The sequence below is a fragment of the Bos taurus genome, chromosome Y (genome assembly GCF_002263795.3).
Source record: "Bos taurus isolate L1 Dominette 01449 registration number 42190680 breed Hereford chromosome Y, ARS-UCD2.0, whole genome shotgun sequence".
Taxonomy (NCBI): Eukaryota; Metazoa; Chordata; class Mammalia; order Artiodactyla; family Bovidae; genus Bos; species Bos taurus.
In genome coordinates this window covers 23,225,322-23,369,500 of record NC_082638.1, presented here as the reverse complement: position 1 = coordinate 23,369,500, position 144,179 = coordinate 23,225,322, and the positions used below count along the sequence as shown (strand labels likewise).

General features: G+C 39.8%; 1 protein-coding gene across 3 annotated transcripts; it reads left to right on the top strand.

Annotated features, from left to right (window-relative positions):
- The first annotated feature begins 37,457 nt into the window (after positions 1 to 37,457).
- LOC132344515 (gamma-taxilin-like) lies at positions 37,458 to 140,093 on the top strand. 3 transcript variants are annotated; one of them, XM_059884149.1, is made up of 10 exons: positions 37,458 to 37,624; positions 50,698 to 51,002; positions 52,416 to 52,507; positions 123,025 to 123,195; positions 128,176 to 128,370; positions 131,018 to 131,137; positions 132,669 to 132,758; positions 134,855 to 134,947; positions 136,877 to 136,972; positions 137,642 to 140,093. In XM_059884149.1, the coding sequence occupies exons 2-10, from the start codon at positions 50,714 to 50,716 to the stop codon at positions 137,777 to 137,779; spliced, it is 1,284 nt and encodes a 427-aa protein (XP_059740132.1). In that variant the 5' UTR covers positions 37,458 to 37,624; positions 50,698 to 50,713; the 3' UTR covers positions 137,780 to 140,093. The 3 variants fall into 3 exon arrangements, with proteins under 3 accessions (XP_059740132.1, XP_059740134.1, XP_059740133.1); XM_059884150.1 differs by having other exon boundaries at positions 37,460 to 37,624; positions 132,669 to 132,743; XM_059884151.1 differs by lacking the exon at positions 132,669 to 132,758.
- The last annotated feature ends 4,086 nt before the right edge of the window (positions 140,094 to 144,179 follow it).

Genomic DNA, 144,179 nt, shown 5'->3' with positions numbered 1-144,179 from the left:
TGGGAGATGGTGAGGGACAGAGAAGCCTGCCATGCTGCAGTCCATTGTGTCAGAAAGAGTTGGACATGACTTGGTGACTGAACAATGACAAATAACTACTCAAATGATAACTGAACCAGTAATCAAAAATCACTTAACAGAGGTAAACTCTGGTCCTGATGGCTCCATTTGGTGAATTTCATAAACACTTTTAAAGGGACTAATACCAATCCTCTCAAATTTTTCCAACTGAAGGGGGTGGGGGAACATTTCCTAATTGATTCAATGAGACCTGATACCAAAGCCAGATGAAGACACTACCACAGATGGAAACAAAGATCAAGACATTTATAAATCTTGATGCAAATGTCTTCAACAAATTCTAGAAACCCAAATTCAGCAGTATATGAAAAAGGCTTATACAGCCTGATCAAAAACGTTTATTCTTGGATTGCAGGAATTGTTCTGCGTAAGGGAACCAATCAATGTAATACACCACATTATCAGAATGAGGAGACAAACACACACACTCAACTGATGCAGATAAGCATTTCACAAGATTAAATTCTGTTTAGTATAAGAAAAAAATCAAGAAACTAGGAATAAAAGAAAACTACAGCATACAATGGCACCCCACTCCAGTACTCTTGCCTGGAAAATCCCATGGATGGAGGAACCTGGTAGGCTGCAGTCCATGAGGTCGCAAAGAGTCAGACAAGACTGAACGACTTCCCTTTCACTTTTCACTTTCATGCATTGGAGAAGGAAATGGCAACCTACTCCAGTGTTCTTGCATGGAGAATCCCAGGGACAGGGGAGCCTGGTGGGTTGCCGTCTATGGGGTCGCACAGAGTCGGACACAACTGAAATGACTTAGTAATAGTAGTAGTAGTACAGCATACAATAAAAGCCATTCATAGTGAATATCATATTCATAGTGAAATACTGAAAGCTTTCCTCTATCAGGAAAAGGCAAAGATGTCTACTTGCACTAGTTCAATTCAGTATAGTATTGGAAATTATAAGCAGAACAATTAAAAACCAAAAAAGATATAAAAACACAGAGATGAAAAGGACAGAACTGCTTGGACTTCCCTGGTGGCCCAGTGATTAAGACCACTTGCTTCTACTTCAGGGCTGCAATCCCTAATCATGGAACTGAGAGTCTGCATTCTATGCAGAAAGGGGGGGGGGGGGGGGCGGTGCGGGGGGAAAGGAGAAGACAGAATTGAGACCATAGAAGTAATCCCACACATCTTTGGCCAATTAATTTATAACCAAGGAGCTAAGAATATAAATAGGGAAAATCTCTGCAATAAATGGTGTTGAGAAAATTGGAAAGGTACATGTGAAACAATGAAATAATGTGATCTTTACCATTTACAAAATCCAACTGAAAATTAATGAAAGAGCTAAAACCATATGACTCCTGAAGAAAACATAGTTGGTAGTCTATTTGACATTGGTCTAAACGATGACTTTTTTTTTAGAATTGACATCAAAAGCAAAGATAGCAAAAAGCAAAAATAAACAGTGGGACCACAAACAAAGAAATTTCTGCACAGAAAGGAAGCCATGAAGGAGATTAAAAGACAACCTATGAATTGAGAGAAAATAGTTTGAAACTATCACACTTGATAAGAAGTTAATATTAAAAATTATACATTAGGAATTTGTTCAAATCAATAGCAAAATAAGAAATATTCTGATTTAAAGTGGGCAGAGGAATCGACAGAGTAACACTGAAACATATGTATTACAAGGTGTAAAATAAAGAGCCAGTGGGGATTTGCTGTGTGATGCATGAAGTTCAACCTGGTTTTCTGTGACAACCTAGAGGGGTAGCATGTGAGGGATGAGAGAGAGGTTCAAGAGGGATGGGACATATGTATACCTGTGGCTGAACCATGTTGATGTATGACAGAAACCAGTACAATATTATAAAAGAATTATCCTCCAATTAAAAATAAAATTTTAAAATGTGTTAAACAGTTCTTAGAACTAAAAAAAAAAAAAAAAGGAAGAGAATCTGAGTACTCATTTTTCCAAAGAAGTCATACCTATGACCAAAAGACACATGTAAAAGTATTCAACATCAATGAGTATGTACATATTCAGTAGCTTCAGTCATTTCTGACTATTCGCACTCTATGTACTGTAGACCACCAGGCTCTTCTGTCCATGGAATTCTCCAGGCAAGATTAATGGAGAGGGTTGCCATGCCCTCATCCAGGGAATCAACCTGGGAATAAACCCAGGTCTCCTGCATTGGCAGGCAGTTTCTTTACTGCTGAGCCACTGAGGAAGCCCCTTCAATATCACTGATCATCAGGAAAATGCAAGTCAAAACAATAATATAATATTGCCATATACCTGTTAGACGAAAATCAAGTTTTGACAAGGATGTGGAGAAAAGGGAATACTTCACTGTTAATGAAATTGGTGCAACCACTTTGGAGAGCAGTAATGATGTCTCTCAAAACAAAACTCACAAACTTGAACAGATAGCTGCATGCCCATGCTAATTACAGTGTCATTTACAATAACCCAGTCATGAAAACAACCTGGGTGCCCACTGATGGGTGAATCAATAAAGAAAAATGTGATATTTGTGTATAAATATAGAGGAATATTTAGCCATAAAAAAGTACAACATGGATTCTGACAACATGAATGGACCTTTAGGGCATTAAGTAAAATAAATCATAGAGACAAATACTGGATGATATCTCTTAAACATGGAACCATAAAAGAAAGCAAGCAAGCACTAAACAGAAAGAAAGACAACCCCATCCAACTATATATATGAAAACAGATTGGTGGTTACCAGAGCTAGGGGTGAGGAGTGACTGAAATGGCTGAAGATGATATAAAGGTACCAAACTTTCACTGTAAAATAAATCCTGGAATGAAAAATTAGCCACTGACCATATATTTTGTTGTTTTTGTTCAGTTGTTCAGTTGCTCAGTTGTGTCCAACTCTTTGCAACCCCATGGACTGCAGCACACCAGGCTTCCCTGTCCTTCCCTATCTCCTGGAGTTTGCTCAAATTCATGTGCACTGAGTCAGTGATGTCATCCAATCATCTTGTCTTCTGTTGTCCCCTTCTCTTGCCTTCAATATTTCCTAGGATCAGGGTCTTTTCCAGTGGGTTAGTCCTTTTTATCAGGTATTCAAAGTATTGACCCTTCAGTCTCAGCATCAGTGCTTCCAGTGAATTTTTAGGATTGATTTCCTCTAGGGCTGACTGGTTTGATCTCTTTGTAGTCCAAGGGACTCTCGAGCATCTTCTCCAAAACCACAGTTTGAAAGCATCAATTCTTTGGCACTCAGCTTTCTTTATGGCCCAACCCTGACATCCATGCATGACTACTGGAAAAACCAGAGCTTTGACCATACAGATATTTGTCAGCAAAGTGATGTCTCTGCTTTTTAATAAACTGTCTAGGTTTGTCATAGTATTCCTTCCAAGGAGCTAGTGTCTTTCAATTTTATGTCTGCAGTCACCACCTACAGTGATTTTGGAGTCCAAGACAATAAAGTCTGTCAGTGTTAGTATAGTACAACTATACTGTATTGTATATTTGAAAGTTGCTGAGAGAGTAAATCTTAAAAATTCTCATCAAAAAAATTTTATAATTATATAGTAATGCTTGTTAGCTAGACTTCTTGTGATCATTCACAATACATATATGAAACTGAGGAGGTTACAGGCAAGAAGGCTGGGGATCCCCCAGCAGAGGAAACAGACTGCAAGTGTCAGGTGTTTTCTTCCCCTTCTCTATGTGAAATTAAATGGAGGTTTCTTTTAAAATTCTGTGGTATCACAACAATACCTGATTCCACCTGAACTTAACTTTTCTCAAACCTTGAGCTCACTGATCTATTTTTCTTATGGAAACATTTTTCTTAAGCTATGTTAATGAACTATGTATTTACCTTAAATTTTGTCTTTCTTCAAGTTAGTTCCACCTAAGACTCAGAACCGATAATGGCTGAAGAAACCAGTATGTTTTACTCATGGAAATTTCTTTTAAGCTATGGTAATGAAACTATATATTTGCTTGGAAACCTGCCTTTCCTCAAGATTCATGTCAATTGTTTGATGATCCAGGAAGACTCACTTGTACAAATACTATCTCAAAACGCAAGTTGCAGGTGAGGCGCCTGGTACAACTCTCTCAGTTTTGAAGCATTTCCTTTCTCTAATTTGCATCTTGCTAATAGATATATAACCTATATTATAATAGATATATAAGTTCTTGCTATTAAACTAGAAATGGGGCACTCTTTCTGTTCCCTTCTGATGTCTATGTCAAGCTTTCTCTGCCTCTTTTATACTTAAATAAAACTTTATTACACCAAAGTTCTGCATGATCAAACCCTGTCACTGGCCCCAATCTAATTCCTCTCCTTCAGAGGCCAAGAATCCTGGAGTCATTCATGGCTTAGAGCCACAACCTTTCAAAACCATTATGATGTACACCTGAAATTAATATGTTGTATGTCAATTATATCTCCATAAAAAGAAATATTGTTCATCCAAATTGGAAAGAAAGAAGTAAAGTTCTCTCTGATCATGTATCTCTGATCTTATATACAGAAAGATAACGATTCCACAATAAAACATTATTAGGACTAATAAAAGAAACTCAACAAAGTAGTAAGATACAAAATCAAAGATGTAAAAATCAATTGCATTTCTATACATGAACAATATAAAAAAAAACTTCTAAAGCATTATATTTATAGTAGTATCTTAAAAATAAAGTACCTCAGAATAAATTTAACCAAGGATGTGTAAACTTGTAGAAAGAAAAGAACAAAATATTACTAAGAGAAATTTAAGCAGAAGTTAATAAATGAAAACACACCCTGTGTTCTGAATTGTAAGATTTGATATTGTTAAAATTTTCATTTTATGTTGAAAGCCCAATGATAAAGCCCAATGAGGACTTCCCCCAATGACTAAGCACTAAAGAATCCACCTGCAATGCAGGAGATGCAGGAAATGTGAGTTTGATCCCTGGGTTGGGAAGATCCTTTGGAGGAGGGTAAAATGGCAATCTACTCCAGTATTCTTGCCTGGAGAGTCCCTTGAACAGAAGATCAACAGGATACAGCCCATGATGTCACAAAGAGTTGTACACAACTGCAGCAACTGAACACACATACCCAAAGCAATTTTTAAATTCAATTCACTCCCTTCTAAAATCCTCATGATGATTTTGCAGAAACAGGGAACTCATTTTAACATTCATATGAAATCTCTAGTGATTGCAAAGAGCCAAAACAATATTGAAAAAGAATAACAAAACCTGAAAACTTGTGCTTCCAATTTGAAACTTTCTGCAAAACCACAGTATTCGGACAGTATGTTACTGGCATAAAAACAGACATATAAACAAACAGTAAAATAAAAGTCTCAACTCTCTGCCAATAAAACAGAAAACCTAAAAGAAATGGAGAAATTCTTAGAACTACACAGTCTCACTGTAGAAGGCAATGGCACCGAACTCCAGTACTCTTGCCTGGAAAATCCCATGGACGGAGGACCCTGGTGGGCCGCAGTCCATGGGGTCGCTAAGAGTCAGACACGACTGAGCGACTTCACTTTCACTTTTCACTTTCATGCGTTGGAGAAGGAAATGGCAACCCACTCCAGTGTTCTTGCCTGGAGAATCCCAGGCACGGGGGAGCCTGGTGGGCTGCCGTCTATGGGGTCGCACAGAGTCGGACACGACTGAAGCGACTTAGCGGCAGCAGCAGCAGCATACAGTCTCACAAGACTGAACCAAGAAGAAATAGATAATATGCAGCTGCTGCTGCTGCTAAGTCACTTCAGTCGTGTCCGACTCTGTCCACCCCATAGACGGCAGCCCACCAGTCTCCTCTGTCCCTGGGATTCTCCAGGCAAGAATACTGCAGTGGGTTGCCATTTCCTTCTCCAATGCATACATGCATGCTAAGTCACTTCAGTCGTGTCTGACTCTGTGCGACCCTATGGACAGCAGCCCATCTGGCTTCTCTGTCCACAGGATTCTCCAGGCAAGAATACTGGAGTGGGTTGTCATTTCCTTGTCCAAGATAATATGACTAGGAAAGAAATTGACAATGATCTAAAACAACAACAAACAGTTACTGCAGATGGTGACTGCAGCCATGAAATTAAAGACACTTGCTCCTTGCAGGAAAAGCTATGACAAACCCAGACAGGATATTAAAAAGCTGAGGCATCACTTTGCTGACAAAGGTCCATTTAGTCAAAGCTATGGTTTTTCCAGTAGTCATGTATGATGTGAAAATTGGGCCATAAAGAAAGCTGAGTGCCAAAGAATCAATGATTTTGAACTGAGGTGTTTGAGAGGACTCTTGAGAGTCCCTTGGACTGCAAGGAGATACAACCAGTCAATCCTAAAGGAAATCAGTCCTGAATATTCACTGGAAGGACTGATGCTGAAGCTGAAGCTCCAGTACTTTGGCCACCTGATACAAAGAACTGACTCCTTATAAAAGACCCTGATTCTGGGAAAGACTGAAGGCAGGAGGAAAAGGGGATGACAGAGGATAAAATGGTTGGATGGCATCACCAACTCAAAGGACATATATCAGAAGGATCATACACCATATTCAATTGATCATAATCAGTTTATTCCATAGATGCAAGGATTCTTCAATATATGCAAATAAGTCATGATATACCATATTAACAGAAAGATAAAAACCATATGATAGTCTCAATAGATGCATAAAAAATCTTTTGACAATATTCATACCCATTTATGATAAAAACCTTTCCAGAAAATGGGCTTATAGGGAACCTACCTCAACTTAGTAAAGACCATATATGAAAAGCCCACAGCAAACATGAACATCAATGGTGAAAAATTGAAAGCATCTCCTCTAAGATATGGAACAACATAAGGATATGCCAGTCTAAGATAAGTCTCACCAGTACTATTCAACATAGTTTTAGAAAGTCTAGCCACAGCAATCAGAGTGTGGCCATCAGAGCTTTTCAAATGAAAATATCAACAGAGCTGAAAAGCTGATTTGGCCTACTTGCTAAATATATGGTAATTTAAAGCTCCTTGTCTTCACATTTCCCATCATTTCTTATTCAGAAGTTAAGTATTTAGTCTGCAAAATAAATTATCATGATTTGTGAGTCTCAGCTGGATCTAATAAGAGAGAATGCAAGTCACTGGAAAGCTTACAGAGCAGAGTTGCTAAGGGTCAGTATCCAAGCACTGAGAGCACATAATGGCACACTTAAAATGCAGTTGGAACCCACACTTTAGCTGCTCCCCCAAAAAGCACACCAGAAAGGTTAGGAGTGCAGCCCCAACCTGTGTTCTAGCCTGTCAGCTCCTCCAGAGGTTTATGCAGAGTCTGCATCATCCTGACCTAGGATTGGGCTACTCACCCAGCCCGACCGCGCAGCCCGGCCCGCGGGGCGCCGGAGGATGCGGCCGGGGGCGCGGCGGCGGCGGCGGGGCGGCGCGGGCCCGGCAAGTTTAAAAAAAAAAAAAAAATTCCAGGGAGGATCCATTGTCTAATATGGCAATGTCACATCTGTCCTACTCAGTGCTAGTCTCGCACTTGGGTTTGGCACACACTTCAAAGTTATCATTAACTGGAATTGGGAGTCCTACCCTAAATCTTCATGTGTTCTTGCAGCCTTCTCTGTTGTACCCTTTAAAAGCTACTTTCAGATTCAGCCAGGGTTTAGAAATCCCTTTCTCTTGAAAGATTAACCCGGAAATAGGGCATCAGATTCTGGATCCCCCAGGGAATTGTGTGGCATCTGTAGAGGCCTCTAGGTTTTGTCAGTACTGTTTATCAGTGCTTGTCTGCAGCAGGATCGTTCTCACCCAAACCCTGTCACCCTTCCCAGGTCCTTCGTGCCTAGCTAGTGACAGATAGTGTCATCACTGGTTGAAACTCGACAGAAGCCTTCCCAGCTTCCGCAGGCAGACACTCGCATCAATCATGTTCTCTGTCTTCGCGTGGTTTACTTTAAAGAGTTGGACCATGATTCTGTCATGAAAGCTGACTGTGCACCCAACAGGAGAGGAAAGAAAAACTGGCAGGCTGGAAAGGGTGTTTTCGCGAACCCAGCGGTCTAGCTGGTGTTTCCAGGGCTCAGACTGGCCTCTACCCAAAATTTAAGAGACTAGAGAATCTCCCCCACCCCCGAGATTTTATGTGCATGTGAGCCTAACTACATGCACCTCCACCACGCCTACCCATGTAAGTAGGTTCCACTGGGTTTCTGGTCAGTGGTGTACCAGATTCCGGAATTCTCTATAGAGAGATGCCACCATGAGCTTACCTGGCAGGAAGTCGGTGCTGAACGGAAGCCACACATGCTGTTAACAGTAAGCAAGGGTAAAATGGAAGACACAGTAGTAGAACCAAAGCACTGTAGGTCGACATCAGACTCTGGTAAAGCAGGCCAGGGCCTGACAACAGTACAACGTCGAAGGAGAGAACCAGGCCGAGTTTAAGCTAAGAGGAGGAAATGGAAAAAGCAGCAGCCCCAAAAGCTTAGATGCCTTGGCTGCAGAGACTGACTAGCTTGCTCCGTTTACTGTGCAGGAGGGTCAGGACACCAGCTCCCCATCAATCTGCTCCAGAAATGGCAGTCACTAATCTATCCAGCTGTTACTCTTTCTGGTCCCTGAGCCCAGGATAAACCATAGTGCTATTTTAGGCTTGAGCTCTTGCTAGAGTGCTTGAGTTAAGATCTCACCTCACCGCCCCACCTGCCACACCTCCCCATTAGATTTGATTTACAACTTACCTAACTCTGCGCTTCAAGGCATCTACCCTCCAATTTCTGTTTGTGGGCCCCTTGAGAGTGGAAAGAGACCTGTACTGCACTGGTCTGCTCAAGGATGAACCATACAAATAAATGGCCAAAGAATCCTCCAATCTCAAGTTGTCAACGATTTTCCCCATATGGACACAATCAGCCCCTTCTAACTGTACCTTCTCAGAGTCTGTGAAGGATGTGAAGCCTGGGATGAAACCTGAAGCTTTCCCTTTTAAGTTCCAAACACCCACAGCTAACACATACACACATTATTCTCACACACACACACACACACACACACACACACACACACAATCTCTCTTCCAAGATACTAGGAAACTACATAAGCTCTCCTAGGTTATGCTGATAGCTGAAAATAATACAAGATAAAGAAGAAACTTTGATGGTTAGGCACTCCCACCATAAGAAAATCCATGAGACAAAGCTAGTTTGCAGAGAACAGATTATAATTGCACTTGCAGATAACTACATAGAAATACAATTTACTTTCTTCCTATTAAAAACATAAAAATCCACTTTGTTTCCTCTTAAACAGAAGCAAGATTCTCATTTACTCACAAACAACAACCAGACAAGAATAAACACACGTGATACACTAATATGTTGTTGTTATTGCAGAAAACAAAGAGAAACAGAGGATTCCGGATGTTTTAAAAAAGTATTATGTGATTGATTTTATACACTCCATCCTTTTATCATAGCTTGAAAGCAGTATAGGTTGACTTGGAAATTTTGCCCCAATATAACAGACTGAAAAATCACGTCAGAAACATGTGGTAATAGTGTGAGAAATGTTAAATATTAGGTAAAAGGGAAGAAGTATTGGGAAATAACATATGACACACTTGTGACTTTTTGTCGAGTAGCTGTCAGAAAACTATCAAAGAGAAAGAACATGTTAGTTTTCTCTGAACACAAACAAGTAAAGTTAATGCTCCCAGACTGCTGCAGATACCTTTCTGACTTATTCTTACACCTAGCAGCCTGTAAGTGTTTAGGCATTTTGTCTGGGGTTTACCTACTTTTCTTTTCTGGTACCCACCATAACCTCTGAAGATAATTATATTACAGATATTGTTATATTGTGACTGTTCTTTCATTACCAGTAGCCTTGAGCCACTGCTAAGCTCTGAGACTTCCTACAGATGCTTTTCTTCTCCATATCCCATATTCACAATGAAAGCAAAGTAAGCAAAATGTCTGAAATAGTTGGCATGAGAGGCACATCTTCTATAACGTACCCAAAAATGTTGATTTGCTCCAGATAGTTTTAAACAATGAAAGAAAAATTTTGAAAGCAAATTTTATTTGAGAATCTAGGAAATGTTCAGAGATTTTATCCTAGCAAAGTTTGTAAAGTTTGATGGACTCATTTCCTTGTTTTTTGTTCAAACTCAACAATGATGGCAAGGTTATCAAGTCAGAAGGGATACACAACCAACATTGTGTTAAATTTGAATAGGGAAATGTTAATAATATTAACGGTTCAGAACTTGTATACTTTACATGAAGTTCCAAGAGATTTGTTCATGTTCTTTGCCTAATATTAGAAAAAACAGTGCAATATTAGCAATCATATTCAGTTATTTTTAGAACTCTTAGTGTTATCTTGATCACAACTCTTCTTCTTTAATTGAATACGCCATGCTTTAAGCCAGTGGTTTTCAACTGGGATGCATGTTAGATTTACCTATTGAATTTTATTTATTTACAGATGATTATGATCTTTTTCAGACTTACTGATTTTCTTAACTTGATACAGAATATCATTTTTTATATCTTAACATATGTTTGGTATATCATAATTGCAATCAACTATAAGTCAGATTGGTTCTTCCCTGGTAGCCCAGTTGGAAAAGAATCTGCCTGCAATGCAGAAGACCTGGTTAGATTCCTCGGTCAGAAAGTTTCCCTGGGGAGGATAGATTATCCACTCTAGTATTTTGGATTTCCCTGGTGGCTCAGTTGGTAAAGAATCTGCCTGCAATGTGGGGGACCTTGGTTTGATCCCCTGGAGAAGGGGGAATTACAGTCTAGAATTCTTGCCTGGAGAATCCTCCTGGACATAAGAGCCTCATGGACAGTCCATGGAGTCACAAAGTGTCAGACAAAACTGAACAACTAAGCACAGCACATCACGTAGGTCAGATTACTTAATCTTCCACAGAAAAGGATTGTCTCAGACTGCAAAACTGTTCAAACTATTGCTACTTCAAATACATTGTTGATTACAGGCTCCTGGCAATAAGTTTAGACAACATTACAGCCATATTGATGAACAGAATCAAGATTTCCAGAATTCTTCCTAGTAGAGAAACTTGTTCATAATACAATGAAACCAGGATCTGGCAGAACATGAACTAAATCCACAAGACTAAATGAACTGATATAGGGATAATGTTGATATTGTTTTGATGCTCTACTTTTGTTTATGAAAGAAGGCCTTTTCTTTCTTTCCAAGCTTTAATTCAAAGCAATTTAGTAGATTCATTCTGATTTGGTAAACTCAAGTGAAATCCTTATGAAGGATATTTTATTCTCCTTGCATAATCTTTCTGAAGGGTTAGAAATTGAAATATCTTATTGCATATTCTTATTTTCATGGCAATGTAGGTATTATGTAGGTTTGGTAAGACTCTCTCCTACCTATTAACAGGATATAATTGGAAACACTGGTTTTATTTGGTATATACTTGGTAATACATTGGTTAAATACATTTTGTTGAAGGGAGCTTCCATTAATCTGTCCTCCTTTAACCAGCAAACACATAGCTTTCTTTAAAAAAATAAAGGAATCTGAACTTAACTTTGTGCTTCCAGAACTGTTATTGTCAGAGAACCATGACAGTAGCCAGTAGTGGTGCACCCACATAAACACAAACTAAACATGCAACAGGCCTAATATTTTTGGGTAAATTTTTTAAATTTTATTTTATTTTTAAACTTTACAATATTGTATTAGTTTTGCCAAATATCTAAATGAATCCGCCACAGGTATACCTGTGTTCCCCATCCTGAACCCTCCTCCCTCCTCCCTCCCCATACCCTCCCTCTGGGTCGTCCCAGTGCACCAGCCCCAACCATCCAGTATTGTGCATCAAACCTGGACTGGCGACTCGTTTCATACATGATATTATACATGTTTCAATGCTATTCTCCCAAATCTCCCCACCCGCTCCCTCTCCCACACAGTCCGTAAGACTGATCTATACATCAGTGTCTCTTTTGCTGTCTCGTACACAGGGTAATTGTTACCATCTTTCTAAATTCCACATATATGCGTTAGTATACTGTATTGGTGTTTTTCTTTTTGGCTTACTTCACTCTGTATAATAGGTTCCAGTTTCATCCATCTCATTAGAACTGATTCAAGTGTATTCTTTTTAATGGCTGCGTAATACTCCATTGTGTATATGTACCACTGCTTTCTTATCCATTCATCTGCTGATGTACATCTAGGTTGCTTCCATGTCCTGGCTATTATAAACAGTGCTGCGATGAACATTGGGGTACGTGTCTCTTTCCCTTCTGGTTTCCTCAGTGTGTATGCCCAGCAGTGGGATTGCTGGATCATAAGGCAGTTCTATTTCCAGTTTTTTAAGGAATCTCCACACTGTTCTCCATAGTGGCTGTACTAGTTTGCATTCCCACCAACAGTGTAAGACAGTTCCCTTTTCTCCACACCCTCTCCAGCATTTATTAAATCCACACACATATGGGTAAATTTTGAGTATGCTCTTTCCATAATCTTTCCCCTTGAAAAATAAAAAGGAAGGTCATTGTTGTTGCCTTGCTGGGCCTCTGTGAGGAGCATTTCTGCATTTACATGCTGCTCATGCCACTTTAATTTAACTTTCTGGCAGCCCTGAAGGCATAGGACATTGACTACAAACCCAGGTCACTCAGTGGCTTCTTAAATAGTTAGGAAAAAAGCAAACACTGGCACTTGAGAATTCTGGGAATGACATTGAGGATACCAGGCAGATAAAGAAATACCTAGAACTGAGGTACAACAGCCATTCTGAGGATTCCTTTATTCAAACTTGGCACCACCTGTGAAAAAGAATGAGTTTTAAATTGCAGTGTGGGGTGTTAATGGGTGGAGACGGAGCTAATGTTCCCCACTTCCCTATTGAACATTCTTTTCTTTTTGTTTCTCCCAACCCTCTGCCCAAACCATCCCAGGAAAAACAAGAGAAGCATTTGGCTGTTATCCTTTGGGGAAAGTAGAAATTTTCAATGTCAGGAAAGGTGATTGACTGTAACGTAAAGGTATGGAGGAGGTCTTGTAGGAAGAAAGCTTTGAGGGAGACCCTGAGACAGACCAACAAGTTGGAGGGGAAGGTAGTAAGATTATCTGAACTGGACACCTAACTTGACAGAACATGAAGGTATCAGGTAACTTCTAAATAGGAGTGTTTCCAGTCAAGTGGAGCCTATAGCACACAATTTCTCCTGAGTATCCAGTAGTGATGGAAGTTTGCACTCCTGGAAGGAGTGATGAGGCACTGCAGAGGAAGCCAAAAGTAATCTCTGAGTACTGCTTTCTGCACAACTCTCCTCAGAGACACAGACACCTTAAGAATGGCCTAGAACCAGACTTAATGCTGAAAATTGGAGGATGGCTACATGTTTTAGTATTTCATTGTTTTCAACATACTTTACTGTTTTGGAAAAGTGTCCTTAAAGATAAAAAATGCTAAATAAATTTGATTCATCAAAGTCATGAAGGGTTATTCTGTTGAAGCATTAGAAGACAATTTATATCCTCTAATTGTGCTTCAATGTCCTCCCTGAAAATTCTTCAATTCTAGTACTTATCAATGCTATAGAATGTTCAGATATTTATTGCTTCCTAACAAAATGAACAAAGCTAGTGATAGAAGTCCAGTTGAGCGATTTCAAATCGTAAAAGATAATGCTGTGAAAGTGCTGCACTCAATATGTCAGCAAATTTGGAACACTCAGCAGTGGCCTGGAAAAACTGGAAAAGATCAGTTTTTATTCCAGTCCCAAAGGAATGAAATGCCAAAGAATGCTCAAACTACCACACAATTGCGCTTATCTCACACGCTAGTAAAGTAATGCTCAAACTTCTCCAAGCCAGCTTTCAACATTATGTGAATTTCCATATGTTCAAGCTGGTTTTAAAAAAGGCAGAGGAACCAGAGATCAAATTGCCAACATCTGTTGAATCATCAAAACAGCTAGAACGTTCCAAAAAAACATATATTTCTGCATTATTGACTATTCCAAAGCCTTTGACTGTGTGGAACACAAGAAACTGTGGAAAATTCTGAAAAAGATGGGAATACCAGACCACCTGACCTGCCTCTTGAGAAATCCTTATGCAGGACAGGAAGCAACAGTTAGAAATGGACATGGAACAACAGACTGGTTCCAAATAGAAAAAGAAGTACGTCAAGGCTGTCTATTGTCACCCTGCTTATTTAACTTCTATGCAGAGTACATCATGAGAAACGCTGGGCTGGAGGAAGCACAAGCTGGAATCAAGATTGCCGGGAGAAATATCAATAACCTTAGATATGACACCACCCTTATGGCAGAAAGTGAAGAAGAATTAAAGAGCCTCTTGATGAAAGTAAAGGAGGAGAGTGAAAAAGTTGGCTTAAAGCTCAACATTCGGAAAACTAAGATCATGGCATCTGGTCTCATCACTTCATGGCAAATAGATGGGCAAACAGTGGAAACAGTGACTGACTATTCTTTTGGGCTCGAAAATCACTGCAGATGGTGATTGCAGCCATGAAATTAAAAGACGCTTACTCCTTGGAAGAAAATTTGTGATCAACCTAGACAGCATATTAAAAAGCAGAGACATTACTTTGCCAACAAAAGTCCATCTAGTCAAGGTTATAGTTTCTCCATTAGTCATGTATGGATGTGAGAGTTGGACTATAAAGAAAGCTGAGCACCAAAGAATTTATGTTTTTGAAATGTGGTGTTGGAGAAGACTCTTGAGAGTCCCTTGGACTGTAAGGAGATCCAACCAGTCCATCCTAAAGAAGATCAGTCCTGGGTGTTCATTGGAAGGACTGATGCTGAAGCTGAAACTCAAATACTTTGGCCACCTAATGGGAAAAGCGGACTCATTTGAAAATACCCTGCTGCTGGGAAAGACTGAAGGCAGGAGGAGAAGGGGAGAATAGAGGATAAGATGGTTGGATGGTATCACCGACTGGATGGAATGATTTTGAGTAAACTCTGGGAATTGGTGATGGACAGGGAGGCCTGGAGTGCTGTGGTCCATGGGGTCACAAAGAGTCAGACAGGACTGGGCCACCGATCTGAACTGAACTGCACAATTAGATTAAACAACAAGGAACGAAGTACCCCCTACTCCCAGTTGAAAAACCATTGCTAATTTAAGGGTCAAAGCTTCAAGAATATAAAGCAATTTGTACTCTCCAAGCCCATTTACTTTCTCATGATACTTAAGGACCTGTTGAGACAGTCATCTATTCTCACACTAATGATGAAGCAAGCTTTTGTTTCTTCAAAGGGTGTTTAGACTGCATTTTCTAGGGGACAACATTTAATCATTTTGAACCTTCAGGAGCGGAGGACCGTGGAGTAAGCAAAGGTCCGAGGTGCTTACTTATGCTGCAAGGCAGGCGGGTGGTGGGGAGTGGGCGGACAGTCTAAAATTTGAGAGTTGTTTGGTCTCTTTGGGGGATTAGGAGTGAATCAAGTAAGTTCTCATGTTGGGTGGTGCTCAGCCTTTGCAAGAGAACCAGTCACCCTTACCACAGCTAGTAGGAATCAGCCAGTAGGGGTCTGGTGAAAGCAGACCTTGAGCCCTTGCTCTCCAGTTCCCTGTTGTCCACCGAAGGGCATCCCTCAGCTTCTGTAAGGAAAGGGAGAACACCCATGCTCTGTGACAGCCTGCATAAGGTGCTCCTGTCCACCTCTGAAGCTGAGAACTAGTCCGAGGTTTGCCCCTTTTCTCCTTTGTTTCCAAGTTCCTGTAAACCTCCCTCCTCCCTCTGAAAACTCCGAAGAGAAAATTCAGGGTGCTGGAGTGTTAAATGAAGGACTTCAGAAGGAGGCAGCCTGAACAGCGCCTGGTATAACGAGGCAAAAGCCCTTTACCAACTGCTGAAGACTCCAGAATCCCAAGCAAAAGGCTGCTAACACACTATGCTGGCTTGGTAAGGGCTGTAGGGAGTAATCAAGGAAGAGGAACGCATTCTCCAGGCAGGAGGTAGTAGGGGACACAGGCCTGGCTCCCTGAGCTGCAGCCACAGAAGACCCAAGAGCAGATATTACTTTCCCTGGGCTGTGTGTCTGAAAATTCAAGGTTTCCGTTATTTTTCTGAATAGCAACATGTCAACAGGCCCTGTAAAGCTGAAATGGAATAATTTACCCTTTACCAAAAGTCTTCCTTTTACTATGTCAAATCAATCCCTACTGTCACTGATTCGTTAACCCACTCTCAGGTTTTCCACCTGTCAGAGACAAAGAGCTTCACGTTTCACTGGGAAACCACTTCCAGGAACAGAAGAGGAAAATAGGCAGCAAACACAATAGTGGAAGGAAAGCAGAAATGTACTGTTGGTCCATTTCAGTTTTCTACACTGCGTACAGTTCTAAAAAGCTCACTGACAATAAAGTGCAGCATAACTCTAAAGCTTGCTACACAAGACAACATTAATTTCATATAATGTCCTCAAAAAGACTTCTAGTGGTGGACACAGCTTCTTCAAACACAAGAGGCTCAATTCCTGCCTTTGATTGTTGATTTGTGGATAGTTATCATCATCCTTTGATTTTTAGACTGTTATCATGAGAGAGTCAGTTCCTAGGCAGGTTGATAGGGAGTCTAGGGGTCCCCAAAGAGAGAGGGGTCTGGAATTCTCAAGGAGGAAGAAAGGACAAACGTTTTTTTTTCTCCACATTCCTTAGGATTATATACCAATAATGTATCCTGCCTAAGGACAGTCTTTGGATTCAACCTTCTGTTATTTTAAAATGTTAATTATGGGAGTATACCTGGTCTTTACAAGGATGTATCTTGCCTGAGGACAGTGTTATCTTAAAATGTAAATTATGGGAGTAGGTCGGAGGAGGTCTTTACAACCTCCAGACATTCTTTGGATTATATAATATCATTATTAACACTAGCAAGCGGGTACTCTTTCTGCCCCCTTCTGATGCCTATGTCAGAAGCTTTCTCTATCTCCTTTATACTTTAATAAAACTTTACTACACAAAAGCTCTGAGCGATCAAGCCTCGTCTCTGGCCCCGGATTGAATTCTTCTCCTCCGGGGGCCAAGAATCCCGGTGTATTCGCGTGATTCAACAACAACCTTTCAATCATCTACTTCCCAAACCTTTCTGAAAGTCACATTTCCACCATCCTTTAACAGTAAAGACACAGTATAGACAGTATAGACACACAAAAAAAGTTTTCAAAACTATTTTAGAGGTTTCCTGGATATTGTGCAAAGGCTTTATACTTAGAAGATAAACTCAGTTGCATCATAGATGGACATTTCAACCCCACACACATCTTTTATTAGCTTCCAGAGGTACATTTTAGACTGTAAGAAGATGTTAATTCTGTGTGCTCTCAGTTCATTTTTCCCTTTTGGATTGCATTTTATTTCATTTATAGATAATGAAAGTATTTCTCACTGGGGTAGTAAGGACTGGGAATTTAATTGTATCCTCTGATCAAAGGCTAGTCTCTGTAAAGTGCTTATCAGTTTGTGGACATTTGTTTATATGAAAGAAAATCCAGTTTGTTAATCTCTGTGTGTCTGTACTTTAGTTCAAACAACTAAGAATTTTTCACCCTCTGAACTAAGAGAACAGATCTTTGATATTTGGAATAATGAGGGTTTTGCTTATTATTGCCTATGTTTAGCTTTTTTTTTCTTTTTAACTTGGAATATTTAGTTGAAGATGCAAACTTTAGTTTTTCCAGTGCTTCTCTGTAATTCCTCAAGGTACCTCTCATTTTCTGTTTGTAATTTTGTAGAACACAAAAGAATCTGAATTAACTATTTCTAAATATCCAGAAAATAAAAACAAGTTCCTTAAGTTTTAACTGTGCATGGAACAAAACCTTATTCTTGCAGGAAATAACTCAGAAAATTTTCAAAAATCCAACTTTATGCATTTAGGTTAATTTTTTTCAAATGAGGCTAGCCATTTTGATTTAGTAAGACAATTTTATCTTCTCCGATTGTTGTTAAGTAAAAGACAAGCATATATTTTATCTTTATTCAGTTCAGTTCAATTCAGTTCAGTCACTCAGTCATGTCCTACTCTTTGAGACCCCATGAATCGCAGCATGCCAGGCCTCTCTGTCCATCACCATCTCCCGGAGTTCGCTCAAACTCGCGTGCATCTAGTCGGTGATGCCATCCAACCATCTCATCTTCTGTCATCCCCTTTTCCTCCTGCCTTCAACCCCTCCCAGCATCAGTGTCTTTTCCATGAGTCAACTCTTTGCATGAGGTGGCCTAAGTATGGGAGTTTCAGCTTTAGCATCATTCCTTCCAAAGTACACCCAGGACTGATCTCCTTTAGAATGGACTAGTTGGATCTCCTTGCAGTCCAAGTGACTCTCAAGAGTCTTCTCCAACACCACAGTTCAAAAGCATCAATTCTTTGGCACTTAGCTTTCTTTATGGCCCAACTCTCACATCCTTACATGACCACTGGAAAAACTATAGCCTTGACTAGATGGACCTTTGTCAGAAAAGTAGTGTCTCTGCTTTTCAATATGCTATCTAGGTTGGTCATAACTTTTCTTCCAAGGAGTAAGTAAAAGACAAGCCTACATTTTATCCTTCTTAGGTATGTTTTTTCCAATAAATAAATTTTAAAATTGAGTCAGCAATAAAATTACTATTTTTTATCCATAGTTTTATATCACATAAAGGAAAACATTTTTGTGTCTTCAGTAAAACTTCGGAGTGTAATGAGGTCTGGATACCACTAACAACAAAATAATAACAATAATAAAACTTTGAAAATCTGAGTTACTTTTTGTAACAATGGAACAACTGTTTTGCCTCGAAAAGCAGAAACATGTACAATTTACTTCTCTGTCACTATTGCACTGATATATATAATCCCAACCATTCATATTAATTATAACTTTTGACTAATAAGTCTTCTATTTTTCAGAGGAATGCGTGATTGTCAACTATCACATACCAAGATTTTTTCAGAGGCCATTAAAAGAGAGAAATAAGCTAATGTTATTTCCATTTAATATTTATGATTACAGAGAACATAAACCTACTTCAATTTTAACTTAATTGAAACATTTTTCTGACAAACTGATTTCAACAGTAATTATATTTTGTAATTTGTAAGTTGGATTATTACTTTCCAAGATATTTAAGTATGTTAAACTATTGAATTGATGGCAACTTGAGTAGATTAATGATTATTTCTTGAATTAATAGATTGCTGCTAAGTCACTTCAGTCGTGTCCGACTCTGTGCAACCCCATAGATGGCAGCCCACCAGGCTCCCCCATCCCTGGGATTCTCCAGGCAAGAACACTGGAGTGGGTACTTTCAAGTAAAATAGAATATGGATACACAAATTACTTAGCATGATTTTAATAGTATACACTTTCGCTTCTAATTTTTATAAATTCTATGCTACTTAGAGGTAATATATGTGATCTGTTATTGATCTTTTTCGTGGCACTTTGGGAAGCTGTAAAAGAAATGTGTATAGCTGCAGAAAACTGTGTTCTCTCTTTTAATGGCCTCTGAAAAAATCCTGGTATGTGATAGTTGACATGCATTCCTCTGAAAAATAGAAGACTTATTAGTCAAAAGTTATAATTAATATGAATGGTTGGGATTATATATTCAGAGCAATAGTGACAGAGAAGTAAATTGTACATGTTTGTGCTTTTCAAGGCAAAACAGTTGTTCCATTGTTACAAAAAGTAACTCATATTTTCAAAGGTCTATTATTGTTATTATTTTGTTGTTAGTGGTATCCAGACCTCATTACACTCCGAAGTTTTACTGAAGACACAAAAATGTTTTCCTTTATGTGATATAAAACTATGGATAAAAAATAGTAAGTTTATTGCTGACTCAATTTTAAAATTTTTATTATTTTAGCCACATCATTTTACCATTTTTTTGGCTACACTCCATGGGGCATATGAAACCTTAGTTCCCTAACCAGGGCTCCAATCCCTCTACCCCTGCCACTTCATTTTTAACTACTGGCCAGTGAGAGAAGCCCCTTCTGACTCATTTTAAAAATAAACACATTATGTGGGCTAACATATGTAATATATTATGTAAATAACATCTTGAAACAAATTATTTTGAACTCCAGTATCAATTGATAGTTCAGCACTAAAGAATCTGCCTGCTGTTGCAGGGGACACAGGCAATGTGGGTTCAATGCTTGGGTCCAGAAGATTCTTTGGAGGAGGAGTGGCAACCCACTTCAGTATTTTTGCCTGAAAAATCCCATAAGCAGAAGAGTCTGGTGGGCTACAGTCCATAGGGTCATGAAGAGTTGACACAACTGATACGACTTAGCATGCACACCTAGTGAGAGAGGAAAAAAAAAAACCCAACAACTCCATGTTCAAGAAACATTTTTGGGAAATATCCATTTTCCCAAGGATACAAAAAAAAAAAAAAAAAAAGGTATATTTCCAAACAATTTGGAAAGTGAGTTTTCCCTGCATTGGTTTTTATTACCTGAATGAGAAAAGAAGTGTTAAATTTCAGGGGCAATATTTGCTATGTCTTCATGGGGTTCCTTTTCTTGTCTTACTAATTAATGTATTTGCCTACAGCATGAAGGGATTTTCTTAACTTTCTGTGTTATTTGCCTACATTGTAAAGATTTGCAACTTACCAGAATAATTATTGTGCTTTAGGTTGATTGATTTATTTTTATTATTTAGGAAAAACAGATACAGAGAAAACATTTTCATCACTTATAAAACAGCTTGTTTTATTTACGGTGATATTACTTCTATGTTTATTTTTAAAATATTTTTTTAATACCAACTGAATTACATAGGCAAAAAGTATTTATTATCAGATATCAATAATTTTGGAAAGATTACTTCTCATATATTTTCTGACTTTTGCCTTCTAAAGATATCCTAACTATAGAAAGAAATTGAGAATATCATTTAACAGCTAAAATTCTCTTTGAGATACTGAATGTCCCTTTAAACATTATGAAGATTTGTTCTTCCATATTATAAAGAGAGGTGCTAGAAATATATGTTTATTTTATATGTTGGTATTATAGAATTGCACAGGAAAATTTTCAAGTCATATGAGACAGTTTTCACTAGCTTAAATTTATTTCTGTAAGTGCAATTAAGTTCTTTAGTTTTTGTGAAGAAAATTGTATACTTTTTTAATTTCAGAAATTGTATACTTCATCCAGTTATACAAAGAAGTTCTAGAGTTTTGTCAGTGTCCTCACTTTCTACTGGAGAAGGAAATGGCAATCCACTCCAATGCTATTGCCTGGAAAATCCCATGGACAGAGGAGCTTGGTAGGCTACAGTCCATGGGGTCGCAAAGAGTCGTACACAACTGAGAGACTTCACTTTCACTTCACTTCACTTTCTATAGCTTTACATTCAAAGAAAACCCTGGTTAAATAGACTTTGAGTTAATTTCCGTTGCATTTGTCTCTGTCCTATGGTGCTTTGCTAGATGATATTGTGTGTGTGTTCAGTTCTGTACAACTCTTTATAACCCCATAAATTGCAGTCTACCAGGCTCTTCTGTCCATGGGATTCTCCAGACAAGAATACTGAAGTAGGTTGTCATTCACTTAGTAGCAAATAGATGGGGAAAATGCGGAAATAGTATCAGATTTCATTTTCTTGGGCTCCAAAATCAAAGTGGATGGTGACTGTAGCAAATTAAGGAAATTAAAGGAAATTAAAAGACTCTTGTTCCTTGGAAGAATAGCTATGACAAACCTAGACAATGTATTAAAAAGCAGAGACATCACTTTGCTGACAAAGGTCTATATAGTCAAATTTATGGTTTTTTTCCATAGTCATGTATAGATCTGAGAGTTGAATAATAAAGAAGGCTGAACACCAAAGTATTAAGCTTTCAGACTGTGGTGTTGAAGAAGATGCTTGAGAATCCTTTCAACAGCAAGGAGCTCAAACCAGTTAGCCCTAGAGGAAATCAATGCTGAAGATTCATGGCAAGGACGGATGCTAAAGCTGAAGTCCCAATACTCTGGCCACTTGATGAGAAGAGCTGAGTCATTGGAAAAGACCATGATGCTAGGAAAACTTGAGGAGAAGAGGAGAAGGGTGAGACAGAGGATGAGATGGTTGGATGGTATCACTGACTCTATGGATGTGAGTTTTAGCAAACTCAGGGAGATAGTGAAGGACAAGGAAGTCTGTCATGCTGAATTTCACAGGGTTACAAAGAGTTTGACATGATTTAGTGACTGAACAAAAACATAATAATAATAGTAGGGAATTAAGACTCCATTTACATATCTAAGGAAACACAGGATTTTAATAACATTAAATGACATGTTAGACAAGATGGATATTTAGAGAACATTCTTTCCAAAATCAGGAAAGTACAGATTCTTAAGGATACTTAGAATATCCACCAGGATACTTGATATGTTGTCTTTAAATAAGCCCAATTTATGATGATGCAAATAAAGTTAAGCATATTTTTAAGCCATTGTGGTCTGAAACTAGAAATCAGTCATAAGAGAAAAGCAAAAATCTCAAATATGTGGCAATTAAGCAACATTGCTACTAAAGAAAAACTAGTCAAAGATGAATTCAAAAGTGAAAACAAAAAATATCATGAAGCAAGTGAAAATTAAAATGCAACATACTATAACTTAGAGATGTAGAAAAGTGACTCAAATATGGGCATTCATAATAATAAATCTCTACATGAAGAAACAAAAATTTCAAATAAACAGCCTAATTTTCACTCTAAGCACTAGAAAAATAAAAATAGAGCCCCAAATTAATAGAAGAAAAGCGATAAAAATATCTGAGCAGAAATGAGTGAAACGGAGGCTAAAAAGGGAAACTGATAATCAATAAAGTTGTGAGTTGTTTTTTTAAAGATAAAGAAAAAAGGCAAAACTTTAGTCAGATGTATCAAGAGAAAAAGAAGACTCATAAGATAAAATTATAAATGAAAGGGGAAGCATTAAAACTTACACCATAGAATACAAAAAATTCTAAGAGACGACTATGGTCAATAACACATCCAAAAAATGGACAACCTGGAATAAAAGAATAAATTTCTAGAGCCGTGCAACCTTGCAAGACTGAATCATGTGGAACTAGAAAACTGAAGGTGACTGAATCCATAATGAAAAATCTTTCAACAAACAAAAAATTCAATGCTAGATGACTTAACACATTTATATAGTTATAAACTATCACCCACAATCATGTCTGCAACATTTTCACATCCCAAACTGAAACTCTGAATACATTAAAGAATAACTTTCAATTGCATACTCCACATAGCACCAGGCTATCACTCTTTAACTTTTTGTTTTCATGAGTTTAATTATTTTAGGAACCTCATATAAGTGATATCCTATAGTATTTGTCTTTTGTGTCTGGCTTCAAGGTTTTTTGTGTCTGTTTTCAAGGTTCACCTATGTTAACAGATATATGGAACTGTTATAAGTTATTTTATGGATGACTATGCCCACATATATTGTATGACATTTTGGTTATTCATTCAACCACTGAAAAACTTTTGACTTGTTTCTACACTTTGCTAATATGAATATGCTGCTCTGAACATGTGAATGCAAATATCTGTTTGAGTCTCTACTGTCAGTTCAATCCCAGAAGTGAAATTACCGGATCATATTGTTATTGGATACATAGATACTTGAGGAAATAACTTATATTTTACTGAATGCACCATTTTTTAACTTCTATTTTTTAATTTTTTATTTATTTTATTTATTTCAATTGGAGGCTAATTACTTTACAATATTATAGTGGATTTTCTCATACATTGACATAAATCAGCCATGGGTGTACATGTGTTCCCCATCCTGAACCCCTACCCCACCTACCTCCCCATCCCATCCCTCTGGGTCATCCCAGTGCACCAGCCCTGAGCACCCTGTCTCATGCATCGAACCTGGACTGGTGATGTATTTCACATATGATAACATACATGTTTCAGTGCTATTCTGTCAAATCATCCCACCCTCACCTTCTTCCGCAGAGTCCAAAAGTCTGTTTTTTACATCTGTGTCTCTTTTGCTGAATGCACCATTTTACATTGCCACCAACAATGTAGGATTTTCTCCATATTCTTGTCAATACTTGTTATTTTTTCATTATGACTTATTTGTGTGGGGGTTGTTGATAATTATCATCAGAGTGAGTGTTTCATTGAGGTTTTGATTGTATTTTCTTAATGACTAATCAAGTGGAGCATCTTTTATATGTACATCTTTTAAAGAAAGAGTTATTCAAACACTTTGTCCATTTTCAAAGCAGATTCTTTGCTTTGTTGTGGTTGAAGTGCAGGCATTTCTTTTTTAAAGAATAATTATTCTTTTTATTTGATTGCACCAGGCCTTAGAATTGCATACAGGATCATTGATCTTCAGTATGGCATATAGGATCTTTAGTTATAGTGTCTGAGTTCTTTAATTGTGGCATGCTAACTCTTACTTGCAACATATGGGATCTAGCTCCCTGACCAGGGATTGAACATAGGCCCCCTGCATTGGGAGCATAGTCTTAGCCACTGGACCAGTGAGTAAATCCGTATAGGCATTTTCAATGTACTTTGGATATGAATCCCTTATTGAATATGATTGAATCCAGTCCCATCACTTCATGAGAAATAGATGGAGAAACAGTGGAAACAGTGTCAGACTTTATTTTTTGGCGCTCCAAAATCACTGCAGATGGTGACTGCAGCCATGAAATTAAAAGACGCTTACTCCTTGGAAGGAAAGTTATGACCAACCTAGATAGCATATTGAAAAACAGAGACATTACTTTGCCAACAAAGGTCTGTCCAGTTAAGGCTATGGTTTTTCCAGTAATCATTTATGGATGTGAGAGTTGGACTGTGAAGAAGGCTGAGCACTGAAAAATTGATGCTTTTGAACCGTGGTATTGGAGAAGACTCTTGAGAGTCCCTTGGACTGCAAGAGACCTAACCATTCCATTCTGAAAGAGATCAGTCCTGGGTGTTCTTTGGAAGGAATGATGCTAAAGCTGAAACTCCAATACTTTGGTCACCTCATGCGAAGAGTTGACTCATTGGAAAAGACTCTGATGCTGGGAGGGATTGGGGGCAGGAGGAGGGGGGACGACAGAGGATGAGATGGTTGGATGGCATCACTGACTCGATGAATTTGAGTCTGAGTGAACTCCAGGAGTTGGTGATGGAGAGGGAGGCCTGTCGTGCTGCGATTCATGGGGTCGCAAAGAGTCGGACATGACTGAGCGACTGAACTGAATATTATTTGCAAATATATTCTACTTTAGGAGTTTATTTTCACTTACTTAATAGTGTCCTTTGATGCACAGCAGTTTTTAATTTTTATGAAGTCCAATTTATTTATTTTTCCTTTTGCCACATGCTTATGTTATCAGTCATATTAGTGATATCATGGAAAGTGCAAGTGCTGTGTCCATATCCTAACCCTCAGAGAATTCCTCATCTATTACTGCCTCTCCCTACACAGATAAACATGAACCATCATTGAAGTGGCTCAGATATTATTGATTGAGAATTCCAGTTGAGTTGCTGCTGTTCATTGCATGTTTATGAGGTGTCCACTACATCCAAAGTTAACCGATGTTCTATGCCAAATACCTAGGGTCCTCCCAAGAGCCAGAGGACCCTGGCCTGTCCAAGTGAATTTTCTGTAGTTTAAGTCAGCCCTCCAATACCTGGAGTCCAAGTCCAAACTTGAATAAGAGAAAATGAAGCAAGAGGGACTGTTTGTTTTCTGGATAAAGCACCACAGATCCAAAGATGAGAGAGTGTTAGTAGGGTGGTATTTCCATTTACAGGGAAGAGAACACATACCTTACCCATAGAACAGCAACAGCTGAAGCTGATTTTGTTTTTATGGGATGAATTAGAGAGTTAACCAACAGAAAGTGTTTTTCTTTAGGCTCTTCGTTTTATTGAAGTCATGAGAAAGACAAGACAAAGAGTCTTACCCAAGACATATGATGATAATTGATCTTTATGGTTTAACAATTTTTCAGAATATAGAATGGTGAGGGATTTTTTGTAAATTATCTGTAAGTTTTGGAGGAATTCCTTTTTTATAATTAATTTATTTATTTTAATTGGAGGCTAATTAGTTTACAATATTGTAGTGGCTTTTGCCATACATCGATACAAATTAGCAATGGGTGCATATGTGTCCCCCCATCCTGAAACCCCCTACTACCTCCTCTGGGTTGTCCCAGAGCAGCAGCTTTGAGTATCCTGCCTCATGTATAGGGCTGGCAAGGGTAATCTATTTTACTTTTGGTAATATACATGTTTCAATGCTATTCTCTCACATCATCTCACTCTAACCTTCTCCCATATAATGCAAAGTCTGTTCTTTACATATGTGTCTCTTTTGCTGTCTTGCATTATAGTTTCATCATTACCATCTTTCTAAATTCCATATAAATGCATTAATAACTGTATGGGTGATTCTCTTTCTGACTTACTTCACTCTGTATAATAGACTGCAGTTTCTGCCACCTCATTAGAACTGACTCAAATTTGTTCATTTTTATAGCTGAGTAATATTATATTGTATATATGTACCACAACTTCCTTACACATTTCTCTGCCAATGGACATCTAGGTTGCTTCCATGTCCTAACTATTGTAAGCAGTGCTGCAGTGAACATTGCGGTACACATGTTTCTTTCAGTTCTGGTTTCCTCTGTGTGTATGCCCAGCAGTGGGATTGAGGGGTCATATGTTTTTTGGGAATCTCCCACTGTTCTTTAAGGAATATCCATACTGTTCTCCATAGTGGCTATACTACTTTACTTTCCCACAAAGTGTAAGAGGATTCCCTTTTCTCCACACACTCTCCAGCATTTATGTTTGTAGATTGTTTGATGGCAGCCATCCTGACTGGCGTCAGATGATACCTCATTACGGTTTTGATTTGTGTTTCTCTGATAATGAGTGATATTGAGCATCTTTTCAAGTGTTTGTTAGCCATCTTTCTATCTTCTTTGGAGAAATGCTTGTTTAATTTTCTGGCCCACTTTTTGATTGATTGTTTATTTTTCGAGTACTGAACTGCATTTACCGCTTGTACATTTTGAAGAATAATTCTTTCCATTGTTTTGTTTGTTACTGTTTTCTCCCATTCTGAAGGTTTCCTTTTAACCTTCTAGTTTTGATCCTTGTGCAAAAGCTTGGAACAGGTAAATATCAACATTGCTGCTGGATTCTCAACTGAGAATCAAAGGATATTCAGTTCAGTTAAGTTCAGTTGCTCATTCAGGTCTGACTCTTTGTGGCCTCATGGACTGCAGCACGCCAGGGCTCCCTGTCCATCACCAACTCCCAGAAATTACTCAAACTCCTGTCCAGTGAGTCTGTGATGCTATACAACCACCTCATCCTCTGTAGTCCCCTTCATCTCCTGCCCTCAATCTTTCCCAGCATCAGGGCCTTTTCAAATGAGTCTGCTCTTCCCATCAGGTGGCCAAACTATTGGAGTTTCAGCTTCAGCATCAGTCCTTCCAATGGACACTCAAGACTGATCTCCTTTAGGATGGACTGGTTGGATCTCCTTGCAGTCCAAGGGACACTCAAGAGTCTTCTCCAACATGACCGTTCAAAAGCATCAATTCTTCAGTGCTTAGCTTGGTTTATAGTCCAAATCTCACATCTATACATGACTACTGGAAAAACTGTAGCCTTTACTAGCCCATCCTTTATTGGCAAAGTAATGTCTCTGGTTTTTAATATGCTATCTAGGTCAGTCATAGCTTTTCTTCCAAGGAGCAAACATCTTTTATTTGATGGCTGCAGTCACCATCTGCAGTGATTTTGAAACCCCAAAAATAAAGTCTGCCACTGTTTCCACTGTTTGCCCATCTATTTTGCAATGAAGTGATGGAACCAGATGCCATGATCTTTGTTTTCTGAATGTTGAGCTTTAGCCCAACTTTTTCATTCTCCTCTTTCACTTTCATCAAGAGGCTCTTTAATTCTTCTTCACTTTCTGCCATAGGGCGGTGTCATCTCCATATCTAAGGTTATTGATTATTTCTCCTGGCAATCTTGATTCCAGTTTGTGCTTCATCCAGCCCAGGATTTCTCATGATGCATTATTGCATATAAGTAACCAGGGTGACAATAGACAGCTGTGATGGACTCCTTTTCCTATTTGGAATGATGTTGTTCCATGTCCAGTTCTGACATTGTTGTTCCATGTCCAGTTCTAACTGTTGCTTCCTGACCTGCATACAGATTTCTCAAGAGGCAGGTCAGGTGGTCTGGTATTCCCATCTCTTTCACAGTTTTCCACAGTTTGTTGTGATCCACACAGTCAAATGTCTTGACATAGTCAATAATGCAAAAATAGATGTTTTTCTGGAATGGTCTTGCTTTTTAAATGATTCAAAGGATGTTGGCAATTTGCTCTCTGGTTTCTCTGTCTTTTCTAAAACCAGCTTGAACATCTGAAGTTCATGGTTCATGTAATGTTGGAGCCTGGTGTGGGAAATTTGGAGCATTACTTTATTGGTGTTTGAGATGGCTGCAATTGTGTGGTAGCCTGAGCATTCCTTGGCATTTTGTTCCTTTGGGACTGGAATAAAAACTGATCATTTCCAGTCCTGTGACCACTGCTGAGTTTTCCAAACTTGCCATCATATTGAGTACAGCACTTTCACAGCATCATCTTTTAGGATTTGAAATAGCTCAGCTGGAATTCCATCACCTCCACTAGTTTTGTTTGCAGTGTTGCTTCCTAAGGCCCACTTGACTTCACATTCCAAGTTGTCTGGCTCTAGGTGAGTGATCACACCATCATCGTCATCTGGGTCGTGAAGATCTTTTTTGTATCAGATCAGATTAGATCAGATCAGTCGCTCAGTCGTGTCCAACTCTTTGTGACCCGATGAATAGCAGCACACCAGGCCTCCCTGTCCATCACCAACTCCAGGAGTTCACCCAGACTCAGGTCCACTGAGCCAGTGATGCAATCCAGCCATCTCATCCTCTGTCGTCCCCTTCTCCTCCTTCCCCCAGTCCCTCCCAGCATCAGAGTCTTTTCCAATGAGTCAACTCTTCGCATGAGGTGGCCAAAGTACTGGAGTTTCAGGTTTAGCATCATTCCTTCCGAAGAAATCCCAGGGCTGATCTCCTTCAGAATGGAATGGTTGGATCTCCTTGCAGTCCAAGGGACTCTCAAGAGTCTTCTCCAACTCCACAGTTCAAAAGATCACTTCTTTGGCACTCAGCCTTCTTCACAGTCCAACTCTCACATCCATACATGACCACAGGAAAAACCATATCCTTGACTAGATGAACCTTTGTTGGCAAAGTAATGTCTCTGCTTTTCTATATGCTATCTAGGTTGGTTGTAACTTTTCTTCCAAGGAGTAAGCATCTTTTAATTTCATGGCTGCAGTCACCATCTGTAGTGATTTTGGAGCCCAGAAAAATAAAGTCTGACACTGTTTCCACTGTTTCCCCATCTATTTCCCATGAAGTGATGGGACCAGATGCCATGATCTTCGTTTTCTGAATGTTGAGCTTTAAGCCAACTTTTTCACTCTCCACTTTCACTTTCATCAAGAGGCTTTTTAGTTTCTCTTCACTTTCTGCCATAAGGGTGGTGTCACCTGCATATCTGAGGTTATTGATATTTCTCCCGGTAATTTTGATTCCAGCTTGTGTTTCTTCCAGCCCAGCGTTCCTCATGATGTACTCTGCATATAAGTTAAATAAACAGGGTGACAATATATAGCCTTGACGAACTCCTTTTCCTATTTGGAACCAGTCTGTTGTTCCATGTCCAGTTCTAACTGTTGCTTCCTGACCTGCATACAAATTTCTCAAGAGGCAGATCAGGTGGTCTGGTATTCCCATCTCTTGAAGAATTTTCCACAGTTTATTGTGATCCACACAGTCCAAGGCTTTGGCATAGTCAATAAAGCAGAAATAGATGCTTTTCTGGAACTCTCTTGCTTTTTCCATGATCCAGCAGATGTTGGCAATTTGATCTCTGGTTCCTCTGCCTTTTCTAAAACCAGCTTGAACATCAGGAAGTTCACGGTTCACATATTGCTGAAGCCTGGCTTGGAGAATTTAGAGCATTACTTTACTAGCATGTGAGATGAGTGCAATTGTGCAGTAGTTTGAGCATTCTTTGGCACTGCCTTTCTTTGGGATTGGAATACAAACTGACCTTTTCCAATCCTGTGGCCACTGCTGAGTTTTCCAAATTTGCTGGCATATTGAGGGCAGCACTTTCACAGCATCGTCTTTCAGGATTTGGGATAGCTCAACTGGAATTCCATCACCTCCACCAGCTTTGTTCGTAGTGATGCTTTCTAAGGCCCACTTGACTTCACATTCCAGGATGTCTGGTTCTAGGTCAGTGATCACACCATCATGATTATCTGGGTCGTGCAGATCTTTTTTGTACAGTTTTTCTGTGTATTCTTGCCATCTTTTCTTAGTATCTTCTGCTTCTTTTAGGTCCATAGCATTTCTGTCCTTTATCGAGCCCATCTTTGCATGAAATGTTCCCTTGGTATATCTGATTTTCTCAAAGAGATCTGTAGTCTTTCCCATTCTTTTATTTTCTTCTAATTCTTTGCATTCATCACTGAGGAAGCCTTTCTTATTTTTCCTTGCTCTTCCTTGGAACTCTGCATTCAAATGTCTTTCCTTTTCTCCCTTATTTTCTCTTCTTTTCATAGCTATTTGTAAGTACTCCTCAGACAGCCATTTTTCTTTTTTGCATTTCTTTTTCTTGGGGATGGTCTTGATTCCTGTCACCTGCACAATGTCACGAACCTCTGTCTATATTTCATCAGGTACTCTGTCAGATCTAGTCCCTTAAATCTATTTCTTACTTTCACTGTATAATCATAAGAGATCTGACTTAGGTAATACTAAATTGTTTAGTGGTTTTCTCAATTTTCATCAATTTACATGTGAATGTGGCAATAAGGATTTCACAATGTGAGCCACAGTCAGCTCCCTGTCTTGTTTTCAGTGACTGTATAGAGCTTCTTTATGTTTGGCTGCAAAGAATATAATCAATCTGATTTCAGAGTTGGCCATCTGGTGATGTCCACGTGTACAGACTTCTGTTGTGTTATTGGAAGAAGATGTTTCTATGACCAGTGCATTTTCTTGGCAGAACTCTACTAGCCTTTGCCCTGCTTCATTCTGTACTCCAAGGCCAAATTTGCCTGTTACTCCAGGTGTTTCTTGACTTCCTACTTTTGCATTCCAGTCCCCTATAATGAAAATGACATCTCTTTTGGGTATTAGTTATAAAAGGTCTTGTACATCTTCATAGAGCCATTCAACCTCAGCTTATTCAGCATTACTGGTTGGGGCATAGACTTGGATTGCTATGATATTGAATGGTTTGCCTTTGAAATGAGCAGAGATCATTCTGTCATTTTTGAGATTGCATCCAAGTACTGCATATTGGACTCTTTTGTTGGCATATTATAAATAAGGATCTGTGAAATGATATAAACAGTATACATCAGAAGTCAAACAAGCCCCTTTTTCCTATGAACTATAGGAACATTAAAATCATGTAAATGGCTTTTCTAAGGTTTTTATAACAAGTTCTCACAAAATAAATTTTAAAACAACAGCAGATTTATTCTCCTACAACCCAGGAGGCTAGAAGTCTAAAATGAGTGGATTGATAGGAGTGGTTCATTCTTTGGGCTTCCTCTGAGGGATAACCTTTTTCATGGTTTTCTCCCAGGTTTCAGTGGTTTGCTGGTAATCATTGGCCTTTTTTGTTGTTGTTGTTTTGGCTAGTACATACACAGGAAAGTGTATGAAAATTCTACTACTTCACAGATTCATTTATCCTATGAATTAGAAGCATTTTATATCACTGTAAGACAATAAAAGAATATAATTTAATAACCCAGAAGAGTGTAATTTACACATTGCTTAGTTTTACATTGAAGACATCAGGGACTTCTTGCTTATCACCAATGCCCTTGTTACTTGAGAAACTTAATTGTCAGTAGTGTAACAGAAAGAGGCTCAAAATATTAGGTTGCTCTGTCTCTTATATTTGTACTGGATTTGAAAAGAGTTATTTATTTTTATTTTCCTTTCTTTAAATCATGAAATGACTGCTTTTTCCAGAATAATGAAGACTAAACATTGATCAGAGTGAGGTGAAGAGTTTAGGCCACATTTACAAAGTGGGTTTCACATATTCTATCTTCTTGTCATCAGTGGTACAGCCAGTATGGCAAGCAGTGTGGAGATTCCTTAAACTACTGGGGATAGAACTACCATATGACCCAGCAATCCCATTGCTGGGCATAAACCCCAAGGAAACCAGAATTGAAAGAGACTCATTAATCCATTATTCATTGCAGCACTGTTTACAATAGGTAGGACATGGAAGCAACCAAGATTTCCATCAGCAGATGAGAGGATAAGGAAGTACTTGTTCGTACATGCAATGAAATCTTCAGTTCAATTCAGTTCAGTTCAGTTGCTCAGTCGTGTTCGACTCTTTGTGACCCTATGAATTGCAGCACACCAGGCCACCCTGTCTATCACCAACTCCTGGAGTTCACTAAGACTCACATCCATCGAGTCAGTGATGCCATCCAGCTACCTCATCCCCTTCTCCTCCTGCCCCCAATCCCTCCCAGCATCAGAGTCTTTTCCAATGAGTCAACTATTCACATGAGGTGGCCAAAGTACTGGAGTTTCAGCTTTAGTATCATTCCCTCCAAAGAAATCCCAGGGCTGATCTCCTTCAGAATGGAATGGTTGGATCTCCTTGCAGTCCAAGGGACTCTCAAGAGTCTTCTCCAACACCACAGTTCAAAAGCATCAATTCTTCGGCACTCAGCCTTCTTCACAGTCAAACTCTCACATCCATACATGACCACAGGAAAAACCATAGCCTTGACTAGACGAACCTTTGTTGGCAAAGTAATGTCTCTGCTTTTCAATATGCTATCTAGGTTGGTCATAACTTTCCTTCCAAGGAGTAAGCATCTTTTAATTTCATGGCTGCAGTCACCATCTGCAGTGATTTTGGAGCCCCCCCAAAATAAAGTCTGACACTGTTTCCACTGTTTCCCAATCTATATCCCGTGAAGTGATGGGGCCAGATGCCATGATCATCGTTTTCTGAATGCTGAGTTTTAAGCCAACTTTTTCACTCTCCTCTTTCACCTTCATCAAGAGGCTTTTGAGTTCCTCCTCACTTTCTGCCATAAGGGTGGTGTCATCTGCATATCTGAGGTTATTGATATTTCTCCCGGCAATCTTGATTCCAGCTTGTGCTTCATCCAGCCCAGCATTTCTCATGATGTACTCTGCATGAAATGTTACTCAGCAATAAAAAAATACACATTTGAGTCAGTTCCAATGAGGTGGATGAAACTGAAGCCTATTATACAGAGTGAAGTGATTCAGAAATAGAAAAATAGTGTATATTAATGTATATATATTAGAAAGAATTTAGAAAAATGGTATTGACAATCTTACATATAAGGCAGCAAAGGAAATGCAAATGTAAAGAACAGACTTTTGGACTCTGTGGGAGAAGGTGAGGGTGGGATATTTTGAGAGAATAGCTTTGAAACATGTATATTACCATCTACAGATGACCAGTGCAAGTTTGATGCATGAAGCAAGGACAGTGAGGTTTTCTGTGACAACCCAGAGGGACTGGGGGTGGAAAAGGCAAGGGGAGGGGCTTGAGAATGTGTGGAAGACACGTATACTTGTGGCTCATTAATGTTGATGTACAGCAAAGCTGTCATAATATTTTAAAATATTATCCTCCGATTAAAATAAATGGATTAATTTAAAAAGTGGAAAAAAAGAGATACATATGTGAAGTCTGCAGGATGATACAACTATTCTCATGTTAAATATTACATATATAAGGAGATTTGCCAGTAGGTTTCAGGAAGCTAGTATTACTTACGGAACTTGATTGATAACCAGGTAAATTAATCTCCTCTGTGCTCACCTGCTATAAAGACCAATGTCCTCAGTTAACCCTGTGTCCTTTTCTGAGTTCTCTGTGAGACTCATAGTATACTCTGGGGCAGAACTCCCAGCAGCACACATTTTTAGGCAGTTTGTTTCACAGCTTGGAAAAGCAGGAACTGTCTCTTTCAACTGCCTTTATTCACCTAATGCAGAGAGAATAATTTTACAGCAACCCAGCAAACAGACCATCTGTCATGCTGCGAGAAGTTTATAGTCTGTAAGTCACTTAAACCCTGGACAGACAGCAGCATTTGTCATAGAGTGTGTGTATGTGAGAGTATACCTTTGATAGACAGGTACATAGGTGTCTTGTTAAAATATGTTTCCCTTTCTCAGTAACAGATTTTTCCCAGGCTGGGTGGAAACTCAATTGTGTGCTCCTAGGTGTCAGTACCAAACAGTGCAAGGAGACGGTTTTAGAATCCTGTGAGATCAGTATTCACAAGAAGAGTCCAGTTTTGCATGTCTTTGTACATGTGTTTATTCTAATTTTGTAGGATGAAGGGTCTCAGCAAGGAAGAGAGTCATAAAGAAATGTTTAATGGTGAAGACAGCAGTGCTAGAATTCCAGGCTGTGGAAACTCATGGGCTCTACATTGAGGGACCTTGAGGTTCAGAACTCTAAATGCCCAATACTGGCTAGACTTTCTCCTGTCTGGTCATAAATCCATCTTTTCTGGGTTTGGAAATCATTAGACCAGAAGACCTCAGACCTCAGACCACTAAGGTAGGCTTTGAATCTGTATAATTCCACTCAGCAGAGGATGACTAGCTCTTCACAAACTATGAATTAAACTTCAGAGATTTATGGGTGAAAAGGATGCCCTTTCACTGAATACCAAGCACCCCTAGGCTTGGTAACCTGCTTTCAGCTCAAGGTATGAATAGTAGAAAATGTCAAAGTGCTGACAAGCTGTTAGAAAGGGCAATCTCAGAAATAGGGATTTACTGTTAGAAATCCCTATCCAGGTGCAGACTGTAATACTCAGATCTTTCCTTATCCTGAGGATATGCTGGGACAGTAGCCACCCAGCACATAAATCTGAACAAACTGCCACCATCTTTTTGGATAGACTGGCCTGGTTTTGGTCTAGCTGCCAGCCCCTGGGAGACAGTGCCCACTGCACCTTGGGAGGAGGACTTTGAAGTCTTTCTTATAGGTGTTCCTGGGTGTAGCACACAGCATGCATGGGGTACATGTATAAAGGGAAGCAGTGCAAGAGTAAGCACCTCAGAACCAGCTATCCCTATCCTATACAGAGAGCTGGAGTTTTACCTCAGATTCTTGGCAAAGATGCAGTCTGACTGCCTAGGGTGGGAACGGTGGAGTCAGTGAAATGGTAGAATAAGATAAGAAAGTTTTCAGTAATCTAGCCAAAAGTGACAGCGAAAAGCTAGATAGGTGGTAGGTATGATGGTGACTTGTGGGTTCAGGGCCCTGGTGAAGGTATGGATAGGAGTTCTTTTAAAGACTTTCCTGACATCTCCTTCACCAAACAAGAGGCTCTGAAACTTACCTTTACCAAACTAAGGGCTAAATATGAATTCCTCTAGCTTATTAAATTGGCTAACTCTTTTTTCAGGGATAAATACTTTATAATGTGTTGGTTTCTGCCATCCACGAGCATGAATCAGCCATATGTCTCCTCCCTCTTGAATCTCTCTTCCATCTCCCTCTCTATCTCACCCTTATAGGTTGTCTCAAAGTTATGTCTCAGTTATTTTGATTGAAGTATCCCTTGAAACTCCTCAATAATTGAGCACCCAGCTCTGGAGAAACAGTAACCAGATGCATTCAGATTGGTAAGGGAAGAAGTAAGATTGTTTCAAGACTTACTCTTGCATATGCAAACTACTAAAAAATCAGGAAGAGACATGGCCTTATAAATGAACTCTGCAAAGTTACAGTAAAGGATGCAGCTCAGACAGATTGCAGCTCCCATTGCATATTAATTCAGAACAGATAAAGAGCAGTCAAAATTTCAGTGAATGGGCCAGATTCTAGACAAGTGTTGGGGCTAGAAAAGTGAAATTCTGAAAGATATGCACACTTATTTTTGGCAAAGTAGAAGTAGAGATTCTCATAAATCCTACTTAGTTTGTTCTGGGGCACTTTAATAAAATGAATATTGCAATAGAGCAAGTCAGACACTTATTTTTAATTTTTGATTTCCCAGTATGTATAAAATTTGTATTTCCCATTTATTGTAGTTTATTAAGTGCAATATCACTACATCTAAAAATCAATGTACAATCCTTAATTAAAAATTATTTATTGGTAAAAAATTCCAACCATCAAGTGAGCCTTCAGTAAATAGTAACTTCAAAGATCACTGGACACAGACCACCATAAGAAATGTAATCATGAACATTTTTGAAATAGTTTTGAGTATTGAGATAAAACAGACTCCCAGTTGCTTCTCCAGCACAGATAAGTTTACTCAGCATTAGCAAAGAATTGGCAATTTAGAATCTGCAGTTGTGTTTAAGCCAGATGTACAAGCAGAAGCAGGAGAAGGCAATTATGCAATGCAGAAACCAGCTGCCAGGGCGGTAGTACATAAGAGTCCCTGCAGTTTCATCCTGAGTCCTTGTTAGGAAATAAAAGGATGCTGTTCTGCCTGTTGGAGGTGTGCCATGGTCTCAGGATGTGAGGTGCCTTCTGATTGCCCAAACCTATTTAATTGAGGTTTCTGTTTAATTTTTGCACAGGAGACAAGAAGTGATGAAATGACGTTCAAAGATGTTAGTAATGAACTTGCAGAGCGGAGAACTGCCACAACCCTTCAATCTGCAAAAAAGATGCAGTAGCTGTGAAATGCAATGAACAAGGTATGCCTGTACTGACCCTTCAGTTCAGTTCAGTCGCTCAGTCGTGTCGGACGAGCTCAATCATTTCAGGATAACACCGAAGTCCCTAGCAAGTATAAGGTAACAAGAACAAAATAGGAGTTATTACTATTTTCACCTGACCATTAACTTTTTCGGAATATTTTCAAAGTTGCCAGAGTACTTTATTGTGATATTGCCCCTAGAAACCCACAATTCCAGTAAGTTGCACGCACAGCACAGTGAATACTCTTCCCTTCTTCTAGAGCTCCCAGTTCCGCCCTAAACCCAACCAGGGCGTGCAAACCTTGGCATATCAGTTTGCTAGCACCAGCAGTTCTTTCCTCAGTGTTTATCCTTTTCCAGGCAAAGTCGCTGGGGCGTTCTGTTTTCGGTTTGAGAGCTAAAGAATTTGGCTGCAAAGCAGGGTTTCAAACCCTGAAGCTGGGTTTAGCCGTTTATCCAGTAGAAGCAAACCATTCACTTGTCATGTGGAGAGCGCCGGATCAGCGATTGGCTGCTAGGGTTTGGAGCTAGTAGCTAGGTCCTGCGAGCTTCCGTCCTTTGGGTCAAAGGTGCGGGTTTAGATGGTTGCGTCATTTCTCCGCGACGTGTGTAGACTAGGCAGCGCGAGGCAGAGGCGTCGGCACCGTGGCTGAGAGGGTTGAGGCCATTTCGGACAGTTGACTGCGCAGCCAGAAGCCCGAAGCCGGTCAGTCCTGGTTGCCATCGGGTGACGGGGGTGGAGTGTCAGAGAATTTTATGTTTTGCACGTTTTCCTGTTCACTATCTTTGGTTACTTTACTTTTAGTTAACTTTTCCTTCAGAGGCTCAAGCTAGGAGGAGGATGTATGTGTGGGGGTAGTCGGGGGAAGTTCAACTGGAATAAATGGGGTAGAGGGAGCGCTGGGCCTTCCGGCGGTTTGCGCCGGTTAGAGGGGCGGTTCGGAACGGTCTTGTTTGTGGGGAAAGAGTGCGGGGCGCGGGGAAGGCAATGTCAACCCACTCCAGTACTCTTGCCTGGGAAATCTCATGGATGGAAGAGCCTGGTAGGCCACAGTCCATGAGGTCGCGAAGAGTCGGACACGACCGAGCGACTTCACTTTTTTTCACTTTCATGCACTGGAGAAGGAAATGACAACCCACTCCAGAATTCTTGCCTGGAGAATCCCAGGGACAGAGGAGCCTGGTGGGCTGTTGTCTATGGGGTCTCACAGAGTTGGACACGACTGACGCGACTTAGCAGCAGCAGCACTGCGGGCCGCGGGTTCGCCACATGTGACAGCTGCCTGCGGCGGGTGCCTCGGGGCCCTTTGAGTCCCGTGAGTCATGTCCTCTTTCCCAGCCACTAATTTCCCTGTATTCCTTTTCTTGGCCGCCAGTCTCGGTCGACTGGGAACAAGGACTGCTTCTCAGCTTTCGGCTAGTGAGTGGGTCGCTCTTCAGGTTGTGTTGCCGCAGCGTTGGCAAGGCTGTTGCGTACTTAGATAATGGCGCCGAGGTCGGGGCTGCGTTGCGTGGTGTGTGTTTTCCGGTTCTCGGTTGCTGTCTGGCGCCGATCGGATGGTAGGCATCGGTGGCGTAACTAATTATTAGAGTTGCTTGGTTTCGCAATCTGGGCAGTTGGCATCAGTAATATGGACGGCACTCGCGGCTTGGAGGGCTTCCCTCCTGGTTCAGAGCTAAAGAATTTGGCTGCAAAGCAGGAGACCCTTGGGTCTGGAAGATCTCCTGGAGGAGGAAATGGCAAATGACTCCAATAGTCTTACCTGGAGAATCTCATGGACAGAGTAGCCATAGATTGCAAAAAGTCGACACGACTGAGTGACTAAACTATGCTCAGGACTTGGTATAGAAGTGATAGTGGAGCATTACATTGTTTATCTGGTGAAAGGAAAATCTCAGTCTCTATTAGAATGGAAAAATCCTTCTGGGATGAGTTTGAGAAAGTTTTTCACAACGAATGTGCTACATACAGTTATATGGTTTTCGGAGCCCTGGAGTTGAGAATTGGAGGAAAAGAGCCTGGGATAGCGCAACACTTTTTCTGTTCATTTAAACTTCTTGAAGTGTTTTTCTCTCTTTGAACCCATAAAATAATATTTTTGTAGTATCTTTTGTGAACTTCAAAGTTTCCTGAACTTTACATTTGAACAAAGTGCGAAGAATTTATTGCACCAGGGTCTGAATTGAGATTATTTTGTCTCTATATGAAGGTGTGAATACTTCACACTTTGCTTTTTTCTCTCTCTCCTTGTATTCTGAAAAACAGAATCAGTTCTTGAAGGATTGTAAAAAAAACAAAAAACTGGATGCATAGTACTCTTAAGAATTTGAAATTTCACAGTGGGTACTTCCTCCAAAGACAAATATGATTTTTAAAAAAGGTGCAGCTCTGCAGTTTATGACATTCTAACAAAGAAGATAAATATTATTTTACATAGAAAAAGGAGAAGTTGGGGAGAATTTTTGACTGAAAGTCTTTAGGAGAAAAGTGGGAGTTCAGCATGATAATAATTTCTCACTCTCTGAGTTAGATAGTCCATTTCTTCTAGGGATTACAGAGTCTATGTTTTCCTTTTAGCATTTGTAGTTGGAAGATTTTTTTCCCCCTATTGATTGTAGTGCTGGGATCTATAATTGATAATTTTTCCCATAAGTGCAGTGGTGCTGGCTGAAAACTCTGGGCCTCTGGGCTCCATTTTGATGAGATTTCCTTTTACTAGTGTTCATAGGAATATCCATTTCTATACTTTGTCTGTTTGCGTACTTGTTATTTAAGTTGAGTCCCCTAACAGAGTAGGGATTGCGGAAGGGGAAGGGGTTATAGGGGAGGGCAAAATGGGTCAAGTTTATCAACTATATGGGAATGGATGGAAATCATATTTTGGATGGTGTAGAGTATGGGACTTGACATCTGGCTCAGTGGTAAAGAATCTACCTGCCAGTGCAGAAGACTCAGATTCAGTATCTGGATCAGTATTATCCCTGGAGAAGGGAATGGCTTGGAGAATCCCAGGGACAGAAGAGCCTGGCCAGTTACATTCCGTTCAGTTCAATTCAGTCAGTCAGTCATGTCTGACTCTTTGTGACCCCGTGGACTGCAGCACTCCAGGCCTTCCTGTCCATCACCAACTCCCGGAGTTTACACAGACTCCTATCTATTGGGTCTGTGATGCCATCCAACCGTCTCATCCTCTGTTATCCCCTTCTCCTCTCACCTTTAATCTTTCCTAGCATCAGAGTTTTTTCAAATGAGTTAGTCTTCTCATCAGGTGGCCAAAATATTGGAGCTTCAGCTTCAGCATCAGTCCTTTCATTGACTGTTCAGGACTGATTTTCTTTAGGATGGACTGGTTGGATCTCTTTGCAGTCCATGGGGATGCAAAGAGTTGGAAAGGACTGAGCACCCATACATGCTGTGGGGTATACAAACGCTGAAATACAAGATTTACAGTGAAACTCATGTAATATTTTATTGGTATTGTAATGAAAAATAGATTTCAAATTAAAAATAAAGGTTTGAGGATCATCTTCAGGAGAGCTTGTAGCTTGTAAATAATTTATGGGCATCTTGAAATAGAGTAGGCAATTTTAGGGCTTCCCTGATAGCTCAGTTGCTAAAGAATGCACCTGCAATGCAGAAACCCTGTTTTAATTCCGGGTCAGGAAGATCCTCTGCAAAGGGATAGACTACCCGTGCCAGTATTCTTGGGCTTCCCTGATGGCTCAGCTGGTAAAGAATCTGCCTGCAATGTGGGAGACCTTGGTTTGATCCCTGGGTTGGGAAAATATCCTGGAAAAGGGAAAGGCTACCCACTGCAGTATTCTGGCCTGGAGAATAGTCCATGGGGTCACCAGAAGTCTAAGGGAGGGTGTTAATACGTTTAATCATGGATGATTCTGAGAAGTCAATGATTTCTTCAACTATAGTAGATGCCTGTATACTTAAATAAATAAATTAGAAAGTTTTGAGAAAAGGAAAGTGAATCATAGATGGCATGTCCTGGGATTATAGTTTTTAAAAATTTGTCATTTTTTGCCTTTTTATTGCAGAATTTATTCTGTTTAAGGTAATTTCTGATAGGGAGGGGTTTGCTTTTGCCATTCTGTTGTTTGTTTTCTGTATTTTTTTTTTTCCTTCTTCTGTTTTACTGCTTTTTTGTTTGAATTTTTGCTAGTGTAGCATTTAAATTCTCATTTCTTTTTATGTATGCTACTTAATTTTTTACATACTGGTTCCCTGGGGATAAAAAAAATGACAACTATTTTATATTATTATCAGTGTATCTTCAGTGGTATAGTCTGTTCCTATAGTTCTGCCGTCTTCCTTATTGTCATGGATAATTAGCACATTGTGTTACTTTATTAGCTCATAACTGTTTTAAGTTTTGAATCATGTGGAGAAAAAAGGAGTTACAAGTGCAAAATGCAGTAATTATTGTTTTTTATATTTAACTGTGTAATTATGTTTACTAATCTTTTTTTTTTTGTATGGCTTGAGATGACTTGTAATGCCCTTTTATTTTTCTCAGAAGGACTTTGTGTGTTTTTTGCAGGGCAGGTCTAATAGTATTCTGTTAGCTCTTGTGTATTTGGGAATGTTTTAATGCAGTCTCTTATTTTGAAAGATAGTCTTTGTGTTTATTATACTTAAAAGCTTATTCATTATTTAACTCATGGGATGTGTAGACAAATAGTTTTCATCAAGTAAGAGTTTTCTGTTATTTCTTCGAGTGTTGTTGTCCTCTTCTTTCCTCTTCTTCCATGACTTATGTTGTATGTATGTTAGTATCATAAAAGTGTCTTAACTTCTGTTCATTTTTATTTATTCCTTTTTCTTTCTGTTTCTCAGATTATATTTTCAGTTGACCTGTCTTCTAAATTGCCAGTTTTTCTCCCTTCTGAATTCAGTTGTCATACTTTTCAATTCTGAATTTTTGGTTCATTTAGAAATATATTCTATTTGTTTATTGATGGCTATTATTTTGTTTATTCTTAATTTCTTTTATTTCTATGACTTGTTTATAGTTCTGTTTTTCTTTGCCTGACTTGTGACTTTATCATCTTCAACTGAATGTTTTGAGGTTTATAATGTAACTGTTGAATAATAAATAAATCCTGATTTAGATAACAAGAGGCCTTATTCAAAGAGACTAATAGAGAGTACAGTATGGAATGGTACATTTTGATACTGATTTCAGAAATTCAAAAATGTCTCAGAATCAGACAGTGACTTATTGAGAAAGGTAAGTAGGTTAATAGAAACTTTAGGTGAAATCAGACAAGTAAAGGAGAGTAAAAGAGAGTGAGCAGAGAGCATAATTGGCGTGGTTGATGAGAGTTGTGTCTCAGCTGATTCTTAGATTCTTTGAATGAGTTGTTAATAGACATACTTTGCATTTTTCTGTCTTAATCATGGATAAGCCAGTATCTAGAGGTGTGGGAAGAAAAAACCTTGCCCTTGGAGACAGAAGTTCCAGTTTAGACAAACCAGTGAATAAGAAATGTGCAAATGTGAACCCTATATTCTGGAAATCTTATTCTTCCTATATTCCTAGAGTTTGTTGTTGATTCTTCTGAGTTGTAAATGTTTGTTTAGTAATTTTTTTTTTTCCTGGTTCATATGGTGAGCTGTTTCATAAAGATCATATTGTTTCTCCTGTGTTGTCTTTAAAGTTTTTTGTGGTAGTTCAGAAGACAGCCAGAAATTTGAAAGAGATTTCCTCAAAAGCATGAACAACAAAAATAATGACAAGTACAGTCTGAGTTTTCGCAAATTGACTTTGTTTAGGAAACTTGTTTAACTCTTAGGCAAACTCAGCCTAAACATGTACCTCCTTGCACACAGCCAGATTAAAAAAGTATATGGTCTTCTGAAGTCTTTTCTGAATAGGTATCCTGCCCTGGACATGCATGTGGCCTTTTAGATTCTGTGGTATACCTGGGGGCAATCCAGATCCATTATTCTTCCATATTTCTTCTTTACCAGCCTCCTTTATCAGTTTGTCTGTTGCTTCCCTTGTCATTTGTTCCTTAGCCCACATAGCTGTGACTGTTTCAGCATTCAATACCAAGCGGTTACACCAATCCTGGCAATGTAAAAGCTTAATCTTGAGCTCCTCTTGGATATCTGTCATATAGCCAATTATCAGAACTCTTAAGAACAAGTTCTCTTACCCACTGTTCCTCCAGTGTTCCATACCAGATATGCTAACCATTTCCAGAGTAGGGATTAGGGAACTGTAGGCATGTAGAATAAAAAATTACAATATTCCTTAAGTAAAATACAGCACCTTCTCTCCTAGTTAAGCTTTCTTCTCGTTGTTGGTTTTGTTTTCTAGTTTCAAGACAGTTTGAACAATTTTTGCCAGTGTAATCGTTGTGTAGTGTAGAAGTGGTGGTTTGGAGGTCCTTCCCTCACCATTTTCTTAAAAAAAAAAAAAATTTTTTTTTTCTTATGGTATAATCAGTGTACAATGTAATGTAAGTTTCTGGTTATGACATATTGATTCAGAATTTTTAAAAGGTTATTCTTGTAGCTTATTTATTGTACACCTAAGTAGTTTGTACCTCTTAATCCTCCTGCTGTATCTTGCCTATTCCCTTTTTGCTCTCTCCACAGGTAACCTCTAGTTTGTTCTCTGCATCTGTGAGTCTGCTTCTTCTTTGTTTTATTCACTAGTTTTAATTCTAGATTCAGCATATAAATGACACGTTTTTCTCTGATTCATTTCACTTAGCATAAGTTCATCAGTATTGCAGACGGCAAAATTTCATTCATTTTTAGGTCTGAATATTATTTCATTCAGAGAAGGCAATGGCAACCCACTCCAGTACTCTTGCCTGGAAAATCCCATGGATGGAGGGGCCTGGTGGGCTGCAGTCCATGGGTTCGCTAGGAGTCGGACACGACTGAGCGACTTCAGTTTATTTTTTCACTTTCATGCGTTGGGGAGGGAAATGGCAACCCACCCCAGTGTTAGGAAATGGAAACCCACTCCAGTGTTCTTGCCTGGAGAATGCCAGAGATGGGGGAGCCTGGTGGGCTGCTGTCTATGGGGTCGCACAGAGTTGGACACAACTGAAGTGGCTTAGCAGCAGCAGCAGTATTTCATTGTGTATGTATGTGTCACATCTTCTTTATCCACTCATTTGTTGATGGATACTAGGGTTGCTTCAGTATCCTGGCAGCTGTCCATAATGCTATGAAGATTGAGGTGCATGTATATTTTTGAATTCATGTTTTTAGTTTTTTCGAATATATACTCAGGATTTGAATTCTTGATTTATATGAATCGTATAGTTTGTCGAGAAACATCCAAACCATTTTGTACAGTGGCTGCACCCGTTTACATGCCCACCAACAATGTAAGAGAGGTTCCTTTTCTGTACATTCATTATTTGTGAACTTTCTGATGATAGCATTCTGGCAGGTGTAATGGAATATTTCACTGTGGTTTTGATTTTCATTTCCTTTTCGGTGGTGCTGAGCATCTTTTCATGTTATCTGTTTGCCATCTTTAGGAAATTGTATATTCATGTCTTCTGGCCATCTTTTGCTGGGTTGTTTTACCACAACTAATAAGTGTGGCCAGACAGTTGAGACTGTCTGAAGCCATCCGTTGATCATTTCAGCTGATGTTGTGAAGAGATTTTCTTCTGTCTTTTATTAGTGAATGACTCCCATTGGGGTGATAACTACCTGTAGTGTAGCCATAAGCCAGGAATCAACTGCTCCTGCAGTGAGTTTCATCAGGAAACCAAAGTAACATCATTTCGGAGAGCATTTTGTATTTTTCTGATAGTCCCTTGGCTTCCTGATGAAACGGTTGATAATCTCTTATGATGTTTCCTAACGTGGAAGAGTTTTTCTATAGGAATGTAAGTTCATTACTGGCTTGCATCTGAGAATGGGCACACATGGTACCTTTGGGAACAAAGTATGGATTGTGATTGTCGAGGTTCCTAAAGTGAAACTTACATTCATGTTTTCCAGTGGGCACAGATTTAAAGTGATTTGCAGTATGGCTCCCTAGCTAACTGTTAACCCTAGGATTTGCAGGTGACTAACTGATTCACATCCTTCTTTTTTAAAGACCTACCTAAGGCCACATAGTCCAACTTATCCTGTCTATGTCTGACACCAGCTGGATGGTGTTTGTCTATCCTTGAAATGACTTAGCAGTGTCTAGAGAAGTGAGGGTCAGGGAGATATAAGGTGATGATGATAAGCATTTTGTTTAGGAAATACAGGATCTAGGATTTTCACTGCTCTTTGCATTTGAGTGATAGATTGTCATCTGAGCAATCTGGCTGGAAGGGAGAGTCAGCACTCTTAATTCCAAAATTTAGGAGAGCTACACAAAAGTACATCTTTTTTTGTGATGAAGACTTTGGGGGCAGTTTTTAAATGCATTGGATGGTTAATGTTAGATTTGTTAATAAAGTCTATATTCCCAGTAGCTATCATTTCAGTTTTTGTCCAGTTGTTTACCTACTCATGACAGTTTCTTTTCCCACAAAGGCTAGGTACTAGAGGAGGGGACTTTTGTAAACCTTGCAGAGATCCATTATGTCCTCCTCTTTGACTTGCGTAGGTCACCATAGGGAGATTCCTTAGGCAGTGTACTTGATAGTGGTCATTATCCATTTGATTCACAGGTACACAACCGTTTTAGTCTGGCAAGACAGTCTAGTAGCTGCAACCAAGTATGAATCAGTTTGGGTAGAGTATGCCACTTGAGCTCACATGATTATGCTGTTGGGAGAAAGAAAGAAGCAGCAGCCTAAAAGTAACAAAGATTCTTTGAATTTCTTTCACACTCAGTGCTGATTTTTTAAAAGCAGATTTATGTAACTTAGCACCTCTTTTGTCCCAATCAGTGGCTCAGCTTGCTTTCCACAGTGTAAGATAAATGTTAGGGAGTTAACATCAGAATTTGCATCAATTTTTGAGAAGGAAGCCTAATGCCCTGTAATTCCAGATGCCTATGGATGACAGGGAGTGTGGATGAAATGGCAGAGGTACCTTGAATATCACCCCATGTTGGTGGCTTTTGTGCTAAAATGTGTACCAGTTTTGTTGCAGGAATGGGGACTCCTTCCAGAGCCTGCAAGTGGGCTCTTGTCTAATGCTTGGAAATGAATTGTCTGAGGAGACACACATTCTGACAAAGCAAGAGATTTTACTGGGAAGGGGAGTCTGGGCAGAAAGCAGTAGGGTAAGGGAACCCAGGAGAACTGCTCTGCCACGTGGCTTGCAGTGTCTGATTTTATGGTAATGGGATTAGTTTTTGGGTTGTCTTTGGCCAGTCATTCTGACTCAGAGTCCTGGTGCTCAGCAAAAATAGATGCCAGAAACAAGGACTCTGGGAGGTGGTCAGACATGTGGGGTCTCCTTTTGACCTTTTCCCAAATTCTTCCATTGGTGGTGGCTTATAGTTGCATGTTCCTTATCAGGACCGTCTGTTGTAAAATAACTCATGCAAATGATTACTCTGGTGCCTAGCCAGAGTGGGTGGTTTCAGTTGGTGTGCTTAACAGTGTCAGACTGCAGATTATCTAAGAGTCTAACCAAGTAACTGTTCATGGGGTTGTCAGTACTTTGGCCACCTGATGCAAAAAACTGACTGATTGGAAAAGACATGATGCTGGGAAAGATAGATAGCAGGAGGAGAAGGGGACGACAGAGGATAAGATGGTTGGATGGCATCACCAACTTGATGGGCATGAGTTTGAGCAAGCTTGGGAGTTGGTGATGGACAGGGAAGCCTGGCATCGGGCAGTCCTTAGGGTCGGAGAGTTGGACATGACTGAGCGGACCACATGACAGATCATTTTAAAGGTTGTAGTGATGTAACCAAAGTCAAGTAATTGGTGTGGCACATCAATCCCATGACCCGAAAAGAACTATGGGTCACCCATGACCAATAGATCTAAGGAGCCTTAAAAGTTGGATGCATTTAAGAATTTCAGAATAAAGGGAATCAAGGCCCTGTGTGTCATGGCTTTCCCAGTCTGGAGACAAGTGGGTCAGCTTTTTGTGTGTATCACAATTCTAACAGGCAGAGGGAGCCTTTGCATTAGGAACAAATCCTTTACTTGGTGCACATAGCCACACTCAGTACAGACTACAGGCCAGCCAGCAATCATAGCCATTTGGGCAGTGCAGTCTTGATCAGTAGTTTTGTTTTAGTCAGCATAAACATCTATGTGAGTAATCCACGTGATTCTTTTAGTAGCTGTGATTTATTACTCCAGTTTGTGGTAACCAAAAATGGAGTTCTTTTATATGCCTGTTCAGGTATTCCCCAGAGAAGGCAGTGGCACCCCACTGCAGTACTTTTGCCTAGAAAAATCCCATGGACAGAGGGGCCTGGTGGGCTGCAGTCCATGGGGTCGTGAAGAGTCGGACACGACTGAGTGACTTCACTTTCACTTTTCACTTTCATGCTTTGGAGAAGGAAATGGCAACCCACTCCAGTGTTCTTGCCTGGAGAATCCCAGGGACAGGGAAGCCTGGTGGGCCGCCGTCTATGGGGTCACACAGAGTTGGACACGACTGAAGCGACTTAGCAGCAGTAGCAGCAGGTATTCCCAGTGAATTTAAGGTTCTTGGCTCATTGCAAAAAGAGTTTGGAGACAAGACATGGAGGTTAAAAAAGTAAAATGAGAATTTATTTAAGCAGAAGTATGCTCTCAGAGCACTTTCCCACTAACTCAGCAGGTAAAGAAACCACCTGGCAATGCAGGAGACTTAAGAGATTCAGGTTTGATCCCTGGGTTGGGAAGATCCCTGGAGGCAACCTACTCCAGTATTCTTGCCTAAAAAATCTCAGGGATGAAGGAGGCTGGTGGGCTATAGTCCATAGTGTTGCGAAGAGTTGAATATGACTGAAGCAGCATAGAAGGCATGCTCTTGGAGGGAGACTAGGCAGATAGGTGAGGAAGTGTTACTCTGGGTTTCTTCAGCAAGTCAGCTATGAGGAGCATACAAATGAAGGTGCAGAATATTCACAGGGGAAGGAGGAGTTTGAGGGTCTGTATTCCCTGATTTTCAACTCAGCTCCAGTTTCCTGAGGGGGAGGAGGGATTGTTGTCTGTATTTAGCTTATATCAGAAGTGTCATGGAGTTGGTGTGTGATGAGTGCTTCTTTTCTGCAAGGCTGATTTTATTGTAGTGAAAGCATTATGAGCAACATGTTACATTTGAATGCAGGAGATTCCTGCCATTTCCCAACCTTTCTTTGCTATTGGGACACTTACCATCTAAACTGTATGATTTCCTGTCAGTCTGGACATTCTTGCTTTTTTCTGACCATGGACCCCTGCTTCATTTGTAATGGATATAGGTATAGGCATTTGTACTGGTCTTAGATATATAAGCAACATCTAGTCAGCTTGAAGCTGATTGGTCGAGCTTCCTTGATGGACTGTGAACCCTGCCTCAAGCCTCTTCAGTTGAATTCAGAAACTTCTTATCCTTACAGAACTCGATGGGACAGTGAGTGATTTGAGTAGCTGTTTCCAAAGAGCCATAACATTTTGAGTTGGGTTGCTCTTTTCTCCATAGTGCCCCAGCTTACTTGGATGGGTTTCATGTAGGGGTTGGAGAGAATTTGTCCCTGACCCTAGGCACCTTTCTGTGCAAGATAGCTAAAGTCAAGAGTATTGCAGAAAGAGAGACCCGTTCTTAGGGCCTGAGGGTGGGCTCTTGTCTGATACTTAGAAATGTATTGTCTGAGGAGAAACTCTTGCTGACAAAGCAAGAGACTTTATTGGTTTGGGGCACCCAGATGGAGAGCAATGTGGTAAGGGATCCCAGGAGTACCATGTGGGTCGCAGTCTTAGGTTTTATGGTGATGGGGTTAGTTTCCAGTTTGTCTTTGGCCAGTTATTCTGACTCAGAATCCTTCCTGGTGGTGCACACATTGCTGAGCCAAAATGGCTGCCAGCAGAGAATCTGGGAGGTGGTAGGAAATGTGACATCTTTTTTTGATCTTTCTCGAACTGTTCTGGTTAGTGATGGCTTATTATTCCCTGTTTGTTACCAGAACGTCCTGTCATAAAATAACTAGTGTAAATGGTTTCTATGGTGCCTGACCAGGGTGGGTGGTATCAGTCACTGTGCTTCGTTTAAGAAAGGGACACCCAGGTACCCAGGGAGAAATCAGTGGATGTGAAGAAAGATAGTTTCACATCAGTACACAAGACATGTTTGCTCTTGTACTTTTGGGCAGCTTAGAGTACTCAGCCAGGGTCTTTATAGTTTGGCCTTAGCCTTTTCTTCTGCTTGAAGGTCAGACTGAAGGCCAAGCAGAGATAGTAAGGTAACTCTAACGTGGGACCTGTGAAATACCTATGTTCGTCTCCTTTCCCAGCTTTTCTCTGTGCAGATTTTCCTGTCTTGTTGCTTTTTCCTGGTCTTTGTCTCATTCTCAGGCTGCTGAGGTCAGTACTTGGGCCTTGCTGTCCCCCAAAGCTTCCCTAGTGTTGATATTTTAAGAAGTAGGGCCCCAAAAGTGAGCTCTTGTGTAAACACTTGGGAAAGAATTGTCTGAGGACACATGTGCTGACAAAGCAAGAGACTCCTGGAAAAGTGCACTGGGGCAGAGAACCTAGAAGAACTGTTGAGCCATTTGGCTTGTGGCTCACAGTCTTAGGTTTTATGGTGATGGGATTAGTTTCTGGGTTGTCTTTGGCCAATCATTCTGACTCAGAGTCCTTCCTGGTGGCACATGCATTGCGCAGCACACGCATCCAGCCAAGATGGATGCTAACCAGAGGGATTCTGGGAAGTGGTCGGACATGTGGTATTCTCTTTTGATCTTTTCTGGACTCTTCTGGTTGGTGGTGGCTTATTAGTTAGGTGTTCTTTGCCAGGACCTTCTGTCCTAAAATAGCTCATGCAAATGGTTACTAGGGAGACTGGCCAGGATGGGTGATTTCAGTCAGCGTGCATCTCCTAACATTGAGATTATGCTTCCAAGGGGTAAACAGAGGCAGACACCTATACAGGTTTCTTAGGGAACTGCCTGAAAGGTTGAAAGAGACCACATCCTACGAAAATAATGTCTGCATTGTTCCCACTGGCACTGGTAGCATCACTGAGAGCATGGGCTTCTGTTCTTATAGTCACTGCTGACCAGGAATATGGAGAATGGCAGAGAGAACTTTAAAATTACATGGTGATCGCCAACTTTTATGTACTAATAAGTAAGCCTTCCATTTGGGTTGTTAATTTAATTTTCTTCTGTAGGCTTGTAGGAGATTCCAGAGTTCTGCAGAAGTTGATTCTGATATATTCTGCCAGCATATTTATTACTTAGAAGGTCAGAGCTTAGGATTTTTTTCTGTTCCGCGATTACAGTAGTCCCTTCTCCCTTTTTCTCCTTTGGTTCTAACAAGCACTGTCTTTTTGTAAACCACTGTGAAAGGGGGTAAAAAACTGTTAAGATCATCTGCCAATTGATTGTACCATGTACACAAAGTAAAAACTACATTTAAACATGGGCAAAGCAGGGAATTCTCTGGTCGTCCAGTAGTTAAAATTGCACAGTTCCACTGCAGGGGGCTTTGATCCTTGATGCATTGGGAAGCTAAGATACAGCATACCACTTGGTGCAGCTGAAAAAAAAAAAAAAAACTACGTTTGAGTCCACTCTTAAGAAAATGAGCAAAGTGGGGTGGAAAACAGTGGTGTGCAGCCTTGTTTTCCTCTCTTGATTACATTTGGTTTAACTCCTTCCTCCATATTTTTTTTTTTCTGCTCTTTTCCTCTAGCTTATGGAGAATCACAATGGAAGAATCTAGAATTTGCCGAGTAGGAGTAAAACCAGATATGTTGCATCACTGTCAATCAAATGATATTCCTCAGTGTAATGACTCAAATTATGGTAGCACATCTAACAAGCATTCAGTGGAAGAGGATGAAAGCAGTAACATTACAACAAAGAGCAGGGATTTACTGAGCCCAGTGTACTGCACACAAGAGTCAAGAGAGGAACCTCCAGGGCCAGGAGCTGGAACAGATCCCTCTGGTGGTCAACAAGATTCAGAGTGCCACAGAAACAAAGAAAAAATCTTAGGTAATAATTTCTGCTCAGGAGTTGAACATTTTCACATGGTGCTTGTTAAACTTATATTTTCTGCAGCACTAGTAATGGTGGAACATGACCAGTTTTGAGATGGATGTTTAGCTAATACACTTAGTTTCTTTGGCCAGGTCAGTGTGCTTCACTCCGACAATTACATGCAGGAGGTGAAAATAGCAGAGTAGAAAGCACAGTTCTGGATGCCTTTGTTCGTTCTCTCTAAAGATTGTTTTCCCGAAAAAATATTTGTGGCCAGTTTGAAAGAAGTAGTATTTGATTTGCCTTGTTGCTTGATTATTCAAAGTAATGTAATAATTACTATGAAAGTTGTATATTGGTCAGCTTATTAGAGAATATCCACTAAAACTTGGAAATGATATGTTATTTTGCAGCTTAGAAAGTGCATTACTAGTTTTAGGGTTTGTCCTGTAACTGCTTAATTTGACAGTTAGGATTAACAATGTGATATGTTAAATTTCATGAATGAAATGTGAAGCCCTTACTTCATCTTACTGGTTGCTCCTCAATTTTTCATTCCTGTTGTACCTAATATTTACCTTTTAATGATTTGTGCGTAACATTATAATTTGAAATTCTCTTTCTTAATCCACCTTCTAATATTTTTGAAGACTTTAAAATTTATATGAATATGCAGAGTATTTATAATTCCTTGAAAACAAGACAGATATCTGCAGAATCAATGATCCTAACACTTGTGCATAAAATACAACTTCAGATAGAAATCATTTAAATAGTTTAAAATTTAAATTATTCATAAATGTGAATTATACGTTACTGTTATGTGTGCACATTGAAACAGTTCCTTTTTTTTTTTAATTTTATCTTGAACTGAAGGGAAAAAGCTTTCAGTACTAAAATCTTACCTGAATAAGATAGTCAGCTTTTTGAAGTTATCTATTCTTCTTCTCTCCTACCCCTATACTAGTCTGTAAAGTATATGAAATATCAACTTTAGATTAAATACTAAAGAATTAGATGAATGCCATTCTCTTTGAGGAAATGCTTTACATACAAGGCTGAACAGTTTAGAAAATAAAAAGTTTTCTATCCTCAGGGTAAGAAATAGAATATTATTTCTAACTTTAAAGCATCATTTGGCTCCACCTATCTTAGTCACCTGTTTCCTCTGCTAAAGTTGTTAAGGCACTTTTGAAGAATTCTCGTTTTTGCTGTTTAAGTGATTAGTATCTAAGAGGTAGCAGTGTTGGTAAGTATAGAAATGTGGATGATGGTGAGGCTAATACTTCATTTTGAAAATAGCATCTTTAGTAGGTGAATCTTTGTCTCTATTTATAGCCTTAAGTTATAAATATAAGTTTTATGTAGAATTTACAGACTGAATTAATGTCATCCTTCTGCTACCTTTTTTCTTTTATAAATCATTAGGAAAAGAAGTGTTGTTATTGATGCAAGCCTTAAACACTCTTTCAACTCCAGAGGAGAAGCTGGCAGCTCTGTGTAAGAAATATGCTGATCTTGTGAGTATTAAGGGAGTGAGGCCCATATATAGCATAGCAAAATGTATGTATTTGCTTGATAAACTTTGAAAATGTAGTTTTGATATGGTTTTATGTTTAAAACTATATTATAGAATTGAGGGGAAGAATAAAATTTCTTGGGAGTTATGCTGATTGTATTATGATATACAATTTAGAATATTATAATGCTTTTTGAGATGTATCCTGAAAGTCAGTCAGCCTTGGCATTTCCAGACTAGCTTTTTTTGTTTGTATGTGTAATGCCTCTCAGTTGAAATAGACTAGTTTTTTTTGGTTAAATTCAGGAATTCTAGACACAGAAGGAATGTTAAAGATAAAGGCTTTTGTCATTTTGATTGAATTTTTTAGTTACATGACATTACTACATTTTAAGAAATATTTACTGAGAATCTACTGTTCGCTAGGTTGTGTTCCTTTTTCTTTCTTCCAAAGAAGTTCACTCATGGGGTGTTTCTTCTAATTACGTTTTTTCAACTAGCACTCCTTTCCTAGAATTATGGAAGCACTCTCAACATGGAAGCCTTGGTAGCCTCTTAAAATTTAAGAATGAAAAAGGCCTAGAACTTTTTAAGAATAGTAGTGAGACATTTTTGAAATAGTTGGTTCTAATGTAAATGCTAAAATTATTGCATTTTTGAAGCACTTAGTGAATTATCACTGATAAACTATGCATTTTAATCTGTCATTACAACCAACTATTCAGTATCATCCTGTGTTTTGTCAGTAAGGACAGAGCTGAAACAAATCTTGTTACTGTGTATTTAAGTGGCACATCTGTATTTGATTTAGCAGCCTGACACCCTCTGATAATGTGAGAAGTGGAAATGTCCAGGAATCAAAGAATATGAAGTGCTGTCCAAACCAAAGATTCTGGCAGTCACTGTTGTTGCATTGCTGGCCTCAGAAGGAAAGTTTCCATTGGATATCAAAATCTTATGGTACAGTGAATGATAGAAGTCAAGAAAGAAATGGTAGAAGAATAAGCCAGGGACGAAGGGAAAAAAAAGAAAACAGCAGGAATAGTTTATGTTGACTTACTGATGTGAGAGCAGCAGCCAGCCATGAAAGGATTAGGGACGAAAGAGCAAATTGAGTAGCATAGTGAGCTAGGCCAGTCCTTCTTAACGTCACACACGTCACCCAGGTATCTTGTCAAATTCTCAGTGCTGAGTTAATAGATGTAAAAGACATTTTACGGTAGATTTTAAGTGGAGATGGAGAAGATCATTAAGATAGATTGCATTCTAACAGGTTCCCAGTTGGTGGTCAATCAAGTTATTTATTTATGTAGATATTTTCTGGAGGTGGAAGGATATGGCAAGTAAGAGTTACTGCATTAATTTGCAGAAGTGACACATTGGAGACTTGTCCAAGGAATATCTTCTCTATGATGTTGTTTTATACTTGTGGAGATCAGTAGTTCTTATGAATAATAAAAAGTAAATATATTTTGGGTTTAAAAATATGTTCAAAAGCTGCTTCTTAAAAAACTTATTTTCTAAGTACTTGAACCACCTTTGGAATATAACATCATTGTCCCATTGAGGGATAGGAGAGGCTGAGTCAAACTCTATCCCCACAGTGGTGAGCTACAAGCAAAGGGGAACTAGAAAAGCTGGATCTAGGGTTTGAACCCAACATCATCAGTACCTAGCTTTTAAACCTGAGAGAATAACCCCAAAATCAGAGTTTGAAAAACAACAGGGGTATTTCACTCATGTGACCCAAAGGGCTGTTGTAAACTGAGAAATGTCTCTTAAAGGGCTCCTGCACAGACTCACTCTTGCCATGGCTGAGGCCAGATGTAGGTGTTTAGAAAGCACCCTGACTTTATGTGAAAGCTATTCGTTTGCTAATCTTAGAAGGTGAGCCTGAAGAGTATGGGCTGGTTTTGATGGATACTTTTGTTATTTTTTTAATCTCTGGACACTTATCTTCAAGGGAGGGTGCCATTTTTGTACTCTATAAATCTTCCTAAAGCCAGTGGGAGGCATTTATTTTCAGGCTTTCCTTCTGTCACATTCTATAGTACCAGTGCCTATAGTACCTATACCTATACCAGTACCAGTACCTGTAGTACGTCCCGCTACCGAGGGAAACGTTTTACATGTCTGGTGCACTGGTTTTGCAGCTGCCACTCAGGGGATTCTGTCTGACCACTTGGCCTTAAAGGCTAAAGTCTTGCATTCCTGGGTCTTGCAGGACTGTAACTGACAGTTGGAAAGACAGCTCCTAGCAGCCTACCACTTGTAGGGCACTGCACAGACAGCAGACTGAAACAAACCCTTAATCTTTCCAAGAAAGAGGAAATTGTTGGAAAGTCTTGTCTTTGCTTGTCCAGGAGCTTTTTTAGCTTGAGGGCCAGGCTTCTATTGTAGCGTACCTGTGTAGTTGTTCTCAGGGAGCAGAAACAAGAAGACAGGAACTTTGCGTACTCCATCTGCTTTGCATCAGCATGCTGCTGTCTTCCACAAAGGTCCAGATCTAGTGCCTCAGTATTTTTATCCTCTGACAGGTTGCAACTACATTGCTTGGTTCTGGGGACCACACTGGTGGCCAGTGGGTCACATAGGACTGTAGTAATCACCAAAAAGTTTTTAAACAACTACTGCCTCAGAGCACAACAAGAGGTGACGAAACAGAGTTTAGGTCTTTCTGTGAAAGAAGCTGATGAGCTTTTGTTCATAGCTGTGGCCTGAGGGCATACATCTGAATAGACACACATTAAAGGCTAACTAAAACCTTTCAGAGACCTTGGTAGGCGTGTCTTTTCTTTGTGCTTTCCCTCTGATGCTCCAAAATGCTAGATTCTGTGAGGATAGAGTTCTTACGTGTGTCTGATACACTGTTTTTCTTTTTTTTTGGCTACTGCATGTGGAACCTCCCCCGTGAAGTCCTGGCTCTTTCCCAGGGAGGCTAGTGTACCTGGGCCCCATGGGACACCAAGAGTCAGAGGCAGCTGGCTGCTGCACCCACAGTACTGCAACAGCACACTGAAACAGGTTCCTTTTTCTGTGAAAGATGCTGTTAGCTTGTCTTAGAACTTTGGTCCAAGGGTGGACTTTTGGTTTTGCCCACCTCTAGAGACCTACAGAATTGTTCCCTGGGAAAACAGGCTGAAGAATGCTGTCATTGCCCTCTTATCAGTGCCTCTCTACATCTTTCCAGTATCTCCAGGAAGGTGCTTATCCTCTCTTATGGAGGCCTGAGTTTTACAACTGTTACCAAGGGGACACAGGCAGATGTTCTGTCTGAGTGGCCGGCACAGCATAGCTCACCAGTGTACAGGACTGTGCATGTTTGCCTTCTTTGAAAGCTGCTGCCTTTCAGGGGTCAGACTTGGAATCAGCCTGAATTTCGGTGATGGTGAGATCTCTGCCTACCCTTTTTGGGACAGTGACTGGTCTTGCAACACACTCAACGACTGGAAACAATTTAAAGTAATCTTCTTGGACAGCAATTATCAAAGTTTGGCCAGCCTGAATGATAGGATTCATCTCCTAAAGGAGGCCACTCCTCCAAGTGGGGAGCATTGGCTGTTTTGTGTGTATGTTCACGTGTACACATGTATGTATGTATATAAGCAAACATAGACTCTAAGCAACATGAGTAGAAGAAATGTTTGTGAAACAGTAAAATAAAACCTTGGAGAAAAACATAATCAGTGATAATGGAGAATGGAGACGGGTAATCTTCCTGTAAGGGTTCAAAGTAATCATAGGAGAGATGCCCACTGAGCTCAGAGACAGGTGTGTGAACACAGTGAGAACTTCAGCAAAGACTGGAGAGATCAGAATCACATAACTGAAAACCTAAAAACACTGAGAACACACTAAAGCAATTCAGTGGCACAGTAGCTGGTATGAAAGAAAGGCCAGTGAACTCTAAGCAAGGGCTGTGGAATTCCCCCAAGCAGAGAAGCAAAGGAGAAAAAGAAAATGGAAAAAGTGGAGGCAACTTTAGGGATATGTAGGACAATATCAAGTAGATTAATGGTCTCCTTATCAGGGTCCCAAATACAGAACACTTTGGCAAAGAATGATTGTAATTTTCTTAACCTAAGAAAGGAAATGCATCCAACTCCAAAAAACCGCACAGAATTCCAAATAAGATGTATTCAAGGGAACCCGCAGCAAGACACAGTGTAATTAAAATGTCAAAAGTTAAAGACAGCAGAAGTTAAACACTTAGGGAAGCAAGAGAAAAATAACTCATAGGCAATCAGATGTTTGAGTACAAACTGTAGCTAAGAAGAGAGTGGTGCAATATAGTCAAAGTGCTGAAAGAAAAAAAATTGCAATCAAGGAATCTCTATTTGGTAGTTAAGGATTTGAGAGAAAGAAAAAGAAAAAATTTTGCATGCAAACAATTCTACAGGAGCTCAGTACCACTAAGCCAGTCTTAATAGAAATGTTAGAGGGATTTCTTTAGGTTAAAAAGAAAGAGCACTATTATAAACAGGAATACATATGAAATTAATTCTATTCAAGCATTTGAGACCAGAAATCAATAAGAAAACATCAGCCTTCAACAACATATCCAACTGCATAGATTTATCACAATTATATAGAACATTCCATGAAAGAAACAGCAGAATCACACATTCTTCTGAAGAAAGCATGGCACATTCTGGAGAAGAGAGGTTTTTTTTTTTAGGCCACAAAACAAGACTTAATGAATATATAAAATTCAAATGTATCAATCAGGTTTCAGGTATAAAAGTAGGAAATCAATTATGAGAAAAAACCTAGAAAGTTCACAGATGTGTGAAATCAAAACATAGTGAACTGTCAGTGGATCAGTGAAGAAGTCAAAAGAGAAGTCTAAACAAGAACAACCAAGAGAAAATGAGAACATAACCTAAGAGATTTATGGGTGCAGCAAAAGCAGTTAAGAGGTAGGTTCTTGGTAATAAAATGCCTAACTCCAGAAATAATCTAACTTTACACCCCAAGAAACTAGACAAAGTAGACTAATGAAACCCAAAGTTGTGAAAAGAAGTAACAAAAATTGGAACAAAAACAAATTGAACAGACTCAGAAGACCATAAAAGACATGAATAAAATTAAGCTTTTATTTAAAAAAAAAAAAAGAAAAAAAAAGATGAGCAAGTCGTCAAATCTTTGGCTAGACTCATCAAAAAAAGGAGAGGACTTGAAATCAGAAGTGATAATGGAGACAACGTAACTAACATTACAGAAATACCAAGGATTTTAAGAGCTGTTGTCTTCTGAAAACAAAAATGCTAAAACTAAAAGTTGACAACTATGTTAAATTTTGCGGACTTTCTGAGGACAATACCCTGCAGGATTGTCTCTCAAGTACTGCTGAGGGACTGCTTCTAAGAGCTGTATGGGTGGAACCAGGATGTATAGCTATGAGTTTTATAGCAAAAAACCCCTAAAAAACCCAGGTAGTTAAAACATAATAAGATTCCAGTTCGTTAGAGAAAATCATGCATCTCAAGTGAATGAATTTAGCACTTTTCTATCTTTGGGAATAGACGCGAACCTGGGCTGATTGAAATCATTCCTTTGTTAGGTACCTTAGCTATCTAGGATCACTATTCTGTGGTCTATTTCACAGTCACCTCAGGGCTCATTTTCAGAGGTGGCTGTCGTGGCTTATGACTTGATGGCTTTTGTTTACTGATTAGGCTGGCAGCATTCTTAGTCCATACCATTATAACCAGTTATGTGTTAGTAAATTGGGTAGTTTAGAGGAAATGGATAAATTCCTAGAAACGTACCAGCAAACGAATAGGATCATGAGGGAACAGAAAATTGAACATACCAAGAACTGCTGCTGCTGCTGCTGCTAAGTCGCTTCAGTTGTGTCTGACTCAGTGCGACTGTAGATGCCAGCCTACCAGGCTCCTCCATCCTTGGGGTTCTCCAGGCAAGAACGCTGGACTGGGTTGCCATTGCCTTCTCCAACCAAGAACTAGTAAGAAGATTAAATCAGTAATCAGAATACTTTCCTACAAACAAAAGTCAATGACAAAACAGCTTTATTTGTCAATTCTACCAGCCAGAGAAGATTTAATGCTTGTCTTTCAAACTCTTCAAGAAAAAGTTGTAAAGGATGGAACTTTTTTTTTTAAAGCCAGGTCTGTAGATACTGATGTTTTTTGGTATATTTTTTATTGTTTTGCTTATTTGATTTTTGACTTAGTCTTCCTTGTTGTATATGGATTTTCTCTAGCTTCCACATACTCTCTAGTTGCCCTGCACAGCCTTCTCATTGCAGTGGCTCCCTGTGTTGCAGAATGGGGACTCTGGGGCAGAAGAGCTATAGTAGTGCCACATGTGGGGTCACTGCTGTTGTTGTGGAGGATGGGCTTAGTTGTCCCGAGGCATGTGGACTCCTCCTGGACAAGGGATTGATCATGTTTGCTCTGCAGGTAGATTCTTAATAACTAGACCACTAGGGACTTCACAAGGATGGAACACTTCATAACTAATTTTCTTAACTATATTCAGAGTATATCATGAAATACCAGGCTGGATGAATCCCAAGCTGGAGTGCAGATATGCAGATGACATCACCCAAATATTAGAAAGTGAAGAGGAACTAAAGAGCCTCTTGATGAAGGTGAAAGATGACAGCGAAAAAGCTGGTTAAAACCCAGCATTCAGAAGCACAAAGCTGGTGGCATCTGGTCCCATTACTTTATGGCAAATATGATGGGGAAAAAGTGGACACAGTGATAGACTTTATTTTCTTGGGTTTCAAAATAACTGCAGATGGAGACTGCAGCCATGGAATTAAAAGATGCTTGCTTCTGTGAAGAAAAGCTATGACAAATCTAGACAGCATATTAAAAAGCAGACATATTACTTTGCCAAAAAAGTCCATCTAGTCAAAGCTATGGTTTTTCCAGTAGTTAGGTATGGATGTGAGAGTTGGACCACAAAGAAGGGTGAAGAATTGATGTTTGTGAGCTGTGGTGTTGGAAAAGACTCTTGAGAGTCACTTGGACAGCACAGTAGTTAGGTATGGATGTGAGAGTTGGACCACAAAGAAGGGTGAAGAATTGATGTTTGTGAGCTGTGGTGTTGGAAAAGACTCTTGAGAGTCACTTGGACAGCACAGAGACCTAACCAGTCAATTGTAATCAGTCCTAAATATTCATGGAAAGCACTGATGCTGAAACTAAAGCTGCAGTACTTAGGCCAGCTGATGTAAAGAGCCGACCTACTGGAAAAGACCATGATGCTGGGAAAGATTGAATGCAGGAGGAGTAGGGAGTGCCAGAGGGTGAGATGATTGAATGGCATCATCATCTCAGTGGATACAAGTTAGAGCAAATTACTGGAACTGGTGAAGGTCAGAGAAGCCTGCTGTGTAGCAGTCCATGGGTTTGCAAAGAGTCAGACACAACTTGGTGACTGAACAGCAAGCAGCACTGCTTTGTTGCCCAAACCTCACAAGACCACAAGAAAAACAAAGCTACAAGTTGGAAATTTAGAAACTTTTCCTATACGGTAGGAGTAGATGAGGATGCACATTCTCATCACTTACTCAGAACAGTACTCAGAGTCCTAGCCAGGGGTATTAGGCAAGAAAGAGAAGCAGAATGCAGAAATATTGGAAAATAACCCCGGTAAAACTCACTATTTGCAAATGACATTATAATTAGATTGTACAGAATACACTAAAATCCACTACCATAAAACAAAAAAGGAAACCTCTTAGAACTAACTGAACAATTCAATAAGGTACTAGGTTAAAAAGTCACCTTATGAGAATGAGCTGAACTTCTTTACAGTGATAAACCATTAGCAAAAGCTATTAAGAAAATAATCCCATTTAAAGTTACATTAAGAAAAATAAAATTTCTTGGAATTAATGTAATCTAGGAAGTTATAATTTGTACATTGGAAGTTGTAAGTTACCTGACCAAAAAAAAAAATTCAAGAAAATGCTTATAAATGTAAATAATTATTTCATGCTGTTGTATTGGAAGAATTAACAAAATAGGGATACTACCCAAAACAGTCTATAGACTCATGAAAATTTCTATGAAAGTATCAATAACATTTTTTAAAATTAGTTATTTTAATTGCAGACTAACTACAATATTGTGGTTTTTGCTATACACTGACATGAATCAGTCATGGGTATACATGTGTCCCCCTGTCCTGAACCCCCTTTCCACCTCCCTCCCAATTTCATCCCTCTGGGTTGTCTAAGCACTCTAACTTTGCTGTGCTTCATGTGCTGAACTTGGATTAGTCATCTAATTCACATATACACATACATTATACATGTTTCAGTGCAATTTTCTCAAATCATTCCACCCTCGTCTTCTCCCACAGAGTCCAGAAGGCTATTCTTTATCTCTGTGTCTCTTTTGCTGTCTCACATACAGGGTTGTCGTTACCATCTTTCTAAATTCCATATATATGTGTTAGTATACTGTATTGGTGTTTTTCTTTCTGACTTGCTTCACTCTGTATAGTAGGTTCCATTTTCATCCACCTTGTTAGAGCTGATTCAAATGTGTTCTTTTTAATAGCTGGGTAATATTCCATTGTGTATATGTACCACAGCTTTCTTATCCATTTGTCTGCCAGTGGACATCTAGGTTGCTTTCACGTCCTCGCTATTGTAAATGGTGCTGTGATGAATATTGGGGTAATGTGTCTCTTTCAGTTCTGGTTTCCTTGGTGTGTTTGCCCAGCAGTGGAATTGCTGGGTCATTTGGCTCTTGTTCCAGTTTTATAAGGAATCTCCACACTGTTGTCCATGGTAGCTGTACTAGTTTGCATTCCCACCAACATTGTAAGAGGGTTCCCTTTTCTCCACACCCTCTCCAGCATTTATTGTTTGTAGACTTTTTGATCGCAGCTATTCTGACTGGTGTGAGATGGTACCTCACCGTGGTTTTGAATTGCATTTCTCTGATGATGAGTGATGTTGAGCATCTTTTTTATGTGTTTGTTAGCCATCTGTATGTTTTCTTTGGATAAATGTCTATTTAGTTCTTTGGCCCAGTTTTTGATGGGGTCGTTTATTTTTCTGGCATTGAGCTGCATGAGCTGCTTATATATTTTTGTGATTATTTCTTTGTCATTTGCTTTGTTTGCTGCTCCCATTCTGAAGGCTGACTTTTCACCTTGCTTATAGTTTCTTCATTGTGTAAAAGCTGAGTTTAATTAGGTCCCATTTGTTTATTTTTGCTTTTATTTTGATTACTCTGGAAGGGGGGTCATAGAGGGTCCTGCTGTGATTTATGTCACAGTGTTTTGCCTGTGTTTTCCTCTAGGAATTTTATGGTTTCTTGTCTTAAATTGACATCTTTAATCCATTTTGATTTACTTTTTTCTGTGGTGTTAGAAAGTGTTCTAGTTTCATTTTTTTACAAATGGTTGACCAGTTTTCCCAGGACCACTTGTTAAAGATTGTCTTTTCTCCATTTTATACTCTTGCCTTCTTTGTCAAAGATAAGGTGTCCATGGGTGTGTGGATTTATCTCTGGGTTTTCTATTTTGTTCTGTTGATCTATATTTCTGTCTTTGTGCCAGTACTATGCTGTCTTGATGACTGTTGCTTTGTAGTGTAGTCTGAAGTCAGTCATGTTGATCCTACAGTTCCATTCTTCTTTCTCAGGATTGCTTTGGCTATTTGAGGATTTTTGTATTTTCATACAAATTGTGAAATTATTTGTTCTGGTTCTCTGAGAAATACCATTGGTTGCTTGATAGAGATTGCATTGAATCTATAGATTGCTGTGGTTAATATACTCAATTTCACTATATTGATTTTTCCGATTGAATCCATGTTCTTCCACACATGGTTTATTTCTCCATCTATTTGTGGAAAGTTTGGTTTCTTTCATCAGTGTTTTATAGTTTTCTACATATAGGTCTTTTATTTCTTTAGATAGATTTATTCCTAAGTATTTTAGTCTTTACATTACAGTGGTGAATGGGATTGTTTCCTTAAGTTCTCTTTCTGTCCTCTCATGTTTATAGGAATGCAAGGGATTTCTGTGTGTGAATTTTATATCTTGCAACTTTTAGGTCTAGTAATTTTCTGGTGGATTCTTTAGGGTTTTCTATGTTAGAGGATCATATCGTCTTAAAATAGTGAGAGCTTTACTTCATTTTTTCCAGTTTGGATTCCTTTATTTCTTTATGTTTTCTGATTGCTGTGGCTAAAATTTCCAAAACTGTGTTGAATAGTAGTGGTGAGAGTGGGCACCCTTTTCTTATTCCTTACTTTAGGGGAAATGCTTTCAATTTTTCACCATTGAGGATAATGTTTGCTTGTGGGATTATCATATATGGCTTTTATTATGTTGAGGTATATTTCTTCTATGCTTGCTTTCTGGAGAGCTTTTATCATAAATGGATACTGAAGTTTGTCAAAGGCTTTCTCTGCATCTGTTGAGATAATCATAGTTTTTACCTTTCAATTTGTTAATATGGTGTAACACATTGATTGATGGGCAAATATTGAAGAATCCTTGCATCACTGGGATAAAGCTCACTTGGTCATGATGTATGTATGATCTTTTTAATATGTTGTTGGATTCTGTTTGCTAAAATTCTGTTGTTTGCATCTGTGATCATCAGTGATAATTGGCCTGTAGTTTTCTTTCTTTCTTTTTTCTTTTTTTTTTGTGGCATCTTTGTCTGGTTTTGCTGTTAGGGTGATTGTGGCCTCATGGAATGGAGTTTGGGAGTTTACCTTCCTTTGCCATTTTCTGTAAGAGTTTGAGTACTGTAGGGATTAGTTCTCTCAATATTTGGTAGAATTCACTTGTGAAGCCATTCTATCCTGGGCTTTTGTTTGTTGGAATTTTTTTGATTATAGTTTCGTTTTCTCTGCGTGTGATGGGTCTGTTAAGATTTCCTGTTTTTTTACCTGGTTCAGATTTGGAAGGTTATACTTCTCTAAGAATTTGTCCATTTCTTCCAAGTTGTTGATTTCACTGTTATATAGTTGCTGATAGTTGTATCTTACGATCCTTTGTATTTCTGTGTTGTTTACAGTGTTACAGTTGTTTCTCCATGTTCATTCCTAATTCTGTTGATTTGCGTCTTCTCCCTTTTTTTCTTGATGAGTCTGGCTAATGGTTTGTCTGTTTTGTTTATCATCTCAAAAAAACCAGTGTTTAGTTTTGCTCTAGTTTCCCTGTTTCTTTGTCATTTATTTCTGTGCTAATTTTTATGATTTCTTTCCTACCCTGGAGTTCTTCATTCCTTCTTTTTCAGGTTGCTTTAGGTGTAAAGTTAGGTTATTTTTAAAATTTTTCTCTTGTTTCTTGAGGTAAGCTTGTATTGCTATGAACCTTCTCCTTAGAGTACTTTTACTGAATCCCAGAAGATTTGGCTTGTCATGTTTTCATTTTCATTTCTTTCAATGCATATTTTCATTTCTTTTTTTATTTCTTCTGTGACGTGTTGGTTATTCAGAAGTGTATTGTTTAGCCTCCATATGTTTGTATTTTTAATGGTTTTTTCTTCCTGTAGTTGACTTCTACTCTTAGAGCTTTGAGATCAGAAAAGATGCTTGAAATGATTTCAGTTTTTTTTGAATTTACCAAGGCGAGATTTATGGCCCAGGATATGATCGGGGTTCTGGAGAATGTTCCATGTGCACTTGAGGAAAAAGTGAACTTCACTGTTTTGTGGTAAAATGTCCAATGGATATCGGATAGGTCTGACTGGTCCATTGCATCATTTAAAGTTTGTGTTTCCTTGCAGATTTTCTCTTTGGTTGATCTATCCACAGATGTGAGTAGGATGTTAAAGTCTCCTGCTATTATTGTGTTATTGTTAATATCATCTTTCATACTTGTTAGCATTTGCCTTTCATAGTGCAGTCCTCCTATGTTGGTTGCATCAGTCAGTTCAGTCACTCAGTCGTGTCTGACTCTTTGTGACTCCCTGAACCACAGCATGCCAGCCTCCCTATCCATTACCAACTGCCGGAGTCTACCCAAACCCAAGTCCATTAGGTTGGTGATGCCATCCAACTGTCTCATCCTCTGTCATCCCCTTCTCCTCTTGCCCTCAATCTTTCCCAACATCAGGGTCTTTTCCAGTGAGTCAGCTCTTCACATCAGGTGGCCAAAGTATTGGAGTCTCAATTTCAACATCAGTCCAATGAACACCCAGGACTAATCTCCTTTAGGATAGACTGGTTGAATCTCCTTGGAGTCCAAGGGACTCTCAAGTCTTCTCCAACACCACAATTTAAAAGCATCCATTCTTTGGAGCTCAGCTTTCTTTGTAGTCCAACTCTCACATCCATACATGACCACTGGAAAAACCATAACCTTAACTAGATGGACCTGTGTTGACAAAGTAATGTCTGTGCTTTTGAATATGCTATCTAGGTTGGTCATAACTTTCCTAACAAGGAGTAGTGTCTTTTAATTTCATGGCTGCAGTCACCATCTGCAGCAATGTTGGAGCTCAGAAAAATAAAGTCAGCCGCTCTTTGCATTGTTTCTCCATCTATTTCCCATGAAGTGATGGGACTGTATGCCATGATCTTAGTTTTCTGAATGTTGAGCTTTAAGTCAACTTTTTCACTCTCCTCTTTCATTTTCATCAAGTGGCTCTTTAATTCTTCTTCACTTTCTGCCATATAAGGGTGGTGTCATCTGCATATCTAAGGTTATTGATATTTCTCCCAGCAGTCTTGATTCAAGCTTGTGCTTCCTCCCGCCCAGCATTTCTCATGATGTACTCTGCATATAAGTTAAATAAGCAGGGTGACAGTATACAGCCTTAACATACTCCTTTTCCTATTTGGAACCAGTCTGTTGTTCCATGTCCAGTTCTAACTGTTGATTCCTGACCTGCATACAGACTTCTCAAGAGGCAGGTCAGATGGTCTGGTAATCCCATCTCTTTCAGAATGTTCCACAGTTTATTGTGATCCACACAGTCACAGCTTTTGGCATAGTCAGTAAAGCAGAAATAGATGTTTTTCTGAAACTCTTCTTGCATTTTTGATGATCCAGCGGATGTGGGCAATTTGGTCTCTGGTTCTGCCTTTTCTAAAATCAGCTTGAACATTGGAAGTTCATGGTCACATATTGCTTAAGCCTGGCTTTTAGAATTTTGAGCATTACTTTACTACTGTGTGAGATGAGTGTAATTTTGTGGTAGTTTAAACATTCTTTGATATTTCCTTTCTGTGGGATTGGAATGAAAACACCATTTCGAGTCCTTTGGCCACTGCTGAGTTTTCCAAATTTGCTGACATTTTGAGTGTAGCACTTTCACATCATCACCTGTTGGGATTTCAAAAAGCTCAACTGGAATTTCATCACCGCCACTAGCTTTGTTTGCAGTAATGCTTCCCAAGGCCCAGTTGACTTCACATTCCAAGATGTTTGGCTCTAGGTGAGTGTGAGTGATCATACCTTCATGATTACCCGGGTTGTGAAGATCATTTTTGTACAGTTCTTCTGTTATTCTTGCCACCTCTTCTTAATATCTCCTGCTTCTGTTAGGTCCATACCATTTCTGTCCTTTATTGAGCCCGTATTTTCATGAAATGTTCCTTTGGTGTCCCCAGTTTTCTGAAGAGGTCTCTAGTCTTTCCCATTCTATTGTTTTCCACTATTTCTTTGCATTGACTGTGGAGGAAGGCTTTCTTATCTCTCCTTGATATTCTTTGGAACTCTGCATTCAAATGGGTATACCTTTCCTTTTCTCCTTTTTGCTTCTCTTCTTTTCACAGGCATTTTGTAAGGCCTCCTCAGACAGCTATTTTGCTTTTTTGCATTTCTTTTTCTTGGGGATGGTCTTGATTCCTGTCTGCTGTACATTGTCATGAATCTCCATCCGTAGTTCATCAGGAGCTGTGTCTATCAGATCTAGTCCCTTAAATCTATTTCTCACTTCCTCTGTATAGTCATAAGGGCTTTGTTTTATTTTAGGGCATAGCTGAATGGTCTAGTGGTTTTCCCACTGTCTTCAATTTCAGTCTGTTTTTGGCAATAAGGAGTTCATGATCTGAGCCACAGTCAGCTCCTGGTCTTGTTTTTGCTGAACTTGTATAGAGCTTGTATGCTACTGCTAAGTCTCTTCAGTCGTGTCCAACTCTGTGCGATCCCATAGATGGCAGCCCACCAGGCTCCCCCATCCCTGGGATTCTCCAGGCAAGAACACTGAAGTGGGTTGCCATTTCCTTCTCCTATGCATGAAAGTGAAAGTGAAGTTGCTTAGTAGTGTCTGACTCTTAACCACCGCATGACTGCAGCCTACCAGGCTCCTCCATCCATGGGGTTTTCTAGGCAAGAGTCCTGGAGAGGGGTGCCATTGCCTTCTCCATAGAGCTTGTATAGAGCTTCTCTATCTTTGGCTGCAAAGAGCATAATCAATCTGATTCCATGTTGAGCATCTTGTGATGTCCATGTGTACCATTTTCCTTTGTGTTTTTGGAAGAGGGTGTTTCTATGACTAGTGCATTCTCTTGGCACAACTTCATTAGCCTTTGCCCTGCCTCATTCTGTATTCCAAGGCCAAATTTGCCTGACTCGGGAATTTCTTGACTTCCTTCTTTTGCATTGCAGTCCTCTGTAATGGAAAGGACATCTTTTGGGGGTGTTAATTCTAGAAGGTGTTGTCAGTCTTCACAGAACTATTCAACTTTAGCTTCTTCAGTGTTACTGGTTGGGGCATAGACTTGGATTACCATGATATTGAATGCACATATATTTGGGTGCATATATATTTTATTTGTTATATTTTCTTGTTGGGTTGATCCTTTGATCACTATGTAGTGTCCTTCTTTATCTATTTTCAGGGGCATTTATTTCAAAATCTATTTTTTCTGATACAAGTATTGGTACTCCTGAGTTCTTTTGGTCTCTATTTTAATGAAATATCTTTTTTCCAGCCCTTCACTTACATCCTGTATGGGTCTCTTGGTTTGGGGTGGGTCTCTTGTAAATAGCATATAGAGGGATATTGTTTTTTTATCCATTCAGCCAGTCTTTGTCTTTTGTTTGGGACATTCAACCCACTTACATTTAGGGTAATTATTAATAAGCATGGTCCCGTTCCCATTTACTTTGTTGTTTCGGGTTCTAGTTTATACCCCTTTTCTATGTTTCCTGTGTAGAGAAGATTGTTTAGCATTTTTTGAAGAGCTGGTTTGGTGGTGCTGAATTCTCAGTTTTGCTTGTCTTTAAAGCTTTTGATTTCTCCTTCATATTTGCCTGCTGAGTTTTCCAAATTTGCTGGCATATTGAATGCAGCACTTTCACAGCATCATCTTTCAGGAGTTGGAATAGCTCAACTGAAATTCTGTCACCTCCACTAGCTTTGTTCGTAATGAGGCCCCCTTGACTTCACATTCCAGGATGTCTGGCTCTAGGTCAGTGATCACACCATCGTGATTATCTGGGTCGTGAAGATCTTTTTTGTACAGTTCTTCTGTGTATTCTTTTCTTTTTTTTTTTTTTCTTCTGTGTATTCTTGCCATTTCTTCTTAATATCTTCTGCTTCTGTTAGATCCATACCATTTCTGTCCTTTATCAAGCCCATCTTTGCATGAAATGTTCCTTTGGTATCTCTGATTTTCTTGAAGAGATGTCTAGTCTTTCCCATTCTGTTGTTTTCCTCTATTTGTTAACATTGATTGCTGAGGAAGGCTTTCTTATCTGTTCTTGCTATTCTTTGGAACTCTGCATTCAGATGTTTATGTCTTTCCTTTTCTCCTTTGCTTTTCACTTCTCTTCTTTTCACAGCTATTTGTAAGGCCTCCCCAGACAGCCATTTTGCTTTTTTGCATTTCTTTTCCATTGGGATGGTCTTGATCCCTGTCTCCTGTACAGTGTCACAAACCTCATTCCATAGGTCATCAGGCACTCTGTCTATCAGATCTAGGCCCTTAAATCTGTTTCTCACTTCCACTGTATAATCATAAGGGATTTAATTTAGGTCATACCTGAATGGTGTAATGGTTTTCCCTACTTTCTTCAATTTAAGTCTGAATTTGGCAATAAAGAGTTCATGGTCTGAGCCACAGTCAGCTCCCGGTCTTTTTTTTGCTGACTGTATAGAGCTTCTCCATCTTTGGCTGAGTTCATGGTCTGAGCCACAGTCAGCTCCCGGTCTTTTTTTTGCTGACTGTATAGAGCTTCTCCATCTTTGGCTGTAAAGAATATAATCAATCTGATTTCAGTGTTGACCATCTGGTGATGTCCATGTGTAGAGTCTTCTCTTGTGTTGTTGGAATAGGGTGTTTGTTATGACCAGTGCATTTTCTTGGCGAAACTCTATTAGTCTTTGCCCTGCTTCATTCCGTATTCCAAGGCCAAATTTGCTTGTTACTCCAGGTGTTTCTTGACTTCCTGCTTTTGCATTCCAGTCCCCTATAATGAAAGGACATCTTTTTTGGGTGTTAGTTCTAAAAGGTCTTGTAGGTCTTCATAGAACCATTCAACTTCAGCTTCTTCAGCATTACTGGTTGGGGCATAGACTTGGATTACCGTGATATTGAATGGTTTCCCTTGGAAATGAACAAAGATCATTCTGTCGTTTTTGAGTTTGCATCCAAGTACTGCATTTCGGACTCTTGTTGACAGTGATGGCTACTCCATTTCTTTTGAGGGATTCCTGCCCACAGTAGTAGATATAATGGTCATCTGAGTTAAATTCTCCCATTCCAGTCCATTTCAGTTAGCTGATTCCTAGAATGTCAACATTCACTTTTGCCATCTCTTGTTTGACCACTTCCAATTTGCCTTGATTCATGGACCTGACATTCCAGGTTCCTGTGCAATATTGCTCTTTACAGCATTGGACCTTGCTTCTATCACCAGACACATCCACAGCTGGGTGTTGTTTTTGCTTTGGCTCCATCCCTTCATTTTTTCTGGAGTTATTTCTCTGCTGATTTCCAGTAGCATATTGGGCACCTACTGACCTGGAGAGTTTCTCTTTCAGTATCCTATCATTTTGACTTTTCATACTCTTCATGGGGTTGTCAAGGCAAGAATACTGAAGTGGTTTGCCATTCCCTTCTCCAGTGGACCACATTCTGTCAGATCTCTCCACCATGACCTGCCCATCTTGGGTTGCCCCATGGGCATGGCTTAGTTTCATTGAGTTAGACAAGGCTGTGATCCTAGAATGATTAGATTGACTAGTTTTCTGTGGGTATCGTTTCATTGTGTCTGCCATCTGATGCCCTCTTGCAACACCTACCGTCTTACTTGGGTTTCTCTTACCTTGGGCGTGGGGTATCTCTTCATGGCTGCTCCAGCAAAGCACAGCCATTGCTCCTTTGGAAAACTCAGCAGTGGCCACAGGACTGGAAAAGGTCAGTTTTCATTCCAATCTATTGGAATGAAATAGATTGGCATTACCTTCTAAAGAAAGGCAATGCCAAAAAATGCTCAAACTACTGTACAATTTCACTCATCTCACACGCTAGTAAAATAATGCTCAAAATTCTCCAAGCCAGGCTTCAACAATATGCGAACAGTGAACTTCTGTGTTCAAGCTGGTTTTAGAAAAGGCAGAGGAACCAGAGATCAAATTGCCAACATCTGCTGGATCATGGAAAAAGCAAGAGAGTTCCAGAAAAACATGTATTTCTGCTTTATTGACTATGCCAAAGCCTTGGACTGTGTGGATCACAATAAACTGTGGAAAATTCTTCAAGAGATGGGAATACCAGACCACTTGATCAGCCTCTTGAGAAATTTGTATTCAGGTCAGGAAGCAACAGTTAGAACTGGACATGGAACAACAGACTGGTTCCAAATAGGAAAAGGAGTACGTCAAGGCTATTGTCACCTTGCTTATTTAACTTATATGCAGAGTACATCATGAGAAACGCTGGGCTGGAAGAAACACAAGCTGGAATCACGATTTCCAGGAGAAATATCAATAACCTCAGATATGCAGATGACACCACCCTTATGGCAGAAAGTGAAGAAGAACTAAAGAGCCTCTTGATGAAAGTGAAAGAAGAGAGTGAAAAAGTTGGCTTAAAGCTCAACATTTAACGAAGATCATGGCATCTGGTCCCATCACTTCATGAGAAATAGATGGGGAAACATTGGAAACAGTGTCAGACTTTATTTTTCTGGGCTCCAAAATCACTGCAGATGGTGACTGTAGCCATGAAATTAAATGACTCTTACTCCTTGGAAGGAAAGTTATGACCAACCTAGATAGCATATTGAAAAGCAGAGACATTACTTTGCCAACAAAGGTTCGTCTAGTCAAGGCTATGGTTTTTCCTGTGGTCATGTATGGATGTGAGAGTTGGACTGTGAAGAAGGCTGAGCACCGAACAATTGATGCTTTTGAATTGTGGTGTTGGAGAAGACTCTTGAGAGTCCCTTGGACTGCAAGGAGATCCAACCAGTCCATTCTGAAGGAGACTAGCCCTGAGATTTCTTTGGAAGGAATGATGCTAAAGCTGAAACTCCAGTACTTTGGCCACCTCATGCGAAGAGTTGACTCATTGGAAAAGACTCTGATGCTGGGAGGGATTGGGGGCATGAGGAGTGGGGACGACAGAGGTTGAGATGGCTGGATGGCATCACTGACTCGATGGACGTGAGTCTGAGTGAACTCTGGGAGTTAGTGATGGACAGGGAGGCCTGGTGTGTTGGGATTCATGGGGTCGCAACAGTCTGACACGACTGATCGACTGATCTGTCATATATGCCTGAGATCCTGTGGGTATATAAATCTGGTTTGTAGGTTTTTCTCTTTCATCACTTTAAATACGTCCTGCCTTTTGCTTCTGGCCTGAAGAGTTTCTGTTGAAACATCAGCTGTTATCCTTATGGAAATTCCCCTGTGTGTTATTTGTTGGTTTTAATATTTGCTCTTTGTGTTTGATCTTCATTAATTTGATTAATATGTGTTTTGGGTGTTTTGCCTTGGGTTTATCCTGTTTGGGACTCTGGGTTTCTTGGAAATGGCTGTTTCCTTCCCCGTTTTAGGAAAGTTTTCAACTATTATCTCCCAAGTATTTTCTCATTCCCTTTCTTCTTTTCTTCTGGGACTTCTGTGATTCGAATGTTGAGGTGTTTAACATTGTCCCAGAGGTCTCTGGGGTTGTCATTATTTATTTTAATTCTTTTCCCCTGTTTCCTCTCTACTTCATTTATTTTCACCATTCTGTCTTCCACCTCATTTATCCTATCTTCTTCCTCAGTTATTCTACTGTTGGTTCCCTCCAGAGGGCTTATGATCTTTGTTATTGCATTATTCATTATTGATTGACTGTTTCATTTTTTCTAGGTCCTTGTTAAACATTTCTTTCATCTTCTCAATCCTTGTCTCCAGACTATCTGTAGCTCATTTTGTTTTCAAGATATTGGATCATCTTTTTACTATCATTCTTCTGATTTCTTTTCCAGGTAGATTCTCTATCTCCTCCTCTGTTGTTTGGTTTGGTGGGCATTTATCGTGTTCCTTACTTGCTCAATATTTCTTTGCCTTTTCATTTTGTTTAGATTGCTGTGTTTGAGGTGTCCTTTCTGTATGCTGGAAGTTTGTGTTTCCTCTTTATTACTGAGTTTGCTCCATGTGGTGGGGTTGAACTAGTGTGTTGTCAAGGTTTACTGGTTAGGGAAGCTTGTGTCTGTTTTGGTGTGTGGAGCTGAATCTCTTCTCTCTGGAGTGCAGTGACGTGTACAGTAGTGAGTTTTGGGGTGTCTACGGAAAAGGCAATGGCATCGCACTCCAGTACTCTTGCCTGGAAAATCCCATGGACCAAGGAGCCTGGTAGGCTGCAGTCCATGGGGTCGCTAAGAGTCGGACACGACTGAGCGACTTCACTTTCCCTTTTCACTTTCATGCATTGCAGAAGGAAATGGCAACCCACTCCAGTGTTCTTGCCTGGAGAGCCCAAGGGACGGGGGAGCCTGGTAGGCTACCGTCTACGGGGTCACACAGAGTCAGACATGACTGAAGTGACTTAGCATAGCATATGGGTTTGGTGTTACTTTTGGCCACCTGTATTTTAATGGTCAGAGCTATGTTCCTGCATTACTAGAGAATTAGCATGGTATGTCTTACTCTGGAACTTGGCTCTTGTGTAGAGCTTCCTTTTAGTGTAGGTCTGGAGGCTTTTGGATGAGCTCTTGTTGATTAATGTTCCTTGCAGTCAGGAGAATTCTGGTGTTCTGAAGTTTTGTATTTAAGCCTCCTGCCTCTACCTTTCATCTTATTCTTACAATAGCCTTAAAACTTCTCCATCCATACTGCACTGATGATAAAACATCTAGATTAATAGTGAAAAGATTCTCCACAGTGAGGAATACCCAGAGAGGTTCACAGTTACACGGAGAAGAGAAGAGGGAAGAGGGAGATAGAGTAACCAGAAGAAGAGGGGCATTCTAAAGGGGAGAGAGCAATCTAGACAGTAATCAATTCCCTATGAGCTTTCTACAATCTGGAAGACCCAAAGAGGTTCACATAATTACATAGAGAAGAGGGAGGAGGGAGATAGAGGTGACTAGGAGGAGAAGTGAAATCTCTCAGTCGTGTTCGACTCTTTGTGACCCCATGGACTGTAGCCTACCACACTCCTCCATCCATGGGACTTTCCAGGCAAGAGTACTGGAGTGGGTTGCCATTTCCTTCTTCAGAGGATCTTCCCACCCATGGATTGAACCCGAGTCTCTTGCATTGTAGGCAGACACTTTACCATCTGAGCCACCAGGGAAGTCAAGGAGGAGAATAGGGGGAAACAAAAGGTGAGAGACCGATCTAGCCAGTAATCAGTTCCCAATGTGCTCTCCACGATGTGGAACACTCAGAGAGGTTTGCAGAGTTACCTAGAGCAGAGAAGACTTAGGAAGGAGATAGAAGTACTAGGAGAAGAAGAGGGGAAGTCAAAATGGGAAATAGGAATCTAGACAGTTAACAGTTTCCTAAGTTTTCTCCACAGCTTGGAACACCCAGTGAGATTCACTGAGTTAAGTAGAGCAGAGGAGGGGGAGGGAGGAGATAGAGGTGATCTGGAGGAGAAAAGGGAACGTCAGAAGGGAGAGAGCAATCAAGCCAATCAGTAATCACACCCATAAGTGAAAAATGGATACTGAAGATTAGATTCTTTTTTTTTTTTTTTCAGGTTGATAATAAAAATTTAACAGTAACATCATAAAATAAATAAACATAAAAATCAAATATTTAGTTCTGGATGTTAGAAATAATATACATAATAAATTCAGCAGAGTACTGATAGTGCTGCAAGATAAGATTTTATGGTTCAAATTATATATTATGTCAATCAGACTGTTTGTTCTCAGGGTTTCCAATATTCTGCTTTTATTACAAAAAGCATCTGAACTTCAGACATCTCTAATGATGTATTACCTGGCATACTGCCCCTGAAGCTGTGGATACAAAATTGATTAAAAAAAAAAAAAAAGCAAAGATTAAAAATCTAGAGTAGAGGTTAGACTCTCAGAAATACAATATTTAAAATAGAAAACAAAGTAAGAAAAACTATAGAAAACATGAAATTTGCTTTAAAAGTAAGGCGGTTTGTTTGTTTGTTTTTGCAAGGTAATACTAGGTTATAAAAATGAAAAGTATTAAAGAACTTAAATGCCTTAGGTTAGAATTTTTCTTGGGATAGTTCTCTTTTTTTTTTTCTATCTGGGTGTCCCACAGTTCGGGTTGCTATCACATTTTAAGCTCCCTCCAGTTGTCCTCAGGACATTCAGGCCCGGCCCTTACCCTAAGCATGCAACCAGCACCTCCCTGTCTAGCCCCCCACTCCTTGGTGGCTGACTCCAGCATCTGGGCAACTTCTCCACTGGGTGTTGCTCCACTGGGTTAGGCACGTGTTCTGTGGGCCTTTTTTAAACTTTTTCTCCAAGTTGTGTTCCATTCTGAGATTCCAAAACCCCCACAGATCCACTGGTGAGAGGGTTTCCTACTGTTTGGAAAGTTCTCCTTTATGACTCTCTCCCCAGGATGGGTGTCCGTCCCTAACTCTTTTGTCTTGATTTTGGTCTGTTTTCTCCTACATCCTTTCAAAGACAATGGTCTGCCTTTTGTCCTACATCCTTTCAAAGACAATGGTCTGCCTTTCTAGGTGCCTGGTGTCCACCACTAGTGTTCAGAAGTTGTTTTGTGGATGTTGCTCAGCATTCAAATGATCTTTTGATGAATTTGTGGGGGAGAAGATGGTCTCACTCTCCTGTTCCTTTACCATCTTAGGACTGTCCCTCCAGTGTATTGATTTTATATTCTGCAACTTTACTATGTTCATTGATTAGCTCTAGTAATTTTCTGGTAATGTCTTTAGGGTTTGCTATGTAGAGGGTCATGTTATCTGCAAATTGAGAGTTTTACTTCTTTTCCCATCTGGATTCCTTTTATTTCTTTTTCTATTCTGATTGCTGTGGCTACAACTTCTAAAATTATGTTCAATAGTAGAGGTGAGACTGGGTACCCGTGTCTTCTTCCTGATTATAGTGGAGATGCTTTCTATTTTTCGCCATTGAGGACAATGTTTGCAGTGGGTTTATCTTAGATAGCTTTTATTATGTTGAGTCATGTTCCTTCTTTGCCTGCTTTCTGGAGAGTTTATCATCAAAGGCCTAATCTGCATCTATTGAGATAATCATATGGTTTTTACTTTTCAATTTTTTAATACGGTGTATCATATTGATTGTGAATATTGAAGAATCCTTGCATCCCTGGAATAAAACCCACTTGATCATGATGTTTGATTTTTATAATATGCTGTTGGATTCTGTTTGCTAGAATTTTGTTGAGTATTTTTGCATCTATGTCCATCATTGATATTAGCCTGTAGTTTTCTTTTTTGTGGCATCTTAGTTGTCATCAGAAATAGATGGGGAAACAGTGTCAGATTTTATCTTTTTTGGGCTCCAAAATCACTGCAGATGGTGACTGCAGCCCTGAAATTAAAAGACACTTACTCCTTGAAAGAAAAGTTATGACCAGCCTAGATAGCATATTGAAAAGAAGAGACATTACTTTGCCAACAAAGGTCTGTCTAGTCAAGGCTATGGTTTTTCCAGTGGTCATGTATGGATGCGAGAGTTGGACTGTGAAGAAAGCTGAGTGCCAAAGAATTGATGCTTTTGAACTGTGGTGTTGGAGAAGACTCTTGAGAGTCCCTTGGGCTGCAAGGAGATCCAAGCAGTCCATTCTAAAAGAGATCAGCCCTGGGTGTTCTTCAGAAGGAATGATGCTAAAGCTGAAACTCCAGTACTTTGGCCACCTCATGTGAAGGGTTGACTCATTGGAAAAGAATGAGTGCTGGGAGGGATTGGGGGCAGGAGGACAAGAGGACGACAGAGGATGAGAAAGCTGAAACTCCAGTACTTTGGCCACCTCATGCGAAGGGTTGACTCATTGGAAAAGAATGAGTGCTGGGAGGGATTGGGGGCAGGAGGACAAGAGGACGACAGAGGATGAGATGGCTAGATGGCATCACCAACTTGATGGACGTGAGTTTGAGTGAACTCCAGGAGATGGTGATGGACAGGGAGGCCTGGTGTGCTGCGATTCATGGGGTCGCAGAGATTCGGACACGACAGAGCGAGTGAACCGAACTGAGTCTGGTTTTGGTATTAGGGTGGTGGTGGCCTCAGAATGAGTTTGGCAGTTTATGTTCCTCTGTAGATTTCTGGAAGAGTTTGAGAAGGATTGGTGTTAGCTCTGCTTTCAGTTTTCATAGAATTCATCTATGAAGCCATCTGGCCCTGGACTTTTGTTTGTTGAAAAAATTTTTATTTCTATGCTTGTAATGGGTCTGTTTTATGTTTTCTGTTTTTTCCTGGTTCAGTTTTGGAAGGTCATACTTCTGTCAGAATTTGTCCCATTTCTTCCTGGTTACCCTTTTTATTGGCATGTAGTTGCTGACAATAGTCTCTTACGCTCCTTTGTATTTCTCTGTTGTCTATTGTGAATTTTACTATTTTCATTTCTAATTCTATTGATTTGATTCTTCTCACTTTAATCTGTCTAATGGTTTGTCTATTTTGTTTATCTTCTGAAAGATCCAGCTTTTAGTTTTGTTGATGTTTCTGTAGTTGTCTTCATTTTTATTTCAGATACTTTTGCTCTGATTTTTATTATTTCTTTACTTCTAACTTTGGGGTTATTCGGTTTTTCTTTTTGTAGTTGCTTTAGGTGAAGAGTTTGGTTATTTATATAATGTTTCTTTTCTTTCTTTTAGTATGCTTATATTGTTATGAACCTTTCCCTTCAAATTGCTTTTACTGAATTTCATAGGTTTTGGGTGGTGTCATCTGCATATCTGAGGTTATTGATATTTCTCATGGCGGTCTTGATTCTAACTTGTGCTTCCTCCAGCCCAGCATTTCTCAGGATGTACTCTGCATATAAGTTAAATAAGCAGGGGGACAATATACAACCTAGATGTACTACTTTTCCTATTTGGAGCCAGTCTGTTGTTCCATCTCCTGTTCTAACTGTTGCTTCCTGACCTGCATACAGGTTTCTCAAGAGGCAGGTCAGGTGGTCTGGTAATCCCATCTCTTTAAGAATTTTCCACAGTTTATTGGAATCCACAGAATCAAAGGCTTTGGCATAGTCAGTAAAGCAGAAATAGATGTTTTTTTGAAACTCTTCTTTTTCAGTGATCCAGCGGATGTGGGCAATTTGATCTCTGGTTCCTCTGCTTTTTTCTAAAACCAGCTTGAACATCTGGATGTTCACGATTTACATATTGCGGAAGCCTGGCTTGGAGAAATTTTGGCATTATTTTACTAGCGTGTTAGGTGAGTGCAATTGTGCGGTAGTTTGAGCATTCTTTGGCTTTGCCTTTCTTTGAGATTGGAATGAAAATTGACTTTTTCCAGTCCTGTGGCCACTGCTGAGTTTTCCAAATTTACTGACATATTGAGTACAGCACTTTCACAGGATCATGTTTTAGAATTTGAAATAGCTCAACTAGAATTCCATTACCTCCACTAACTTCATTCATAGTGATGCTTCCTAAGTCCCACATGACTTCACATTCCAGGATATCTGACTCTAGGTGAGTGTGAGGGGTCACACCTCCGTAATTTGTACAGTTTTTCTGTGTTTTCTTGCCACCTCTTCTTAATATCTTCTGCTTCTGTTACATCCATACCATTTCTGTCCTTTATCGAGCCCATCTTTGCATGAAATGTTCCCTTGGTATCTCTAATTTTCTTGACGAGATCTCTAATCTTTTCCCATTCTGTTGTTTTCCTGTATTTCTTTGCATTGATCCCTGAGGAAGGCTTTCTTATCTCTCCTTGGAACTCTGCATTCAAATGGGTATATCTTTCTTTTTCTCATTTTCTTTTCCTTTCTTTTCTTTTACAGCTATGCGTAAGGCCTCCTCAGACAGCATTTTGCTTTTTTGCATTTCTTTTTCTTGGGGATGGTCTTGCTCCATATCTGCTGAACAATGTGACGAATCTCTGTCCATAGTTCATCAGGCACTCTGTCTAAGTGAGGAAGGAGTAAAGAACTTCTTGATGAAAGTGAAAGAAGATAATGGAAAAGTTGGGTTAAAGTTCAACATTCAGAAAACTAAGATCATGGCATCCGGTCCCATCACTTCATGGCAAATAGATGGGGAAAGAGTGGAAACAGTGGCTGACTTTATTTTTCTGGGCTCCAAAATCACTTTGGATGGTGATTGCAGCCATGAAATTAAAAGATGCTTGCTTCTTGGAAGGAAAGTTGTTACCAACGTAGACAGCATATTAAAAAGCAGAGACATTGCTTTACCAACAAAAGTCCATCTAGTCAAGGCTATGGTTTTTCCAGTAGTCATGTATGAATGTGAGAGTTGGACTATAAAGAAAGCTGAGTGTAGAAGAATTGCTGCTTTTGAACTGTGGTGTTGGAGAAGACTCTTGAGAGTCCCTTGGACTGCAAGGAGATCCAACCAGTCCATCCTAAAGGAGATTAGTCTTGGGTGTTCATTGAAGGGACTGATGTTGAAGCTGAAACTCCAGTACTTTGGCAACCTGATACGGAGAGCTGACTCATTTGGAAAAGACCATGATGCTGAGAAAGATTGAGGGCAGGAGAAGAGGACCACAGGGGATGAGATGGTTGGATGCCATCACCTACACAATGTTCATGGGTTTGAGTGGACTGCGTGAGTTGGTGATGGACACACCCCCTGGCGTGCTGTGCTTCATGGGGTTCCAGAGTCGGACACGACTGAGCAAATGAACTGATAGGTTTTGGGTGTGTTTTCATTGTTTCTATGCATAATTTGATATCCGTTTTAATTTGTCTATGATCTATTGGTTACTCAGAATCGTGTTGTTTAGCCTCCATATGTTTTTTTTTTTTTTTTTTTCTTTCTTTCTGTAGCTGACATCTGATCTTAGTGCATTGTGATGAGAAAGGATGCTTGAAATGTTTTCAGCGTTTTTGAATTTACCAAGTGTAGATTTATGACCCAGGATGTGATCTGTCCTGGGGAATATTCTGTGTGCATGTGAGAATTGGTGAAATTGATTTTGGGGGTGTAAAATGCCGTATAGATATAAATTAAGTTTAACTGGTTCATTGTCTCATTTAAAACTTGTATTTCCTTGCTACGTTTCTGATTGATATTTCCATAGGTGTGAATGGGGTATTATATTCTCCCACTATTATATTTCTGTTAATTTTCCCTTGCATACTTGTTAGTATATGCCTTACTTATTGAGGTGCTTCTATGTTGCATGCATGTATAACTTTTATCTTCATCTTGGATTGATCCTTTGATCATTATGTTGTGTCTTTGTCTCCTTTCATGGTCTTTATTTCAAGTCTGTTTGATCCAGTATGAGTATTGCTACCCATGCTTTCTTTTGGTCTTCATTTGCATGGAATATTTTTTCCTGTCCCTCACTTTAGCCTCTATGCGTCCCTTGGTTTGAGGTGAGTCTCTTGAAGTCTGCATATATAGCGATCTTGTTTTTGTATCCATTTGACCAGTCTTTGTGTTCTGCTGATAAGTCACTTCAGTCATGTCCGACTCTGTGCGACCCCATAGACAGCAGCCCACCAGGCTCCCCCGTCCCTGGGAGTCTCCTGACAAGAACACTGGAGTGGGTTGCCATTTCCTTCTCCAATGTATGAAAGTGAAACGTGAAAGTGAAGTCACTCAGTCATGTCCGACTCTTAGCGACCCCATGGACTGCAGCCTACTAAGCTCCTCCATCCATGGGATTTTCCAGGCAAGAGTACTGGAGTGGGATGCCATTGCCTTCTCTGTGTGTTTTGCTTGGGGCATATAAGTCATTTACTTTTGAGATAATTATTGATAAGTATGAACCCACTACCATTTACTTTCTTGTTTTGGGTTCGATTTTATAAACCTTTTCTGTGTTTCCTATCTAGAGAGTAAAATTAGACATTTGTTGATGATCGGGTTTTGTGGTGCTGAATTTGCTCTGCTTTTTCTTGTCTGTAAAGCTTTTGATTTCTCCTTTGTATTTGAGTGAGATCCTGTGGGTATAGTAAGCTGGGTTGTAGGTTTTTCTCTTTTATCACTTGAAGTATGTCCTGCCATTTCCTTCTGGCCTGAAGAGTTTGTATTGAAAGATCAGCTGTTATCCTTATGGGGCTCCCCATAAAAAGTTGTGTGTTATTTGTTGCTTTTTATCTTGCTGTTCTTAATATATGTTCTTTGTGTTTGATCTTTCTTAGTTTATTTAATGTTATATCTTGGGGTGTTTTGCCTTGGGTTTATCCTGTTTTGGACTTCTGGGTTTCTTGGAATCCAAGATAGTCAAATTTTTGACTATTACCGCCTCAAGTTTTTTCTCATGCCCTTTCTTTTGGTCTTCTTCTGAGACACCCATGATGTATGTTGGGGCTTTTAAGATTGTCCCAGAGGTCTCTGAGGTTGTACTTGTTTCTTTTACTTCTTTCTCCTTTTTTCCTCTCTGATTCATTTATTTCCACCTCTCTTCCACCTCATCCTATCTCCTTCCTCAGTTATGCTACTGTTGGTTCCCTCCAAAGTGATTTTGATCTCGGTTGTTGCATTATTCAATATATGTTGACTCTTTTTAATTTCCTTTAGGTCCTTGTTAAACATTTCTTGCATCTTCTCAATCCTTGTCTCCAGGCTGTTTATCTGTAACTCCAATTTGTTTTCAAGATTTTGGATCATTTTCACTATCATTATTTGGAATTCTACATCAGGTAGATTCCCTATCTTGTTTTCTTTTTTTGTTTGTTTGTTTTGGTGGGCATTTATCCTTTTCCTGTACCTGCTGAGTGTTTCTCTGCCTTTTCATCTTGTTTAGATTGCTGTGTTTGGGGTGGCCTTTCCGTATTCTGGCTGTTTGTGCTTTCTCTTTATTTTGTTCTGTATGGTGGGGTAGGACTAGTGGCTTGTCAAGGTTTCCTGGTTAGGGAAGCTTGTGTTGGTGTTCTGGTGGGTGGAGCTGGATTTCTTCTCTCTCGAGTGCAGTGAAATGTCCAGTAGTGGGTTTTGAGATGTCAGTGAGTTTGGTGTGACTTTGGGCAGCCTATATATTGAAGCTCAGGGCTTTGTTCCTGTGTTGCTGGAGGATTTGCATGGTATGTCTCACTCTGGAACTTGTTGGCTTCTTGGTTGGTGCTTGGTTTCAGTGTAGGTATGGAGGCTTTTGGATGAGCTCTTATTGATAAGTATTCCCTGGAGTCAGGAGTTCTCTGCTGTTCTCATGTTTTGAACTTAAGCCTCCTGCCTCTGGATTTCAGTCATTTTCTTAGAGTAGTCTCAAGACACAGCACCGATGATAAAACATCTAGGTTAATGATGAAAAGTTTCTCCACAGTGAGGGACACCCAGAGAGGTTCACAAGTTACATGGAGCAAGCTAGCCAGTAATCACTTCTGTATGTGCTCTCCACAGTCTGGACTGCTCACAGATGCTCACGGAGTTACACAGAGAAGAGAAGAGGGAGGAAGGAGACAGAGGTGGCCAGGAGGATAAAAGGGGGAATCGAAAGGAGAGAGACAGATCCAGCCAGTAATCAATTCCCTAAGTGGTCTCCACAGCCCAGAACATACAGAGATTCACAGAGTTGGGTAGAGAAGAAAAGGGGGAGCGGGGAGGTAGAGGTGACCTGATGGAGAAAAGAAGAGTCAAAAGGTAGAGAGAACAGTCAGGCCAGTGATCTTGCTTCCAAGTTAGGGTACTGAAGATTGAGTTCTTAAAAGTACAAAATTGATAACAAATACCAAAAAAACAAAGATTACAAATCTAGAGTAGAGGTTAGAGTCTCAAAAATACAATATTAAAAAAACAAAGTCACAAAAATTTTAAAATATATACATATTTGCTTTAAAAATAGGGTCTTTTTTTTTGTTTTGCAAGGTGATAGTACTCCTGCCTGGAAAATCCCTTGGACGGAGGAGCCTGGTAGGCTGCAGTCCATGGGGTCCCTACAAGTCGAATACGACTGAGCAACTTCACTTCCACTTTTCACTTTCATGCATTGGAGAAGGAAATGGCAACCCACTCCAGTATTCTTGCCTGGAGAATCCCAGGGATGGGGGAGCCTGGTGGGCTGCAGTCCATGGGATCTCGAAGAGTCGGACACAACTGAGAGACTTCACTTTCACTTTTCACTTACGTGCATTGGAAAAGGAAATGGCAACCCACTCCAGTGTTCTTGCCTGGAGAATCCCAGGGACAGGGAAGCCTGGTGGGCTGCTATCTATGGGGTCGCATAGAGTCAGACACGACTGAAGCGACTTAGCAGAGGACTTATAAATTTTAACAAAATTGAAAAAAAAAATTTAAAATTCCAAAATGATAATAGTAAAAGTATATCTAGGAATTTGTCTGGAGCTGTTGTGGGCAGTATAGGGTCAGTTCAGTTACAGATAGTTCCTTGATCTGGCTTACACTTCTTAAGATCTGTAGGCCCCTTCCAGTGTAGTCAGTGCTAACTACAGGGTTTTAATCTGTTACACCTTTCACTTCCAAAGCAGTTCCCTCTGTTTATTTTGGCTTCCTCTGTTAGCTGGTCTCTTCAGTGTTTAATTTCTGCCCTCACACAAGAGGATGAAGGTGGTCACTTACTTAGGCTCACTTGTTGAGTCGTGCTGTGGGGAGGGAGGAACACTGCACACATTATCACTGGCATGTGTGCGGACTGCTTGCAGTGTTTCAGCTGCAGTAGGTTTGCCCCCACTCACTGTGTGTGTGCTTTCATGGTCAACACATCTTAAGCTCTAGGTTGCCTTGCTGGGAACTGTCTGATGCAGGCCCTGGGTTGTTTGCACATTCCAGGTCTGAGCCGCTCAGGTTCAGGTTCTCAAGTACTCCACAAAGGCACAGACTTAGTTGGGCCTGCTTTTTATGCCCTTCCCAGGTCTGAGCAGCTCAGGTGACCAGGTGCTTGATGAGCGAAGTCACTCACAGGTGGGCATTGCGTCTTATCGCCTCCCCCATCCCAGCTGCTCGGTCTTCTGGGTGTACAATGGGTGCACCTTCTCAGGAGTGCCATGTGTCTCTTCCGGAGAGCTCATCTCTGGCTGCGACCCTCCCGGTGGATGTTGACCGTCCAGAATCCCAAGTCCTGGTTATCAGTGGAGCCTGCTTGTAGTTTTGTAGAGGATGCCTCTCTGGGGCCTCAGTTGACCCTTTCCAGCTCTGGCTCCTCTTACCTGCTTGTCTCCAGCAGGGGATGGGCCAGTCCGAAGACTGCTAGCTGTCCTCTGGTATTCACTCAGTCCTTTGTTCTGTGAGCAGGCCTGGCAGTGCCTTTTCTCGGGATAGGTCTCTCTGTCTCTTTTTTTCTCTCTCTCTCTCTTTCTGGCTATCCCACAGTTTGGGTTGTTATCTCACTTCAGTTCTCTCAGATTGCCCTCAGGGCATTTGGGCTGGGTCCTTACCCTAAGCAGTGCAGCCAGAGCCTCCCTGTTCAGCGTCCACTTGCTGGTGGCCACTCAGATCACTGGGAGTTTTCGTTAGACACGTAATCTGTGGGTTTTAATTATTTATATATTTTTGTTCCCGGTTATATTGCCCTCTGAGATTCCAACATTCCCCACAGACCTGCAGGTGAGAGTGTTTCCTGGTGTTTAGGAAGTTCTCCGCTTTTAAGACTCCCTTCCCTGGATGGATATCTGTCCCTATGTCTTTTGTCTCTCGTTTTATCTGTTTTTATCTTTCTGGGTGCCTGATGTCCTCTACCAGCATTTAGAAGTTGTTTTGTGGAATTTGCTCGGTGTTCAAATGTTCTTTTGATGAATTTGTAGGGGAGAAAGTGGTCTCCCTGTCCTATTCCTCTGCCATCTTAGGACTGCCCCCAAGATTAAATTCTTAAAGATAAAACAAATAGGAAAAAGCAAAGATTAAAAATCTAGCCTAGAGTTTAGACTGTCAAAAATCCAAAAAAGACAAAATCAATCACAAAAGTTAAATAAATGTATATAGGAAACTAGCTTTAAAAATAGGATCTGTTTTTTGGTAAGGTTATTTTAGATTCAAAAATGAAAATTAAAGAAGTAATAACTTAAATTTTAAAAGAAAATATTAAAAACTGATAATAGTAAAAATATATCTAGGAATTTATCTGGAGTGTTGTGGGCATTGTGGGGTCAGTTCAGTCCACATGGTTTCTTGTTCCAGCCTGTGCTTGTTTTCAAGGTCTATAGGTCCCCCTCCAATGCACAGTCAGTATTATTTCCAAGGTTTTAATTTGTTACCCTGGTCACTTCCAGAGTGGTTCCCTCTTGTTTATTTTGGCTTCCTCCATTTGTGTCTTCAGTGTCTAATTTCCACCCTGTCACAAGTGGGGGTGACAGTGGCCACTTTCTTAGACTTGCTCACTCAGTTGTGTTGACAGGAGGGTGACACTGCAAACAGATACCACGGGCATGTGTGAAGAGTGCTCAGAGTATATGGATCTCACTGGGTTTACCACTGCCCAAGGCAGTGTGTGCTTCCCAGCTCTTTACTGCTCAGACTCTAGGGTGCTCTGCAAGGGCACTGTCCCAACTGGACCCTGTGTGCCTTAGGGCCCTTTTTCCTGTGAGCACACCAGGGGTCACTGTACTGTGTTAGAGCCTTTTGGGGAAAAGGTCATTTTCTGGCTCTCTCCAATTCCAGTGTTTGTATTGCTATCCCACATTAGCTCCCTCAGATTGTCCTCGGGGACCTATGCTCTTCCCATGTCTAAGCCACTCATGTTCTCGGATACTCCGTAGGGGCTCACACCTGGATGAATTTATGCGTTTTGTGGCCTTCCCAGGTCTGAGCAGCTCAGGCAACTGGTTGCTTGGTGAATGCTCTGTTCCAGATGGGCCGTGCATCTTAATCACATCCCTGGTCCCCACTGCTAGTATTTCCAGGTATGCTGTGAGAGCACGGACTCAGATGCCTGAATCTCTTCTGGGGAGGTGATCTCAGGCTGAAACACTCCTGGCAGATGTCAAACCATCCAAGATCCCAGGAAGATGTGGTTAGCAACTGGATGCCTGTTCACAGTTTGTTGAAAGATGCCACCTCTGGGGCTGAGATTGCATTAGCCCCTTGCCTTCTGACTCTGTCTGTTGAATGCCTGCCTCTCTGCCTCCAGTCAGGGAGGGATCTGTATGGCAGCTGGCTTGCTGTCCTTTGGTATTCACTCAGTGCTTTTTTTCTTTGAGTGCACCATGGGTCACTGTGCTGTGTAGGAGCCTTTCAAAGGAAAGGTTTTTTTTTTTTTTTTTTTGTCCTTCTCACAATTCAAATATTTGGGTTACTGTCTTACATTAGCTCCCTCAGATTGTCCTTAGGGCTTTCAGTTCTGGTATTTACCCTAGGGACATAAGAGGCAGTCCCTGCCTCCCTGCCCAGCTCCCATCTAATGGGGGCAGATGCAAGCACCTGGGCTACTTCTCTGTGGGCAGTTGTGGTTTGGTGCATATTCTGTGTTTTTTTTTTTTTCTCCCAGTTATGTGCCCTCTGAGATTACAAAACTCCCCACAGACTCGCGTGAGAGGGTTCCTCATGTGTGGAAACTTCTCTTTCACAACTTCCTCACCAGAATGGGTCTTGGTCCCTAAATCTTTTGTCTCTACTTTTTTGTCTTTTATATTTTGTCCTACATCCTTTCTAGGAGAATGGGGTGCTTTTCTGGGTGCCTGGTGTCCTCCACCAGCATTCAGAAGTTGTTTTGTGCAAGTTGTTCAACATTCAAATGAACTTTTGATGAATTTGTGGGGGGAGAAAGTGGTCTCCTTGTCCTATTCCTCCGCCATCTTGGGACCGCCCAACAATATCATTTTTTAAAACAGAAATATAACGTACCACCTGAATTTTTGTTCAGTTCAGTTCAGTTGCTCAGTCGTGTCCGACTCTTTGCGACCTCATGAACCACAGCATGCAAGGCTTCCCTGTCCATCACCAACTCTGAGAGTTCACCCAACTCATGTCCATTGAGTGGATGATACCATCCACCCATCTCATCCTCTTGTTGTCGCTTCACCTGCCCTCAATCTTTCACAGCATCAGAGTCTTTTCAAATGAATCATCTCTTTGCATCAGGTGGTCAAAGTATTGGAGTTTTAGCTTCAATATCAGTCTTCACAGTGAACAACCAGGATTGATCTCCCTTAAGATGGAGTGACTGGATTTCCTTGGAGTCCAAAGGACTCTCAAGAGTCTTCTCCAACTCCACAGTTCAAAAGCATCAGTTCTTCAGCGCTGAGCTTTCTTTATAGTCCAACTCTCACATCAGTACACAACTACTGAGAAAACTGTAGCCTTGACTAGATGGACCTTTGTTGCCAAAGTAATGTCTCTACTTTTTAATATGCTATCTAGATTGGTCATAACTTTCCTTCCAAGGAGCAAGCATCTTTTAATTTCATGGTTGCAATCACCATCTGCAGTGATTTTGGAGCCCCCCAGAATAAAGCCATTATTTTCACTGTTTCCCCATCTGTTTGCCATGAAGTGATGGGACTGGATGCCATGATCTTAGTTTTCTGATTGTTGAGCTTTAAGCCAACTTTTGCAATCTCACTTTCATCAAGAGGCTCTTTAGTTCTTCACATTCTGCTGTATGGGTGGTGTCATCTGCATATCTGAGGTTATTGATATTTCTCCCAGCAATCTTGATTCCAGCGTGTGCTTCATCCAGCCCAGCATTTCTCAGGATGTACTCTGCATATGAGTTAAATAAGCAGGGTGACAATGTACAGCCTTGATGGACTCCTTTTCCTATTTGGAACCAGTCTGTTATTCCATGTCCAGTTCTGACTATTGATTCCTGACCTGCATACAGATTTCTCAAGAGGAAGGTCAGGTGGTCTGGTATTCCCATCTGTTTCAGAATGTTCCACAGTTTCTCGTGATCCACAGTCAAAGGCTTTGGCATAGTCAGTAAAGCAGAAATAGATTTTTTCTGGAACTCTCTTGCTTTTTTGATAATCCAGCAGATGTTGGCAATTTGATCTCTGATTCCTCTGCCTTTTCTAGGGAATGGCAAACCACTTCAGTATTCTTACCTTGAGAACCCCTTGAACAGTGAATTTTTAAGTAGCTACAAAAGACTGAATAGTCCAAGGAAAGTTCAAATGAAAAACAAGCTGGAGTTGTCTTGCTCTGTGATTTGAAACTAAATTACAAAATTATAGTAATCAATCAAGCTGGTATTGTCATAAAAATTTACAGCAGATCAACTATGTTGCTTCTTCACTCTACACAGTTCATATGAAAATCTGACCCAGGCCTCTTGTTTGTTTCCTGTGTTGGTTACATAAACATAACATAAAATTACCATTTAAAAGTATTCCTAATTTCTATTTAATTTTTTAGGGAATTGTCATCTCCATAGATCCATCATTGTTTTTTAATCTCATCAGCAGATCATAAGGGCTTCAGATTCTCTACATAGTTACTGACACTTGCTGGGTAATTACCCCCTTCTCCTGTCACAAGAATTTTAATTGTGATGAAATACCCATAACGTTAAATTTATCCTTTAAACCATTTTAAAACATTCAGTACAGAGGCTGTACAACTACTGACCATTGTGGTTTTCCAAAATTTTCATCATCCTAAACCAAACACTATACTTATGAAACAGTAAATTATCCTACTCACCATCATTAGTTACTGTCATTGTACTTTGCAGCTCTGATTTTAGTTTGGTATCCCATGTAAGTGGAGTCATTCAGTATTTATCCCTTTCTGCCTCATTTGGTTTACTTAGTGTAATGTGTTTAAAATTCATACATGTTCCAACATGTATCAGAATTTCATTCATTTCTATCTGAATAATGTAAATATATCACATTTTGTTTATATCACATTTATCTTTTGATGGATATTTGGAATATTTGTATCTTTTGGCTGCTTTGAGTAGTGCTGCTATGAAATGACTGTACAAGCATTTGTTCAAGTGCTCAGTTTTATTAGGTTGGTGCAAGCTTAATTGCTATGTAATACTGTGAATTTAAATCTTTATAACTTGGTTCCAACATATCTTTATTAATAAAAATAGGAACGATTAAAAATCAACACACTTTTGCTAACGAGAAATATATTTGTTCCTGGGGTAATACCTCATTGCAGTTTTTTTTAATTAATTAATTTTTAATTGAAGAATAATTACTTTATAGTATTCTGTTGGTTTCTGTCAAACACCAGCAGGAGTCAGCCATAGGTATCCATATGTCCTGTCCCTCTTTTACCTCCCTCCTTATTAGGGAGGTAATTACCTCCCTAATTACCTTATTACCTCCCAGCTTATTAGGCTGTTGCAGAGTACAACGGGTTTGAGTTCCCTGAGTCAAGCAACAAATTTCCATTGGCTATCCATATTACATATGTTAATAAAAGTTTCTCTTTTATGCTCTTCATACATCCCACTCCTTCCATCCCCAAATCTGGTGTCTCTAAGTCTGTTGTCTGTGTCTTATGTCTCCATTGGTGCCTGGCAAATAATTTAATCAGTACCATCTTTCTAGATTCCACATATACACATTAATATAAAATATTTTTCTCTTTCTGACTGACTTCACTCTGTAATAGGCTCTGGGTTCATTCACCTCATTGCGACTGATTCATGGGTTCCTTTTCATGGCTGAATAATATTCCACTTCTATATATGCTGCTTTATTCATTCATCTGGTGATGGACTTCTAAGTAGCTTCCATGTTCTAGCTATTACAGTAGTATAGCTGCAGTGAACATTGAGGTACCTGTGTCTTTTTCAATTTTGGTGTGCTCTGTATATGCCTAGTAATGGGATTGTTGGGTCATATGGGGGTTTTATTCCTAGTTTTTTAAGGAATTTTATACTGTCATGCATAATGACTGTATCAGTTTATATTCCCAGAAACAGTGTAAGAGCATTCTCTTTTATCCACACCCTCTCCAGCATTTATTCTTTGTAGAGTTTTTGATGATGGCTATGGTTTTTCCAGTCGTCATGTACGGGTATGAGAGTTGGACTGTGAAGAAAGCTGAGCACCAAAGAACTGATGCTTTTGAACTATTGTGTTGGAGAAGACTCTTGAGAGTCACTTGGACTGCAAGGAGATCCAACCAGTCCATTCTAAAGGAGATCAGCCCTGGGTTTTCTTTGGAAGGAGTGGTGCTAAAGCTGAAACTCCAGTACTTTGGCCACCTCATGTGAAGAGTTGACTCATTGGAAAAGACCCTGATGCTGGGAGGGATTGGGGGCAGGAAGAGAAGGGGACGACAGAGGATGAGATGGCTAGATAGCATCACTAACTCAACAGACGTGACTCTTAGTGAACTCTGGGAGTTGGTGATGGACAGGGAAGCCTGGTGTGCTGTGCTTCATGGGGTCGCAAAGAGTTGGACATGACTGAGCGATTGAATTGAACTGAACTGAATAATGAATGATGTTGAGGATCTTTTCATGTGTTTGTTAGCCATCTGTATGTCTTCTTTGGAGAAATGTCAGGTTTTTTTTTTTTTTTTCCCCCATTTTTTGAATGTTATTCTGATAGTTGTATGAGCTGCTTGTATATTGTGGAAATTAATCCTTTGTTGATTTTTTCATTTGCTATTATTTTTTCCCATTGAGGGTTGTGAGGGTTGTATTTTCACCTTGTTTATAGTCTCCTTTGTGTGCAAGCATTTTTAAGTTTGATTAGGTCCCACTCATTTACTTTTGTTTTTGTTTCCATTACTCTACGAGGCGAATCACGCAAGTTCTTGTTATGATTTATGTCATAGAGTGTTCTGCTTGCGTTTTCCCCTTAAGTATTTTAATTTTTGGTTGTACATTTGGATATTTAATCCATTTTGATTTTATCTGTGTATATGGTGTTGATTTTGTATCTGATATCTTGATAAAATCACTGATTAGGCCTAGTAACTTTAAAATAGTATCTTTAGGATTTTCTATGTCTACTATTGTGTCATCTGCAGACAAGGAAGAGTTTTACTTCTTTTTTTTTTTTTTGGCTTTGTTGGTTTTTGCTACTATCTCTTTTCTTTCTTTTGCATTTCTTTTTTTTTTTTTAGTTGTAATTTTATTTATTTATTTTTTAAATTTTATTTTATTTTTAAACTTTACAATATTGTATTAGTTTTGCCAAATATCGAAATGAATCCACCACAGGTATACCCGCGTTCCCCATCCTGAACCCTCCTCCCTCCTCCCTCCCCTACCCTCCCTCTGGGTCGTCCCAGTGCACCAGCCCCAAGCATCCAGTACCCGTGCATCGAACCTGGACTGGCGACTCGTTTCATACATGATATTATACATGTTTCAATGCTGTTCTCCCAAATCTCCCCATCCTCTCCCTCTCCCACAGAGTCCATAAGACTGATGTATACATCGGTGTCTCTTTTGCTGTCTCATACACAAGTTACTTCTTTTATCTTCTGGATTCCTTTTATTCTTTTTCTTCTCTGATTGCCATAGCTAGGACTTCCAAAACTATTGAATAATAGCAGCAAGAGAGGGAAGCCTTGTCTTGTTCCTGATCTTAGAGGGAATGCTTTCAGTTTTTTACCGCTGAGAGTATTGTTTTCTGTGGGTTTATCATGCGTGGCACTTATGTTAAAGTAGATTCCTTCTGTGCCCATTTTTGGAAGTTGTGTTTTCTTTCTTTTTTTTTTTCCAATCATAAATGTTAGAGGTTTTTGTCAAAATCTCTATATTAAAGGTTTTTCTATATATTAAAATATATAGATATATTAATATATATAGGTTTTTCTATATATTAAAATTATCATATGGTTTTTGTCTTTCAATTTGTTAATATGTTGTATCACATGATTGATTTGCAAATGTTGTAGAATCCTTGTATCCCTGGAATAAAGCCCACTTGATTATGATGTGTATGATCTTTTTTTTTATCACACTTTCAACTTTAGTGCTTGTAATTGCATTGTTCCGTATTTGTATTTCTTCTTGGTTCAGTCCTAGAAGATTGAACTTTTCTAAAAATCTGTCCATTTCTTCCAGATTGTCTATTTTATTATCAGATACTTATAGTAGTCTCTTGTAATCCTTTGTATTTCTTCATTATCTGTTATAACCTTTCCTTTTTCATTATTAATTTTGTTAATCTGATTCTTCTGTTTTTCTTAATGAGTCTGGCCAAAGGTTTGTCGATTTTGTTTACCGTCTCAAAGAACCAGTTTTTAGTTTCATTATCTCTACTCTTGTTAGTTTCATTTCTTTTTCATGTATTTCTGCTCAAATCTTTTATGATTTCTTTTCCTTCTGTTAATTTTTTGTTGTTACTGTTCTTTTAATAGCTGCTTTAAGTCTAAAGATAAGTTATCTGTTCAAATGGTCTAATGGTTTTCCCCACTTTTTTTAATTTAACTCCAGATTTGGCAATAAGGAGTTCATGATCTGAGTCACAGTCAGCTCCTGGTCTTGTTTTTGCTGACTGTATATAGATCTTCTCCATCTTTGGCTGCAAAGAATATAATCAGTCTGATTTCAGTATTGACCATCTGGTGATGTCTGTGTGTAGAGTTCTCTCTTGTGTTGTTGGAAGACGATGTTTGCTATGAACAGTGCATTCTCTTGGCAAAACTCTGTTAGCCTTTGACCTGCTTCATTTTGTACTGTCAAGGCCAAGTTTGCCTGTTACTTCAGGTATCTCTTGTCATCCTACTTTAGCATTCCAGTCTCCTATAATGGAAAGGGCATCTTTTTTGGGTGTTAGTTCTAGAAGATCTTGTAAGTCTTCATAGAACCATTCAACTTCAGCTTCTTTGGTATTACTAGTCAGGGCATAGACTTGGATTACCGTGGTACTGAGTGGTTTGCCTTGGAAATAAACAGAGATCATTCTCTCGTTTTTGAGATTGCATCCAAGTACTGTATTCTGGACTCTTTTGTTAAGTATAATGGCTACTCATTTCTTCTAAGGGATTCTTGCCCATAGTAGCAGATATAATGGTCATCTAAGGTAAACTCACCCATTCCAGTCCATTTTGGTTCACTGATTCCTAACATGTTGATGTTCACTCCTGCTATCTTCTGTTTGACCACTTCCAATTTGCCATGATTCATGGACCTAACATTCCAGGTTCCTATGCAATATTGCTCTTTAAAGCTTTGGGCTTTACTTCCACAGCTGGGTGTTGTTTTTGCTTTGGCTCTGTCTCTTCATTCTTTCTGGAATTATTTCTCAATTGATCTCCAGTAGAGTATTGGGCCCCTACTGACCTGGGGAGTTCATATTTCACTGTCCTATCTTTTTCGCTTTTCATGGGGCTCTTAAGGCAAGAATACTGAAGTAGTTTGCTATTCACTTCTCCAGTGGACCATGTTTTGTTTGAACTCTCCACCATGACCTGTCCATCTTGGGTGGCCCTAATACAGCATCAGATCAGATCAGTTGCTCAGTCGTGTCTGACTCTTTGTGACCCCATGAATTGCAGCATGCCAGGCCTCCCTGTCCATCACCAACTTCTGGAGTTCACTCAGACTCGTGTCCATCAAGTCAGTGATGCCATCTAGCATCATCATCCAGTACAGTACTTGGATGCAATCTCATCCTCTGTTGTCCCTTCTCCTCTTGCCCCCAATCCCTCCTGGCATCAGTCTTTTCCAACTCTTCGCATGAGGTGGCCAAAGTATTGGAGTTTCAGCTTTAACATCATTCCTTTCAAAGAAATCCCTGGGCTGATCTCCTTCAGAATGGACTGGTTGGATCTCCTTGCAGTCCAAGGGACTCTCAAGAGTCTTCTCCAACACCACAGTTCAAAAGCATCAATTTTTTGGTGCTCAGCCTTCTTCACAGTCCAACTCTCACATCTATACATGACCACTGGGAAAACCATAGCCTTGACTAGACAGACCTTTGTTGGCAAAGTAATGTCTCTGTTTTTGAACATGCTATCTAGGTTGGTCATAACTTTCCCTCCAAGGAGTAAGCGTCTTTTAATTTCATGGCTGCAGTCACCATCTGCAGTGATTTTGGAGCCCAGAAAAATAAAGTCTGACACTGTTCCCACTGTTTCCCCATCTATTTCCCATGAAGTGATGGGACCGGATGGCACGATGTTCGTTTTCTGAATGTTGAGCTTTAAGCCAACTTTTTCAGTCTCCACTTTGACCTTCATCAAGAGGCTTTTGAGTTCCTCTTCACTTTCTGCCATAAGGGTGGTGTCATCTGCATATCTGAGCATAGGTCATAGTTTTATTGAGTTAGAGAAGGCTGTGGTCCATCTCTAACAGTTTGGTTAGTTTTCTGTGAATGTGGTTTTCTTTCTGTGTACCCTCTGATTGATAAGGAGAATAGGCTTATGAAAGCTTCCTGATGGGAGAGACTGGCTGAGGGGGAAACTAGGTCTTATTCTGATGTTTTGGGCCATGCTTAGTAAACAGAATCAGAAGATATTAAGAAGAGGTGGCAAGAATATACAGAAGAACTATACAAAAAAGATTTTCAAGACCCACATAACCACGAGAGTTTGGTCACTCACCTAGAGCCAGACACCCTCAAATGCAAAGTCTAGTGGGCCTTAGAAACCATCAGTATGAATAAAACTAGTGGAGATGATAGAATTTCAGTTGCACTATTTCAAATCCTAAAAGATGATGCTGTGAAGGAAAGTGCTGGACTTGATATGCCAGCAAATTTGGAAAACTCAGCTGTGGCCATAGAACTGGAAAAGGTCAGTTTTCATTCCAGTCCCAAAGAAAGGCAGTGCCAAAGAATGTTCAAACTACTAATCATCTCAAATGCTTTCAGCAAAGTAATGCTAAAAATCTCCAAACCAGGCTCTAACAGTAAGTTAAAGTGAACTTTCAGGTGCTCAAACTGGATTTAGCAAAGGCAGAGGAACTAGAGATCAAATTGCCAACATGGGTAGATTTATTGGAAAAGCAAGAGAATTCCAGAAAAACCTCTACTACTACTTTATTAACTATGCCAAAGCCTTTGACTTTGTGGATTACCACAAACTGTGGGAAATTCTTTAAGAGATGGAAATAGCAGACCACTTGACCTGCCTCCAGAGAAATCTGTTTGCAGGTCAAGAAGCAACAGTTATAACTGCACATGAAACAGCAGACTGGTTCCCAATTGGAAAAGGAGTACAACAAGGTTGTATATCGTTGCCCTGTTTATTAACAGCAGAGTACATCATGAGAAATGAGGGGCTGGATATAGCACAGCTAGAATTGATTTCCTGGAGAAATATCGATAACCTCAGACATGCAGATGATACCTCCCTTATGGCAGAATGCCAAGAGCTAAAGAGCTTCTTGATAAAAGTAAATAGGAGAGTGAAAAAGTTGACTTAAAACTCAACATTCAAAAGGCTTAAGATCATGGATGGCATCCAGTCCCATCACTTCATGGCAAATAGATGGAGAAACAATGAAATCAGTGAGAAACTTTATTTTGGGGAGCTCCAAAATCACTGCAGATGGTGATTGCAAGCCAAGAAATTTAAAGATGCTTACTCCTTGGAAGGAAAGTTATGACCAACCTAAATAGCATATTAAAAAGCAGAGGTACTATTTTGTCAACAAAGGTCCATCTCGTCAAGGCTGTGGTTTTTCCAGTGGTCATGTATGGATGTGAGAGTTGGACTGTGAAGAAAGCTGAGTGCCGAAGAATTGATGCTTTTGAACTGTGGTGTTGGAGAAGACTCTTGAAAGTCTCTTGGACTGCAAGGGAATCCAACCAGTCCATTCTAAAGGAAATCAGTCCTGGCTGTTCATTGGAAGGACTGATGTTGAAGCTGAAACTCCAATACTTTGGCCACCTCATGGGAAGAGTTGACTAATTGGAAAAGACCCTGATGCTGGGAGGGATTAAGGGCAGGAGAAGGGGACGAGAGAGGATGAGATGATTGGACGGTATCACCGAGTCGATGGACATGAGTTTTTAACTCTGGGAGTTGGTGTTGGTGGTGGACAGGGAGGCCTGGTGTGCTGCGATTCATGGGGTTGCAAAGAGTTGAACACGACTGAGCAACTGAACTGAACTGTTGTATGGATATGGGAATTCAGCTATAAAGAAAACTGAGAGCTGAAGAATTGATACTTTTGAACTGTTGTGTTGGAGGTCTTGGACATCAAGGAGGTGCAACCTCTCCATGCTAAAGGAAATCAGTCCTGAATATTCATTGGAAGGACTGATGCTGAAGCTGAAACACAAATACTTTGGCCACCTGATTCAAAGAACTGATTCATTGGAAAAGACTTTGATGCTGGGCAAGATTGAAGGTGGGAGGAGAAGGGGATGACAGGAGGATGGGATGGTTGGAAGATGTCACCAACTCGATGAATGTGAATTTGTGTAAGCTCCAGGAGTTGCTGATAGACAGGGAAGCCTCATTTGCTGCATTTCATGGGGTTGTAAAGATTTGGACACGACTGAACAACTGAACTGGCTGTCTACTTGGATTTTCTTATTTTTTGAGGAAGTATTATATTGCTATATACTTCCTTCTTATAACTGCTTTTGCTACATCCCGTAGGTTTTGAGTTGTGTTTTCATTGTCATTTGTTTCTATGAGAATTTTCCTTTTCCTTTAGATTTCTTCAGTAAGCTGTTAGTTATTTAGAAACATGTTGTTTAATCTGGAGTTGGTGATGGACAGGGAGGCCTGGCATGCTGCAATTCATGGGGTTGCAGAGTTGGACACGACTGAGTGACTGAACTGAATTGAACTGTTTATAATCTCCCGTAAGTTCTGTGCTTTTTACATTTTTTCCCCTGTAATTGATACCTATTCTCATAGCATTGTGGTCAAATAGATGATTGATAAATATTTTAGTTTTCTTAAATTTACTGAGGTTTCATTTGTGACCCAAGATATGGTCTGTCTTAAGAGAGTATTCCATGTGCACTGGAGAAGGACATGCATTCTGCACTTGCATGGAATATTCTGAGGATATAGTGATATAAATCTGGTCTAATGTGTTATTTAAGGCTTGTGTTTCCTTATTAAATTTTCTGTTTTGAGCATCTGTCCATTAGTGTAAGTGGGGTATTAATGTCCTCTGCTGCTGCTGCTGCTGCTGCTAAGTCACTTCAGTTGTGTCCAACTCTATGCGACCCCATAGATGGCAGCCCACCAGGTTTTGCTGTTCCTGGGATTCTCCAGACAAGAACACTGGAGTAGGTTGCCATTTCCTTCTCCAATGCATGAAAGTGAAAAGTGAAAGTGAAGTCGCGCAGTCATGTCCGACTGTCAGTGACCTCGTGGACTGCACCTACCAGGTTGCTCCGTCCATGAGATTTTTCCAGGCAAGAGTACTGGAGTGGGGTGCCATTGCCTTCTCCGATTAATGTCCCCTACTGTGATTGTGAGAGTTGGACTGTGAAGAAGGCTGAGCACTGAAGAATTGATGCTTTTGAACTGTGGTGTTGGAGAAGACTCTTGAGAGTCCCTTGGACTGCAAGGAGATCCAACCAGTCCATTCTGAAGGAGATCAGCCCTGGGATTTCTTTGGAGGGAATGATGCTAAAGCTGAAACTCCAGTACTTTGGACACCTTATGCGAAGAGTTGATTCATTGGAAAAGACTCTGATGCTGGGAGGGATTGGGGGCAGGAGGAGAAGGGGACGACAGAGGATGAGATGGCTGGATGGCATCACTGACTTGATGGAGGTGAGTGTGAGTGAACTCCGGGAGTTGGTGATGGACAGGGAGGCCTGGCGTGCTGCGATTCATGGGGTCACAAAGAGTTGGACACGACTGAGCGACTGTACTGAACTGAACTGTCATTGTACTACTGTGAATTTATCCTTTTATGTCTGTTAGTGTTTATCTTATGTATTGAGTTGCTGTGTTGGGTGCATAAGTATTTACAGTTGTTCCATTTTCATCTTGGATTGATCCATGATTATTACATAGTGTCTTTGCTTATCTGTTGTAATATTTTTATTTTAAGGTGTATTTGTCTGCCGTGAAAATTGCTACTCCAGATTATTTTTTGATTGCTATTGCATTCTCCCACTTTCAGTCTGTATGTCTTTAGGTCTGAAGTAGGTTTCTTGAAGACTGGATATGTATGGGTTTGTTTTTGTATCCATTCAGTCATTCTGTGTCTTTTGGTTGAATCATTTAATCCATTTACATTTAAGGTAATTATTTGATATATTGATAATTCCTATTGCCATTTTCTTAGTTTTGGGGGGTTTGTTTTTATAGTTATTTTTCTTGTTTTGTGTTTGTTGTCCATATAAGCCTGTTTAACATTTGTTGTAAAGCTGATTTCAGTTCAGTTCAGTCACCTCAGTCGTGTCTGACTCTTCACGACCCCATGAATTGCAGCACGCCAGGCTTCTCTGTCCGTCACCAGCTCCGGGGTTCACTCAAACTCATGTCCATCCAGTCAGTGATGCCATCCAGCCATCTCATCCTCTGTCATCCCCTTCTCCTCCTGCCCCCAGTCCCTCCCAGCATCAGAGTCTTTTCCAATGAGTCAACTCTTCGCATGAGGTGACCAAAGTACTGGAGTTTCAGCTTTAGCATCATTTCCTCCAAAGAAATCCTAGGACAGATCTCCTTCAGAATGGACTAGTTGGAACTCCTTGCAGTCCCAGGGACTCTCAAGAGTCTTCTCCAACACCACAGTTCAAAAGCATCAATTCTTCGGCGCTCAACTTTCTTCACAGTCCAACTCTCACATCCATACATGACCACTGCAAAACCATAGCCTTGACTAGACAGACCTTTGTTGGCAAAGTAATGTCTCTGCGTTTAGTGGTACTCAATTCTGTTTTTCTTCACTGTGAAACTTTTGATTTCTCCCATCAATCTTGAATCAGATTCTTGTTGCTAGAGTAATCTTGGTTGTAGATTTTTCCGTTTCAGTACTTGAAATATATTGTGCCATTCCCTTCTAGCCTGCAGAGTTTCTCCTGAAAAATTGGGTGTTAAACTATGGAGTTTCCTTTGTATGTTACTTGTTTTCCATCACTGCTTTTAATATGTGAAAGTGAAGTCGCTTAGTCATCTCCGACTCTTAGCGCCCCCATGGACTGTAGCCTACCACTCTCCTCTCTCCATGGGATTTTCCAGGCAAGGGTACTAGCATGGTTTTCCTTTTCCTTCTCCAGAGGATCTTGGTTTTCCTTTTCCTTCTCCAGAGGATCTTCCCAACCCCGGGATCGAACCCAGGTCTCCTGCATTGTAGGCAGATACTTTACCTTCAGAGCCATGAGGGAAGCTTCTTTTAGGATCCCTATAAGTAGAATGTTGATGCATTTAATATTGTCTCAGATGTATCTGAGACTGTCCTTTGTTCTTTTCATTCTTTTTTACTTATTCTGCTCTTCAGCAGTTATTTCCACTATACTTCCAGCTCACTTACCTGTTCTTCTGACTTAGATATTCTGCTATTAATTTCTTGTAGAGCATTTTTAATTTCATTAATTGTGTTGTCTTTTTTTATTCTTTATTTTTTTAGGTCTTTGTTAAATGTGCTAATTGATTCTTGCATTTTTTTCATTCTATTTTTGAGGTTCTGGATCATCTTTACAATCATTACTCTGAATTCTTTTTCATGTAGTTTGCCTGTTTCTTCTTCATTTATTTGGACTGTGTGTTTCTAGGTTATTCCTTCATTTGTGCAGTATTTTTCTGCCTTCTCATATTTTTTTTAAAAATTAACTCACTGTGTTTAAGGTCTTCTGTTCCCAGGTGTCTTGCTGATTCTGCTAACAGAACCAGTTGTCTTGCTCTTCCCACTGTCTGCACTGTTCACTGATGTAGGGTAGGGAAAGTGTGAGCTCAGAGCCTAGAAGGAACCTTAAGGAGCCATAAGAACTGCACACATGTTTCTTGTCTCCCAGCTGGCACAGCAGCCATAACACAGCCTCTCTTCTGGCTGACAAAGTAGCCGTAGTAGTAGTCACAACATGTCCCTCATGTTGCTCCAGTGTAGCACTGATGGAGCAGCAGACAGGGCTTTCATGGTGATTCTCATACAGGTGGACCGCACATAGTAGCCTGTGACCAAATGATTACCTTGTAACATGATGTACAGTGCTGTAAGTGATCTCAGCTATTATATACCTGTGCAAACTCATTGTTTACAGAACATGGGGTGAGAGGGCATGAGATTGTGGGACGAGAGAACCTGAGGCCATCTTGTTAATTTCCCCATACCCAGCTTCAAGATTGTTTCTTCCTTTTGGTTTCTGCCCTTGTTGGGGAAGGTTGGTCCAGTGGTTTGTGCAGTGTAGGGTGTGACTTGTGCTTGTGTTCTGGTGGGAGGAGGTGAGTTTTTTTTTTTTCCACTGTGATGGACAGGGCTGTGTGAGGTGGTAGTCCTGTCTACTGATGATTTGGTTTGTATTTTTTTTGTCTTGTTTGTTGCTTGGATAAGGTGTCCTGCATAGGGTCCTGCTGGCAGTTGGGTGACGCCAGGTCTTGTATACAGGTGGCTATCTTTGTGGGAGTTCTCACTAATTAATACTCCCTGTGGTTAGTTTAAGGCCTCTCTGGCAGTTTAAGGCCTTGGAGTTAGCAGCTCTCCTACTGCAAATGCTCTGGTCCTGATACTGAGCTTTGTGTAGTTCTACATATTATTTCCTGGTGATCAACTATTCCTGCTCCCTCTCGGCTGGTGTTCTGCAAGGTCTTCTGTATATCTAGAAGGTGTATTACTGATGTATCCAAGGAGAGAGATGTACTCTATATACACCTTTTCCTCCACATTCTTGTTTTCTCCCACATTGTAGTTTTGATTTGCATTTTTATAATAATGAGCGGTGTTAAGCATTTTTTTCATGTGTTTATTAGCCATCTGTAATGTCTTCTTTGGAGAAATGTCTGTTGGTTTTTTTTTTATTTTAATTAGAGGATAATTACAGTATTGTGGCTATTTCTGCCATGCATCAACATGTATCTGCTGTAGAAATGTATATGTTCCTTCCCTCTTGAACCTCTCTCCTACCTCCTCCTCCATCTGATCCCTTACAGGTTGTCACAACACATTGGCTTTGGATTCCGTGCGTCATAGAGCAAATTCCCATTGGCTGTTTATTTTATATGTGAGGTATACGTGTTAATGCTACTTTCTCAAATCATCCCACCCTCTATTTCCCTACTGTGTACATAAGTCTGTTCTCTGTGTTTTCATCTCCATTTCAGCTGTGCAAATAGGTTTACCAATACCATCGTTCTAGATTGCATGTATATGTATTAATATAAAATATTCATCTTTCTGTTTCTGATTTACTTCACTGTGTATGGTACGCTCTGCTGCTGCTGTTAAGTCGCTTCAGTCGTGTCCGACTCTGCAACCCCATAGACGGCAGCCTACCAGGCTTCCCTGTCCCTGAGATTCTCCAGGCAAGAGTACTGGAGTGGGGTGCCATTGCCTTCTCCATAGTAGTAGGCTCTAGGCTCATCCAACTCATTAGAACTGACTGAAATGCATTGCTTTTCGTGGCTGAGTAATATTCCATTATTCATATGTGCCTCTTTTTATCCATCCTTCTGTCGATGGACATCTGGATTGCTTCCATGTCCTAGCTATTGTAAATAGTGCTGCATTGAACACTGGGGTACATGTGTCTTTTTCAGTTACAATTTTCTCAGGGGATATGCCCAGTAGTGGGATTGTTGTTTTATTGTAGCTTTATTCCTAGTTTTGTAAGAAACTTCCATTCATTCTTCCATAGTGGCTGTATCAGTTTGCATTCTCATCAACAGTGTAAGAGGGTTCCTTTTTCTCCATATTTTCTCCAGCATTTATTATTGTTCATTTTTTAATGATAGCCACTTTGATTGGTGTGAGGTGATATCTCAATTGTGGTTTTGATTTGCATTTCTCTAATAATGAGCCATGTTGAGCTTCTTTTCATGGAGAAATGTCTGTTTAGGTCTTTTGCCCACGTTTTTGGTTGGGGTGTTTGTTTTTCTCCTATTGGTTTTATGAGCTGCTTGAATCCTTTGTCAGTTGTTCCATTTGCTGTTATTTTCTCCTGTCCTGGGTGTTGTTGATTCCTTGTTTATGGTTTCCTCTGCCTTGCAGTGTTTAATTAGGCCTCATTTGTTTATTTTTGCTTTTATTTTCATTACTTTAGGAGGTAGGTCCTAAGAGGTTCTTCAGTTCAGTCACTCAGTTGTGTCCGACTCTTTGCAACCCCACGAATCACAGCATGGCAGGCCTCCCTGTCCATCACCAACTCCCGGAGTTTACTCAAACTCATGTCCATCAAGTTGGTGATGCCATCCAGCCATCTCATCCTCTGTCGTCCCCTTCTCCTCCTGCCCCCAATCACTCCCAGCATCAGAGTCTTTTCCAGTGAGTCAACTCTTCACATGATGTGGCTTTGACTAAATGGACCTTTGTTGGCAAAATAATGTCTCTGCTTTTCAATATGCTATCTAGGTTGGTCATAACTTCCCTTCCAAGGAGTGTCTTTTAATTTCATGGCTGCAATCACCATCTGCAGTGATTTTGGAGCCCCAGAAAATAAAGTCTGACACTGTTTCCACTGTTTCCCCATCTGTTTGCCATGAAGTGATGGGACCAGATGCCATGATCTTAGTTTTCTGAAAGTTGAGCTTTAAGCCAACTTTTTCACTTTCCTCTTTCACTTTCATCAATAGGCTCTTCAGTTCCTTTTCACTTTCTGCCATAAGGGTGGTGTCATCTATGTATCTGAGGTTTACTATGATTTATGTCATGGAGTGTAATGCCTGTGTTTTCCTCTTAAGAGTTTTAGTTTCTGGGCTTACCTTTACATCTTTAATCCATTTTGAGTTTGTTTCTGTGTATGGCATTATCAAGTGTTCTAATTTTATTATTTTGCATGTAGCTCTCCAGTTTTCACAGCACCACGTATTGAAAAGAGTGTTAATAATCTAAATTTGAGCTCATTTTAAAACTACATTTCATTCTTCCTCACCTTCTGTTTTTTGATGTCAGAATTTACATTTTTTATCTTATGTCTTCATTAATAAATTATTATAGTTGTAGTTGTTTTTGTACTCCTCTTTGGCTATTATATTAGCCGTGTAAGTAATTGATCCACCAATTTTATATTAGGCTCTTATAGAACCCGTGGCTGCAGAAGAAGACAGTCGGTACTCAAAGATACATAAGAGCAGGGTTTATTCAGCACAGGTGCTGATCCAGTGACATTAACTCCAAAGGCTGAGCACCCTGGCTTTGTTCTTGATATCTTTTATATCTTTTACCTTATATCTTTCCCCACTCAAACAGCTCAGATTCTTCTCCTTCCCCAGTAGCCTAAGTTATCAGGGATGTAAGGAGCAAGCAGAATCATAGAGGCAAAAGCAGTGATTTATGAGCTGCAGCTGTTAAAATAATGAAAGGGAAAACAAATGGGAAAGCAAAAGATTATTACTTTAATTGGGGGCTTTGATTTCACTATCTCACTCCCCTCCCTCAGTTGGACAACTGCCTCTGTGAACCTGTTACAGTTCTGATTAAGAGGGTTATGAGGTGCAAAACAAACAGGTATCCAGCGAGTATGACCTTGACCATCTCCATCATTGTTTCAAACTGTCCTAGCCAAGAGAGCCACATCCTCCAAAGAGGCCATTTATATCCCATCCCTTCCAGGTATAAACTGGAACATGACAAATTTTCCTGATATTTTTAGCTGTCTGTTACAACTTTTCCATTGTCATCTATTTGGATACACCAGTCAGTTTAGTTGAATTTCCAGCAAGCTCTTCCTTCCTCGGCTAGGAGGTAGTCTAATGCTATTTGATTTTGATAGATGGCAGTCATCGTCTGGGATTGTTACTGTGACAGCAGTTCCAATGCAGTTGTGATTTGATCATTTATAATCTCAGGTACTGCCTACAATCAGGTTATTCAGTTGAGCTTGTAAATGAGGGTGCTATATCCCCAATTCCCGTCCTGTGCCCATGTGGCCGGACAATAATATTGGATTATCTTTTGGGTGGCCACTCATCTTTGCCCCAATTTTGTTTCCCCCCCAGCTTGAGGGATTGTTTTCTCTATGTCTCAGGTTGTCATAGATTGGGTCACCCATTGTGTCCCTTTGTGAGTCGGGTAAGAGGAAGAAACCTGACTGAGTTATTCCTGTGGTGCATGTTCCTCCCCATCTGGATGGGAGTCGTCAGTAGCCCTTCTCCCACAAATCCAAAGAAGTTTCTGTGGGGCCTGCCATAAGTCTGGGGTTGTGGAGGTAAGATATTTCCAAAATGGGCTGATGCCTGGGATTGCAAGAAAGGGATTAGTATCAAGTTCATACAGTTTGAAGGGAATGCAAATGTGATTTCCATCCCCTCCTCTTTGGGGAGCCTAATACCAGGTTGGGGCCCCTGGCCACCATGAAAGGCTCTTACTGGTATCATTATAGACCAGGGGTCTTCTGCGTTTTGTCTGTCTGAGGTATAATTTGTCCCTTCCAGGCTTAGGCGTTCTTGCTAACTGTGTCCGTGGACACAGTCCAATGCTGGATAGGAACACCTGCCCACCTACTCACTGTTTGATACCATTGGAATAGCAGGAAGGGATCCAATCTCATACCCTTCCAGGGCCATGTTTCACTCAATCAGGGCCCCTCCACAAGGCCAGCATCTAATGACATTTAATTTCTGAGCTACTTCCTTGATAAGGTGGATACAAAGATTATTTCTGGTAGTGGACAGAATCTTATCTATCCAAGTGTTAAACTTATCTTTCAGTGAGGCTAGAAGTTGATTGTACACTCCATTGGACTTTGGCTTTGGATCTGATGTCAGTGGGTCTGGCAGCCTCTCTCACCAGCATGGTAGTGGTCGCTAGTGCTCTGAGGCAGGATGGCCATCTGGCTACAACTCAGACATTCTGTTTAGTCAAGTAGGCCATTAGCCTCTGTCAAAGTCCGAATTCTTGGATCAAGACTCCTAAAGCCATGCCACTGTTTTCATGGACAAAGATTGAACTCGCTGGTTATATAGGGAGCTCCTAGGTCTGGGGCCTTGGACAGTTTGGTCTTAATTGTTTGAAAAGCACCCCTTGGCTTGGTCCCCATCCAAAGGGAGCCTTTTCTCCTTTCACAACCTCATTTAGAGGTCTGGCTGGGTCTGAAAATCCAGGGATTCATATACTGCAGAGTCCTACTGCTACCAGGAATTCATGGAACTTCTGGCAAGTGGTACGGTTAGGGATGATACATACTGCTTGTTTCCTTTAAGCTGGCCCTGCATGATGTTAAAACTTACATATTTGACTTGTGTTCTATAGATTAATGCCTTTTTCTTTGACACCTGGTACCCAGCTTCCATTAACAAGGAAGGAGGGGGGCCTTTGTCTTCTAGCATCAAGCTTTTGTTGTGCTGGCCAGCACAAGGTCATTGACATATTACAGCAGGACACAGTCTAACTCCTGTCCAGGAAATTTAGCCAAGTCGCTGGCCAAACCTCCCCAAAGAGAGTAGGAAGTTCTTGAACCCCTAAGGAAATGTTGTCCAAGTGAGCTGTTCCTTGTTTCCTGTATGTGGGTTTTCTCATTCAAAGGCAAATAGTAGTTGGTTGACAGGTGCAACCAAGAGGCAGAAGGCGGCATCTTTCAAGTTCAAGCAAGTAAACCATTTGACTGTGGAAGGGATCGGTCCTAGTAGAGTGTACATATTAGCCACCGCCAGGTGCAGAGTATTTGTTGCTTCGTTTACAGCTCTTAAGTCCTTATCCGATGGTAGTCATGTGTCCTGGCTTCTTCATGGGTGTTAGTGGGGTGTTCGAAGTTGACTGGCATTTTATCAGAAGTCCATGTTGGAGTAGTCTGTGTAAATGAATATGGCTTCCCAATCAGGTCTCCTGGGAAATTGGTTACTGTCACAGTTTTACAATTTGAGCCCCTGGTTTCAAAACCATCAGGATGGAAGCATGGTGTTTTGCCAGACCTGGAGGATTTTTCTTAGCCCAAACTAGTGGGTGCTTAGTCTCTTAATTCAGGAGGAATGGTCCTTTCTGCTGTAGGGGAGGAATACAGCCACAATTCTTCTTGTCTCCTTACAGCAAGAGTCATAATGAAGGAGGAGGAAGGCGTTTAGCTGAGCTGATCCATCAGCATTAAAGGAAATCTGGGCCCCATCTTAGCAAGCAGGTCTTTTCTCATCAGGGGAACAGGGCAATTGGGCAGGTAGAGGAATTCGTACACTACCTCATGGCCCCGCAGTCAGCTTTGTCAAGGTCCGCAAAACAGCCTGTGGGTCTGGGCATCTGTGATTCCAATGATGGTAGTTTCTTTTCCTGAGAAAGAAGGCTATCTGCCGGGTGTCCATTAAATGCTTATTGCCTGTATCCACCATAAAGTGCATTGGTGGTCCCCTACTTGAATTCTGACTTTAGACTCTCAGGGGCCCAGTTGGAGAGAGCCTGGTCCACTCTAGTCGGTTTCTAGTGCAGTCAGCCTGATCAGATTAGTGCTGGGTGGCTCCGGATGATATTGGCTTGGTGGGCCTGCTGCCTTGGTTTTTTTCTTAGAGCAACTGGGGCACTCATTTTTCCAGAGTCCCTTTTCTTCTCAATAGGCACACTGATCGTGGCTGAGGGGAACTCTCCTTTTCGGATCTGGGCCTCTTGCCTTTTGGGGTGGTCCTGCCAGGGATGCGGGCTTTGACAGGGCAACTGCCAAAGCTTCATCATCTTTTTACTTTATCATCTTTTCCACTTCTTGGCATGCTGTTTGGTCACAATTGACAAAGACTTTGTTGGCTCTTTCTAGCAATTCTGTGGCATTTTGACCTGCAACCCCTTCTAACTTCTGTAATTTTTTTGGATGTCCTATTGGACCTGTCCCACAAAGGTTGCATTTATCATCTGTTGATTTTCAAGGTCTTCAGGATCAAAAAAAGTGTAGACCCAAAAGGCCTCACAGAACCTTTCATAGAAATTGGCTAGGCTTTCTTCTGGTTTTTGTAGCATCTCAGTGGTCTTAGCCATGTTAGCAGGCTTCTTTGCCCTGGCTTTTACCCCTGTATAGGATGGCCTGTCGATACATCTCCAGCTGGTTTCTTTCTTAACCCAGTATTGGGTATTGGGGTTCCAGCGGAGCTTTTCCTCCAGAAGTTCTCCAGAGCCCGATTCTTTCTATTTGACCCCTGTGTCATTGGCCTAGAGCCATTTTGGGGCCTCAGTCATGACTTATTGGAGCTCTTCTGTATTGACTAGGGTGATGACAAGCTGCTGGCAGTCTAGCCAGGTGGGACAATGGATCCGGAAGATGGATTCTAAGAGAACAACCAGCCTTTGGTGCTTTTCAGAGTACAAAGAGGAATGCTATTTCCAGTTGAGATCAGTCATGGAAAAAGGCTGGTGGTAAAAAATGGGTTCCCTCTCTTGTAGGGGCCTATTGGCAGCAGAGTCTTGTGGTCCTTGAGTCTCTCATAAGGGCATTTGTAATGCTGAGACAGCTACTCCCTGAGCTGACATGTATCGCCTAGCCTTCAGTTCTGTGATGGCTGGCCATGGGGGCGCAATAACTTCAGGAGCATCAGGAGGAGGAGGTGAAGTGGAAAGTAGTGGACTGTCTGGCAAATGGGATCTGCTGCTCTTGGTGGGGAGCTCTGGGGATGTAAGATGGGGGCACTGGAGGCATTTCTTCAACCTCACCCTGTAGAGAAGTGGTTCTTTTCTCTTGGCATGAGGTCCTTTTCTTTGATTGAGTTACTTGGATCTTACACTGTCCCTGACCTGTGGCATAGAATCGAACCCAAGGGTCCTTCAGTTCAGTTCATTTCAGTCGCTCAGTCAGACTCTTTGCAACCCCACGAATCGCAGCACGCCAGGCCTCCCTGTCCATCACCAACTCCCAGAGTTCAGTCAAACTCAGGTCCATCAAGTTGGTGATGCCATCTAGCCATCTCATCCTCTGTCGTCCCCTTTTCCTCCTGCCCCCAATCCCTCCCAGCACTCATTCTTTTCCAATGAGTCAACTCATCGCATGAGGTGGCCAAAGTACTGGAGTTTCAGCTTTAGCATCATTCCTTCCAAAGAACACCCAGAGCTGATCTCCTTTCAGATGGACTGGTTGGATCTCCTTGTAGTCCAAGGGACTCTCAAGAGTCTTCTCCAACACCACAGTTCAAAAGCATCAATTCTTCAGCGTTCAGCTTTCTTCACAGTCCAAGTCTCACATCCATTCATGACCACTGGAAAAACCATAGCCTTGACTAGACGGACCTTTGTTGGCACATTAATATCTCTGCTATTCAGTATGCTATCTAGAGTTCTTAACTAGGCAGTTTCAACCATTGATCAATACATGGGAATTGGTCTGGGTGGCTGGGATCCCCTGTTATGACGCTATGCACTGCTTGGGCAGTGGGCACATGTAAGGTCCTTTCTGGAGGCCATCCAGCCCTGAGGGAGGGCCACTCCAGGGTAGAAGAGTGTGCAGTTTTTCAGAACTCAGTTTTACATCATAATCCCCAGAGAATCTTTTCTTAACATTCTTAACCATTCACAGTTGAGAAGTAAAATTGCCCATTATGTGAAGGGTTCCCACCCTGAGGCGGTGTTGCACAACAAACAATGGGAAACACACTCACCTTCATTGCCCTTTATGAAGATTTAGACTCGTCTAAGCATTGACTTGGAGAAGGAAATGGCAACCCACTCCAGTGTTCTTGCCTAGAGAATCCCAGGGACGGGGGAGCTTGGTAGGCTGCAGTCCATGGGGTTGCTAAGAATCAGACACGACTGAGCGACTTCACTTTCACCTTTCACTTTCATGCATTGGAGAAGGAAATGGCAACCCACTCCGGTATTTTTGCCTGGAGAATCCCAGGGACGGCTGAGCCTGGCGGGCTGCCGTCTATGGGGTCGCACAGAGTCGGACATGACTGAAGCGACTTAGCAGCAGCAGCAGCAAGCATTGGCAGGTCAGTATAAACCCCCAACAGGGACCAGCCTCTCAGGAAGGGATTAAATCCTCCAAAGGCTGGCACTGCCCCGAGCCATATGAGGTCATAAGGGAACCATGAGTTAGGACCCTCTCAGGCTCCATAGCTGGAAGATGGTGGAGCATGGGGCTCTCACTTGATCACTCTCTCACACACACCAGAATTAACAGACCATCAAGGGAACAGACCCTGGAACCTGCTTCTGCTCTTCTGAGTCTGTTCAGGAAGTGGCATAGGGGGAGGCCAGCCTGGCTTAAGTGAGAGTCTCGATCCAGCAAATGGCCAGGAGGGGCCTATCCTTTCTCTGGTACAAGGGGCCAGCTTGGTTGTTGGTTTTCCAGCCAACACACCAGAAAATGTTATAGAAACTATTGTGGCAGAAGAAGACAAGTGGCACTCAAAGATGCAGAACAGCAGGATTTATTTAGCATGAATGCTGGCCCAGTAGAGTCACCTGCAAAGGCTGAGTGCTCTGACTTTTTTCTGAGTATCTTTTATACACAGTAAACTTCCTGCTCAAACAGCTCAGATCCCTCTCCTCCCCAGGTCACCCAAGTTGCCAGGGATGTAAGGGACAAGCAAGATCATAGAGGCAAAAGTGCTGATTGATGAGCTGCAGCTGTTAAAACAGGATAGAATGGGAAAATGAAAGGTTGTTACCTAAATTGAGGGCTTTGATTTCGCTCTTATCGCAACTTTTTTTTTCCTTAATTTACTGTGTATTTACTTTTAGCTGTAAGATTTGTACTTCATGTATTTCTATTACTTGGTACCTTTGCATTTCAGCTTAAAGAAACACATTCAACATTTCTTTAAAAAGAGCGGTCTGGTGGTGATAAACTCCTTTAGTTTTTGCCTTTCTGGAAAATTCTTTGTCTTCAGTTCTGAAAGGCAAGTGGTTAAATACTCATGGTTCCCAATTTTTTTTTATTTTAATCACTGAATGTATTATGTCTTTCCCTGTCTGCCTAAAAAGTTTCTACTGAAAACCTGATAATTTTGTAGAGTTTCCCTCATATATAAATAACAAGTTGTTTTCCTCTTGTAGCTTCTTGATTCTGTCTTCATGTTTTAACTTTTGACATTTTAATTCTTGGTTTTGGCCTCCTGGATTTGCATCCCTTATTTCCTTCCATAGGTTTTGACCCTTTTTTCTTCTGGACCTGTTTATAATGTGAAGGTTGGTGTGCTTGATGTTGTCTCAAAAGTCCTATAATCAGTCTCTGCTGCTGCTGCTGCTAAGTCGCTTCAGTCGTGTCCGACTCTGTGTGACCCCATAGACAACAGCCCACCAGGCTCTCCCATCCCTTGGATTCTCCAGGCAAGAGTACTGGAGTGAGGTGCCATTGCCTTCTCCATAATCAGTGTCTACTTGTTTTTATTCCTTTTTTGCTATAGTTAGGTGAATTCCAGTGCCATATGTTTGAGTTCACTAACCCTTTTCATGGAGAAGGCAATGGCACCCCACTCCAGTACTCTTGCCTGGAAAATCCCATGGACGGAGGAGCCTGGTAGGCTGCAGTCCATGGGGTTGCTAAGAGTCAGACACAACTGAGTGACTTCACTTTCATGCATTGAAGAAGGAAATGGCAACCCATTCCAGTGTTCTTGTCTGGAGAATCCCAGGGATGGGGGAGCCTGATATGAGGCCGACTATGGGGTCGCACAGAGTCGGGCACAACTGAAGCGACTTAGCAGCAGCAGCAGCCCTTTTCATGCTTCATATAATTTGTTGCTGATTTTTTTTTCCTTTTTTTAAAAAATTTATTTTAATTGGAGGCTAATTACTTTACAGTATTGTAGTGGTTTTTGCCATACATTGACATGAATCTGTTGCTGATCTTTTTGTTGTGTTTTTGCAGTTTAGTTATTTTATTCTTAAGTTGTGTTGTTTCTGTTTGTTACTTGTATAACTTGTATTTTCCGTTAAAAACTTTCACTTCAATTTTCTATTCTTCAGAGCTCAGTGAGAATCTTAGGGTTGTTACTTTGAACTTTTTATCATGTAAACTATTTATCTCTCAGTAATTATTTTTTTGAAGTTTTATCTTTTTCTTCTACTTGTAATATATTCCTCTGTTTATTTTATTTGACTCTCTGTGTTGGTTTCTTTAATAAAACAACCTCCTCTCCCATTCTCCCCATTTGGAAGGTGTGACTTCATGTTCTAGATGTTAGCCAAACAAATGCATAGGCTAAAAGTTGAGAATTATGTTTTATTCTATGGACAAAACTAAAGATCTTGGATATCTCTGTGTGACTGCTGTTAAGAAGTAAGGGCAAAGAAGAGGATATATAGGAATTTTTGCAACAGAGACCAGGTAGTTGGAAATCAAATGATTACTGTTATTTAGCAAAAATCAGGTATACCAAGTTTTAATGAGTGTAGTACTTTTTTCTGTATTGGAAGTTGCAGGACTCTGGGTTGGTTGAAATCATTCCTGTGGTATCCATCTTAGCTATATAAGGCTAGTGTCCTGCTTTTGTCCATCCTGAATCTATTCAGTGTTCATCCTGAGGGGTGATGGCAGTGTGACTGCAGTGGCTGATGGTTTTATGGCTACAACACCCTTTGTTTACTGATATGGCAGGTGAGATTTTTCATTTCACAGAGATAAAACTTGTGATTGAATTTTACCTCAACTCTTGTTTGTCTCACAAATGATTCTTATATTTCAAGCAGTCTACTTTCTTCTTAGTGGGTCTCAAGTCATTTAAGTGTACCAAGACCTGTCAGCGTCAGAAAAGGACAGATTTCATTTACAGCTAGATTCAGCATGATTGATAGCCAGGCACTTCGGGCAGCAGCTTTGGAAACATACAAATATGCTTCTTTGATGGGAAGAATAAGATATAGGTGTTGCTTTCTTTTTTTTTTAATATAAACTTATTTATTTTAATTGGAGGCTAATTACAATATTGTATTGGTTTTGCCATTCTTCAGCATGAATCTGCCATGGGTGTACATGTGTTCCCCATCCTGAAAGCCCCGCCTACCTCCCTCCCCGTACCAGCCCCAAGCATGCTGTATCATGCATCAAACCTGGACTGGCAATTCATTTCATATATGATATTATACATGTTTCAATGCCATTCTCCCAAATCATCCCACCCTCTCCCTCTCCCACAGAGTCCAAAAGACTGTTCTATACATCTATGTCCTTTTTGCTGTCTCATATACAAGGTTATCATTACCATCTTTCTAAATTCCATATATATGCATTATTATACTGTATTGGTGTTTTTCATTGTGGCTTACTTCACTCTGTATAATAGGCTCCAGTTTCATCCACCTCATTAGAACTGATTCAAATGTATTCTTTTTAATGGCTGAGTAATACTCCATTATGTACATGTACCACAGCTTTCTTATCCATTCATCTGCTAATGGACATCTAGGCTGCTCCCATGTCCTGGCTATTATAAACAGTGTTGTGATGAACATTGGGGTACACGTGTCTCTTTCAATTCTGGTTTCCTCGATGTGTATGCCCAGTAGTGGGATTGCTAGTCATAAGGCAGTTCTATTTCCAGTTTTTTAAGGAAACTCCACACTGTTTTCCATAGTGGCTGTACTAGTTTGCATTCCCACCAACAGTGTAAGAGGGTTCCCTTTTCTCCACACTGTCTCCAGCATTTATTGCTTGTAGACTTTTGGAGAGCAGCCATTCTGACTGGCATGAAATGGTACCTCATAGTGGTTTTGATTTGCATTTCTCTGATAATGAGTGATATTGAGCATCTTTTCATGTGTTTGTTAGCCATCTGTATGTCTTCTTTGGAGAAATGTCTGTTTAGTTCTTTGGCCCGTTTTTTGATTGGATGGTTTATTTTTCTGGATTTGAGCTGCAGGAGTTGCTTATATATTTTTGAGATTAGTTCTTTGTCACTTGCTTCATTGGCTATTATTTTCTCCCACTGTGACAGCTGTCTTTTCATCTTGTTTATAGTTTCCTTTTAGTGCAGAAGTTTATAAGTTTAATTAGGTCCCATTTGTTTATTTTTGCTTTTATTTCTAATATTCTGGGAGGTGGGTCATAGAGGATCCTGCTTTGATTTATGTCAGAGAGTGTTTTGCCCATGTTCTCCTCTAGGAGTTTTATAGCTTCTGGTCTTAACATTTAGATCTTTAACCCATTTTGAATTTATTTTTGTGTATGGTGTTAGAAAGTGTTCTAGTTTCATTCTTTTACAAGTGGTTGACCAATTTTCCCAGCACCATTGTTAAAGAGATTGTCTTTTCTCCATTGTATATTCTTGCCTCCTTTGTCAAAGATAAGGTGTCCATAGGTGTGTGGGTTTATCTCTGGGCTTTCTGTTTTGTTCCATTGATCTATATTTCTGTCTTTGTGCCAGTACCATACTGTCTTGATGACTGTGGCTTTGTAGTAGAGCCTGAAGTCAGGGTGCATATATATTTATAATTGTTATATCTTCTTCTTGGATTGATCTTTTGATCATTATGTAGTCTCCTTCATTGTCTCTTTTCACAGCCTTTGTTTTAAAGTCTATTTTATCTGATATGAATATTGCTACTCCTGATTTATTTTGATCTCTGTTTATGTGGAATATCTTTTTCCAGCCCTTCCCGTTCAGTCTGTTTCCCTTGTTTTGAGGTTGGTCTCTTGTAGACAACACATATAGGGGTCTTGTTTTTGTATCCATTTAGCCAGTCTTTGTCTTTTGGTAGGGGCATTCAACCCATTTACGTTTAAGGTAATTATTAATAAGTATGATCCTGTTGCCATTTACTTTATTGTTTTGGGTTCGAATTTATACACCCTTTTTGTGTTTACTGTCTAGAGAAGTTCCTTTAGTATTTCTTGGAGAGCTGGCTTGGTGGTGCTGAATTCTCTCAGCTTTTGCTTGTCTGTAAAGCTTTTGATATCTCCATCATATTTGAATGAGATCCTTGCTGGGTAGAGTAATCTGGGCTGTTGGTTATTTTCTTGTTGTTGTTGTTTGTATTTTCTTTCATCACTTAAAGTATGTCTTGCCATTCCCTCCTGGCCTGAAGAGTTTCTGTTGAAAGATCAGCTGTTATCCTTATGGGAATCCCCTTGTGTGGTATTTGTTGTTTTTCCCTTGCTGCTTTTAATATTTGTTCTTTGTGTTTGATCTTTGTTAATTTGATTAATATGTGTCTTGGGGTGTTTCGCCTTGGGTTTATCCTGTTTGGGACTCTCTGGATTTCTTGAACTTGGATGATTATTTCCTTCCCCATTTTAGAAAAGTTTTCATCTATTACCTCCTCAAGTATTTTCTCATGGTCTTTCTTTTTGTCTTCTTCTTTTGGGACTCCTGTAATTCGAATATTAGGGCATTTAAATCATCCTGGAGGTCTCTGAGATTGTCCTTGTTTCTTTTAATTCATTTTTCTTTTTTCCTCTCTGATTCATTTATTTCTACTATTCTATCTCTACTTCACTAATCCTATCTTCTGCCTCCCTTATTCTACTGTTTGTTCCTCCAGAGTGTTTTTGATGTCATTTATTGCATTATTCATTATATACTGATTCTTTTTTATTTATTCTAGTTCAGTTCAGTTCAGTCTCTCAGTCGTGTCTGACTCTTTGAGACCCCGTGAATGGCAGTACACCAGGCTTCTCTGTCCATCACCAGCTCCCAGAGTTCACTCAAACTAATGTCCATCAAGTCAGTGATGCCATCCAGCCATCTCATCCTCTGCCATCCGCTTTTCCTCCTGCCCCCAATCCATCCCAGCACCAGAGTCTTTTCCAGTGAGTCAACTCTTCGCATGAGGTGGCCAAAGTACTGGAGTTACAGCTCTAGCATCACTCCTTCCAAAGAACACCCAGGGCTGATCTCCTTTAGAATGGAATGGTTGGATCTCCTTGCAGTCCAACGGACTCTCAAGAGTCTTCTCCAACACCACAGTTCAAAAGCATCAATTCTTTGGTGCTCAGCTTTCTTCACAGTCCAAATCTAACATCCATACGTGACCACTGGAAAAACCATAGCCTTGATTTGACGGACTTTTGTTGGCAAACTATGTCTCTGTTTTTCAATATGCTATCTAGGTTGATCATAACTTTTCTTCCAAGGATTAAGCGTCTTTTAATTTCATGGCTGCAGTCAACATCTGCAGTGATTTTGGAGCCCCCCCCAAAATAAAGTCTTACACTTTTTCCACTGTTTCCCCATCCATTTCCCATGAAATGATGGGACCAGATGCCATGATCATCGTTTTCTGAATGTTGAGCTTTAAGCCAACTTTTTCACAAACCTTTCTTACATCTTCTCAATCCTTGTCTCCAAGCTATTTATCTGTGATTCCATTTTGATTTCAAGATTTTGGATCATTTTCACTATCAGTATTTGGAATTCTCTGTAGAGATAGATTCCCTATCTCTTCCTCTTTTATTTGGTTTGGAGCACATTTATCCTGTTCCTTTAGCTGCTGGGTTCCTCTGTCCCTTCACCCTGTTTATTATATTACTATGTTTGGGGTGGCCTTCGTGTATTCTGGCAGTTTGTGGAGTTCTCTTTATTGTGGAGTTGCCTTGCTGCGGGTAGGGTTTTATGGGTGGCTTGTCAAGGTTTCCTGGCTAGGGAAGCCTGTGTAGGTGTTTTGCTGGGTGGAGCTGGATTTCTTCTCTCTCGAGTGCAATGAAGCGTCCAATAATGAGTTATGAGATACCAGTGCATTTGGAGTGACTTGGGCAGCCTGTATATTGAAGCTCAGTGTTGTGTTCCTGTGTTGCTGGAGAATATGAGTGATATGTCTTGCTCTGGAACTTGTTGGCCCTTGGGTGGTGCTTGGTTTTAGTGTAGTTATGGAGGTGTTTGATGAGATCCTGTCAATTAGTGTTCCCTGGAGTCAGGATTTCTCTGGTGTTCTCAGGATTTGGACTTAAGCCTCCTGTTTCTGATTTTCAGTTATTTTTACAGTAGAGTCAAGACTTCTCCACCTATGCAGCACCATTGATAAAACATTTAGGTTAAAGATCAAAAGTTTCTCCACATTGAGGGACACCCAGAGACGTTCACAGAGTTACATGGAAAAGAGAAGAGGGAGAAGGAAGTTAGAGGCGACCCAAATGAGATGAGGTGCAATCCAAAGAAGGGAGAGCAAGCTAGACAGTAATCACTTCCTTATGTGCGCTGCACAGTATGGACCGCTCACAGATGTTCACGGAGTTACACAGAGAATAAAAGAGGGAAGAAGGAGACAGAGGTGGCCAGGAGGATAAAGGGGGGAATGAAAAGGAGAGAGACAGATCCAGCCAGTAATCAGTTCCCTAAGTTTTCTCCACCATGTGGAACACACTTAGAGATTCACAGAGTTGGGTAGTGAAGAGAAGCGGGAGGGAGGAGATAAAGGTGACCTGGTGGACAAAAAGGAGTGTCCACAGAGGGAGAGAGCAGTCAAGACAGTAATCTCTCTCCCAAGTGAAAATGAGTACTGAAATTGGGTTCTTAAAAGTACAAAATAGATAATAAATACCTAAAAGCAAAGATTAAAAATCCAGAGTAGAGGTTGGATTTTCAAAATTACAATATTAAAGAAAAGAAAAAAAGAAAAAGTCACAAAAATTATAAAATATATATATATATATGAAGTTTGCTTTAATGGCATTAAAACATGTATAATATCATATAAGAAATGAATCAACAGTCCAGGTTCGATGCAGGATACAGGAAGCTTGGGGCTTGTGCACTGGGATAACCCAGAGGGATAGTATGGGGAGGGACGTAGGATGGGGGTTCAGGATGGGGAACACATGTACACCCCTGGCGGATGCATGTTGATGTATGGCAAAACCAATACAATATTGTAAAGTAAAAAAAAAAAGTATAATAAAAATTTTAAAAGAAAAGAAAAAAAATAGGGTCTCTATTTTCAAAGTAATAGGTTATAAAAATGAATATTAATGGAGTAATAGAGGACTTAAATTTTTAAAAAAATTTAAAAAAGAGATAATAAAAACAGTAAGAATATATCTAGGACTTCCTCTGGTGTTGTTGTGGGCAGTGTGGGGTCACTTCATTTTCAGATAGTTCCTTGATCCAGCTTATATTTCTCAGGATCTGTAGGCCCCTTCCTATGTAGTCGGTACTAATGACAGGGTTTTAATCTTTTGCACCTGTCACTTCCAAGGCGGTTCCCTCTGTTTTAGTTTCTTCTGTTTGCTGGTCTCTTCAGTGTCTATTTTCGCCCTGACACAAGGGGGTGTGGTGGACACGTTTTTAGGCTCACTTGTTCAGGCGCGCTGTGAAGAGGGAGTGACGCTGTAAACAAATAACACTGGCGTGTGCTCACAGTTCCTCAGCCACACTGGGCCTGCCCCACTCACAGCGTGTGTGCCCTCCCTGCCCACACTGCTCAGGCTCTAGGTTGCTCCACTGGGAACTCTCTGAGGCCAGCCCTGGGCTGCATGCACCTCCCAGGTCTGAGCCGCTCAGGTTCAGGCCCTCTGGTAGGCAGTCCTCAGAGGAGCAGACTCTGTTCGGCCTGCGTTTTCTGCCCTTCCCAGGTCTGAGCAGCTCAGGTGATGAAATATTTGGCGAGCACAGTCGCTGCGACTTATCGCCTTCCCCGTCCCTGCCACTCGGTTTTCTGGGTGTACAACCAGCACACCTCAGGCGGATGTTTACTGTCCAGAACCCCAAGAAGTCTTAGTTAGTAAAGAAGCCTGCTTGCAGTTTAGTAGATAATGCCTCCCTGGGGCTGCAGTTGCCATCGTCTGGTTCAGTCCTTGTTCTTTGAGCGTACCTGACGGTGTCTTAGGTTAGGGCTTTTCGCATGGTAGCTATCCCACAGTCTGGTTTGCTAGCCCAAGTTAGTTCCCTCAGATAGCGCTCAGGGCATTCAAGTGGGGTCCTTACTCTAAGCAATGCAGCCTGCGCCTCCCTGCCCAGCCCCTGCTTGCTAGTGGTGGGTGCAGGCATCTGCAGCTGCTTCTCTGCTGGGAGAGTTACTGTTGGGCACCTGATCTGTGGGTATTAATTATTTATTTATTATTCCTCCCAGTTATGTTGCCCTCTGTGGTTCCAGTGCTCACCACAGACTCAGCAGTGAGAGTGTTTCCTGGTGTTTGGAAACTTCTCTCTTTTTAAGACTTTCTGTCCAGGATGGAGCTCTGTCCCTACCTCTGTGTCTCTCTTTTTGTCTTTTATATTCTTTCCTATTTCCTTTCGAAGACAATGGGCTGCTTTTCTGGGTGCCTGATCTCCTCTGCCAGCATTCAGAAGTTGTTTTGTGGAATTTACTCAGCGTTTAAATGTTCTTTTTGATGAATTTGTTGGGGAGAAAGTGGTCTCCCCGTCCTATTCCTCCGCCATCTTAGGACCACCTCAGGTGTTGCTTTCTGAACACTGAGTGCTTAATGAAAGCCAGCTCAGAACTATTTATTTTTTACTACCATCCTATGAACACATTATGCTGGCCACTAGGGCTGTGCTATCAGGATAGCATGGTAGCCACAAAAGCTGGTGCATCAGGCATGAAGTCAGGCTTTCGGAGAAGTCAAGCTTTAGGGGCTGTAGTAGAGGAAGATGATGAAAATAGTGCCTGTGGTTCTCCATGGTCTCTAAGGGCAATTATATTTGACCCTTAATTGTATTTAGAAATCTGCCCCTTCAGGCCAGATCTTGTTTCACATATAGATGGGTTACACTTAGGTGTCTGTGTCTTTGTTGTGCTTAGGTTTGAGGTTAGCCAAAAGAAAGTATTCTTGGTTTATAACAGACCCATAGGACCCACAAGTGCAAACCCCATTGGTCACAAGAGCTAGGCAGTTAAGGGGCATCCCCTGGGTGATGGCCATAAAAATTGGAGAGCCAGACAGACTCTCTTTTGGGAGAAGAGATACTGATGATCTTTTGCACAGTAGAGGTTCCTTGTGCATGTTTCCCTTCCCCAAGGCCACCTCAGTGGGTCTGTACATGTGCGCCAAACTAGAAGCCTGCCCCTCACTCCAAAGCCATGAGTATCTTAACAAGCCTCTTTCAAACACATACTGGGCCTTTCTGTATGCTGTCCCTCTGCTGGCTGGATCCAGGGCTTGGTTAGTCCATATGTGTATAACAACTGTTTTTCAGTTCCATAGAGCTTTGTGAGTTTTTCTAGGATCCAAGCCCCATTTATTTGCACATCTACATGTTTTGAGATCTTGTCTTTCAGGTGCAGGTCTTAAAAGTTGAGGTGCCTGATGTAAGGTTTCAGTATGTAGTTGTAGATTCACTGTGTCACTGGGAGGAGGGGGTGGGATCCTTCTTTGTCTTCACATTGAACCGGAAGTCTGACACCATCATCCATAAAGTCTGCATTCTGATGAAGGCTTTCCACCAGCTTTTAACTTGAGATGCAGCTGAATCATGTTTTTACCCATTCTGCCTATTTCTGCTTTTCATTGAAGTTTCATTCTTGTACATTTAAATTATTCATAAAAATCAACTTTTACCATTTTACTCTGTTTTCTGCACTGCTCTTTCATCGTTAATTGAATTTTTGCAGTAAATCATTTTAAGTTCCTTAGTTAATTCATTTTTAGTCTCTTTTTGGTGGTTATAATGAGGATTGCACGTGACATTCTCAAGTTACTAACACTCTTTAGCATTTATTTCAAAAGTATACAGAAGCTCTCAAATGCAGCTCTGTTAGCACCTTTCACTTATTAATGTCACAGAAATTTACTGTTTATTCATTATGTGCCTAATATAGCCTAATTATTTTTTAAGATGTCTTATCTCTTTATTATCTTTAAAAAATTCATTTATTATTTATTTATTTTATTTTTGGTTTCCTGGGTCTTTGTTGCTGTGTGAGCTTTTCTCCGGTTGTAGCAAGTGGGGATTACTCTGTAGTTGTAGTGTGTGGGCTTCTTATTGCAGTGGCTTTTCCACTAGCAGTGGAATACCATCTCTAGTGCACTAGGACTTCAGTATCTGTGGCACGTGGACTCAGTAATTGCAACTCTTGGTCTCTAGAGCACAGGCTTAGTTGTGGCACTCTGTCTTAGTTGCTTCATGGTATGTTAGATATTCCCAGATCAGAGATTGAACCCATGTCTTCGGCATCAGCAGGTGGATTCTTAGCACTGAGCCACCATGGAAGCCCTATGGAGTATATTAATATTTCATTTTTGAAGGACTTTTTCTAGACATAGAGTTCTCAGTTGAGGGTCTCCTCTTCCAGCATTTTTAAAAGCTGCTGACTTCTGGCCTCCCGAGATTCATGCTGAGGAATTTTCTGATTATGTTAACAAGGATCTTTAGTATGTGGTAAATTTGGCATTGGACAGTTTTACGACTGTTTCAGTGTGACTCTAGGAGTTTGTTGGGCTTGCACATTCATATCTTGGTATAAGATTTGGGAAATTTTTCATCATTATTTCTTCAAATAACCTTTCTACCCACTTCTGTCTGTTTTCTCTGTGTGGTATCCCACACTGAATGTATTGGTCCACTTGATGGTATCCCACAGATTCCTTAGCTCTTAGATTGCTCCTCAGTCTATATTAATTCCATTTCCCTGGAGTTGGTAATTTCTGTTGTTCTGCAAGTACACTGATTCTTTGTTATCTTTAATCAGATTTTTAATCCCTTTAGTGAATTTCTTGTTTTAATTATTGTACTTTTCTTTTCTAGATTTTTTTTTCCCCCCTTTTGGTTCCTTTCTATGGTTTCTGTTGATTTTTTCCATTTTACTCATGCATTGTTTCTTCACTTTGTCTGCTTCCTTAACCTCTTATGCATTTTAACTACAGTTATTTTAAAGTCTTTTGTGAATCTACTATCTAGTCTTCCTCTTGGACAGTTTGGTTGATTGGTCTTGTGTCTTTGAATGGGCCATACTTTATTTCTTTGTATGCCTTATGATTTTTGTTATTAACTGTACATTTGAATCTTACAGTGTAGTATTTCTAGATATGAGATTCCCTTTACCAAGGTCTGTTGTGTTTTTATTGTTTTGTTTGTTTTAAAATGTCTCTTTGCTAGAGATCAGTCTGAGATGAAAATCTAATCTAAGGTGTTCTCATATAATCTTTGATCCTGAGCTTGCATGGTGATTTTCTAAATTTCCCAAATGGAATTGGTTTTGAATGTTTTAGTGCTTAAATATCTGGCTCTTCAAAGGAAATAAAAAGGATAAATGAAAGGGAAAATGATAAAATGGATCCTATTTCCTTCAGTGGTTCACATGGAGCTGTTTACAATAGTGGTGACCCTTGTCTGTGTCTGCCTTGTTATGATCAAGTGTTAGTTATAAATCCACAATCAGAATACAGACCTCCGACATTTTGGAGGCCTAAGTCTTTATAGCTTATTGTGGCTCATGTAAGCCACTCCAGGAATTTTAATATGACCACCTGCAATGGAGCTGTGGAATGGAAAAATAAAAAGCTTGCTACACTGCTAGTGGTTAAATGAGGCAAATTTAATCACAGTTTACTGACCATTTATTTCTTTGGAAATTGTAGGCCTTTGTATAAACTTCACATTTCCAAAATAATTGTATCACTTTGTGTCAGTGCAGTTATCTGGATATGGAGATAGACCCATCCACTGTGCTATCTTCCATGATGACATTTCAGCTTCTTGATCATCTCATGTATCAGAGGACTGTAAGTGAAAAGTACAGATACTCTGTTCAGACTGTCACCATTGATTCAGCACTCTTTTTGAAGAATTCTCACTGCCTTTGTTTTCTGTGACTCTTGCAGCCACTTCTGCATTCACTCTCTACTTTCTCTTTGCCAATACCACTGTCTTTGTTTTTTCCCTTAAGTTTCATACATTATAAAAATCACTCTCTTTGGAAATATTTCTTATCTTGTTTATTCATTCTGCCTGCCTACCTAAAAATATAACTAGGCAGATGATAATGCAATTGAGTCTTTGTTATCCTGTGATCTTTTTAATACTTTTTCTCCACATTCACTATCCAGTTATAAAAATACCAGTGAGATACCAATTTTTTATTAAATATTAACCCTCAACTTTTCTCTACCTCTCTCTGCAGTGTAAGACTATGCCTTTTATTCCTTAGAGCACATAGAAACCATCAGTTTGACATCTCCATGTCATATATGTCAGATTAACTGCATTTATGTCTTTCTTCTGGAGTCTCTCATACATTAATGTTTGTTTCAATGTCTAGTACCTAGTCTGTTTAGTGAAATATATCTCCATTAGTGGAATGTCAGTGTTCTGATCTGCTGTATCATTATTTTTGTTATTACTGTTACTATTGAATTTATAATTAAAATCTGCATTATTGGGATTTTATTCATCATCTGGTGGTGTATGAGCAGTTTGGAGTACTGGAGAAAGAGTTTTAGTTACAGATAACTTGTGCGAAATCTATACTAATTTGTGTGCTCTTCTCATTGGGCTTCTCTGGTTTCTTAGCAGTAAAGAATCTTCCTGCAATGCAGAAGGCCAAGGAGATTGGAAGATCCCCTGGAAAAGGGAGTGGCAACCCACTCCAGTATTCTTGGCTAGAGAGTTCCATGGACAGAGGAGCCTGGATGACTATAGTCCATGAGGTCACAAAGAGTTGGACATAACTAAGAAAGCTCTTCTCATAGTCCACCAGTTCAGTACAGTCACTGAGTCGTGTCTGACTATTTGCAACCCCATGAACCACAGCACACCAGGCCTCTGTGTCCATCACCAACTCCCAGAGTCCACCCAAATCCATGTGCATTGGGTGACTCTATCCAACCATCTCATCCTCTGTCATCCCCTTCTCCTCCTGCCTTCAGTCTTTTCCAGCATCAGGGTCTTTTCAAGTGAGTCAGCTCTTCCCATCAGGTGGCCAAAGTATTGGAGTTTCAGCTTCAACATCAGTCCTTCCAGTGAAAACCCAGGACTGATCTCCTTTAGGATGGACTGGTTGGATCTCCTTGCAGTCCAAGTGACTCTCAATTGTCTTCTCCAACACAACAGTTCAAAAGCATCAATTCTTCTGCGCTCAGCTTTCTTTATAGTTCAACTCTCACATCCACACATGACCACTGGAAAAACCATAGCCTTGACTATATGGACCTTTTTTGACAAGATAATGTCTCTGCTTTTTAGTATGCTCTCTATGTGTGCTCTCTTTAGTATGGTCATAACTTTTTTTCCAAGGAGTAAGCGTCTTTTAATTTCATGGCTGCAGTCACCAGCTGCAGTGATTTTGGAGCCCAAAAACATAAAGTCTGACACTGTTTCCACTGTTTCCCCATCTATTTCCCATAAAGTGGTGGCACCAGATGCCATGATCGTATAGTTTTCTGAGTGTTGAGCTTTAAGCCAACTTTTTCATTCTCCTCTTTCACTTTAATCAAGAGGCTCTTTAGTTCCTCTTCACTTTCTGCCATAAGAGTGGTGTCATCTGCATATCTGAGGTTACTGATATTTCTCCTGGCAATCTTGATTCCAGCTTGTGCTTCTTCCAGCCCAGTGTTTTTCATGATGTATTCTGCATATAAGTTAAATAAGCAGGGTGACAGTAGATAGCCAGGACTTAATCCTTTTCCTATTTGGAACCAGTCTGTTGTTCCATGTCCAGTTCTAACTGTTGCTTCCTGACCTGCATACAGGTTTCTCAAGAGGCAGGTCAGGTGGTCTGGTATTCCCATGTCTTTCAGAATTTTCCACAGTTTATTGTGATCCACACAGTCAAAGGCTTTGGCATAGTCAGTAAAGCAGAAATAGATATTTTTCTGGAGCTTTCTTGCTTAAGATATAAAAGCAAGTAAGATATAAAAGTAAAAGCTTTTTTTTACCCCCTCTGGAATTTGAATGAAGCTCTTTGTAATAGCTGTAAATATTTTACTTGTAAGGACACTTCATATTTTTCCTGTATATATCATTTTTGCGCTTTGAATGCTTGATGGGTGAACACTAAGTTTTACTGAAATGTCAGCAAGGCTGCCTTTTTATCTGTTAATATAAAATATAAGAAATTGCTCTAACTCTAAAATTGCCTCTTTACTCACAAAGACTCCTGAGTGCTGCTTATTTTTTTCAACAAAGTATCCCTTGCATGTTCTTATAGAAAAGTAAAACTGGCAGGTGTTGATTTGTAACAAGTTTTCCCAAGAGATATATTTTTCTTTTAGTAAAATAATAAGCAATGAAATTGGGTTTCTTCTTGTGTTAAATGACTTGTGTACTTTCTTATGACAGCTAATTAAGAGAAGTAGAAAAAGTTCCATGATTATAATTGGAATTTTTCCAGTTGTAATATAAAAATTCTGACTGCTTTATAAACCTAAAGTGCTTATTAATTTTAGCTGGAAGAGAGCAGGAATGTTCAAAAGCAAATGAAGATTTTGCAAAAGAAGCAAGCCCAGATTGTGAAAGAGAAAGTTAATTTGCAGCATGAGCACAACAAGGCTATCTTGGCAAGAAGCAAACTTGAATCGCTTTGCAGGGAACTCCAGCGTCACAATAAGACATTAAAGGTGAGTTGGTTCCTTTTTCTGTTTTTGTTTTTTTTTAGATAGATTGATTTTATAATCACCGCATATCTGTTTGAAGTAAATCCTTGCATCATTTGCTTTAGTGGGAGTTAGTTATGGCTGCTATTTGATAACTTCTGGGTTCAGTTGCTCTGGTAAATTAAGTTCCTGAGCAGAGCAGTCTATACAGTCCTCAAAGACAAGTTGTTCAGTTGCTCAGTTGTGTCTGATTCTGAAAAAACATAGACTGCAGCATGTCAGGGTTCCCGGTCTTCACTATCTGCTGGAGTTTGTCCAAATTCATGTTCATTGAGTCGATGATGCCGTCTCATCCTCTGTTGCCCTCTTCTCCTTCTACCTCAGTCATTCCCAGCATGAATGTCTTTTCTCTTGGGTCAGCTCTTCACATCAGGTGGCCAAAGTATTGGAGCTTCAGTTTTACCATCAGTCTTTGCAATAAATATTCAGATTTGACCTTTAGGATGCAAGGGACTCTCAAGAGTCTTCTCCAACACCATGATTTGAAAGCCTCAGTTCTTTGGCACTCAGCCTTCTTTGTAGTCCAACTCTTGCATCTGTATGTGACTACTGGAAAAACCTTATCTTTGACTAAATGGACCTCTGATGGTAAAGTAATGTCTCTGCCCAAGAAGCAAGCATCTTAATTTTATGGCTGCAGTCACCATCAGCAGTGACTTCGGAGCCCAAGAAAATAGTCTGCCACTGTTTGCATTTTTTCCCAGTCTGTTTTCTGCGAAGTGATGGGATGGGATGCCATGATCTTAGTTTTTTGAATGCTGAGTTTAAAGCCAGCTTTTCCATTCTCCTCTTACATCTTCTTAATTAAGAGGCTCTTTTAGTTCCTCTTTGCTTTATGCCATAAGGGTGGTGTCATCTGCATGTCTGAGGCTGTTGATATTTCTCCTGGCAATCTTGATTCCAGCTTGTGAGTCATCTAGTCTAGCATTTTACATGATGTACTCTGAATATAAATTTAATAAGCAGGGTGACAATATACAGCCTTGATGTACTTTCCCAGTTTTGAACTAGTCTGTTGTTTCATGTCCAGTTCAAAATGACAAATTAGCCTTGCCTTTTATTTTGCTTGGGGGTAATGCTGTGTTTGTTGTCATTGTATATCAAAGATTCATTCTTCCTAGTCAACATTGTTTTCCTAGTCAACAGATTCAAGGAAGAGCTCCTTAATAATAATTCATAATTGATCACAGGGAAATTAGACTGTACTGATACTTACGACAAAAACTGCCCTGCTTAAAAAATATAAGGTTGCCATATATTCTTCTAATCATTAATGTAGTTTTGATTACTGTGTCCTCCTTGGATAACGAGTGAAATGGCTTGGATGAAATAAATTATAAACCGGTCAAAAGGAGTTTAAAGGCAAAGCAGGTTGCAGAGCTCTACTGTGGATGCTAATTGGATAGTCTCCTTTGCTATTCTTTGCACATCTTCAACTATTTAATAGTTGCCACATACTTTAGAATAGTGCTTATCCCTTACCTGATTTAAGGACAGTTGTAAAGGCAGAGGAACTAGCTATCAAAATTTTTGTCGGTAGGGAAGGACAAAGAGTAGAGAAGCTCTAGAAAGAATCTGTCTCTATATGGGAACATGTCTGTCTTTCAGTTCAGTTTAGTCACTCAGTCATGTCCAACTCTTTGCAACCCCATGAATTGCAGCATGCCATGCCTCCCTGTCCATCACCAACTCTAGGAGTTTACCCAAACTCATGTCCATCGAGTCAGTGATGCCATCCAGCCATCTCATCCTCTGTCGTCCCCTTCTCCTCCTGCCCCCAATCCCTCCCAGCATCAGGGTCTTTTCCAATGAGTCACCTCTTCACATGAGATGGCCAAAGTATTGGAATTTCAGCTTCAGCATCAGTCCTTCCAATGTAAAGAATGTCATTAAAGAGTTGGAGTATGGTTTTGATCACACATGCTTGACATATGATTACCCCTGTTTCTGAAAATTCCAAGTATCTAGAATATAGATATTCAGAACATCATTGGATATTCATTGGGATATCCTGAATATTCACTGGACGGACTGATGCTGAAGGTGAAATCCAATACTTGGATTTGTTTGGATGGCATCACTGACTCAATGCACATGAGTTAGAGTGAACTCATCACTGACTCAATCCAATTCATTGGAATATCCTGAATATTCACTGGACAGACTGATGCTGAAGGTGAAATCCAATACTTGGAAATGTTTGGATGGCATCACTGACTCAATGCACATGAGTTAGAGTGAACTCCGGGAGTTGGTGATTGACAGGGAGGCCTGGCGTGCTGCAGTCCATGGACTCGCAAAGAGTTGGACATGGCTGAGCAACTGAACTGAACTGAAGAAGAATATAGGACAACTTTTGAAGTGATCATCATCTAGTGGTGTGTGTGTTTTTAATCCCCCCCCTTTTTTTTAATATGAAATGAAAATTTTTGTTCTGTTGTTTAATTGCCCATTCATGTCTGATTCTGTGACCCTATGGACTGTAGCACGCTGGGCTTCCCTGTCCCTTACCATCTCCTGAAGTTTGCCCATGTTCACGTGCATTGCATTGGTTATGCTATCAGCAGTCTCATCTTCTGATGCTCTCTTCTCCTTCTTCCCTCAATCTCACCCAGCATCAGGGACTTTTCCAGTGAGTCAGCTGTTTGCATCAGATGACCAGAATACTGGAGCTTCAGCTTAATTGTCAGTCCTTTCAACAAATATCAGGGTTGATTTCCCTTGAGATTGACTTATTTGATCTCCTTGCTGTCCAAGGGATTCTCAGGAGTCTTCTCCAGCACTGCAGTTCAACAGCATCAAGTCTTTGGCTTTCTGCCTTCTTCACAGTCCATATGGCTCTCACAACTAAACGTGACTTCTGGGGTGACCATATCCATGACTATAGGGACCTTTGTTGGCAGAAGTTATATGCAGAGTACATCATTAGAAACAGTGTGCTGGAAGAAACACAAGCTGGAATCAAGATTGCCGGGAGAAATACCAAATATCCTCAGAGAAATATCAATAACCTCAGATATGCAGATGACACCCTTATGGTAGAAAATGAAAAGGAACTAAAAAGCCTCTTGATGAAAGTGAAAGAGGAGAGGGGAAAGGTGGCTTAAAGCTCAACATTCAGAAAACTAAGATCATGGCATCTGGTCCCATCACTTCATGGGAAATAGATGGAGAAACAGTGTCAGACTTTTATTTTTTTGGGCTCCAAAATCACTGCAAATGCTGACTGCAGCCATGAAATTAAAAGATGCTTACTCCTTTGAAGAAAAGTTATGACCAACCTAGATAGCATATTCAAAAGCAGAGACGTTACTTTGCCAAAAAAGGTCTGTCTAGTCAAGGCTATGCTTTTTCCAGTGGTCATGTATGGATGTGAGAGTTGGACTGTGAAGAAAGCTGAGTGCCGAAGAATTGATGCTTTTGAACTGTGGTGCTGGAGAAGATTCTTGCAATTCCTTTGGACTGCAAGGAGATCTAACCAGTCCATCCTAAAGGAGACCAGTCCTGAGTGTTCATTGGAAGGACTGATGCTGAGGCTGAAACTCCAATACTTTGACCACCTCATGCAAAGAGTTGACTCATTGGAAAAGACCCTGATACTGGGAGGGACTGGGGGCAGGAGAAGAAGGGGACGACAGAGGATGAGATGGCTGGATGGCATATGAGTTTGGGTGAACTCTGGTAGTTATGATGGGCAAGGGAGGCCTGGCATGCTATGATTCATGGGATCGCAAAGAGTCAGACACTACCGAGCGACTGAACTGAACTGAACTTTCATCACGTGTCTGGGTTTGTCATAGCTTATGTTCCAAGAAGCAGTCGTCTTCTGATTTCATGGCTGCAGTCACCATCCACAGTGATTGTAGAGCCAAAGAAGAGGAACTCTGTCACTACTTCCATCTTTTCTCCTTCTTTTTGCCATGAAGTAATGGGGCTGGATACCATGATCTTAGTTTTTAGGGTTTTTTTTTAATATTTCGTTTTAAGCCGGCTCTTCATTCTCCTCCTTCACTTTTATCAAGAGGCTCTTTAGTTCCTCTTCACTTCCTGCCATTACAGTGATATCATCGGCATCCCTGAAGTTCTTGAGTTTCTCCTGCTTACCTTGATTCCAGGGCAACTCATCCAGCATTTCTCAGGTTGTGCTCAGATGTAGGTTAAATAAATAGGGTTATAGTAGACAGCCCTGTCATACTTCTGTCAGTGCTGAAGCAGTCAGTTGTTCCATACAGGGTTCTAATGTTTACTTCTTGATCCACAAACAGGTTTCTTAGGAACCAGGTTAGATGGTATTTCCATCTCTTTAAGAGATTCCAAGTTTGATATGATTCACACAGTCAAAGGCTTTAGCATAGTTGATGAAACAGGTAGACTGTGTGGACAGGCCTCTAACTTGTACTTTGGTGGTGGTTTAGTCGCTAAGTTGTGTCCAACTCTTGCAACCCCGTGGACTGTAGCCTGCCAAGCTCCTTTGTTCATGGGATTTTCCAGGCAAGAATATTAGAATGTATTGCCATTTGCTTTACCAGGGGATCTTCCCAACCCAGGAATTGAACCAGGATATCCTTCATTGCAGGCAGATCCTTTACCAACTGATCTTGAGGGAAGCCCTGGTACTTCCTTGTACCTTAGTAGTATAATAAATATCTAGATGGTCAGATAGCACTTTATTCACCATAGGGCAGTTTGTGTGTCTCTGATTACTCTGTCTGGTTTGAAAAATCTCTCTCTGATTACTCTCTCTGCTTTGGGAAATTTGATTGATTTGCAGAAAGAGCTTTCTCCCCATAGACCAGAAGGGAGAAGAAATTTTAGTTCATAAGCATCACTTGGGGCGGCATAATATGAAGGTCCATAGCAGCAGCTTATTTTTGTTTGTTTGTTTATTTTTGTCAATTTAGGTATAGTTTTACACTATTAACAAAAATTATTTTGAACAATAAGGAAGAAAATATGCAGCAGGCAAGAGAAGAAGAAGAAAGACGTAAAGAAGCAACTGCACATTTCCAGTTTACTTTGAATGAAATACAGACACAACTGAAACAACATGATGTACACAGTGTCAAACTCCGCCAGGAAAACATTGAACTGGGAGAGAAACTTAAGAAGCTTATTGAACAGTATGCATTGAGGGAAGAGGTAAAGGTGTTTCTTGTGTTTAGGTATCTTGTTAGTACCAAAAGCTTTTTGCCCACTTCATATAAATCTAAAACTGTCATAGGACAATTTTGAAACTTCTGCACATCTGTAGTGGAAGGCAGGGTTATATCTTAGGAGAAGATTGTGCACCATGTGAACTGTATTATCCCTTGATATACCAGAAATCAATGGATTGGATATGTGAAGTAATTTCTAGGCGATGATATTAAGTAGTAATTGTTTCTCTGTGATACTGGAAGAATGTGATTTTATCACAGAGGGGGTTTTTCCTGTATCTAACCTAATAATATAGGTTATATTTACATGTATATACAAAATATACAAGTAAACATTTACGTGTTATATATATATAAACATTTGGCAGTCAAATGCCCAATATCTCAGACTTGTGTCATCATCTGTACCATGTACAATATCATTGCTTTCCCCTTTCTATGTTGTATTTAGGAGAAGAAAATAGAACTATCACCCACTGTTGGCACATCCAATGAAATAAAAACTTCATATGAATGATCTTCGGAATCATAGGAATAATCTGCAGAACCTGGTCATTCTAATTACAAACTAGTCTGGAAGTGGGGTGTTGTCTAGATTAAAGAGCAAATTGTTAACAACCTGCTTATGTTACTTTCACAGGTTAGATGTGCATCATGGGAGGCTTTGAGTTTTCCAAAGGCTGCACGCCCTGACTTTAATATGCTTTAAGCTAGTAAAATCCTGTTTCTTTATGTGTTATGAACTTATAAAAGCTTCATCTTTGTATCAAAGATACAAAGATAAAAACTGGTAACTAAGAGCAAATATGTCCAGTTAAAATGGTAATTTTATTTTACTACCAAAAAGAAAGATTTGTCCGGTTTTCAATCAAATTTCAGATCGTCTCAATTTATAGTTTTATGTATAAAACTTGAAACCATTTTTAAGATTTTTAGTATCTTTCAACCATTTTTTATTTCTTTTAACAGTTTTCTTACTCTCATAATTTGAAAATTAAAAGTAACGTCACCAGTTATTCACATTTGCATCTAATAACTTTAAATATCTACTTTGAAGCAAATTCAAGATGTCATATTATTCCACTCTACTATTTAAAAACATATCTTGAAATGGCAAGCCCTTTTTTGAAGCAGAAAGCAATGCCATTTCGTACCTAAATATTTTATAAGCACTTAATGAAATATTAAGCTTCACATTTTTCCATCTCCCACTATATAAGATTGTTTGAGTCAGATCCAGATAAGGTTTCTACATTTCATTGATTGTGATATCTCATGCCTTTATAATTAATAGGTTTTCTTCTTTTTTTTTTCCTCTTGTCATTCTGTTTGTTGGAGATGCAGTTCTTAAGCATATGCAGTAAATCTTTTTTTAGTATTTTTATCAAGTCAAATTTTTAAGAGGAGTCTTTTTAAGTTTCATTCTTAATAATGTTTGTCTAGCTATTAATGTAGAAAATTTGAAAAATGTGTGTTCAAGTCATATCACTTGTAAGTCTTATTTGAGATATCACTGAATTTCCTCTTCTTTTGTGTAAAGAAGGATACAGTTTAATAAGTAAGCTATTTACCACTCAAGACAGATTTTGTACAGTCCTCAAATTTTTTTTAACTTTAGGAAAAGTTTTTTTAATTACATTTTATAAATCTGCTTTTTTCTTTTCTGGGATCTTGTGACGAAGATAGTTAACTATTTCTCTATCTGAGAAGGATGTTCTGATTATATTATTGTACATAAATACCACTTAACAATTTAGGTTGAAAATGATAATGACCTCTTACCAGTGTCCACTAATGTGCCAGTTACCAAGTCCTTCACTTCAACCATTACATTGATTTTTACAGCAATTCTGCAAGGTAGATGTGGTTACCAACCTTTTTAGGTAAGAAAACTGATTCATCAATGGAAAAAATTTGTCCAAGATGTTCCACTGAGCATTTGACTTCCTACCATTATGATATGCTGCTGCTGCTGCTAAGTCGCTTCAGTCATGTCCGACTCCATGCGACACCATAGATGGCAGCCCACTAGGCTCCCCCATCCCTGGGATTCTCCAGGCAAGAACACTGGAGTGGGTTGCCATTTCCTTCTCCAGTGCATGAAAGTGAAAAGTGAAAGTGAAGTCAGTCTTCACAACCCCATGGACTGCAGCCTACCAGGCTGTTCCGTCCATGGGATTTTCCAGGCAAGAGTACTGGAGTGGGGTGCCATTGCTTTCTCCATATGCTATGCTACTACGTACTAATACCTACACTGTGAAACTTGAGAAAATTTAATGAGAAAAATGTTTAAGAATCTGTGATTTTCAGTCTTTTTCTTGATAAGTTTGAGCCAGTTTTCAATATAGAGTAGAAATACAAATTCTACAAACTACTGAATAGTTCACCTTGAATAAGGGCATAAGGATACAGAAATAGTCACAGGGGATCTTTCCTATAAGCTTAGGATGGTTTGCAAGGAGATGTAAATAGATGTATCTTCAAGCATACACAGAAAGACCCAGTGTTACTGTGTATCATAGTGTTGGTAGGAGCGATAGAGGGGCAGGTTACCATATCTTGTGTTAACATATCCTCACTAGTTTGTCCCCTTTCCTTAAGTGATAGAAGAAATTCTGTTTTCTCTGTAGCATATTGGTAAAGTGTTCAAACACAAAGAATTGCAACAGCACCTTGTGGATGCCAAACTTCAGCAAACAGCACAACTTATAAAGGAAGCTGATAAAAAACATCGAAGAGAAAGAGAGTTTGTAAGTTGTATTTCTTAAAACAATTGTCTCTTCAAAACTGTTAACAAAGCCATTTAAAACTCTTAAACTCATTCAGCATTTTACATTGATACTGGGACAAGTAATTTGTTTTTTTTAACACTTTATATTGAGAAATGTTAGAATACATCTTTGTTTTTTATTCCTGATGAAATTTCCATATTAAAAAAAATGAATTGTTACACCAAGTTCAGTGAGTAGACCTGCACATGTTTGATTTTTCTGTCTAGAATATTATATTGATTTTTAGATAGTGATAAGCAGGTTCAAGATTTGTACAAGTTATCAGCAAATTTGGGCCTGAGAGCTAGGAGCAATTAAATTTCACACCAAAAATCGGTCTCCTACATTTTGTTCCATTTTTTCTAAATAGGTAAATATTTGTTTAATTACTCTCGATATAACTTTCTGATGAAATTTAAGAGAATTCTTTATTTCCTAATCATAAGCTACTGTTCCCTGAATCTGTTTGGATTATTTTGTTTGTCATTAATTATGAACATAGTGAAGGTCTCATATTTATCATACATAAATTAAATTACATATGCTTACTACATAAGTTAAATTAATAAAGTGAAAAGTGATTATAATAATGTGAACTGTTTCATCTAGCTCTATGTTCAAGTAGGCTGAGCCCTAAAAGTAAGCATGGTGTGACATATGTATATGAACATTTCCTGTGTGTTCTTCCTTATGTTAACAATTCATATTTAATGTGAGTCTAGGGTTTACAGAGGTGCATTTTTTTACACCATGGACCTTATAAAACCCATAAACAATATCCATTATACAGCTGAAGAAACAGTTGCTATTTCCACTTTGGAGTATAAATTAGGAGCCTTCATGCACATAAACAACATGTGTACATACGTGAACCTAGTCTCTGGTTGGTTTAAGGCTCTGTTAAGGCTAATTTGCATTTTGTGTGACATTAATTCAGAAATTCAAGGATTGAATTTCACATTGCCCAGTATGCAAATTTACTGTATGATTTTCTTAAAAACAATAGTTCACTAACTATGTGCTCCTCTGTTCTACTTTTCAAAAAGGTAATAAGAAACCCAGTCGTGTTTTCATTGCTTTACTACATAGCCTGTCTACTTGCCTCTTCTTACCTGTCAAGCTGTAGGTGAGCTTTCTGAACAGTCTAGATAATAGATAAGATCAAGATTCCTTACTCTGTTTCTTACTTCAAGGTGTAGATATCTTAATTATTTTCACCTTTAACAGAACAATTTAACCCAGAGTTTTATAAACCTTTGTGTTCCTCTTAGGTGCTTTTTGTCCTTAAGAGGTTTATAGATGATTTCTCTTTCCTTGGTATTATTGAGGGTTTAACAGATCTGGGATAGAGGTAATTGACAATATAACAGGATGTTTCATTGATTGACCTATGATTCTTACTAGAATAATGAAAGGAAAGGCTATATATATAGTATTTGGTTTTCTGACATTTTTTTAGTCCTATGTGTAATTACTGTTAGTATTTTGCTAGAATGTTTCTCTTTTCTAGTTGTTAAAAGAAGCCACAGAATCAAGGCACAAATATGAGGAAATGAAACAGCAAGAAATACAATTAAAACAGCAGGTAACGACAATAGAGGTTAGCAAAATTTTTGAGTCTCCTGGTTCCCACCCACAGCCAGAACTGAACTGAAAAACAGATCTTTTGTCCTCTTGAAATTTTTCTCTTCACATAACGTGACTAATTTATCATGTTTTGAGTAGAGTTTTTCTCTGTAAGTCCTGTACTTACGCAAATTGGTATGTCTGATCAGACTGTTTTCATTGTCTTCCTTCTACTATCTAGATTTTTCACCAGTATCTTTTTAGTTTGTTCTATGAGGAAATCAACACAGGCAGAGTGTACATTTTTTTTAAAATATGTAGAGTTAATTTCACATCCAGGTGATGTTGTGCATTTATTCTTTTTAAAAAGGAATTGGGATTCTTGTTTTTCATTGTCCTCTGGTGTCTTTAAGTTGGTTGCTTTGTATGGAATAAAGAGAGCAGATGCTGCATCTTTGCTTTAAAGGAAAGACACAGGAAATATTGTGCCTTCCATCTCTGAAAGTTTTAGCAATGCCTCTCTAGTTTTGATAGGTGCAATTAGGTATTTATTTGATATATGCATGACTTACTTTCTTTTAAATTAAACTGATTATAGTCTGTTGAAAAAAATGCATTACCTGTTAGGACTTCATTTTATACTGTTTAAGCACTCTCAGTTTTAAAATACGCTAATATATTAAGACTGGCATGCATGCATTTTCATGGGCAGTCTTTGGGGATATTTTATAATGGTGTTATGAAAAAGTGAAAATGTTAGAGGTCTGTTGAATTTCCCACTGTCAGATTTAAGTACCTTATTTATTAGCCATATATACTAAGTGGTTCATACAAATGGAGGAGTAGATATAAAGAATGTATGAAGAGTTTATATTTACTTTAGGACATGATCTTTAATGTGGATGTCATTGATAAGTTCTGCAGGTTAAATCACCAAGAGGAACTGTTTACCAACCTCACAGGGCATCTCTGGTTCTTGTATAATGTTAACAGTGCAGTTTATATTATCTGAGACTTAATGTCCCTTTGGCTAGTCTTATCTAATCATTAGTTTGTTTTGTTTATTGTCACCTGCTTCCTAAGTGTGGCTTTGTTTCCCAAATGTTGGGCTCATTGTGTGCTCTTACTATGTCAGTTTTCAGCCCTTATTGATAATTTCATTGTCTTTACTGTTTTGTAATCTAGGCACATAATTTCAACTCTGTGATAATTACCAGTTGCTAACTACTTACAGTTGGCCAGCATTGAACTCAAGTAGGACAAAGTACTGGGATGTTCCATTTTTTATAATGGACCATGGCTAAAACTGCTATAACTTATAATCTCTGTCAAGTGTCATTGCATGACTCCTTCCAGTTCTATTTGATATATTTGAAAAGCATCACTAATGCTATCTCTTAGGCTCAATCTATTATTATTTTCTACTTTTCTTTAGCAGAACACTCAAATTTTCTGGACCTCTGTTTCCTCTTCCTGAAGATAATACATTTACATGGTCTCTGAAGTGTTTTTTCTTCATTCACATAAAATAACTAAGCACATGCTTTAGCCATTGTTTTCTCAGCTAGATGTTAATTATTTGAGGGTGAGTTTTGAAATTGATGTCTCTACCTCTTTTAGATTATCTTTTTCTCAGCCATACTCACATTAAATTTTTTGTTTCATCCAGACTATTCTTTGACTTCTGTTTTATCTTCCTGCCTAGTATAAGGAAAGACATAGCCTTGATAGCAAGCATTTATATAAGTTGTCCTATAAAAGGGTCATCTTTTTCCAAGGGCCTTTTTAAAAAACAAGTAGAAGGCTAGTGCATGACCTGTTACAGTCACATGAAATATATAGTGATAACATTGTAGCTTATTTTGTAACTGATGGAATGGAGCTACCACGTTTGTACATTTTAAATACGTACAGTTAAATTAAACGAACAAATTTTCTTCTCAGCGCATTTTAGTGAGTTACAAGAATTTTAGCCATTGTATCTGCCTGAAGATTTATTATGCATATGTCCTCACTTTTTATTGCTTATAGCAAGTAACTAATATTTAGCCACATTATATTATTTTGATAGTCTTTGGGATTTTATATCACATATCTGAAACTCATAATATTTGATACTTTTTTCTATAGCTTTCTCTTTATATGGATAAATTTGAAGAATTCCAGACTACCATGGAAAAAAGCAATGAACTCTTTACAACCTTCAGGCAGGAAATGGAAAAGGTATTTACCTATTTTCAGTAGAATATCACTACTGAATTTGTAAGAGATTATTTTAAGCAATTACTATTTGGACAGAGTTTACATTGGTCTGGTTATGATTTTAATTTTATCTTTTTAGATTCTCTCCTGACTTAGAAATTTTGCTTAGAAATTACCTCAAATACTCTTAAAAGTAGATTTTTATCCTGAGAACAAATTGTTCTTAAAAGTCAATTTTTAAAAAAGATGCTTCAGATGAGCACACCCAGTTCTTTCACAGAACATTTGTAAATTATTTTTTTTAAATCGAAGCCAAGGAAAGCAGTAATATATGAACAATTTGCAACAGATTATTTATGTTTGCAATAGATTATTGCAATAGATTATTTATGAGGACCTAGCTAATGCCTAGAATGTTTTTAGTCTTAAATTTTATCTCTGTATGTATAATATAGAAGGACATCTCTGCAAAATTTAGAAAATAATTAAAATGTCATACAAAGAAGTTTTAGGTCATTCTAGTTCAAAATATGGCTAAAGGGTAGTTTTAAAGTATATAAGATATCTACCTTTTTCTCAAATTACTGAGATCTGTTAATTGCATGGTATAAATTGACTGGAGCAAGCTGTCTTCCACTTCCCCTTAAAATTGGGATTTTTTTTTTTTTTAATGGAGAAAATGTAACAGTAGGGCATGACATTTTGTAAGCATTTGATAGATATTAGTCATGATTATTACTAAAGATTATTATTACTAAGAGTATTACTAAATCTTACAGGCATAGTGGTTTGGAGCACATACCTGTCAGTCATATTTCTTGTATCAGTAACTCTTACGTCATTTATGGTAGACCATAGAAAAGTTGTTTAACCTTTCTATGCCTTTTTATTCTTTTATTCTTAAAAATGAAAATTTTTGACTGTTGTATTTAGACAGTGCTTGGCCATGTTAAGTCCTGTTTACCACCTTGAGGTGTTTTTAAACTGAGTAATATGGAGAATTGAATGAGCAGTAGATGATTGTGCCTGACATACCTCTCAGTTGAGGCTCTGTTATGTGGACTCCAGCATATGTGTGCTCATCATGAAGGACAATTTTAAGACGGAGACTGTAATTTTGTTACCTCCTCGAGAATCCTCTGGACTGGAACACATTCCTCATCTGCTAGTGGCTGTAGAGGTCAGCATTCAAGCCATATACATAGATTTTCTCTGGTTTTGTGGATAATTAAAATGACAAGACAAAGGGCACTAGCTCTATCTTACCCCTGTTTCCCTCAACAATGCCAGATTCAGTATCTCTGTCTAGAACAGAGCTGATATAGTGAAATAATATTAGAAACAAAGGTGAATGACTAGCGTATCTAAATCTTACTCTGAACTTCTGAAAACTAAGATTTTGTAGTATCAGATCTTAGGTTTTGAAGCATTGTATCTTTAACAAAATTTGAAATAAATTAGTCCTGTGAGTTTGTGAGGAGATTAAAAGTAAGAATTCAATAATTTAAATATTGGGATCACAAAGAATTAGACATGGCTTAGCAGCTCAACCACAACAACAAAAAAGAATCTCTATTCTTCTAAGAGTCCTTTACAACTTTAAGAGAAAGATGATCTCTTGCTGCCTCCCAACAGGAATGAATTGCACTCCAATCCTAACTTAGAGCTGAGAGTGTTGTATCGAAAGATCCATATTCTGCTGCTTTGTGAAACTGATAAAATGAAATTTCTTTTTTCTCATAATGTGCAACTCTCAACTTTGTTTCCTATTGCTCCACCAAAGGGGAGTTCTGCTGGCGACAAACTATCGCAGCCACTTTTATAAAGATATAATAGCTATCAACTACTTGATGGAAGTAACCTGCTGCATGATGTGAAGAACATTATAAAATGGTTTTGTGGTGACTCTAGCAGTTTAGAATTTAAATTTACAATTGTGTTGGTTCACAGATGACAAAGAAAATGAAAAACCTTGAAAAAGAAGTGATAATGTGGTGTACCAAATGGGAAAATAATAATAAAATACTTCTGGAAATGGCTGAAGAGGTGAGAAGGTTTACATGCTGCTGCTGCTGCTAAGTCACTTCAGTCGTGTCTGACTCTGTGCGACCCCATAGACGGCAGCCCACCAGGCTCCCCGTCCCTGGGATTCTCCAGGCAAGAACACTGGAGTGGGTTGCCATTTCCTTCTCCAGTGCATGAAAGTGGAAAGTGAAAGTGAAGTCGCTCAGTTGTGTTGGACTCTTTGTGACCCCATGGACTGCAGCCCCACTAGGCTCCTCCATCTATGGGATTTTCCAGGCAAAAGTACTGGAGTGGGGTTCCATCGCCTTCTGTTAGGTTTACATGAGTGAATAGCAAATGCTGACTTGTTTCAGTATTGAGGCAGGTTAAAACTTGTGTAAGTTTGCTAAGTTACGGCAGTTTTGATTATACATTCTCTTTCCTGCAGTAATTTAGGTTGTCTTACAGAGACAACTTTTTGCCTTAACTAGTTAACTCAACTTTGTGTTGTAGACATCTGTAAAGTATCTAAGTTTTGCTTTGTCCCATAGCATACTTGAGAATAAATATAACTATTTAAAATACTATGTAGTGACATTCAAGACATGATAAAAATTAGTTTACAGATTGATTGAGATTACTTAGTTTTGTGCACAGTAACCTAATTTGTGTTTCATATAAAGGTTTCATAAATTTTCTTTTCTTTCCCAGAAAACTGTCCATGATAAAGAGTACAGGGTCTTTCAGATAAAGCTGGAACGACTAGAGAAGCTGTACAGAGCTCTTCAGATGGAAAGAAATGAGCTGAATGAAAAGGTGCAAGTCCTGAAAGAGAAGCGCTCTGTATAAGCATCAGACGCAGATTTAGCAACACCTATAATACAGCCCTGCTCTGCTCTTGATTCTCAGAAAGAGGTGATCACCCACTCTAAAAGAGCTCCAGGAGGCAAACTGGGTGTTGAGTCCAGTGCAGTTCAAATGACCCTTTTTATGGGATCTCTTCTGGGCATTGATTCTGTTGACTGAGATGAAGTATGATCACTGTATTGAGAGATATATTTTGTGTATAACTCTTATGTAGTAGTTCTATTCCTTTTGTGATGAAATTTTTCTTAATTTTTCTACCATATATGTATTTTCTTAGCTATTGGACTATATGATACAGGAGACTGCTTAGCTGTCTGCATTTTTTTGATGTATACATTTTCTACTCCGTTATTGTATACATTTGCCTTATTTTTCCTTTATTGGAATGCATGTGCTCATTGCCTTGTTCTTTTAATTACATATGTTTATATGTTCATTGTCTTATCCCCTGCCCTTGAATATAATTATCAGAATTAAAGTGAGAATTATTCTGATAATGGTTCATCTGTGTAGAAATCAATACTAATTTAAACTCTGGTTCATTAATATAAAAGAGAGAAAATAGTAAAGATGATTAGTTTTGACCAATAACTCATTTAAAAGCCAGGTGAAAATAAAAGTGCAGTATGGGATATGAAACAAGCAAAGCATATTTGATTCAGATTAGTTTTTGATAATATTTTCATCACTTGACAAACTGAGATAACTGCAGATTTTCACTCCTTCAAAATTGTAGCAGAATATGTGTATGAAATACCATTTGTTTAGAAAGCGTTATATTCAGGCAAGTTACTGGACAAAGGCTGAAAGTTTATGAGACTTAAAAATATTTGTATATTTCTTTTAGTTTTATATTGGAACAGATGCTTGAAGGGAAAAAAAACTAGTATTTAGGTGTTCGCATTTACAATGGGAAAATTTCTGAAGTTTGAATTTTGTTCTTTACTTCATTAGTTTGATGTAGAGAAGCTAAATAACCTTACTTGTATGTTTCTGTCATATTGTGATATAAAAGGGCTTAAAAATTGAATTGTCTCATAGGAAAGAGCCCATAATGTGAAATAGTTATGAATTTCCATCATTGACCTTGATAATCAAGGTTATGGACAGGGAAGCAAAGAATGTATATGAAAGTTGACTAGTTAAATCTGCAAAAATTAACAAAACCAAATATAGTTGTTTAACAGATTTTTTTATAGTACTTCCTTTAGTTACTAAAGGGCTTCTCCTTGGCTTCTCCTTCTCCAGGGCATCCCTGGTGACTCAGACATTCAAAAAACCATGCCTCCCAGTGCAGGAGATGCAAGAGATGCAGGTTCAGTCCCTGGTTCAGAAAGATCCCCTGGGGAAGGGCATGGCAACCGACTCCAGTATTCTTGCCTGGAGAATTCTGTGGACAGAGGCGCCTGGTGGCTTACAGTCCATGGGATTTCAAAGAACTGGACACAACCGAACGAGTACCACTTTAGTTACTAAATGAAAACACTGGACCCATTTCTATGAGAAAAAATAAAGATTTGTGCTAGAAATTAAGATTTTAAAAGTAATATGCCTGACGGTATTTCACTAGCACCCTGCTACTCATAAGATATTGACATTTAAGGTTAAGGTAGTTGTGTTGCCGGCCACACTTCTTTGTGTCACTTGTTTCTGTGGAAGGTAAAATTTGGGCTGAATTCAGTGTGGTTGACGGGGTTTAAGACACGTTGGGGATACTAGACATATTAGGTATTGTGTGAAATAATATAGATATTGAAAAGAGGTAAATTCTGTGGGATTTATTTGGTTTCTCTTAAAAGTTTTCCCTCTGTCACTGTACCACCTTTGATTCGTCAACCCTTGTTTGAAAATACTTTAGTTGGCTGATGAAAATTTGCAATAGAATTAAATTGTGCTTGCTTTACCATTTTAAGGGATCTTTTAGAGTGTAAAATCTATAGTGGCAGTGGATACCAAGGTATACAAAAAACGGTGTAGAATAACTTAATTGACTATTATATTTTTAGTTGCGTAGGATGACATTTTGTGGTTAGGAGCCCAGTATTTTTGTTTGACTGTCACCTTACATTTCTCAGGTGCTGCTGAAGTATCTACCTCTTTCAAGCTGTAAATAGAAAATTACTAAAAACAAACTGCTAAATACATTTCTCTGTTTTTATAACATACATTTTTTTCTGAGGATAGAAGATTAATGAGGCAGTCACTTTGCTTTTTGAAGGTGTTTTGTAGATATTTCACAAATGTGAATTTTACCTGCTCTGTTAAAGGTAGAGTAAATCTGTGATGACTAATGTAACAGTCTCTGTGTATTCTTTACACTTCATGTGACAGTGATCAGCTGCAAAGGTAACTGTAAAATGATTTTTCTGCCCTTGGAAACATAGGTAATTACAGCATCATTTAGGTAAGTTGGGGTGAAGGAGACTACTCCCTAATGGACCAGCAGAACTCAGTTTATTTAGCCAACTTCTGTTAGCACCTTAGTTTCTTTCCTTTTAAAAGTTTGTGTTTTAGGGGACTTCCCTTGTATTACAGTGGTTAAGACTTTGCCTTCCAGTGCAGCTGGTGGCAGTTCAATCCCTGGTTAGTGAAACAATATTGTAACAAATTCAGTAAAAACTTTAAAAGTGGTCAACATCAAAGAAAGGAAAGCATCTTTAGAGTAGTGCCAAGGTCCAGCCCCGGCTGATCCAAGGAGTTTGAAGGGGAGATGGCATTGGCGATTACACTGGCTTTATTTAAATATTCATCAGAGATATAAAGAGTAATAGAATGAGGATAGCTCAGTAGGAAAATTCAGTGGAGAAAAGAGGCTGAGTAGCTTGGTTTACGTGGAAAATCATTATAACCTGTGACATCAAGTTAGCTCTGACCATGGAGGCCACAGGCGCCCTCTCGAATAGCAGAAAGTGCCCCCATCTTAGGCACCTTCTCGAGTGGGTCTTAAAAGCCCAGGCAAATAAATGGTTGTAGAGGGCCTCCGCCCTCCGGATGGAGACTCAGCCAGAATGTGAAAGAAAGAATGACATGGGGAGACCAAGCTTTGGTGAGCAAGGCCCGTAGCTTTATTTTCAACAGGGGCTTTTATACTCCCAAGTTGCACATAGAGGATAATAGGGGATGTGAAATCATGCAGTCAGCCGTCTTTGATCCTTATCGAAACCAGGGTTTCTTTCCTGCAAGTTTATCGTATACATGTGGTTTAGGTGATTTACATCATCTTCTCGCCAGAAGGCTTATTAACATTTTATGACTCTGATAAAGATTTGTCAACTGTAAGATTTATTTTCTCTAAGAGTAATTATTTTAAGGTTTGACACTTGAAAAGATGCTCAACATCACTCATTATCAGAGAAATGCAAATCAAAACCACTATGCGGTACCATTTCACGTCAGTCAGAATGGCTGCGATCCAAAAGTCTACAAGCAATAAATGCTGGAGAGGGTGTGGATAAAAGGGAACCCTCTTACACTGTTGGTGGGAATGCAAACTAGTACAGCCACTATGGAGAACAGTGTGGAGATTCCTTAAAAACCTGGAAATAGAACTGCCTTATGACTAGCAATCCCACTACTGGGCATACACATCGAGGAAACCAGAATTGAAACAGACACGTGTACCCCAATGTTCATCACAACACTGTTTATAATAGCCAGGACATGGAAGCAACCTAGATGCCCATCAGCAGATGAATGGATAAGAAAGCTGTGGTACATATACACAATGGAGTATTACTTGGCCATTGAAAAGAATACGTTTGAATCAGTTCTAATGAGGTGGATGAAACTGGAGCCTATTATACAGAGTGAAGTAAGCCAGAAAGAAAAACACCAATACAGTATACTAACGCATATATGTGGAATTTAGAAAGATGGTAACAATAACCCTGTGTACGAGACAGCAAAAGAGACACTGATGTATAGATCAGCTTTATGGACTCTGTGGGAGAGGGAGAGGGTGGGAAGATTTGGGAGAATGACATTGTAACATGTATAATATCATGTATGAAATGAGTCGCCAGTCCAGGTTCGATGCACGATACTAGATGGTTGGGGCTGGTGCACTGGGACGACCCAGAGGGAGGGTAGGGGAGGGAAGAGGGTTCAGGATGGGGAACACAGGTATACCTGTGGCGGATTCATTTCGATATTTGGCAAAACGAATACAATATTGTAAAGTTTAAAAAAAAAAAAAAGGTTTGGCGCCATCCTCCGAAGGTGTTCAATAAGGTTGTATTCCTATAGGGCAGAAGTGCTGTGGGTTTACAACAAAGAAAAGAATTTATTATCTTAAGGGTCTAAAGTTGCTAACACCAAGGCCACTACTTATTTTTTCTGCATACCAACTATATTAATACACATTCAAGGGTACAAAGCAGGGGATGTGGAAACTTGGCAGCAAGCATTGGCTCATCAATGAAATCTTTTGCTAGTTATATTTTGGCAGTTTCTAACTCTCTGAGAGGCTCTAAACTATTTGAATATCTTAAGCTTCCTGTGCCTCTCGTGGTTGGGAGACTGTAAACAATCGTATGAATAGCTGTACGAGTCCGGATAAACCTGTCAGGCAAGTTAGAGTGCCATCTGAGGGGTTTGGATTTAAACACTCCTAATGCCCAGGAACTTTATTAAATGGAGCTGTAGATTAACTCTTTATCAGAGGGAGTGAGATGGTGGTGGGGGACAGCCCCTAGTAAAGTCAGAGGTGAGAGCACAAAACAGTAAAGTAGGCAGGCTGGTTTTTGGGGATAGATGCTCGAGAATATCCAGGGGGACTCCTGAGGCTTGATCCCCGCTTTGCGTATACCAAGCCTCCTTCCTCATGACCTTTGCCACAGGCAGAGCTCCTCACACCAGCTCCCGGCAGAGTAGATGTTGAGAAGGTGTCTATAGTGTGACATCTGCCAACACTGAATTTCTCTAGTTTTAGATGACCTTAGTAAGGAATGTCTGTATATGGAGTTTTAGAGACTTCTATTAATAGAATTTATTTTTGAGATCAAAAGTTAAGTTTATCCAATTTTATATAAGAAAGCAAATTTTTATTTTTCGTTTGAACAGCCTGGAATCCAGTATTTCTGTTGAGTGTGCAGATAAGTCACTTGATTAAGCAATAGAAATCAAGAGACAACTATTATGCAAATGGTGTTGGAAAATGCCAAGAGTCAACCACTTTATGGAAACAGCCAAAATTGTAAATGGTTTATGTAAAACATTTGTACAAAGGCCATTTTCTAGACAATGAATATAATTATAAAATGAAGGCACGATGCAGCTCTGGATGCCAAGGAGAAACCTGCTGCTGCTGCTGAGTCACTTCAGTTGTGTCTGACTGTGTGACCTCATAGACGGCAGCCCACCAGGCTCCCCCGTCCCTGGAATTCTCCAGGCAAGAACACTGATTTCCTTCTCCAGTGCATAAAAATGAACAGTGAAAGTGAAGTCGCTCAGTCACGTCCAACTCTTAGCGACCCCATAGATTGCAGCCCACCCGGCTCCTCCGTCCATGGGCTTTTCCAGGCAAGAGTACTGGAGTGGGGTGCCATTGCTTACTCCAAGGAGAAACCTAAACCCTCTTAATTTTGTGCTCAATTGGCATGGCATTGGAAAATGGAATGATGCCTGGAGGCATACTATAAGGAAGGATACTTTTGAAGATTATTAATTATATTTAAAATTAATTATATTTTTAAGTAGATGTACTCAGAGGCCTGGAGAGCACCTTATTTCCTGGGTACAGTGCATATATAACCCTGGAACTACTGGAATACTCATAGGTGAGGAGGATGCAAAGAAATTTGGCACTTCGAGCAGTGATTCTTTTGTGTAACAGGCTTTCAGATACAAAAGCCAGAGTCCTGGAGCCTCAAATCTGTCAAAAGTGGTGAGTGAAGAATGACTTAAGAATATCTTTTAGAATCCACGTGGCCTGAAAGTGCTCGGTCTTGGTATACTTTAGAAGACTGTTCAGAGGTTGGAGGAGTCGACCATGGAAAGTGCCATTTTTGTGGGACATACAGATGAAATGTTGAAAGATGCCTCACAAAGTACAGATAAAAAGACTTTAAAAAATGACTCCTCCAAGTTAGAAACATGTTATCTACAGTTCAGTCACTCAGTTGTATCCAACTCGGTGACCCCATGAATCGCAGCATGCCAGGCCTCCCTGTCTATCACCAACTCCAGGACTTCACTCAAACTCACGTCCATCGAGTCAGTGATGCCATCCAGTCACCTCATCCTCTGTTGTCCCCTTCTTCTGCCCCCAATCCACCCCCCCACCCCCCACCCCCCGCATCAGAGTCTTTTCCACTGAGTCAGCTCTTCGCATGAGGTGGCCAAAGTACTGGAGTTTTAGCTTTAGCATCATTCCCTCCAAAGA

What these genes read in the sequence shown, in the direction of transcription:
- LOC132344515 (XM_059884149.1), top strand. Translation starts at nt 50,714, where the DNA reads ATGGAAGAATCTAGAATTTGCCGAGTAGGAGTAAAACCAGATATGTTG. An exon ending in GTAAGAAATATGCTGATCTT is followed by an intron (nt 52,508 to 123,024) that starts GTGAGTATTAAG and finishes TATTAATTTTAG; the next exon opens with CTGGAAGAGAGCAGGAATGT. An exon ending in AGCAGGTAACGACAATAGAG is followed by an intron (nt 132,759 to 134,854) that starts GTTAGCAAAATT and finishes TTTTTTCTATAG; the next exon opens with CTTTCTCTTTATATGGATAA.